The sequence below is a fragment of the Manis pentadactyla genome, chromosome 4 (assembly GCF_030020395.1).
Source record: "Manis pentadactyla isolate mManPen7 chromosome 4, mManPen7.hap1, whole genome shotgun sequence".
NCBI lineage: Eukaryota > Metazoa > Chordata > Mammalia > Pholidota > Manidae > Manis > Manis pentadactyla.
Window position 1 is genome coordinate 168,450,845 of NC_080022.1, and position 125,847 is coordinate 168,576,691.

General features: G+C 55.4%; 9 protein-coding genes and 1 long non-coding RNA gene across 25 annotated transcripts; 6 read left to right on the plus strand and 4 right to left on the minus strand.

Annotated features, from left to right (window-relative positions):
* Positions 1-1,216: 1,216 nt before the first annotated feature.
* NEUROD2 (neuronal differentiation 2) lies at positions 1,217-4,214 on the minus strand. The gene is made up of 2 exons (XM_036930547.2): positions 3,885-4,214; positions 1,217-2,781 (listed from the first exon to the last, which is right to left on the minus strand). Exon 2 carries the CDS (start codon positions 2,774-2,776, stop codon positions 1,628-1,630), a length of 1,149 nt encoding a protein of 382 aa, XP_036786442.1. The 5' UTR covers positions 2,777-2,781; positions 3,885-4,214; the 3' UTR covers positions 1,217-1,627.
* Positions 4,215-20,507: 16,293 nt separating this feature from the next.
* Positions 20,508-29,305, plus strand: PPP1R1B (protein phosphatase 1 regulatory inhibitor subunit 1B). 3 transcript variants are annotated; one of them, XM_036930497.2, is made up of 8 exons: positions 20,508-20,594; positions 20,921-21,107; positions 22,761-22,821; positions 23,133-23,155; positions 23,570-23,645; positions 26,811-27,014; positions 28,279-28,398; positions 28,486-29,305. In XM_036930497.2, the coding sequence occupies exons 2-8, from the start codon at positions 21,027-21,029 to the stop codon at positions 28,533-28,535; spliced, it is 615 nt and encodes a 204-aa protein (XP_036786392.2). In that variant the 5' UTR covers positions 20,508-20,594; positions 20,921-21,026; the 3' UTR covers positions 28,536-29,305. The 3 variants fall into 3 exon arrangements, with proteins under 3 accessions (XP_036786392.2, XP_036786393.2, XP_036786395.2); XM_036930498.2 differs by lacking the exon at positions 20,508-20,594 and adding an exon at positions 20,604-20,744; XM_036930500.2 differs by lacking the exons at positions 20,508-20,594; positions 20,921-21,107 and adding an exon at positions 21,790-22,385.
* Positions 29,306-29,747: 442 nt separating this feature from the next.
* On the plus strand, positions 29,748-51,157 carry STARD3 (StAR related lipid transfer domain containing 3). Of its 5 annotated transcripts, XM_036930369.2 has the most exons (15): positions 29,750-29,894; positions 41,623-41,880; positions 45,005-45,082; positions 45,402-45,479; positions 45,592-45,645; positions 46,030-46,147; positions 46,342-46,440; positions 46,666-46,721; positions 47,074-47,166; positions 47,827-47,889; positions 48,049-48,144; positions 48,513-48,592; positions 48,682-48,786; positions 49,909-50,002; positions 50,417-51,157. In XM_036930369.2, the coding sequence occupies exons 2-15, from the start codon at positions 41,671-41,673 to the stop codon at positions 50,519-50,521; spliced, it is 1,329 nt and encodes a 442-aa protein (XP_036786264.2). In that variant the 5' UTR covers positions 29,750-29,894; positions 41,623-41,670; the 3' UTR covers positions 50,522-51,157. The 5 variants fall into 5 exon arrangements, with proteins under 5 accessions (XP_036786266.2, XP_036786267.2, XP_036786264.2 ...); XM_036930371.2 differs by lacking the exon at positions 50,417-51,157 and having other exon boundaries at positions 29,748-29,894; positions 49,824-49,988; XM_036930372.2 differs by lacking the exon at positions 49,909-50,002 and having other exon boundaries at positions 29,749-29,894.
* A 1,727-nt stretch (positions 51,158-52,884) lies between these two features.
* Positions 52,885-54,112, plus strand: TCAP (titin-cap). Its single transcript, XM_036930375.2, has 2 exons — positions 52,885-53,040; positions 53,262-54,112. The coding sequence occupies exons 1-2, from the start codon at positions 52,931-52,933 to the stop codon at positions 53,650-53,652; spliced, it is 501 nt and encodes a 166-aa protein (XP_036786270.2). The 5' UTR covers positions 52,885-52,930; the 3' UTR covers positions 53,653-54,112.
* Positions 54,113-55,345: 1,233 nt separating this feature from the next.
* On the plus strand, positions 55,346-57,406 carry PNMT (phenylethanolamine N-methyltransferase). The gene is made up of 3 exons (XM_036930549.2): positions 55,346-56,074; positions 56,594-56,801; positions 56,879-57,406. The coding sequence occupies exons 1-3, from the start codon at positions 55,495-55,497 to the stop codon at positions 57,318-57,320; spliced, it is 1,230 nt and encodes a 409-aa protein (XP_036786444.2). The 5' UTR covers positions 55,346-55,494; the 3' UTR covers positions 57,321-57,406.
* A 501-nt stretch (positions 57,407-57,907) lies between these two features.
* On the minus strand, positions 57,908-71,512 carry PGAP3 (post-GPI attachment to proteins phospholipase 3). 3 transcript variants are annotated; one of them, XM_036930491.2, is made up of 8 exons: positions 71,263-71,512; positions 69,957-70,054; positions 68,971-69,123; positions 61,433-61,495; positions 60,737-60,798; positions 60,247-60,383; positions 59,795-59,824; positions 57,908-59,632 (listed from the first exon to the last, which is right to left on the minus strand). In XM_036930491.2, exons 1-8 carry the CDS (start codon positions 71,441-71,443, stop codon positions 59,601-59,603), a joined length of 756 nt encoding a protein of 251 aa, XP_036786386.1. In that variant the 5' UTR covers positions 71,444-71,512; the 3' UTR covers positions 57,908-59,600. The 3 variants fall into 3 exon arrangements, with proteins under 3 accessions (XP_036786386.1, XP_036786385.2, XP_036786387.1); XM_036930490.2 differs by having other exon boundaries at positions 59,795-59,999; positions 71,263-71,502; XM_036930492.2 differs by lacking the exon at positions 59,795-59,824 and having other exon boundaries at positions 71,263-71,511.
* A 5,344-nt stretch (positions 71,513-76,856) lies between these two features.
* LOC130683573 (uncharacterized) lies at positions 76,857-79,327 on the minus strand. Of its 2 annotated transcripts, none has more exons than XR_008997374.1 (3): positions 79,223-79,327; positions 78,447-78,602; positions 76,857-77,226 (listed from the first exon to the last, which is right to left on the minus strand). It is a non-coding gene; the product is annotated as an uncharacterized LOC130683573 (long non-coding RNA). The 2 variants fall into 2 exon arrangements; XR_008997375.1 differs by having other exon boundaries at positions 76,857-77,851.
* On the plus strand, positions 78,492-100,229 carry ERBB2 (erb-b2 receptor tyrosine kinase 2). 4 transcript variants are annotated; one of them, XM_036930555.2, is made up of 27 exons: positions 78,728-79,025; positions 85,113-85,264; positions 86,151-86,364; positions 86,711-86,845; positions 87,134-87,202; positions 87,387-87,502; positions 87,629-87,770; positions 88,613-88,732; positions 89,042-89,168; positions 90,692-90,765; positions 90,878-90,968; positions 91,198-91,397; positions 91,750-91,882; positions 91,966-92,056; positions 92,697-92,857; positions 94,213-94,260; positions 95,548-95,686; positions 95,764-95,886; positions 96,185-96,283; positions 96,567-96,752; positions 96,886-97,041; positions 97,149-97,224; positions 97,555-97,701; positions 98,096-98,193; positions 98,375-98,563; positions 98,834-99,089; positions 99,232-100,229. In XM_036930555.2, exons 1-27 carry the CDS (start codon positions 78,953-78,955, stop codon positions 99,600-99,602), a joined length of 3,786 nt encoding a protein of 1,261 aa, XP_036786450.2. In that variant the 5' UTR covers positions 78,728-78,952; the 3' UTR covers positions 99,603-100,229. The 4 variants fall into 4 exon arrangements, with proteins under 4 accessions (XP_036786448.2, XP_036786449.2, XP_036786450.2 ...); XM_036930553.2 differs by lacking the exon at positions 85,113-85,264 and having other exon boundaries at positions 78,492-79,025; XM_036930556.2 differs by lacking the exon at positions 96,886-97,041.
* A 461-nt stretch (positions 100,230-100,690) lies between these two features.
* Positions 100,691-102,180, minus strand: MIEN1 (migration and invasion enhancer 1). Its single transcript, XM_036930564.2, has 4 exons — positions 101,947-102,180; positions 101,746-101,843; positions 101,230-101,306; positions 100,691-101,146 (listed from the first exon to the last, which is right to left on the minus strand). The coding sequence occupies exons 1-4, from the start codon at positions 102,033-102,035 to the stop codon at positions 101,063-101,065; spliced, it is 348 nt and encodes a 115-aa protein (XP_036786459.1). The 5' UTR covers positions 102,036-102,180; the 3' UTR covers positions 100,691-101,062.
* A 9,261-nt stretch (positions 102,181-111,441) lies between these two features.
* On the plus strand, positions 111,442-119,794 carry GRB7 (growth factor receptor bound protein 7). Of its 4 annotated transcripts, XM_057501454.1 has the most exons (15): positions 111,444-111,641; positions 115,506-115,662; positions 115,759-115,918; positions 116,101-116,257; positions 116,384-116,505; positions 116,590-116,667; positions 117,022-117,159; positions 117,428-117,538; positions 117,727-117,825; positions 118,090-118,170; positions 118,273-118,389; positions 118,581-118,641; positions 118,776-118,863; positions 118,958-119,051; positions 119,271-119,794. In XM_057501454.1, exons 2-15 carry the CDS (start codon positions 115,511-115,513, stop codon positions 119,415-119,417), a joined length of 1,605 nt encoding a protein of 534 aa, XP_057357437.1. In that variant the 5' UTR covers positions 111,444-111,641; positions 115,506-115,510; the 3' UTR covers positions 119,418-119,794. The 4 variants fall into 4 exon arrangements, with proteins under 4 accessions (XP_057357436.1, XP_057357435.1, XP_057357438.1 ...); XM_057501452.1 differs by having other exon boundaries at positions 111,443-111,641; positions 118,958-119,794; XM_057501455.1 differs by lacking the exon at positions 118,958-119,051 and having other exon boundaries at positions 111,443-111,641.
* The last annotated feature ends 6,053 nt before the right edge of the window (positions 119,795-125,847 follow it).

The window sequence follows — 125,847 nt, forward strand, 5'->3', positions numbered from 1 at the left end:
ACATAAATATTTATTAATCGTCATTAAACTGAACAGAAACACGCAATGCACTTCGGGTGTCCGACGGGAGTTTCATCTTCGCTACAAGAGGAAGGTAAAAATTGCGTGTGAGTGTGTGGGTGTGTCGCCTGTGGGTTTGCATTTTTACATGGTGTATTTGGATGCCTGATCTCCTACCTCCGGGGGGATAGGTTCACCTTTCACCCCCTTTTTGGGAAACCTCCAGAAAGAGCCTTCAGCCCTCTCTCTGCCTACCGGCCAGCCAGAGCCAACAGGACGCCTCGGACAATAACCCCCTCTCCAGCCACCGGAAATCGCTGAGTGTCGAGCGCCCTACGAGGCACAGTCTGGCAGGGGCGGAGCTGCCCTCAGGTCTGGGTCTCCACCCTCACCCCGGGAAAGGATAGGGTGCCTGGGGTGGGGGGTGGAGCGGCGAGGCCTCCTCCCTCGGCCTCCGGACGCCCACGCCGGGCCTGCGTGTGCTTGCAGTGTGGTGTGCGTGTGTGTGTGTCTCTCATGCAAACCCTCCCTCCCCAAACCGACCCCCCCAACAGTTTGCCATTCCATACAAATTTGGAAACAGGTTTTTAAAAAACAGCATGACGCACAACGGGGACGGGGCGGGGGAGGGCAGTGGCACTGGGGCCCCAAATCTCCGAGTCACTGATTGTTAGAACCTGGGGAGGGGAGGGGCGGCGCCAGCCCCCACTTCACCAAAGTGCACAGATCCGCGCTTGGGCGGCGCGGCCCGCGGGCCGGGAGGGGCATCCCGGGGCCGGGCCGGGCCGCTAGGCTCAGTCAGAACCTCCTTGCATAGATATTTGTGTCTTTTTATTATTGGTAGTAGTATTTTTTGCCTTTTATTGCTTCTAAAAGTTCTTACTGCGATTTCTCTCCGATCCGGACTCTGCGTTCGGCCTCCGTCGCCTCTTAGCTTTTTTTTTTTTTTTTGTATGTTTGTTTGTTTGTTTAAAAAAAGGAAAAGGGGAAAACGGATTCTAGTTACAAATTGTCTTGGCCTCTCTCTTTCCTCTCAATCCACATTCCCTCCCGCCAAAATTAATACCACAAAACGCTGAGACTAGGGGTTGGGGTGAGGGGGTTCCAGGTCAAGGCTCAGGTGCCCTGACTTCTGCCCTCTTCTAGAAAGAGGGGTGCCCGGATCCCTTCTGCCTCGGCAGCTTGGTGTCTGTTTTAATCATAAATAATCATAAATAATAATAATAATAAATAATAATAATGAGAAAACAGTATCCCACAGCTCAGCTGTCCCCTCACGAACGCCTTTGGGCCTGCAGTGGGCAAGGGGAAGAGGAAACCTAAGTGTAGGGATTAGGAATGGGGGGGTCTCCAGGGAGTGCCCCAAAAGGGGTCCCTGGAGAACTACTCCCTGGGAAAGAGGAGAAGGGAACCCCGTGGGGAGAGAAAAGGCGAGTCCCCTGGGGAAAGCGAGGCCCCTGGGACGGGCCACCCGCAGGTAAGAGCGCTGCCCAGGAGAGCGGCAGCACTGGCGGCCCGCTCCCCGCGCCCTCTCACCGGGGTCGGTGGGGGTGCCCTTGCGCTGTGGGGGCTGGAGGCAGGGGTGCGGGCAAAGGCAAAAGAAAAAGAAAGGGGCAGGCGCGAGGTCTCAATTATGGAAAAACGCATTTAGCTCCTCGTACATGGGGCCCCGGTCGTGGTGAAGGTGCATATCGTAAGACAAGAGATTCTCCGAGTGGACGCCCCCGCGCACAGCCGACGAGCCGAAGACCAGCCCATGGCCCGTGGGCCGCGAGCCGGGTAGCGCCGAGTAGTGCATAGAGTAATGGTAGCTCTTCTCGTGGTCGGGCGACGAGTCCTGCTTGAGCGAGAAGTTGCCATTGAGACAGAGCGGGGGGCTGAGCGGGCCCTCATACTCGGAGCTGTTGTAGTCCGGGCTCGCGCCGCCGCCGCCCGCCGCCGCATACAGCGTCTCGTAGGCGGCGCAGTAGCCGTGGGTCCGCAGGGCGTGCGCCGCGCCGCCGCCCAGGCCGCCCGCCGCCTGGCACTGTGCTCCCGCCAGGCGCGAGCACGGGTACGGGTAGGGGTGCATGGCGAACGGGCCGCCCGAACCGTGGAAGCGACCCGTGCCGTCGGCGCCTTGCTCCGTGAGGAAGTTGCGCGAGTTGAGCTGCAGACAGCCGGCCACCAGATTGGTGGTGGGCTGCGACAGACCCTTACACAGCGTCTGCACGTAGGACACCAGGTCGGGCCGTTTGCCCGAGCGCAGGATCTCTGAGAGCGCCCAGATATAGTTCTTGGCTAAGCGCAGCGTCTCGATCTTGGACAGCTTCTGTGTCTTGGAGTAGCAGGGCACCACCTTCCGCAGGTTGTCCAGCGCAGCGTTCAGGTCGTGCATGCGGTTGCGCTCCCGCGCGTTCGCCTTCTGCCGCCGCAGCTTGGAGCGCTCCAGGCGCGCCTTGGTCATTTTGCGCTTCTTGGGCCCGCGCTTCTTGGGCCTTTCGCCTTCTGCCTCGTCCAGCCCTTCCTCCTCCTCCTCCTCCTCCTCTTCCTCGCCCCCCAGCTCGCCTTCCTCCTTGACCTCGGCCAGCGCGGCCTCCTGCACCTCGTCTGCACGGAGAGCGACTGGCTTGGCGGCCCGGGCGGGCCCAGGAGCCCCGGGCCCCGGCGGAGGCGGAGGCGGCGGCGGCACGTCGCCCTTGTCGCTCCTCGGCTCTTCGTCGTCGCCGTCGCCCCAGCTGGCGAACTTGGGCACGTCCGAGAGGAGACCGGGCTCGCTGAATAGGCGGGTCAGCATGGTGCCTGAGGGCGCCCCGCAGGCGGGAAGGGGAGACAGAAAGCAAAGAGTGAGGGGCGCTCTCGGGTCACGCCGGCCCCGGTAACCCGCCTCCACCTCCGAGCCCGGGGCCAGCTCCTGCCCAGGGGGCCCTGGATGCCCACTCCTCCGCCTGCCCCGCCCGGAGGCAGCCCAACCCTGCCCCGGCTGCCGGCCGGGGCCCTGGGCCCAGGCCCTTTGCCCGCGCTGGGCCCCGGCTCCGCCCCCGCCTGCCCGAGGGGCGGCTGCCCGCGCTCAGGTCTTCGGGGTCAGGGCGGGCACGGAGCAGGGGCTGCGGGAACAGACCTTCGCCTGGGGAGGGGCGCTCTCGGCCCGGAAGCCTGGCCTCTCCCGGCGGGCGCCGGTGGGGACAGCTGCCCCGCTCGGCGGCTCTGGCGGCCCGGGCCCCTCGGCCGGGCTCCCCCACCCCTCCGGTGGCTCTCACCCCCACTCTCCCTAATCCAATTTGCAACTTGGCCGCGCGCCGCCCTCGGCAGGGCCCCCACCCCCGCAGCCCCAGTTCCAGAGGCGGGAGGATCGTCTCCCCCAGCCGCGGCTTCCCCGGCTCCCGGAGCCGGCTCCGCGCGGCGAGGACTGGGGAGCCGGGGCGTGGGGAGGCGACAGAGGGACGAGCCGCTACCGGCTTCCCTGCGGTCAGGGACCCCTTTCACCCCTTCAAACTGCCTCCCTCCCACACGGCTCTTCAGATCTCGTTGTATTTCGGGATGGTTGGGGAAAAAATTCAAATTTGTTTGTTTGCTTCTCTCATTTTTTTGGAGGTGGGGAAAGGTCGCAGGTTCCTCCGGGACAACCACGGGGGGTCCCATCTCAGCATCCTCACGCACCACCCCGCCCATGATCTTGCTGTTGCCCCCAAGCCCATCGCAAGCAAAGACGCCTCCCTTCGTAGCCCCCTGAGCTGCAGCCCCTAGGGGAGAGGGAACCTGGGGCGCCTCCGATGCCCGCCCCACGGGGGGGGCATCATCCCAGGAAGGGGGGATTTGGGGACCGTCCTGTCGGCCGAAGTAGCTGCCCACCCCCCAGCCGCCAGGGCAGATATAGAGATCTAGCTCCCTTTCGGACAACTTACCTCGGAGAGGAGTCAAGGGGAGAGGGGAGGGGAAGGGGGGGAGGGGGGCAAGAGAGAGAGGGGGGAGAAGAGGAATCTTCTCGCTTATTTCATTGTTCCCCCATCTTCTGGGAGCGGGGGCAGCGGCTCCTCAAGGCGGCGGGCGCCGGCGTCTTCAGAGCGCCATGCGAACCGTGGAGCGAGTGTGGCATCTCTACCAGGCGGGGTACCAGCCTCTATGCCAGGCCATATGGGCTTGGCACGTCACGGGCAGCAGCTATCACATGAGAGACGGTGATTGGCATGCGTCTGCATTGGGGGAGAGCCGGCTCCCCCGGGACCCGCCGCCATCTGTCACTCTCTACTCCAAAAAAAAAAAAAATTAAATAAATAAAGGAAATAAATAAATATCTCTGTCGCCCTCCCCTCCCCACCCAACGCAGGGAAAGCAGGGATTGAGAGGGAGGTGCGTGGAATTGCCCCCCTCAGCCATAGAGTCCCCCCACATGGGAACAATGGGGTGGCAAGGCTGAAAAGTAGACGTTTGTGGTGGCCCCCAATTCTATGCTCCCTTCAGGGTCCTGCTGTCCATTTCTTTCCTTGCAGGCTCCCAGAGGTGGGTCAGGGACCAGGCCATCAGGTCTGGAGAAGGGACCTCTTATGTTTGCCCCCTCTCCCCAGGAGGATCACCTCGGCCACAAAGGGGTGGCTGAGGCCCCCTCCCAGGGTGGGCACCGGGGCGTCCCTGGCCCAAGCCCCATAGGTAATGTTGGCACCATGCCATCTCTCATCCCTGTCTGCCCCTCCCCCCCCTCACGCACACACAACATATGTGGCTGAACGAAATGCAAACCAAGGGAAAGACAGAGAAAAGGAAAGATTTGCCTGGATGTCTGTGCCTCTGCATGGGCGTGTGTGTCTGTGGGGACATGTGTATGTATCTGAGGAGTCAGCTGATGGGAGAGATTTCCTTGGGTGTTGGGGCCATATGTATGTTGGAGGAACCCCTGGGATGAGCCTCTGCACTCACCATTGGGGGTCTGGGAGAAGGTCTCCACTGAATTCTTAACCCAGATACCTTACTTCTCCCCACCAAAAGCAGCCCCACGCCACCCTGCTAAGTAAGTGGTTTTCTCTCCTGGCCTCTGACTTGCTTATCTGAGAGAGGAGGAGGAGGCTGGGCTGGGCATTGCTTAAAGTTCCCGGACAAGACTCAAGTATTCTCCTCCCTCTACAAAAAATACTGAAAACACTGAAGCCAACTCCAGCAGACCTGAGAGTGACCAAGGGGAGTGGGTCAGACAGTTGTCTTGATGAGGAAGGTAGGAAATCGCTGTTTTATCTTCCAGCTCACCTTTCAACCCTCTCACTGGGCCAGATACAGATGCAAATGGCACAGGTTGAGGGAGGTCGTTTGAGACACACACAAACACTCACACACACACACATACACCTGTTCCTTACCGTGTGGTGCAGAAAATAGATATACACCCCTACTCGGTTAGATGTGTGTGTGTAAGCAGGGTAATCACAACCAGGTGTAGAGACACCCTTACCCACACTCTGATTCAAGCATTTGTGTGTTTCAGATTTACTTTTCCTGTTCCTCCCCATCCTCCAGCTTATGTATGCACAGACAGTTCCAGTTACACCTTAAGCACACACACTTTGATGTCAACATGTACCAAGGACTGTGGTGGTGCAAAGAGAAGCAGGATGGGGGCTTCACCCTCAACCTGTGCAGACACAGTTTTCTCCCTGTAGAAGCCTCCAGAGGGGGTAAGGTCAGACACTAGGCTGATAAGACATTCATCTGATGCTTGGAAGAATGAATGAGGTTCTAAATAGAGGCACACACAATGGCTAAGAAAGTCTTGAAGAAGGGGGCCTGGTGCTGGCAGAGGCCCTCAGAGATAGCTGACCAGGCACTGAGAGGAGCCTCAGGGCAAAGAATCCCCAGCCCTCCTTTTACACAAGCCTATAGAGGGAACTGACTTGCCTAGGAACATACAAATGGAGAGAAGAACTGGGCCTGGGACCCAGGAATTTGACCACCAGCCCAGGGATCCTTCTACAACCCCACAATCTGCCTCAGTGATCTCCAAGGATGAGAAACCAATGGTAATTTTTTTTCCATTCATGGATCCTGGGTCTGGAATGGTAGAATCCCACCTATGGTGGATAGTTTGGGGCATTCTGGGTATGGCAGGGGGAGGCCAAAGAAAAGCCTCAGGTGGGGCAGACTCAGGGATACTGGCTGGCCCTTATCCAAGTTTGGACACAGCCTCAAAGGCTTTACTGAGGGTGGTGTCTTCAATCTTGACATGTGGCCTTTCTCACAGAGCTCCCCCAGCCTAATGGTATTTTCATTCTTTGCACACACTTTGGACTCTGATTCCTGGCCAGTCGCACTTACCTGCTTTAAAGAATACCAAATGCCTTGAGTGAGTTGCATAATGTCTCTCAGTCTTGATCTCCCCATCTGTAAAATGGGGATGATTATGCTACACCTCCCAGAGCTGCTGTTAGGTCTAAATGGAATAATACATGCGCTGAGATCAGCAAAGGGCCAGCAACATAGTGAGCCTTCAGTAAAAGCCAGCTCTTATTTTTATTAAAGAAAAATTGAATTCAATTTTTCAGCATTGTTGAACTGCAACATGTCTTACAATATTCATTTTTTGCACACACACACACACACACACATTCAAAATGCTTCATGTATATAGGAACTGTGTTGCTTTTGAATAAATGGGTAAGTGAATGAATGTTTGTTGGGGGAGAAAGTTACCTCTCTCTCTCTCACAATGAGGGCTGGGCTAAGTTGCCGGGGGGCTCACCGGTCCCTTCCAGCTCCGCTTTCTGCTCCAGGCAGGAGGCAGAACCTTGCTCAGGGTAGGAAAGCCCTTGGAGGTCCTTCCATCCCTCCTCCGTCTCCTGCCAGGAACGGCCTCAGCTCTGTGGGTCTGAGAAGTGGGGTGTTGGCGCACACCCGGGGGTATGGGGAACTTCAACACTCTCAGTCTGTTTCCTGCCCCTGTCTTTGCTTCCTTCAGAAAATGGAACAAGTTTTTCTCACTCAACACATTTCAACATTTTTTTAGAAGATACAATAAAAAACTGGAAAATTGGAACAGAGGGAGGTGTGGGATGGGCCCACCTCAGACATGGGCTTGAAAGAGGTCCACACACAGGTCCGTGTACCCACGAACGACATCCCGGGACCTACGCGCTCCTCTCTGTACACCCAGAGAGGCAGAGACGCAGCGACGGAGAGACAGAAAGAGCCAGAAATGGAAGGAAGGAGACGCAAGGAGAAGGACACCCAGAGATGCCATCTGTTCCTCCCCCTGGCATAGGGGGAAGGGAGTTGGTGAGGGGCCTAGTCCCCTCCGGGTCTCTGAGAGGGAAAGGGGAATGGCGGGCACCCCAGCCAGGGCTGGGAGCCTCCCGCTTCTGCCGCCCACCCCCACGGAGGGCGCCAGAGCTGAGGGTCTGAGGTTCCCATGGAGACACAGCCCTATCCCCAGGGAGGCCACAGTCTGGGCGCCTAAAATGGCTGCTCAGAGGGGCGGCGGCCATTTTGTGCAGACAGGTCGGCGGGGGCAGGGGTGAGGCGGGGCGGGGGGCAGGCGGGAGGGAGCGGCGGGTCATTCCTAAGCAGTCTGGGGGAATCTGGCCCAGGGGACGCGGGGGGGGGGGATGTTCTGTAAAACTGCTCTCATTTCACCCCCTGCTCCACCAAAATAAATAAGGACACACGGAAATCCGTAAAGGCTCCACCCGCTCTGCCCCCCTGAAGGACACCTCGCCGGCCGCCACCACCGCCGTGCCCCAGATAAGATTGGTGGGGGGCAAGTGTGCCAGAAGAGGAGACTTGACTTCCCACCAAAAGGCCCAGCCGTGGGGAGCAGGTGGAGGGAAACCCAGGTGTCCATTCCCTGGCCGCGGCCATGTACACCCAGCTCCTGGGGCCCCCCGGGCCGAGGTCGGCAGGCAGGTGAAGGAGGAGCAGGTGAGGAAGGGCGGCCAGTTCCCGCCCCCAGCCCGACTGAGGGGCAGGGCGGGGCTTTGGAGCCCCCCGAGGGCCGGTGCTGCCGGCGGTCGCCGCGCCGTGGCGGGAGGGGGAGGGGCAGGCTGGCGCTGCCCAGACGGCGCCGGTTCAGCAGCTCCCGGGGCTGAAGCGTAGGCGCACCTGCCACCCCTGCCCCAGCCCCTGCCCCACCTCGGGTCCAAAAGGACGCTGGGGGAGGGGGACCTGCCGCTCTCCCTGGCTCTGGGGTGGGCACCTGCCCCGTGCCCCCTCCCCCGCCCGCCGCAGTGAGCTGGGGAGCGGCGGGCACGCCAGATGGCGTGGCTGAGAATGCGGCGACGTTGCCGGGAGGTGAGGGCTGGCACGGGTGATATGCGGCTGCGTGCCTTGTGGAGCCACGGGGGAGGGGGAGGGGAGGACCACTGAGGTGTAGCCCCCCCTCCTCCATGCTGACCTCCTGTCCTGACCTCCAGCTCACTACCAGGATTCTCCTCCACCTCTCTTGCCAGCGCCCTGGGCTCCCACTCTGGGCCTAGACCCCACCCAAAGATAGGTGGACACATGTTCCTGGGGTCAGGCATGATGCTGGGAGGCCTGGGTCAGACCCCTACGGCTCCCCTCCACCCCCCCCGCCCCTGCCCCCAACACGGACAAAGGGTGATGGAGGAGACCCAGCAAAACCAGCAAAGCCAGCCCCCTCGCCCCCTCAGGATTGGTCCCTTACTCGGTAGAGTGACCTTTGCCCCACAACCTTTGACTCCTGGTTTCTAAGCCCCATTTTTCTGATAAGAGCTCCTTCCTTTATGGGCACTTGTCCCTGAGTCTCCCTTTCATCAAACTCATCTTCATTCCTCACCAAGATGGTTCCTGGATGGACACCACCTCCTGGGAGACTTCCCTGAACTCCCCAGGCAGAGCAGCTTTACTTACCACCCTCCCTTAGAAGGATCCGTTTACCCATCTGTCTCCCTGACTTGACCAGGGTGGCTACTTGTTTTATATCTCCATAGCCCAGTGCTTCCTGCAGATTGTACTGGAGTTGGCTTCCAGTAAATGCTTGTTGCATTAATGCCTGGTTGACTTAGAGGATTTGGGGTACTGGAGCCTTTCTCAGGAGAATCTCCTAAAGCAGTAAGGCCCAGGGTCCCCAGACTCCTCCTCCTGCCTTTTACGCAAATTTCAGTCTGGGGATGTGGACTTGGGATAAGGGGGTCACAGATTCCTCCCAAAGTGGCCCTCAGAGTGGGCTTAGGGTGTGGAGGCTGAGCCTGGGAGTGCTTGACCCCCATTCCTGGGGCACCAAGCTCTGGTTCTGAGGCCCCACACTGCCTTCCCACCAGGCTGGCTTTCATCCCCTGCTTGGGACCCACACCTCTCCTTCCTACCCCACCCCACTCCTGCTCTGCATGGGGTAAATGCAAGGCTCTGAGTGGAGGGGAGATGAGTTCCAGGGACAAGGCTGAGTCCTGCTCCTGCTGCCTTTTCTTCTTTGCTGATGCTATTCCCCAAAGCCACCCCCAATGTCTCAGAACCTTTCTGTCTATGGTCCGAGCCCAGGCCATTCTCCTCTGGGAAATCCTGACATCCCATAGGATCTTGGCTGCCCATCCTGTCTGAAAGCCAGATCTGAAAGTGGTTCCCCCTACTTAGGCACCTTCAGTGGCCCCCCAATCACTCTGAGGGTCAGGCTGTGCTTCTTAGGGACACCCAGAACTGACTGCTGCCCGACTGTCCCTTGACACTTGTCTGTGCCTTGAACCCTGCCCCTCAGCAGCTTGCCATGTGCCTATGGGTCTTTGCCTAGGCTGTACCCTCTGCCTGGAGCACCCTACTCCTTTAAGTGTAAACCTTTAAGTGTAAACATCACTTCCTCCAGGAAGTGTCTTTGGGTTAGATGTCCCTCCCCAGGCTTCTCTAATGCCTTCTACACACCTCTACCTAGACACAGGCCATGACCTTTGCCTCATGGGTCTCTGCCACCTGACAGCATCTTCCTTGAAGGCAGGAACTGTGCCCAGAGCCTGACACACAGAATATCCTTGATAAGTGGTTGTGGCACCCAAAGCCTGTTGGAAGAGGTGCCAGCTGTGCCCCAGAAATTGGCAGTTGCAGCCAGGGCAGGACACCACAAATAGGAAGCCTCTCCTTGAAACCCTCCATCCTTGGCCCTCGGCCTCCCCATCAGTCCTGGCACTGACAGGGAAAGTCAGACTTTCCCTCTGCACAATGGACATAATAATTACAATAAGACCTACCTGCTAAGACTGTCTTAAGTGTCAAATGCACTAACAGGTGTGTAAATGCTGCCTGGCCCACAGCCCTGTCCAGATATGCCTGATTTTGCCTCAAGTCCCTGATCAACTTTAATTTTAAAAATCTTTGTTTCTGAAGCTCTGTCTGTCACATCTTAGTTCTGCCTTTCTTGTCAGTTTTCCAAGTGAGCAGTTGGGATGTCATGTCCCTGTCCCTCCAAGCGTCCACACAGGAAGGCATTCAGAAGAAGAGGGAACTCAAGGTGGCCAGAAGAGTATCAGACTTAGCAGGGTTTCCACCTCAGTCAAGTCACATAAACCTCGGCTTCCACATCTGCAAAATGGGAATAGTGCCACCTGCCCACCTGTTCACCAACCTCAGCACTGATGGGAAGACCAAAAGCACAGCTGCTTATGAAGTGCATTCAGGGTGTTTAAGTCGTGAGTGATGGGTGATGTGGGCACCTGCTGGGGCAGTGCAGGGTAGTGGGGAGAGCGGATGGCAGGGTGTGCATATCCTCCAGGCAAGCTCACCTGTGACCTGGGCATGTCCTGGTTTCCTCCCCCAGGAGCCAGGGATCTGGGCTGGGGACCTCTGGGGCTTGGCACTGCACAGCTCTGTTATGCCTCCCTTAAGCCCAGCCTGGGTGCCTGGGACCTGGGGCTGACAGTGGGCAGAGATGCCCACAGCTGCAGCAGCGCTGCTGCTCATAGGAGCACAGCCCCAGAGGGCTGTGGGCGGCGGTACACATCTAGGCAAGGACCAGGGCAGGAGGTTACAGTTTACCCAGACACCTCTTGCAGCCAAGAGGAGACTGGAGACTGGGAGACTGGAGTCAAGGACGGTGTGAATGAGGCTTAGCTGTGGCTTTGCTACTTCACCATCCAGAGGATTCCAGGTGGGTACCCGGAGGGAAGGGAACAGTCGAGGGGGAGGAGATTCATGGACCAGTGCCCCATTTTTACAGATAAGGAAACCACAGCACAGAGAGTGGAAGTGACTTGCCTGGTGTCACACAATAAATGAGTGACAGAGCTGGGACCAGAAACTGGGACCCCAATTCTTGCATTGGGGTCCTCCTGTTTCTGTAATAATGTAATGACAGTGGTGAGTGTTATCTGTGCCAGACACTGGGCTTATCATCTTATGTCACTGTCACCATGACATGGGAGTCAGGGTTACCATTACCCCCACTTAAAGGCAGGGACGCTGAAGCACAGAGAGGTTGAGGTTAAGACTGCTGTGCCAAGGTCACACAGCTAGTGTGCTGCGGAGCTGGGATTTAAACTAGGTTCTGACTCTGAGTCCATGCTTTCACTATTACACACTGTGTTCCTTTCTCTGAAAGCCCCATGATGGCCCCACTGTGGAAGCAGCAGACCCTATAAAAGAGGGAAAGAAAGGGGCCTGGGAAAGACAGGTGCAGGTGTCAAAGGTTTGCCCTTTGTTTAGGCCCCCAAGTCACCCAGTGTCCCGAGCCTTGACAGGTCTACTCAGGGATGGGTGGGGGGACTCCATCTAAACAAGGGGAGGGGCAGTTTCATTACCGGGGTTTCTCCCCCCTCTTCCTTCAGGTCTTTCAGAAGATGCCCTCCTCCCCCTTGAAAGCTCAGAGAGGTGCTTCCTCCACCAGGAAGTCCTCGCTGATGTCCCTTGAGGAAATGGCACTTTCTCCTCCGGCCCTTTACAGCACCTTGAGCACATGGGGACAGACAGACCAGCTGCCACTCAGCTTTACCGCTTGACCCCTAGCTGCCACACCCTTCTGTTCTGTCTGTAAAATGGGAATGAGGGGCCCTACCGCATGGAACCTTTGTGAGGATTGGAAGCGAAGTGGCGTGTTACAAGGAAGCACCTGGCGGCCAGTGGGCGGGCCCCTGCCACTCGCTCCTTCTCCTCCTGGCTTTCTCCCTGCGCTTTCCTCGCCACCCCCTCCCGCGCCTGGCACAGGGCCGGAGCGCCCCAGCCGCGCAGTCCCGGCTCACTGCCTGACTTCCTGCCCGCCGGCCTCGGCGGCACGTGCCCCGCTCCCCGCGGGCGGCCTCCGCGCGCGCACTGTGGCCTGAGCCGGGCTTGGGCCACCGGTGGTCTTCAGGAAGGGGGTCCAGCGGGCGGCTCGGGGGTGGGGTCGGCGAGGGCGGGGCGGGCCGGCGGTGGCTGGACGAGGACGCTGCCCCTTTAAGGTGCCACCGCCGCGTGGCAGGGAAACAGCTTGTGCCAGCCCCATTCCGCCCGGCTCCGCTCGCAACAAGAAACACAATGCATAACAATCAGGCGCGCGCTTGGAGCCGTGCCACGCGGCGGGGGCGGGGCGGGGCCGCGGGTGGGGCGGGGGCGCCCGGGTCGCGACCTCCGGCCGGCGTGCGGCGACCCCAGGCGAGCCCACGCCGGGTGCCCCCTGGCGCGGCCGCCCTGCGCCCCGGCGCCCTGGCGCCCCCAGTCTCGCCACAGCTCGCCTCCGCCTCCCTCTCCGCCTTCGCGCTCCCTACAAAGTTCATTCCCACTAACTCTTTTCCAGGCCACTTCCCCCTCACATCTGACAATCCCGGGCCCCTCATTCTCCCAGTAATCACTCCACTGCACTAATTGCACATGCAAATATGCAAATGCGTATTAATTAATTACTATACTAATTAGTTCTGTGGTATTTGCGAGTAATAAATCATTGGATGGGAGCGAGGAAGCTGGAGACCTGGCCCATTTTCATTCTGCATAAAATTTTAATGGTCTCTCTGGCTGATCCGGGACGGCAGCGCGCAGAGAGGCTCTTAAAGGGCCAGTGGCGGCGGGAAGGGGCAGGGGCGGGGAGCCCAGGGCGACCGCGGCGCGGCGCTTGGCGGTGCAACCCCACGCCCTGCAGAGGAGGTCTCCAGCATGGGGTCGGCTTTCCCCCACCTCTCCGAGGCTAAGTGTCTTACCGAGCGGCTTCTAAGGAGAGAACCCGGGCGGGGAGGAGGAGGCTGAGCTTGCTTTAAGAAACGAAGAAGAGCAAGGGGCTATGAGAGGCCAGTGCCTAGGCCCTGGAGACCCCAGAGAGACAAAAGTAAGAGTTCATCTCCAGGATGGCTGAGTAAACTGAGGCACTGGACAGGCCAGGCTTGGCTCTCACCCGTCCCTCTCCCCAGGTGAACGAAGCTAGTAGGGTGTCCTGGGTGCTCCAGTCTGTCCTCGTCTCTGGTGGGGACCACCAAGGCTGGAGCTACCTCCCGTTTTTCCTTTACACATGATCAAACCGCTGCCCCGCCCCCATGGGCACCAGCTGGCACCCTGGCAGAGCACTCCCGGGCTTGAGTGGGCCCCTGGGACCCTGCTTTATTTCCAGGAGGTAGTCAGGACCTGGGCCAGGGAAGGGCTGGTTGCTTTGCAGGACCATTGCTTCAGGGAGGTGGAGGGTTGTGCCTCCTGATTGTGCCTAAGCCAGGGAGTTAGGGGATGCCAGAGGAGGGAACACGGAGGAGGCGGAGCCTGTGGGCCTGCCCTGAGTCAGGATTCCCAGGGCCAGGGTCTCCACTCTGGTTCTGTTTGTCTGATAACTATCTGCCATCAGCATGTCCCTGCATGGGGCAAAGCCTAAAGGGGGTTAGTGCTCTAGTGGGGGCCTATAATAATAATAGCAACAGCACTATTAATTCAGGCAAATATTTACTTAGCTGGAGAATTGTTCTGAAAGCTCTAGATGTCTCACAAACACCCAGTGAAACAAGTTCTGTGGCAGTCCCTATTTTATGGATGAAGAAACAAGGGCATGAGCAGCTTAAGGGACCTGCCCAGGTTCACTCGGCTGCAAGTAGTGGATGGGATTTGAACCTAGACGGTCCAGCTCTAGCATCTGGATTCTTTCCACCACTCTGCCACCTCTTTCTCCACCACCTCTTTCTCAGCACCTGCTGAGAGCCAGGCATTGTGCCAATAACTTCATAGGCAGTGTCACTTCCAACCCTCACAACAACCCAGGAAGTAGGTTGTGGGATTTGCCCCATTCTAGAGGTGGGGCACTCAAGGCTCAGAGAGGTTGACTCAGTTGCTCTGAGCACAAGGGAGGCGGTAGCAAGGGAGGCGGTAGCAAGGCCGGCTCACACACGGCCTGTGTGACAGAAGAGTCCAGCAAACTCTCCCATGACTCCCCATCCCACTGTGGGAGGGGCAAAGGAGTGTCATGGTGGTCCCTGCTGATTTGGGATCAAGAGAAGAAACGGAAGGAATTTCTGTTAGACAGGAGAACTTGCTTCTTGAGAGGTAGGGGTCCCAGGAGCTGGACTTGGGGGAAGCTATTCTATTCGTTCTTCCAGGAAGGAGGCTGGGGAAGGGCGATGGCTCCCAGAGCAGGGAGGAGGTGGGGGTTAGAGGGCTAGGCGGGAACAGAAGGGCCCAAAATGAGAAAGCCCAGTCAGAACCATGTAACTCAGGAATCCTGCTTGTTGTTTTTTTCTCTTAATTTTGTCCCCAGCACTCCTACATGCCCCCTTTCCCATTTTCCCTAGAAATCTCCTGAGAACCTTGATCCCAAGATTTGCCACTTGAGGGGACCCAGGAGATCCAGCCTCTGCTCTTCTCAACAGGGGGATGAGAAGACAATACTGTGTCACTTGGTAAGCACTTACTATATGCCAGGGACTTTATGTGCATCAACTTGTTTAATTTCCACAACAATTCTGTATTTATTATCACTCTTTAAAAATGGAGACACCTAGGAAGGAAAGAGAGGTTAAGTTACTTGCCCAGACTCACACAGCTAGTAAGTGGGAGACAAGGATTTCAACTCTTGACCTGGGATGCTTTACCACCCTGCTACTGCTGTCCTCCTGATTCCTTGTGGCTACAAGAGCATGGTCAGACTGACCCCCTTGCCCAGACAGTAGCAGTAAACGGTTCATCCTGGGCGCCTTTAAAATTTGTAAATGTAAAGAGAAAGAACTTACTTCATGCCTGCCCCACCCCATGTAGATTTTCAGGGTGCCCTTCATATGCTAGTGGAAGTTGGGCAAAGTAAATGTTTAGGAGGCCCAAATGCCTCCTGTCATTATCCTGTGGATGGGCATCTCCCCAGAGCGGGGGGCTACTCGAGCATTCCTTGCCCCTCCCAGCCCACCCTTGAGAGAACAGCAGTGTCAGGGAGTCAGCAGCTGTCAGGGGGACCACCCTGACACAGGGAATTGAGATTCCAGTGCTCTCAGGGATGAGCCCAGCATCCCCTTACCTCCCAGTGGCTCAGGGTAACTTCTCTGGGGAATGTACCCCCTTCTCTCTCCAGAACTAAGGAAACCTTTGACACCAACCTTCTGGGCCTGGGAGTCCTGGGGTGGAGGCTGGGGGAGGAGTTGTAGGACATTGGGAGGGATGGCCTTTGGGTTGCAGAAAGTCCATCCTCACCTCTGTACTCCAATGAAGCCCAAAGAAGCTGGGTTTATCAGGGTTTTCCCCACCTACACCCAGTTCCTGGGAAAGTGGGGGCAATTGGGGAGTTAGAGGAAGGAGGCAGGAGGGGCAGGCTGGCAGCTCCGAGCTACTCCATGCAGCCCTCAGGGCCGGGTGCCTGGGCAGGAGGAGGGGGCAGAGCAGCTGCTGGCGATTTATTAAGCAGTCACGGAAAAATTGGTTTATAAATTAACAGCTGTTTTAACTTTAGGGCCTCTTCTTCAGGGAATGGAAGCAGCCGACTGGACCGGGATCGGAGTGTGTGTGAGGCTGGTGGAGGGGGTAGGAGGCAGCGGGCTCCAGCAGCTGGCATTCTTCGGGGGCAGCCTCAGCTGGCACCTCGGGGGGCACCAGGCAGTGGCCAGAGCAGGGGGTCTCCAGGTGCCTGGGCTGAGGCTGCCCCTGCTGTGAACTGCCTGCTTGCTCGCTCTTCTCAACAACATTCCACGTGGAGGCGCCAGAGGGCACAGATACCGCTGTACTCATGTCGGCCACCAGAGGGCAGCCTGGACACATTGATTTCTGCTTCCCCTCAGATGCGTCCAGACAGGTCCGGACGGAGAGAAACCCGGTCCAAAGCTGAGCAAGAGAGAAGTCCGGTCCAGTGCATGCTAACAATCTTCCACTCGCCCATCCTGAATGCATTAAGGTAGTAGTAAAGAGTGAGGGCACTGCCACACTGTCTGCGCTTGAACCCAGGCTCTGGGTGAAAATTAAGAGCTTCATTTGCCTTACTGTAAAATGGAATGATACTAATGAGGATTAAATGAGATAATACACATAAAAAGCCTAGCTCAGTGCCCAGCACAGAGTATATGCTCCAGGTATGTCATCCATTGTCAGTTTCATGACTTATGTATCCATCCATTGATTCATTCCTCAATCCATCCCCTTTACAGAATGTAATGCCCACTGTATTCGGAGCACTATGGCAGGCGGGTCATGATGCAAAGACAGATGGTGGGAAGGACATGTCTCAAAATAGTGTGCTAAGAAGTATGATACACCCAGTGGGGGGGAAGGGGAGGTTGACTTGAATGGTCCAAAAGAGAATGTTTTGGGGTGATGAAAATGTTCTATATCTATATTGTAGTAGTAATCATACATTGTTTAAAATTCTCAAAAATTCATAGAAATGTATATTTTAAATTGATAGTTTTTACTGTATATAAACTCTAGCTCAGTAAAATTGATTTTTTAAAAAAGCACCTAAAGCGAATTTATTGAATGGGCAAAGGGGAAGGATAATGGATGAATGAATAAATGAATGTGGGAATGAATGTCTCAGAACATTGCCCACCTGTCCTGGAGTCACCATTGTCCCGGCTGAGAATGCTCTTGCCCTCTCCTCTCGATGTCCACGAGTTTCCCCAGGGGCCGGCCTTGGAATTCTTCCCTCACCCATCTGCCGCCTCTCCACGACAGCAGCGGCAAGGAAAGATGCCGTAGTGTACCCAGCTAGCACTCCCTAACTTCTCTAAAGTTGCTTCCCGGGGCTTCCGGGGGCCTCCCTTCCAGCTGCTACATGCCAGCCCGGCCAGCTCGGATCAGCCCCGTGGTACCAAGGTCAGGGATATGATGCCCAACTACAGACCCGGTGCCAGCCGCGCAGCCGCCTAACCCCTGGCCGACACTTCCACCTGCTGGTCATTTTTGGAACTGCATCCCTAGAGTTCCACGGAAGCTGGAACTTCAAGACCTACCAGGAGTCCTGCACTGCGTAGGGGCTTTTTTAGTTTTATCTCATTGAATGGTCACAGCTACCATGTGAAGTAGGCTTGTAAACCGAGGAAACAGAGAAGCTAAGAAAGTTGTCTTCGTTCACAAGTCAGTTACAAACATAAGATTCCAGCCTAGGTCTGTTCAACTCCCAGTCCATGTAACACCTGACTTTATCTTGCTTGGGGGAAGGGAGGGAATATTCACGACTGTCCACTCTCCCTACCTCCTAGAAAGTGCTCAAAGGCCTCATAGCACCCTCCCAAATTCAACTTCCAGAGAAGGCGAATGTGATGCCTCCTGCACGCCAGGCACTGTACCAGCACCAGGCAGTGATGTGAAGAGAAATGGTGAGAAGGACATGTCTCAGACCTATGATCACGTTAATAGACACCCTAGGATAAACCTTTTTGTCAGGCTAAACAGAAAGACCCACAGTTCAGTCAGAGCTAAGTCAAGCAAGGACTTGAATTTTTTCCTTGGACCCAACTGCCTGTGCTTCTAACTCAAGAATAATAACTTGGGAGTGGCATATTATTTTTACATCTCATTTGCATATGATTAATTCTAAGTCAAAGAGAATGGAGGTCACCCTGGCCCCTTGCTTCTCAGCTGCCCCCCAGGTGCCTGACCCTGGCCACCTCCCCCTGAGCCCTTACTGGGCTCCCCCATCCTCACCCGCCCCTCCCCACACCTTGCCCCTGACCACACCTCCCCCAGCTCCCAGAAGAACTCTTTCCTTCCTCCTCTGTCACCCACACAGCCCCCGCCACCTGGCCACCCACCTGAAAAACTTTTCCCCAAGTTCTTGAGAAGTTGCGTAGGATCCAGGAGAGAAAAATCAAAGTAATAAAACCTCATTTAATCCCTGATGGAGGGCAGAGCCGTGAGCTGCAATTATCTTAATGCTGAGCTATTTTTACTCTGTCTCTGTCTCCTGCCTCTCTCTGGCGAGGCTTTCTCTTTCTCCCTTTGTCTCTCCATCTCTCACATGTGTTTTCTCTTTCTTTTTGCTTTTTCCTACCTCTCCCCCTTCTCTCTCTCTCACCTCATGTCTCAGTCATCCTTCCTTCCCTTCTTCCTCCTTCCTGACTGTCCCTTGTCAGTCCCTTGTCCCTGCCTGTACCTGTGTCAGCCAGTCTTCCCAACCCTCTTGACCCCAGGGCTTAGCAGCCAGTGGGGGCCTGGGCAAAGCTTGGAGGAAGAGGATAAGGACCCTTGCTGACCACCCCCAACAAGACCCTATCTCCAGGCCTAGTTGAGAAGGGAGAGTATCCCTCCCCAGCCGCCCCAGCCTGGCTCAGGGGAGTCTTCTGGATTCAGGGCTGCCCACAGCTCCAGTTTTTTTTGCAGAACCTCCATAAACAAGTCCTCCCTGGTCCAGTGGGCCTCAGTGGCCATGGCCCCCAAGGCCTTCTCAGCTCTGATGGGCTCTGAGGTATAACTGGTGGTTATGCCTACTTGTCCCTGTCCTCTCATCACTGGCCTAGCTGTCCTCTGCCCTCTTCATCCTGCCACAGTACCTTCCCAATCCCCCAGCACTAGAAGCCACAGGCCCCTCACCCTCACCTTGGCCCAGTGGCCACTCCGGTTACTGCCTGGGCTGTGCCTTTCCTGTGCGCCTCCTGACTTTCAGAACTTCCTTATTTACCCTCCCAAGTACTGCTGAACTGGTCTTTGCCACTCCCCACCACACCTCACTGAAAGAGGGGTCTGGGCCAAGCCAGGGGCTTCCAGAGATGCCCACACCCCTGGGCCAGCAATTTGGCATTTGGCTGTCTACCTACAAGCATATAAATCAACAAACAGGGTGGGATTTGAGCCAAGCCTGGGGTTTGTGGGGAGTGCTGCTGAGCTGCCAGGGCTTCCAGCATCTGTGAACAAAGCTCTGCCCTCCTGCCACCCTCTTTCTCACCCCCAGAGTGGACACCGACTCTGGGGCACAACATTGTGTCCCTGACCCCATTTTCACAAGACTCCCCTGGCCTTGCTCACTGGACCTTGCTCCGCCAGGGACCCAGCATGCTGGGACTGGGAGTGGAAAAGTTGCTGGAGAAGGTGGGGAGGGCTCCTGACTGTTCCAGGCCTGAGCGTGACCAGGAGAGCACAGCCAACACAAACAGAGCCCCAGGAAGATACACTCACATGTACACGTCTACACAGGCACCTTCTCAGCGCTACAGAGAGGCATTCAGACCCTCACCCCCAGGCCTGCAGAGGGAAACACCAGCTCCTGCAAAGATATCCAGGGGCTGGACAGATAAACAGGGACACTCCAACTCACAAGGCCAGCTCCTCCCCTTTCCTCCTTGCAGAGACACACAGATACCTCTGCAGGGAGAGAGGCTCACACCTCAGAAATGAGCACACATACCTCTCCCCCAGCTCTGTTTCAGAATGCACCAAACTCACACGTGATGGCACGTGTACTGGTACAGTCAGCCCCCCAACTCTGTCCCTCTGGGGCTGGCTCTGTCTCCTTCTCCCTGCTCCCCACTAAACCTGGGAAGAAAAGGCAGGAGACACGTGCATCCAGGGTACACCTACCCCCAGGAGTGCTCTCACAACCTCATCCCCCTCTACTGCACAGGCTAGAGCTGCGGATGCAGTATTCCCACCCCCCTGCAAGCTGGCACATGCCAGCCCATCACCTTGACAGCCTCTGACATCCTCCCCCACACCCACATCCTCCCCCGCACACACATAGTCTTCCCACACCCTGCCACTCACACCCGCATCCTTGACACTCTGACACACTTACTCACATAATCTCTCACACACTCATGCCACACAGACCCCCACACACACACACACTCTTCAGCTGCAGGCACCACAGGGCCCTTCACTCACTCCCTGCCATGATGACTGACAAGTGTCCTCCCACACACAACCGGCTCTCTCACGCTCACTCGCTCTCTAGGACACCCCCATTCACAGCGTGACATGCTGGTGGTACTCTCTCCACGACCTTACAGGCCTGCTGGTGAAACTCCAAGTACGTAGGTCAGGAAAGGGTGAATGCCAGAGTGCCACCTCCTCCCCCCGACGCTGCCCCTCTCCCCTCGGCCTCCCGCCATTATCCTCCCTGCTGGACTCCATCAATAATGCAGCTTCAAGTTCAGGGGAGACGGTAGGGGGCCCCCAGCCCGCTCCTAGTCCTGGCTCACTTTCCCCACCCTCCTCCCGGCCCCGGGGAGAACACTGTTCTCGGCGCTCATTGGCCACTTTCTCCTAAGCCCTCCCACCAAGCACCAGGGCGCCAGTCCCGGGCCATGGGGACGGGCTGGGGACCCCAAGGCCGGAGCCAGAGGGTGAGGCCAGGAGGGACGGAGAGAGCCAGAGACAGAGAGAAACACACAAAGAGGAAGAGAGGAAGATAGAGGGAGGGCGGAGAGACAGAGCAGACACACAGAGACCCTCAGCCAGGGAAGCGGGGAGAGGCAGAGGCACCTAGACAGCGAGTCCGAGGGTGCGGGCGCGAGGGCGCCAGGGCGCGGGCCAGCGCAGCCGAGAGCCGGGGCGCTCCGACCTCGCCGGGCAGCGGCCGATCCCCCCTCCCGGCTCGCGCGCCCCCTCTCGCCGAGCGCGGTATTTTTATCTGTGCGTGAACAGCCTTCCTCCTCCTCGCCGCACACAGCCCGCTGTTGCCGCGGCGCCCTGAGCAGCACGGGGGAGCCGAGCTGGGACCGCAGCCCGGGACCCCGAGTCGCGCGCCCCCAGCGCCGCCGACCAGCTCGCCCGCCATGGACCCCAAGGACCGCAAGAAGATCCAGTTCTCCGTGCCCGCGCCCCCCAGCCAGCTCGACCCCCGCCAGGTGGAGATGGTAAGGGGGCAGCGCCCCACCCCCGGCAGCGCCCCCAACACACTCCCGGGCTCCTCTGAGCTGCGGGGCGCTGCCGGTCCCCACTGGCCTGGGGGATGGGGGGCAAAGGAGAGCGTCTGGCCCCCTCGGACACAGCCGGGGCGCGGCGGCAGCCCGTGAAGTTCGCTGGAGACTCAAGCAACTTTTTCCCTGGGACCCGCGTCCTGATGCCGGGGCGAATAATTCCTGGCAGCGGGAGTCAGGGGCAGGCCGTTCCGGGTCCTCCGGGAAGGGGGTACCGTCCTCTGGACCCTACACAGTGTCCTCCTTCCCGAGGCTACCACTGGGACCACCGCGCCCTGGTCCCAGCCCGCGCCAGTCAGAAGCGAGAAACAGCGGACGCTGAGCCTTCACAGGAGCAGGCTCCACCTCGGTTGCCCCGCCGCTCTGCCCTTCTCCAGTCCCACCCTGTTGGCCACGGATGGAGTCCCCAGAACCTTGTTCCGACCTCCTTCTGCGGTCAGGCCCTAGACAGATTCCAATAGGGAGTGCGTGACCAGTCATCACAGAAGCCAGACCCCTTCACACAGAACTGCTGAGTGCCCTGGAGAGCTTTCTGGGGGATGAGAGGCTTGCAAAGGTTGGGGTGGGACCGAGGGAGGAAGAGAGCTCTGCGCCCAGCAGCCTGCCGGTGTTCACTTGTTGCTGAGAAGAAACTGGCACCCCACAGAGCAGTGAGAATAGGGCCGAGTCATTTTGGAGGGAGAGAAAGAGGGGGTGGCTTGGGTCCTAGGCCTAAGCGGCTTTTGGTGTGGAGGGCAGAGTTGGGAGTTTGGCGGGGGGAGGTGGCAGTTTCAGCTTAATTTCATCTGGTTCTCTTCCTGCATTTCCCTGGAGTTCAGAGGGGACCTAATTAACTGACAGCTGGGCTGACTGCCAAGCTGGGGGTGGGGGTCAGTTCCTGGGAGTGCTCAGTGTCTCCCCCACCACTACCACCTCAGCGTTCAGCTTGGCTCATGTACCAAGGAGGGCAACTTTGTTTTTAAGAGGCCTGGGTAAGAGTTGCACAGCCTGAGAGGGACTGCCAGAAGGGCCCAGACCAGGCCCCCGGGGGCCTGGGGCTCTGCTCCACACCTAGACTTCTGAGTGAGGTCGGCGGTGCCTGTGGGGCTGCAGCTCAGCCCTCCACTGCAGCTGGATCTGGTTTCTTTGGACCCCTTGAGCTGACCTCCGCTGGGCGGGGTTGCATGGGTGCCATACCCCATGGGTCATCTTCTGTAGCCAGCTTCGTTTCCTGAGGTCTGACGTCTTCAAAAGCAGCCGAAGGGCCTTGGTGGGGGAGGATAGAAAGGGTGATGCCCACTCTGGAGTAAGCTATGGAGCGGGATGGGCATGGGCAGGGAGTCAGAGATGGACTTTTCTCATCCTTTCTCTGCTTTGGCCTGCCGTGTGGCCTTGGGCTCTCTGCTGAACCTCTTCCAGTCTCGCGTTTTCACCTCCGTCAAATGAGGGGGTAGGGTGAGCTATAGAGTTCCTTCCAGCTATGACAGTCTTTGATTCAAAGGTTCCCTGGGGACTCCAAAGCCCTGCTTGTTCCCTACTGCCTGGGGAGATGGGGGGGTGCTGCAGGTGTCTGTCCAGCCCCCTCCCCCACCTCTTTCTCCACCTCCTTAGATCCGCCGCCGGAGACCAACCCCTGCCATGCTGTTCCGGCTCTCAGAGCACTCCTCTCCAGGTTGGCCCCTCTCTGCCCCCCATCCCTGGTCCCAGCCTAACTTTGATGCCTTCTCGGCCCCTGCCAAAGTCCCATGGGTAGGAGACTGAGCAGAAGATGGGTGGAGGAGGGTGGGTAAGGTCTGGGATCTTGACTCTGCTGGGTTCAGTTACTGACCAAGCATCTCCCAACATCAGGAAGGAAAGGGCACCCTTTCGCTTTCCCTAAAGATTGAAACTTTGGGGAAAGTAATTTGATTCTCTTTCTCTCTTCCCCCATCTCTCCGCTCTTCTCCCTTCTGCCTCCCTTGGTTCATTGGTGACCTCCCTCAGAGGAGGAGGCCTCCCCCCACCAGGTGAGTTTCCGGGGGCAGCTGGAAGGAGGGGTGCTGGAGCCCTTTGTGGTGGGGTGGATGGGCTTCCTTCCCAACCTACACAGGGTGCCACCCGGGAGGTCACATTAGCATATCAATGGGCACTTCAGTGGGAGAGCCTGGTGCCAGGGTGCCACCAGCAGATCCTTCTCTGCCCTTGTCTCTCCTCTGCTCAGACTGGGGCTGGGCCTCCAGTACCCAGGTCCTGCCCTGAGCCAGGCCATGGTTATGGAGGCCTTCCCACAACAATGGGGCAGGACCTGAGGGGCAGCAGCACTTGGACCCATGGGAGAGGTTACAGCAGCCAGGCCTGGGGTGCCATGGGTGAGATGGAAGGGAGGGAGGGTGGGGGGAAAGCCTCTGGTAAGCCCATTTAACCTCGCCCTCACCCTGCAGAGAGCTTCAGGAGAGGGGCACCACCTCAAGTCGAAGAGACCCAACCCCTGTGCCTACACGCCTCCTTCACTGAAAGGTACTATCCCTCCACCTGGTCTGGCTGTCCCCTTAGCCTCCGGAACGGGGCCGCTGGGGGAGGGAGGTGAAATGTTGAGTTTTTGTTAGTGGGGAGGAATCGGCCTGTGTACCCTTGCTCCTACCTAGAGACCAGTTCTTCCTGAATTTGGCCTTGTAAAGAAAGAGCAAGAGGCTGACAAGAGTGGCTGTGGCCTTAACATCAAGTTGTGGGGTTGAAAGAAGAGAGGTGGTGGGCCTAAAATAACAAGTAGGCTCCAACATAAAGAGACCCGGCTGTGCGCCTCCTCTCTGCGAGTGTGCCCCCCCTCCCCGCTCCCCACAGCACACCTCCTCCAGGCTGCAGCCCTGCTCTCCTCTCCCACTGGCATAGCATGCACATGGGTGGGGGGGCACTCTGGATGCGTCTCCTTCCTGCTGCTCCTTTCTATATTAAAAGGCTAGTCGTTCCTATAGTACACACTTCTGGAGCACCTACTGTATGCCAGGCCTCACTGGAGGGCCCTGGGCAAAATAAGAGAAGTGAGATTTGGCCCCTACCTTCCTGGGAACCTTTGCCTCAAACGGTCAGGGTGAGTTATGATGAAGAAGATGTTTAAGCCTGGATCAGAAGGATGAATAGGAATTCAACAGGCAGGCAGGGCATTCCAGGAAGAGGGAAAAAGGTGTGCACTGGGGAGGTGTGAAATCACAGGTCTTGAGGGCCAGTCTGGAAACGTGGCTTCAAATAGGAGTTGTGAGAGACCCGGAGGAGCAGGTGAGGAACACAGACATAGGGAGGGTCTCTTCCTTCCTAAGTCAAGGGATGCTGGAGGCTCTTCCTGCCTGGCTGGGCCCCCCTCCCCATGGCAGGAGGGAGGGAGACTGAAAGTATATGCTGAGAGCTCCCCTGGGGGTGGGTATAATGAGTTTTCAGCACTGGCCAAGGTCAACAGGTGCACCTGTCAGCCTGCATGCCAGGGTTGGGAGCGGAGAGGAGAAGCTGGCAGGAGAGGAGGGCAGGGATGTTTTCTTTTCCCCCAGGACCGGAAGACAAAGGGACAGCAAGCAGTCAGTGGGTTCAGCACCTGGCAGTACTTCCCCCTGTAGGGATGTGGGGAAGGTCAGCCCCCAAAGCAGGTATCAGGGAAGAGGTGGCATTTCTTGGGGTAGAATATAAGAAATCTCCCTCCTCCCCACCCTGGGCTGGGGAGGGCCAAGTGGATGTGAGCAGGGGGAACTGTCCCTTGGACTCTTGATTGTGCACATGGCACAGAGGGCTGGGGTGAAGAGGATAGGACCAGGGTGCCATGGCCAGATATGCGCCCCCATCCCCACTGCCCTTTTGGGCTGTGACTTAGGAGGGTCTAAGTGGGGAGAGGCAGGGCAGTGGAAAGAGGCCAGGAGAGGGGTGGGCAGTCTGGGGTCTGTGCTGGGCACCTTGGAGCTTAAAAAGGGGACTTGGATGAAGGGCAGTTCAGGGCCCCAGGGAATGAGGCAGAGAAGGAGACGGCTGGGAGGGCAAGGGGGAGACCCTAGAGAGCCCTGAGAGGCACGAGGCGAGGCGGAGCGAGGCACGCGAGGCCCACGGGGAGCCGGCACAGGCGCTGCGCACACCTATTATTGTCACTGTGGCTCATGAACTGAACTCTCCTTCTCCCCACTGGGGGAGGGGGTGGCTGTTCAAACTGCCACCTCCTCTTCTCCACGCCCCCAAAGCCCCAAAGTACCCTTCTATGCCTGGAGGGCACTGTTTTGAAGGCTTCGGCCCCCTTCTAGGCAGGGGAAAGCACCCCAGGGGTAGGGGTTTGTAGGGGGAGAAGCCCCAGGGGAGGGTGGGCAACACTGAGTCTTGGCTTTGAGGGAGCTCTCCAAGGCTGAGCTCTCACACTTGGCTTCGGGTGAAGCTTTGCCGTGTCCCCAAGGCCAGGGCACGGCAATTTATTGCGGTTTTACTGCCTGGGTAGCTTGCCCAGAGCCAGCGGGAGGCACCGGGCTGGGAGCACAGGGCGGGGTGGGGCAGTGGGCACACACAATGCTCCCTCTGTGCCTGTCTCTGGGTTGGCAGGAGTGCGGTGCTCTACTCACTGCAAGGAGGTTTCCAGCCTGGATCTACCCTCTGGGTTTCTGAGGGGAGGCGCTGCCTGCTGATCAAGAAGGAGCTGCAGCAGCCCCAGCCCCTAGCTTGTCAGCATCTCGTCTGTGGGTTGTGGGTTTAGTGACCTAAAGGCTCTAAAATCCTACCACCTCCTGGTCCCTCGGCTGCCTCTGCCCAGCCACTCTTCACAGGGTCTCCTCCACCCCTTCTACTCTCCAGAATACCCGAAGCCCTGGCTCCTTTCTCCTAACCCCCGATCCTTTCGATCTTTTGGAAACTTCTCTCCAGCTGCCCACACTGTTCCTTCCGAGGTCCTATTCCAGCAGGCCTTGGTGGTGTGTGGGGTGGGGTGGGGGTGTTTGCTTTCTAGGTCAGCACAGAGGGAGCTGGAAGCTTGGGGATGTGGGTCAAGATTGTGGGGGCAGTACCTGAGCACATCACATCCCCAGGCACAGGCTTCACTGGCTGCAGACTATTTCATCCTCAGCATCAGTATTGTTCCTACCTCTCAGAGCCTGGGCAGAGAGGTGTGTGAAGTGGCATCTATAATGCAGCAGGGCCAGGGGATGGGGACCAAGTCCAGCATTGGGTAGACAGGATGGGGGTGAACCCTAAGCAGGCTGGGCACTCCCCCAGAAATTGAAAGGGACAAATCCCCCAGGTCCTGGCCCATAGGCCCTGTGACCTCTGCCCAGGGATATAGCTGGTGGACACTGTCTCCAGTACTGGGTCCTCAGAGAAGCAAGCTTCCCAGCCAGGGAATGTTAAGCTGCTCCTGTGCCAGCCTGGTCTTGTCCAGTTTGGCACCCTATGGTGTGGGGGAACTGCCTGGTGCCAGCCTCCCGGGCCAGCATCTTTGGACAGCTTAAGAGCCAAACATAATCGAGTCTACCCCCTGCTGCCTCTGCCCTGGTCTGGCCCCCAGCAGGCTGACCTGCAGCTTTGGGCCTTTAAACTAGAATCCTGAGGGGTATAGCTTGCCCCAGGCCCATGGGAAAGAGGCTGGGGACTGAGCCACATACTCTCCAGCTCCACGGGCTGCTTCCTGGGCCTGGCTCACTCTTGCCTTCCTGGGTCCCCCTGTGCCAGCCGTGCAGCGCATTGCTGAGTCTCACCTGCAGTCCATCAGCAACCTGAGCGAGAACCAGGCTTCGGAGGAAGAGGATGAGCTGGGGGAGCTGCGGGAGCTGGGCTACCCGAGAGAAGACGAGGAGGAGGACTATGATGATGAAGAGGAGGAGGAGGAGGAGGAGGATAGCCAGGCTGAAGTCCTGAAGGGCAGCAGGGGGTTTGGTAAGCTGAAAGGGCTGTGCAGCCTGGGTCCCTCTGCCATGGGTTGGATGGCGTCCTCCTTGAGTGTCCTGGGACACCCCCCCCCCCACCCAGGTCACAGTTTCTCAGGAACTACAGTCACTCAAGGGCCTCCCATTCTCTTACTCCATAGGATGCCTCACACTCACCTTACCTGACACCTGCACTGCTCCTATCCTTGACTCAGCCCCTCTCCTGATCAACTTTTTCCTAATAATTCCTCTTCCCTAAGAATTAAAGCAAGATCACATTAGGTTTGAGGCTAGATCTAAGGAAGGACTTCCCAGCCATGGCAGTGAAGGGGTGCAAGGAGATGGAGGGATTGAGGTCTAAGAGTGTCCAATACTCCCATACCTGCATTTCTGAAAGTAAGATGTGCTGGGAGGCAGAAGGCTGGATAATAAGCCCTTTCCAGGACCCTATGGCTCTTTCTCCCCCTTTTTTATTTCATAGGCTGGAGGTGAGAGGGTGCCCTCTAGTGTCTAGACGGAGAAATCTAGGATTCAAGAACCAACCTGATCCTCTATGCCTCCAACACCAGCTGCCTGGGAAGAGGGGCCAGGGAGGCCTACACAGAAGGCCTCAGAGCTAGAGGTCTCAGACGCAAACATCTCTACAGAGGGTCCCAAGGCCCAGGGAATTCCTAGGCAGGCAGATCTCAGCCCCTCCCATGGCTGTTTATTTCATGTCTGGCCATGGAAGGCTGTGCCACATCTATCCCTTCCAGTGCACATTAAACAATTGACCACCCCTGCCCTTGTACCCAAATATAATGGTATGCGCCTCCTCTCTGCATCTCTGGCAGTGGAGGTATCAGCCATGGAGGAAAAGCTCCAACTGAGACCCCCACGACAGGTGAAGGGGAGGTGAGAGGAGACTGTTACCTCAGGAAAAACAGCAGTGGGTCAAGCAAGTGGCAAGACTACCAAGGAGCAATATCAATTGCCACCAGTCCTCAGGCAGCTCCTGAGTGCAACACTGGGCTGGGCAGAGTATTAACTATTATCTTATTTAAGGCAATCTACACAATTCCTCACTTACTATTCCCCTCAGAGAGGTAACAACTAACGTATCTAAGTAAATGGCTAGTCGCTGGGAGAACTGGCTTAGTCCAGTGCTCTCTCCACTGTACCAAGATGCCCTTAGAAAGCTCAGCCTCAGCCATCAGAGAGACTGAGCTCATGCTCCAGGACAGCCAAATGGGTACTCGGAGCCTGTGTGTTGATACCTTCTTTCCTGTCCCCAGCTGGGCAAAAGACAGCTTGTGGGCAGGGTCTGGAGGGGCCCTGGGAGCGTCCACCCCCTCTGGATAAGCCCCAGAGAGATGGAAGCTCTGAGGACCAAGTGGAAGACCGGGCACTAACTGGTGAGGGTTGGCTGTAAGGGATGGGGAGGTGGAGCTGGGGTCTGGGTGGGCATGGCCAGGCCCTGAGTCCCTCTGCTTCTCTTGCAGAGCCCCAAGAGGTGCCACAGGGTCCTGCCCACCCTGAGCCTGGCACTTAGGCACCCAGCCCTGCATCTCCCAGATGGAAGTGGAGGGGGCATCGCTGTTCCCCAGAAACCCACTCTGTCCCCACCCTATTTTGTACCCTTCCCCTCACTCGCTAGGGCTGTGGCTTCTGACTTCTAGAAGACTAAGGCTGATCTGTGTTTGCTTGTTTGCCCACCTTTGGCTGATGCCCGGATTCCCTGGGCACTTGCTGCCTGATGCCTACCCCTGCCAGCCATTCCCCCCTTTCACCCAGTGGGAAGTGGGATTTGAGAAAGCTTGCATTGGAAAAGCCAGTATAAACAGGGGACAAAGTTTCCTCCTTCAAATTCTACTCCCCAGACCCTCTCCCCTGGGCACAGGAAACCCACAGGGCAGGACCCTAAGATCTGGGGAAAGGGGGTACTGAGAATCTGCAGGTGCCCTTAGATCCTTCTCCATCTCCTTTCCCATGGGGGATTCCAAGTTACCACCGCTCTCACTGGCTTCTGCCAGGGCCCAGGATTCAGGAATCCTTCTCCACAGCCTCAACATTTCGGAAATCTTCCCCTTTATCACTCCTGCTCCCCAGCCTGGGTGCCTGGACGATGGTCAGGCAGAGGCTGCTGTGTTGCGTTTTGTTTGTGCTTTGATGCCAGGAATGCCGCCTAGGATATGTCCTTAGTGGGGCACATGGTGGAGGAGCCCAGGTTCTCCTGGTACTCCAGCTGCTCTGCCCCCTTCCCCTCTTCTCTGACTCCAGGCCTGAACCGCTCTGTGCTGTAATAAATCTTTGTAAATAGTTGTGCTGAGATTGCTTTCAGGGGAAAAGAGGGGGAGGTGGTAACGGGTTTCCCTACGTAGAAGACCTGGTTGGTGGTCATCCAAGGGTCAGAGCCTTGCCCCTAGTGTCCAGTCCTCTTAGGAGTCTTTCCCGCAGACAAGCTCGCAACACAAAAGTTCTAGATCCTGCTAGGGATCTAGAAAGAGGCGGGTGGGAAGAAGTTCTTCAAGAGTAATTGGATTCCTCCAAAGTACTTGCCCCCACCAGCCTCCTCAGGAACCTCCTTTTTTTCCCCTGACCCGGGCCTAGGTGGCCCAACAACGGTGATGCCCCTGAACTTCTTCCCCTTTCCTCCACTAGCGGGACGACCCACTTAGGCAACCACCACCTCCGGCCCTTCGCGAAGGGTGGGGCCCAAGGGCTTGGGGGCGGAGGCTGAGGGGAGGGGGCGGGGCTTCAGTCCCAGGTCCCCGCTCGCTCTCCCGGGCGGCCTCAGCGGCGGAAGTGGCGCTGCTGGGAGATCCCCTTCCGCTCGGAGGCGTTGCCGGGGCCGCGGAGCCGGACTGCGGCGGGGGCAGGAAGAGCCGGGGCCATGGCTGACACGGAGCAGGTGGGTCCAGGAGAGATCACTGGGACCGGGTAGGGGTACGAGGGATCTTGCCAGCAGATCCTGTCCCTCGGCCCAATGTCCGTCCTTGGTTCCCTCCGACCCTTCCCACACCCTCCGCGTCCCAGGTTCCGCTCCCTTCCTGGGCTTGGCCTCGCTCCGCCCCGCGCGGGGTTCTGGGGTCTCCAGCGCTGACCCTCCGCGGCCCCGCCCACCCGAGAGGGCCCCGGTAGGGCGTTCCGGATCGCCCTCCAAAGCTTCCGTCTTAATTCTGAGGGGAGAGGCGAGGGGATGGTATCTGGGCATTAAGAGTCAGGGTTTGGATGTGGGGAGGGGTCAGGGTCTGAGGATGATGAAAATACCTGCACACCCCGGTACGTCTCACTGTCATCCTGTCTCCCCGAACTTCCTTTGGAAACGGCAGTGAATAACTTCTTAGTCGACCTCCAAAAGGCCCTTTTAAGTATCTTTCTTGAGTTCTTAAAGATGCATAACAGTCGTGACAACATTCCTAATCTGCATAATCGACACGTGCCCCCTCCCCTTTGGGCATCCCCTGCCTCAGCATCTTATTTTCTTCCTACTCCTCTGACAGAAGTACCGTCTCACATTCACCTCTTCTGCCCAGACCTTCACTCTGTACACTGAATCTGGATGGTCTCATCCACTCCCATGGCTTCAGCTTTATACCACTCAAATACCTGAAAGGTGCCCAAATCTACATCTTCTGCACAGCCCCTCCCTGGAGCCCCAGATTTGGCCATCAAGTGGCCAGTCCCCTTCAGCTGCAGCTCATGTATCTAACTTTGAACTGGTCTTTTCCCCTGCACACTCATTCTTCCTGTGCTGCTCATTCCAGCCAGAAACCTGGGAGTATCTTAAACTTATCTTCCTTTTCTCACTCAGTCCCCATATCTAAGAGGTGACCTAATCCAGCTAACTTCCTGAACTTGCTTCACGCCTGGTCCTGGGCCTCCATCTCTTCCGTTACCACGTTGTTGATGTGTTTCTCACCAGGATCACTGCAGGGACTTCCCAGCAACTTCCCATTTACGGCTGCTTGCCTTTTTAAACCCAAGTTTCAGTGTCACTTTCTTGTTTAAAACTGTTTGATGGCTTCCCACTGCCTGTGGGAAAAGAGTGAATCCCTAGCACGATTTATAAATCTATCATTTGACCTCTTCCTTACCAGTTTCCTCTGTGCACCCGATGGCCTAATAATATTGCACCACAGTATGCACTTGCCCACACATTGCTATTTCATCTCTCCATGCCTTTGCACACACCAGCCTCTCTGCCTGGAAAGTACCTTCTCTATCATCCGGTGGGCCACCTTCTCTTTGTCTTTCAGTGCTCTGCTCAGACAGTAATGTCTCTGGATTGACGTCCTCCCCACCTCCCTAGACTAATTACTGCCCCTCTGTGTCCTTACAAGCACCCCGTTATAGGAGCATAGTGAGAACAGACTCCCGAATCAGGTGACCTGGGTCCGGACACTGTTTTGTGACCTTGATGAAGTCAGTGCCTTACTTCCCTCATTTGTAAAATGGAGATAGTAATGTGCCCACCTGATAGAGTTACCATGAGGTGTAAATGAAATAATGTGTGTATAGGGCTTGAAACAGCACACGAAGTGTTCAATAAATAAGTGTTAGGTGTTATTTATACAAGAGCAATATAGAGCAGTGGTTATGACTCTTAATTTCAGAAGCTGCTTGAAGACGCTTGGTGTGACGTACTTCTCATTCTGTCCCAGAACCCCAAAGCTTTGCTCCTTGTCAATAAGCAAAATGCTAGAGTAAAGGGCATTGGGGAAAGGATCTGGATTTATCTAGTGAGAATTCTTGAGTGAAAAAGACCCAGACCTGATATCAGTCAGCTCCGGAAATGACTCTGGAGATGGATAAATGTTATATGACAAGCATTAATCCAGAGAAATGGCCCTGGGAACCCAAGGGAGAGAAAGGCCAAGATGGCTTCCCAGAGGAGCCCACAGTCAGTGAGGGCCTTAGAATGAGATGATGCATTTACCAGAGGGAGGCAGAGATCCAGGTGGGCCCAGAGAATGGAGAGCTGGGTCCTCTGAGCAGAGTTCTTGCAGGGGGAAGAAGCCGAGGTGGGCAGGAGGGCAGAGGCAGCCTCCTCTGCTGAGGTTGGGGATTCCTTTCCTCAGTTGGCCATGAGGAAGTGACCCCCTTTGTTTAGGAGCCTGCGGGGACCATGCCCTGGGGAGGTTTGGAGGCCTGGAACTTGGCATTTGGAGGCAGACCTCCTGAGGTAGGGTCAGCATGCACGCCTGTGGGCTGGGCCTGTGCTTTAGACCAGAGTCTGGGCTGTTCACGCTGGTTTGCCTGCCTGGAATGCTCATCTTCCTCGCCCCTAGCTGATAGATGCGGGTTCTTCAGGCCAGGGTCAGGTGGCTCCTCCCCTGGTGGCTTTCCTGACCTCACCCACTCCAGCCTGGGTCAGATGCTTCCTTCTGTGGGACCCCACAGTCCTTTGTTCATTCGTCCCTGAAAGTGCTGGTCACAGTGTGGCCCCACGTGTTGTTTATTTGTTGGCTTCCATCACCAGACTGGAGCCCACGAATATCTGCAGGGACCAGAAGAGTGTGTGGCGTGCTGTAGGCTCTCAGTCCGTGTGCCGCCCTGAACCGAGCTCTCACACACCGAGAGCTGTTTGGGGGCATGTGAGGGAGAAACCAAAAATCCTGTTGATTCCTCAGCTCATACTTGTTGGATCAAGCAGTGGATTATTAGCTCTGTTTTACAGATGAGGAAGCTGAAATTCAGGGAAGTAAGGTCAAGGTCACTCAGTGGGGACTTCAAGAACTGTCTCCTCACTCCAGGTCCACAAATGTCTCCCAGAAACTGTCTTGGGGCCCGAGCCCCAAAGCGGCAGCTGCCACATCAGTGGGGCAAGGGACAAGGAATACATTCCACGTGGCCAGTTGTGTATCCTGTGAGCTTCTGACTGGGAAGAAACTGGTCCTGGCTTTTGTCTGGCTGGGGCTGGGGCTGGGAGGAGACTGTGCTGAAGTGCCTGACCCTGCCGGGGACTTCCCTCGAGTGGGCCAATCGGACGGAGGTCTCTCCGGGAAGATGACTGGCCCTTTCCAGATTGCGCTTGAGAACTTGCCTTATTAACCCCAAATTTTACCCAAGAGCACTAGGGTGGGATGGGGCCTGACTCACCAGCCCCTGGCAGGCCAAGCAGGGGTCTTGGAATAATAGAGCTGGGGCGTTCCTGCCACTTAACAGGGCCTGGCATGTGGAGGGAGCAGGAGGGCTGAGTAGATCTCAGTTTGTTTAGGTTTTCTAGTTCAGGTACTGCCAGAACCTCGGATTGGGTAGGGGGAGGGTAGTATACAATGGTGAATATAATTTCTGTTTTAGCTTGACTCTTCCCCTTTCCACTTCCCCAGAAGGAAAGGAGAAACGGAGCCCAGCTTCAGCTTTGAGAGTTTTTTTGTCACTGCTTCTGTGTCCTCCTCTCCTTAAACTCCTGTTCTCCCAGGGAACTTCCCAAACCTTCTGTAGGCAGGGCCAGGTAAGGTCCAGTAAGCCTTCCGTGCCGAGGCTGACGGCGTGGGCCAGTGAGCCCTGAATTGCAGTGGAGCTGAGTATGTGCCATCCTTAGTCAGCTCCCTGAGCCTGGGGCCCACCCTTCCGTCCGGCAGTGCTGACGGGACCCTCATTTGGGGCAAAGTGCCATGCTGCACATGCCTGGCCAAGGGCCCCGAACAGTAGTCATAGCTACGAGAAACTAAGCACAGACATTTGCCATGCATTATTTCTAATCTTTTCAGTAACTCTGTGAAGTGGTCACTGTATTATCCCAATTTTACAGACAAGGAGACTGAGATTCATGGAGACTTAGTGCTTTGGTCAAGGGCACAAGGCGTAATGAGGAATGGCCTTGGGCTTTTGACTTCAGGTCTGATGCCCAGTCCCCAAGCTCATGCCTGTCCCCCAGTTCTAGAGTGGGCATTCTGGGCCCACAGACCAGTTACCTTACTATACGTACCATGGCCAAGCAGTGTGACCTGGGCCTCAAGAGCTCGAGGAGAGATGACTCTCTCATTCAAGTCTAGCTATGTGATAAGGGAAGTGCTGAGCCTCAGTCCTGAGACTGGGGATTGGGGAAGCCTGGAAGGTGAGGGAAGCTTTGCCCAGGAGGTGATGTTTGAACTGGTCTCTGAAGAGGCAGAGTTCTCCCTTGGGGTGAGTTCATTCCAGAACAAGAACACAGGGAAAGAAGTGGAAGCACGGAAGGGAGACCTGCTGGCCTCGGTGTGTCCTGGGAGCAGCCAGTGGTCAGGAGAGCCTTGGGGGGGGACTGACCCCCACAGCAGGAGAGGAGTGCTGGGGTCTGGCCGGGGAGCAAGTCCTTCCTCTTCCTTGACCTTCACTATCCAAGGAATTTAACATCCCGCCAGTCTTCTCCCTGTGAGTCAGGGCTCAGGGAGAGGAAGGGAAGTAGCTCTCATGCCTGAGGTGCCCAGGAAACCAGTGCCCCTTGCCCACTGGTGGCAGGGCTGCCTGGTCTCTGGGCTGCAGAAGACACCAGCAGAGGGCGGAATCCAGCTCCAGGAGAGGCAGTCTGGACAGGGAGGGGCTGCTCGGTCAGGGCTGGGCATGAGTGTACACGAGCACCTGTGCACGGACCTTGTAAATAGTTGATCAGCACTCTTCCTGAATGTCTACTATACACCTGGTGCCATTCTGGGCACTGAGCAGAGCATAGTGAGCAAAGCACAGAGAACGCCTGCTCAGCTGAGGCTTGCGTTCCAGTGGTAGAAGACAGGCAGTAAACACCAATGGGTAGACATACACGTCTGGGGAGATACATGCTGTGAAGAATATTAAAGCAGGATAAGGGGATGGAGGGTGGGGGCTAAACAGGGAGTTTGGGGAAGGCCTCTCCAAAGGGATGTTCACATAGAGACCAGGAAGGAGGGAACACTGCAGAGACCTGGGGGAGGAGCTCCAGACAGAGAGGACAGCAGGTGCAAGGGTCCTGGGGTGGGAGTGTGCCAAATATGTCCAAGGAACCAAGAGGGACCAGTGTGACTGGAGCAGAGGGTTCAAGGGGAAGAGGCCAGGGGAAGAGGGGTCTTGTAGGCCAGAGTGGGGACTTTGGCCTTTACTCAGTGAGCTGGGAGCCATTGGAGGTTTGGGGCATTGATGAGATGTGGTCTGACCTATACCAGGATCCCTCTGGCTGCTGTGTTGAGAATAGACTTGGAATGAGGACAGGGTGGTGGTCAGGAAACTGTAGCAGGTGAGATATGATGGCTGGAACAGGGTGATGGTAGTGGTGGTGGTGAGCAACAGGCAGACACTGGCTGGATTTTGAAGGAAGAGCCCACAGGTTTGCTGGCGATTTAGACGTGGAGAAAGGATGCTGGGCTCTCCACAGGCCCTGGCTGGGAGGCTGTTAAGCTCTTTAGGGTGTTTTGCCATCTGCTCCCTGGGCAGCAGAGGCTCTGGAGACAACTACAGTGGGTCCCAGCCAGCACAGGGGGATGCCCACATGCCTCTGGGGCCAGCTCAGTCCCATCCTGGCTCGGGGACTGTGGGCAGGCCTCTCAAGCTTCATTTTCTTCCATTCTATCCTCATCTCCGCAGCTCTGGGGGTGGGGGGAGGTGAGTAAAGGAGGTGGTGTCTATAGGGCGCCAGCCTGGGCCACGGCCAGCCCGGATTTGTTTCTTCTGTGCTGGCCCATCTGGATGGTCCCCAGGCCTGTTTGGTCTCCTGTCCCGCTCCCTGAACTAGCTCCCTCCCAGGCTGGCCAGCAGCAGGAGTAGGCCACGGCCAACCTCTTCCACACCCACGGCCTCTGCCTCCGCCCATCTGTGGATTCTCCATTAACTACGGCTTGAGCCAGAACAACCCCAGCCCTGTCCCAGGGGCAGTCAGAGCTCAAGCCTGTGTCATCTGAAGAAGAGGCAGGGATATGCCATGATGGCTAATGCTTATGCAGCGATGACCCTGTGTCAGGGACTGTTCTAGGCCATTGCACTTAATAGAGTCACTTAATCCTTACAGTGCCTGTAGGAAGCAGGCACTGCTGTTGCCCCTGTTTAAACAGGCGTGGAGAGGTTCAGTGGTAGAGGGTGGGAACCCAGAGTTTGAACTTTTCCTGGCCTGGGGTCTGGTTCTTTCTTGGCTTCACTGATTCCTCCTGATTTGTACTGAACTAGGGACCCCACCAGGGGTCCTCCTGGCCTGTGTGGGGCTAGTGCTAGCACTGCCTGAGGAATGCAGAACAGGGAAGGTGTTGAGAGCCTGTGTCTACTGGCCCCTTGGCCTTGAGAGAGGGTTTAGAAAAGCCACATGGCCCAGAAATGTGGATCGTTTCTGGATATAGGTGAGATTTGTTCCCCTGCCCCCAGGATTACACAGCAGAGCCCTGTGGAACCAATCTAGTAAGACCTTGTTGAGTTTGGGCCAGCACCCTGGAGGAGGTGGGAGGCGGGAAAGGGTGAGAAGATTCAATGGTGGCAGTGGCGGCGAACATCTGCTGCGGGCTTGCTCGGTAGTGCCTAGCACTGGTCTGGGCGTGCTGCGTGCATCGCTGTGTCCTTCGAAGACCTAGACAGCCCAGGCTCAAGCCAGGTATCCCCAATTTCAAGATGCATCCTCTGAGGCTTGCCCAGTAAGTGGCGTTGTTCAAAATGCAGACTTGCCTTGGCCAGGAAGCGCCAGCTGGGGGCTGCAGGCAACCAGGGTGTCGAGCTGCAGAGACGTGGCTGGAGCTTCTGGCCTGGTGTGTGACTGAGGACCAGCAAGGCCCCGTCTGTGCCCCTGCCCCCAAGAGCTGTGGAAATTCAGAACTGGGGTGGCTGGGAGGTGGATGGAGCTTGGAGCTGCGGTGTGGCCAGGCACCAGTGGGAAGGGGTGGTATCAGAGATCAGTCCTGCCACTCCCTCAAGAGCCTGTGCAGGGAGCCAGGACAGCCCCCCACTTCCTGCCCTCACCCGCAACCTGGGACTTCACCTCTGCCTCGGGCTGGAATGACCTAGTCCTTGCTGTATACGGGTGAGGGAACCCCAGCTTCAGGCTTAGAGAGCTTGCTCTGGCTCGCCCGGCAGGGGGATTGTAGAGCTCAGATTTGAACCCAGGCCTTTCGGGGTGATTTTATTACAAGGCATTGTAGTGTGTAAGCCTTCCCTCACCCCAGTACCTTCTCACCTGAATGGCCTCACCAGTATGTGATCCATCTCAGCCACCACTGGCAGAGTACCTGCCGCACCTCCTCCTGGCACTCACACAAATGCCAGCCCTGCAAGGCAGCAATTGCTGATGCTCTTCTTCTTGTGGTAGAATAAATATAACATAAAATTTGCCATTTTAATCATTTTTGAGTGTACAGTTCTGTGGCATTAAGTATATTAACATTGCCTTTATTTATGCAACTGAGGAAACTGAATCTCAGAATGGATCTGTTCACCCAGATGGCACAGCCAATAAGGGCACTGAGATTTGAACCCTGACCGCAGAGTCCAGCTCTGTCTCCACAGTACCAGCTGCTTGCTATTGCCTGCCCTGAGTCAGGAGTCCCACCCAGAAGCTGGCCAGGATGGGCATTTCCAGGGACAAGTACGAGAAGGCCTGGGAGGGGTGCAAGGGCCTGTGCCCACCCCTCGCTTGTGCCTCAGGAGCTGAAATCGCTTGACTAATCCGCTCTGCCTGGAGACCTGGCTTGCCTCCCCCTCCCCAACCCTCTTCCCCTTCCAACCTAGGGTGAGAAAACTGTTCCCCTCCCTCCTCCCACTCTCCCCAGGCCTTAGCAGCTCAGCTTCTGAAAACACATTGAGTGAGTGTTAAGTCTGCAGCCAACCCAGGCGGACTCCTTTAGGCCACACGTGCTGTTCCCCTCCTGACACCTCTGAAAGCGCTCGGCTGGGTGGAGGTGGGCAGGTGGCAGCGGCAGTGGGCTTGGCAGGGGGTGCTGTTCCCTGGGGGCTGGGTGGCAGCCCTGCCATCACCAGCCACGTAACACTCATTCCTGCCTCCCTGTCATCAGGAGGGTGGGCACAGCAGGGCGGAGGCCAGGCCTAGCTGTTCTGCCAGCAGCTGCCACCTTCTGCCCCCGAGGGTCACCTCTTAGACTGGCAGGTGGTCTGACAGAGCTCAGAGGCCTTTTGAAGTCATCTGAGTGAGTGGTTTTCAAATTATGCCCGAGGAGGGGCCTCAGGGATGAGCCTGGAGTCTGAGGGCAGGCTGGCTGGGAGCTGGCTGGCCGCCGCCTTCTGTGGCAGGACCATACCAGTCCTGTTTTTATCTGTTTTCTATAGTAAGTTCCAAGTAAGGTTTTCTTTTTTAAAAAGTTTCTCTTGCTTAAAAAAAGTTTTTTTTAAAAAAACCACTAACTTTTTTTCCCAGATAAAGAAACAGAGGCTTGGTGAGCACTTGCCCAGAGTTGCTTGGGACCAGCGGCGGCTCCGAGCCCGGTGCCAGGTCTCCCTCCTGACTGGGGCTTGGTCTCTTGTTCAGGCTCTTGCTTGTCTGGACTCTGGGCTGCTTTCTTGGGGGAGGGGGATGCAGAACCCCCCTCCCTGACTCTTGGCCAGCTGACTGCACCCCCGCTTCAGAGCCCTGTGCCTGCGGCCCTCCCGGGCTTCCCAGTGCCTCTGCTCTCAGCCCCGGTCTGTGTCTCTCACGTCAACAGGGATGTCTGGGCATGTGAGTGTCAGTGCTGCTGCCACTCCAAGTGTGTCTCACACCCAAGCTGCTGCCACCCAAGGTGTGTCCCCAGGGAGGGAGGGAGAAAGCAGGGCAGACGAGTAGGGAAGCCACGGCAGCCTGCAGTGGGATAGAGAAGAGGGAGAGAGAGACAGGGTGACGGCAGATACAGACGGGCAGGAGAGAGAGAGAACTGTGAGAGGAAGCCAGAGAAAGGGGGAGACTCACACACAGGAGACAGCGAGGAAGACCCAGAGAGGGGGCGAGATAAAGGTGGACATGGGGGGGGCGGTGCAAAGACTTGCAAAGCAAAGATGGAAAGGTAGTTTGTGAGGGAAATAGGAGAGGGGAGGAGAGATGGGGATAGGTCTGGCAGGAGACAAGAGGGCCATTAGAGACAAGAAAATGTCACCACCCCGAAGCTGTGGCGTTGTCACAGTGAGGGATGCGCTGAGCATTCAGTCTGGCACCAGGTCTGGCTGATGGATGTTGGGGGGCCCATTGCTGGCAGACTGCCTCCTCCCAGAGCTGGGCCCAGCTTTCCCTCAGGACCCTTGAGATGCGCTTGTCATGGCAACTTCAAGAGCCCGGTGTTGGGGGTGGCCTTGGGCTGGTGCCTCTGCTGCAAACAGTCAGCTCCTGTCCACCAGGATTTGTGCAGAGGCAGAGGGATGGGCCAGAACCTCCTGCTGGCCACAAACCGGGGGGCTTGTTATGGATCCAGTTTATTGAGGGGGCCCTAGAAGCTAGTAGACCTGACAAAGGTATGGGAGGGACAGCTGACCAGGAGCAGAGTCTAGCTAGATCTTGCTCTTCCCAGGATCAGGGGCAAACATGTAGGGCTCCCCTTCCTCTGGTCTCCAAACTTGCCCCCTGGTGCTGGTGTGTGAGAGGACTCAGGGAGACTTGATCAAGCCCCACAAGTTCAGGCCCCACCACACTGAGTCAGCTCCTCTCTGCCTCTAGAGTGACCTTTCCTTCCCCTGCCCAGGGGATAGGGCTTCTCAGGGCTGCTTACCAGTAATTTGGTGGAGCAGAGGCTTTATGCCTGCGGTTTGCACGGCAGAAGGGGAGCGCTGTGGGCCCATTTTGCTCAGGGTTCATAAGAATTTAAGTTAAATGGCTGCACAGGCAGTTAAGGGATGTGTAAGTCTGTTCACCTCTCTGAGCCTGGGCTGTCTTATCTGTAAAACAGGAGGAACCTTCCTGCCCTGTGTGGTCATGCCGCACGGCTGTGGGCAGGGGAGCCCTGGCCACTCCCTGGGTGGTGGCTGGTTCTTATTCTCTTCAGAGTTTGTCCTGTCCCTTTCAGCTGCATAGCATGGGGCTGTTACTGGTTCAGTTCCTTCTCCCCGGTCCTGGCTGCAACAAAGAATGGAAGGCAGAGACACAATAGCAAACAGAGTGAAAGTTTTATTTGAATACACGCCAAGGGAGGAGTGGGCCAGAGTCAAGGTAGACAAAGGCCTCGATCTGTTTGGTGGGAGGCTTGTATGTTGCGTTCTAGTTAGGAGGCGCCTCCTTGACTGCCAAGGTGGGGTTATTTGATTTACAGGTTCATCTGTGTGGCCCTCCCTCACCGAGTGTCCTTTCCCTGGGCTGAGGTGTGATGTGGGCAGTGCCTAGTTCCGCTCAATTGCACCCCTGTTGGGATCTGGTTGGGGAGAAAGTTACCTCCCTGCAAAGCCTTTGTTGTTTTCACATGGGACCTGCTACCTGGGCAGAGTTTGCACTGCTTCTCCTTTGAGCCTTATCGTCCCTTTTTCTGGCTGCTCATGCCTGTCTTTCTCCCTAACATGCCTAACAGAGCTGAGGGCCAGCAGACACTCTGGGGCAGCCATTTATTCAATAATCAATTATTCAATACCTGTTAAGTACCAGGCATTGTGCTAGGCCCTGGAGACAGCAGTGACCAAGCCAGGTAAACACCCTGCAGAACAATAAGTAAGATCATTTCAGATATTGAGGGGTTCACTGAAGAACATAAAGTCCCATAACACAACACAGCACTGTGACTGGGGGCGGGGCCGGGCTCCAAGGAGAGGACTTTTGAGCTGCCAGTTGAAAGGAGTGGAAGAGCATTCCAGGCAGCATCCCGCAGAGCTAGGTCCAAGGCCCTGAGGCAGGCCAGGGCCGCCACACTTACGGACGCACCAGCCAGGGTGGCAGTGGCGATGAGACAGGGGCAGGCCTCTGAGAGGAGCTGCTGGAGGAGGTGGGCAGAGCCAGCCCCGCGGGGTCTAGGCCGCGAGGGTGCGGCCTCCGGAGGGTTGTGCCGGGCATGGCAGGGTCTGACTGATGTCTTGGAAAGCTTTCTCTGGCCCTTGTGTGAGGTGCTGCAGGGTGAGAGGCAGCCTGGAGGCTCTCCCTTTAGGAGCAAGTGGGAGTCCTCCAGGTGAGAGGCCATGGTTGGGCCTGAGGTGGGGGAGGGGGTAGAGAGAAGGGGCCAGGATGTCCTCACTCCCTCCCTCCCCTGTCCCACTGGGAGAGCACACGCGGGAGAGCACAGTCCCTCCCAGTTGCCATAGATTAGGGGGTGGGGGAGTAGGGCTGGCTGCTGGGAGGGAATGTGGCTTTGTGTTTGGAAAACAAAGAACAGAGCTTGGGGCCCTCTTCTCCTTGGGGTGGGGGCCGGCTAGAGGCTGTTGACTGGACTAGAGGCTGAACCACAGGGCTGGGCTAGGCAGGAGCAGGCCATGCCCCCAGGCAGCAGAGAGGACCCCAGAGCCCTCGGAGGTTGCACTATGGACCCCAATCCCAACCTGCTGGGCTCTGCCGGGAAGGTGGTAAGGAAGGGAACAGGGTGAGGGGGAAATTGAAACCCCCCTAGCCTGCAGGTCAGGCCACTAGAGGGAATTTAGGAGAGAAGGCCCATAGCCAGAGAGGACCCTGGGCTATGGGGTTGGGACAAGCAGAGGGGGCAGATGTGTTTGGAGCAAATGTGGTCCCTGGGGGCTGTGCATGAAGAGATGAAAGAGGTTAACGGAAAGTCCAGCCTCCTGCCGTGCGTGCCTGACCCAGCTGCCCTGCCTCTCCCCAGCCCTGCTGCTGACACCCGCATTCCCACCTTGAGGTGGGGCCCACCAGGATGAACAAACTGTCTGGGGACTTGGAGCGCAGTCTGCCAGCCGTGGCGTCCCTCAGCTCCTCGCTGCCCCCCAGGCAGGACCTCTCCTCTCACTTCCTCCTGCCACCTCCTGAGAAGCACCGGGCCATCTCTGATGTCCGCCGTACCTTTTGTCTCTTTGTCACCTTTGACCTGCTCTTCATCTCTCTGCTCTGGATCATTGAGCTGAATGTGAGTGGGGCCGAGGCTGGGAACACGGGTGGTGTTGGGGGGACACCCACGCCATCTGCCATATGGGGGGTTGCTTCTCCAGTGGGGTTGATCCCTGGGTAAAATGAAGAAGAGGAAGATAAGAACAGCTGAAAGAAAGAACAGAGAAAGAAAGTAGAGCTCTGAGGGTATAACCATGGGGTGGGTGGGGTGGGGTGGGGGAGATCCGGGGCAAAATACCTTTGATACCAAAATCAGTCAAAGGGAGAAATAAAGTGGGAGAAATGCATTTATTTCTTACAAGCAGTCGTCCACGTCTGCTCTCCCATGTCTCTTGTGACTGGATTGCAGAAGAAGAGGCCCCACCCAACCTCACTGGTCCAGAAAAGCCCTCAGAAAAGCCCTGCACCCTCTTGTAATTACCTGTTGATACGGAGATGGACTACTTCTCTCCATCCCTTGGAAACACCTATTGATGTGGAGATGCACTAAGACCAGGCGAGAGATTCTGGAAATAATGCAATTTTACTCACAGAGGGGTTGAGTCATTTGTGCAGGTCTCAGCAAGTCTGAAGGAGGCACAGTTGAATCCAGACCCTGTGGCTCCAGAGTTCACACTCGACCCTGGGACAAACTGCCCTCTAGTGGACGTTCCTGAGAAGGGAGGAGATTGTCCAGTGGACTCTGGTTGAGCTATTGAAACATTGTCTTCTTTCTGCCCTGTGTTGCTTTCTGACTCCATACATTCATTCATCAAACATTTTCTGAGCCCTTGCTGTGTCTCAGGCACTGTGCTAAAAGCAGAGGGTGCAGGGAGGAGCAAGCCAGTAAAAACTCCCAGTTCCCAGTGGCTCCCCGAGCTCTCTCCCCATTTTGGTTGCTCCTCCAGTGCCCCTCAGTTTGGCCTCCAGGTTTGGTGAGATGCCGCCTAGCAGCCTGGAAATGGAGCTGCCTCTCAACACTGGGTCTGCACTGCACCCCCCTGTGTAGTGCTGGGCTGGCTAGCAGTGCGGCCTCATCTCCAGGGTAGAGCTGATAGGGCAGAGCAGGATCTGACCCCAGAGGAAGGAGCTGTGGCAGCAGGGCATCCCAGGCTCAGTGAGTCCCAGCAGCTCCTCTGAATTAGCTCTGTGACCTCAACAAGGGACTCAGCCTCTCTGAGCCTCCTCTTGTTTTCCTTCTGCAGAGTGGGTCGGGATTCTGAACGTACCCTTCCTCCAGGTCTCAAGGTTGAGGGACAGGGAAACAATGGCCACTGATGGAAGCGAGGAGTTTAGAGAGGGTGTTGTTTTGGGGTCGAGGAGGGTAAGTTTGATTCTGGGCATGTTGAGCCATAGGGTTTTGGGGGTGACTGTCTTTGTGCACAAAGATGAGCTGGCACCTTCAGTGAGATGGAATCACTGCCACGAGGACCTTACGGACCATCTCACAGTTGGAAAAGCTGAGGCCCAGCAAGGTTCAGGGCTGTTTGGAGAGCTTCCAAGGTCTTAAGCCTTCTTCCTTTGGAAGGTCCCATCCAGCCTCAGAGCAAGCACTGAAATTCACCCACATCCTTCACTCAATATATATTTTCTTGCCAGAAAAGAGCTGACAAACTTTTGCAAATTTAACTTCTGGAATTATCTGGACATATTGGCTGTAATAGCTCAGCACTCATCATGCATACTGGGGAATTTTTTCAAAGCAAGAAAAATCTAACATTTAAATTGTTTGCAAATGTAAGGAAAAGTTTCAGAATGCTGGATTTAACAATTAATAGAGTTAGCATAATACTTCATCAATTTTAATTAAAATGTTACTAATTTTCAGTTTTGTAGTTTTATTTTCATATTTTGGAGCATGTATGTTTTTAGTTCTCTAACAGACTCTGTGTTGCCATTGCATGCAAGGACCTGGGTACAGTCTTGTAGCCAGAGACTGACAAAGCAGGGACTGAGCTCTGCTCCACTGAGTCCTGGTGCTATCAGGGCAGGCGGGTACCCACAGAGGGAGAGTTCTCTGTAAAGAGGAAAGGGAGGAGGCCAGAGCTCTGAGGGACAGCCCACCATTAGGGGTGGGGGGCCTGGAGCCCAAGAGGGAGCAGTCTGAGGTGTGTGAGCGGGGCTGAGCTGGGGTGCGGTGGCTTGTCAGGCCAGGGGCAGGGGGTGTGGGATTCCACAGGCTCAGCGTGGTCTGGAGGTAGAGGCATGTGGAAGGGATGTGCTGGGGCATTTGGGTGTTGGTGAGGGGGCTGTCCAGACTCCTGGCTCCTGCCCTGAGCATCTGAATCACCTGGGAGCTTTATAAAGACTCCAGGTGCTCAGCTCACCCTGAATTCAGACTCTGGTCTAAACATCTGGATCTTTAATAAGCACCCCCGCCGCACCCCGGCCCAAATTCAGATCACCCGGTCTAGGTGGTTGTGAAGAGTCCTCCGTCTCAGGCTCCCCAGCTCCCCGGTTCCCCAGAGGTCCCTTGTGCTCTTCTTTTCCTAGGGGACTGGTGCTCCCACCTGCAGAAGCCAAGGTCTGCCACCCATCCCTCCTGAGGGATCAGGCCACAGTCTGGCTCTCGGTATCCATCCAGACCCCTTCCCTCCCCAGCCAAGGTCTCAGCGGTCCTACTGAAAATGTGTGGGTGGCCAAAGCTGGGACAGGGGTCAGGACAAGTCTGCTCACTTTGTCTCCGTTGCTGGCCATCCTCTCCCACCGCCTGATGGATTTTGCCCATTAAGCACAAATCTAATCAATTGATTTGCCACCTGGGGCTCTGTCTGACACCACTCCCCACCCCTAGCCCCCATTATTACCCCAGATGGATGGTTGGTGGGAAGGTGCAGCACCACAGTGATGGGAGGGAGATGAAATTATGTGAAAAGAGGCAGGCTCCCGGCACCCTGCCTGCCAGCCCTGTCTACCTGCAGAGGGCCCGTCACCTCCTCTACACAGCCCCAGGGCCTTCCAAGCCTACGCCTTCCTGTGGGTGTGCCCACCAGTGTCTGGGCTGCCTGGATCCTTACAGGATCCTCTAGCTGAGCTCCTTCGGTGCTTCGGCGGCTTCTCCTCCAGGTTCCCCCTTCGCCTCGCGCCGTCCCTTTTCCAGGAGATGAGGGGCAGCCCTGGGACCTGGTTCTGCCTGGAGAGCTGTCTGCATCTCCCTTTTCCAGACTAACACAGGCATCCAGAAGAACCTGGAGCAGGAGATCATCCAATACAACTTTAAGACCTCCTTCTTTGACATCTTTGTGAGTGACCTGAGGGGATCCTGAGGGCCCTCTCGGGCAGAGAGGTTGCTGGGGACAGGACTCGGGCTGATTCTTTTTTTTTGCCACACACATCCTGACCTGATCGGGGATCCCTCAGTATTCATAAAAAGTTTCTAAATGAAGCCACAAGAAGGTCACATCCAAATTGCCCCAAAGAAACTGACAGCCATGCTCTCCTGAGGTGCGCACCCCCATGTGGAGGGAACCTGGGGCGCAGGCCTGGAGGGGGTCAGCGTGCAGCAGGCGTGGGGCACTGGTTGGCCTGGGATGGCATCTCATCTCCCTTCACCCTGTCCAGGTCCTGGCTTTCTTCCGCTTCTCGGGACTGCTTCTGGGATACGCTGTGCTGCGGCTCCGGCACTGGTGGGTGATTGCGGTAAGATGCCACTCTCCCGGCAGCTCTCGTGCTCTGGGGGGGCAGGTGCAAGGGATGGGGTGGAGGAGGACTCACTCCCCAGTCTCTCTCCCTCTTTCCCTACCCTGGGCAGGTCACCACACTGGTGTCCAGTGCATTCCTCATTGTCAAGGTCATCCTCTCGGAGGTCAGTGGCTCAGGGTCTGGCTGGTCTGGTAGGCATCTGGCCCAAGGGATGGGTTTCTCCTAAGAAGGGACCATTTCTCTGATTTGGGATATTGTCAGGGTTGGACTCCTGAGGGGGAGTCCTATCCTTCCATATTTCCAAGTGTCGTCTTCACTGGCTTCCCCACTTGCCCCACTGCAACCCAAGAACAGAAAGTTCTTCCTTTAGCCTAACCTTCGTTTATCCTGCTCAGAACTCATCAGCCCATCTCAGGGGCATGGGCCATGGAGGGTCCCCAAGCAGCTGGTACCAGGAGTGGGTATATGCCTGAGCTGGTAGCCCCGAAAGGGGAATCTGGGTTTGGGGTGACCCCTTGCCATGGAGCTCAGTCCCCTCCCTCCACAGCTGCTCAGCAAAGGGGCATTCGGCTACCTGCTCCCCATCGTCTCCTTTGTCCTTGCCTGGTTGGAGACCTGGTTCCTTGACTTCAAAGTCCTACCCCAGGAGGCCGAGGAGGAGCGATGTGAGTGTTGGGGGGTAAAGGGGTGCAGTGAAGGTTATCCTAGCCCCGAGAGAGGAGACTTGCATGCATGAGAGCCAGTTCTGAGCTATGTTGCCGACTCTGAACAGCCTCTGAGAGCCTAAGAGTGAGCTTGGGGCAAGGTAGAGCCCTGGCTGCTGAGGTATGACAATGTCTGCCCATATCTGCTCCCCCAGGGTATCTTGCTGCCCAGGCTGCTGTCGCCCGCGGACCCCTACTCTTCTCTGGCTCTTTGTCTGAGGGCCAGTTCTATTCACCCCCAGAATCCTTTGCAGGTGAGGGCTGGCGGGTGGGGGAACTGCCCTCAGGGAGGGGCTTGATGAGGGGTGGGTTGGCTGGGTCTGTTCTTTCTGTTCCTTCTGTCAGCTCCCTGGGGAAAGCGAGCAGCCCTCTCCCACACACACTCATCCCCCATTTCCTCGCACTTGTACTTGAACCCCACTACCTCCCAACAGTCTCTCCCCACCCCTTCCCATTGTCATCGTGCTTGTTTTCTGCAGGGTCTGACAATGAATCAGAGGAGGAAGTCATTGGAAAGAAAGGCTTCTCTGTGCAGGTATTTGGCAGCCCGCCCCCACCCTACCTGTGGGGTGGGCACCCAGAGAAGGGCCAGTGCTGGGCTCAGCCTGGGTGAGCAGGGGCTTCCCAGCGGAGAGTAGGCCTCAGGCAGCCTGAATGCCAGTGTCCATCAGAGTATCTGCTTCATGCCTGGGGCCCAGGGGGAGCTGCACAGCCCGAGCACCTGGCCCCAGGACCCCCACAGGGCCCAAGAGACCAGCCTGGACCCCACATCTGGCTGGGTCAGGCTTTCATAGGGGGTGTGTGGGTGTCTGGAGAAAGAACTGACCGGGATCACAGTGGGGTGCAGGCCCCAGGCTGACCCTTCCCTGCTGCCCATCCCTGGCCAGGAACGGGAGTACATCCACCAGGGGAAGGAGGCCATGGCAGTGGTGGACCAGATCTTGGCCCAAGAGGAGAACTGGAAGTTTGAGAAGAATAATGTAAGAACCTCTGTTCCACCTGACCCACCCCGTGTGGTGGGAGTTTTCACTCCCTTTTCTGGGGCCTGAACAATAAACCCAAGGATTGCACAGGTTGGAACCATGTCCCTGTCTCAGGAGAGAGGCTGGGCCCTGGGGTCACCACTTGGCAGGAGGCCGGGGACTGGACATTTTGTTTACATGCTGCTCCCCACTGCTTCCCCACACACACCCTCTTCTCCCCCCCATGCCCCTACTCCCTCAGCTTAGCTTCGAAGGGGAAGCCAGGCTTCTGCCTTGTGTCCAGTGTTTTGTTTTCATGATCAAAACAACATTATCTAAAATGGTGGCAGAGAGCTTGGAAAAGAGAGGGGAAATATCCCAGTTTTCTGGCAGCACTTCTGGGCCTGGAGACACGATTCTCCGTGGTGGCAGCTGCAGCCGTGCTCCTGTCTTTTAACTTGATATCAAAAGCCTCTCTCTCCTTGTTGCTGGACATTTGTTAGAACCACTGTTTTTGAACAGCTGCTCAAATATCTCCAAACTCCTGGAGTTTCCTACCCCAAGCTGCTGAAAACCTGCCCTGCCTATCACCCCTTTGTGTGCCGCCAGCCCTCCCCACTCCCTCCGCCTCCCCCTGCCCTTCCCCCACCTCCCTGCCACCCTCTGTCCCTGCCACAGGAATATGGGGATACTGTGTACACCATCGAGGTTCCCTTTCATGGCAAGACATTCATCCTGAAGGTGAGTGAGGGAAGCCAGTGCCCTGCAGTCGCCTGCTCTGTCTGGGACTCCAGGAATGGGTTGAGGGCCCCTCTGGCGTGTTTCTCCCCACCAAGAGGGAGGGGCCGGTGTGCTTGAGCACATCCAGCACAACCCAGCCCTCCACCTGTCCTGCCCCAGACCTTCCTGCCCTGCCCTGCAGAGCTGGTATACCAGGAAGTGATCCTGCAGCCCGAGAGGATGGTGCTGTGGAACAAGACGGTGACCGCATGCCAGGTGAGCAGAGCCAGGGGCCTGGCATGGCCACTTCTCAGGGCAGAGGCAGAACAACATGACAGATCAAGGCCAGTCATACCCTAGCATGATCATTTACACTCTGGAAATCTGGGTCATGTCTTTGAACTGCTGTGTGCCTCAGTTTCCCAATCTGTAAAATGGGGATGATGGTAACAGACTCCGGAGAGGAATGATGGAAAGAGAGTGTTCATAGAGCACCCAGCCTGGAGCCCGTGAATGGGAACGACGTTAGTAAAGGGACCTGGGCAGAGAAGAGGCTAGCCTGGGGTTTCCTGAGGTACTGGGAGCCCATCCCTTGCATCTTCCTTGGCTGGGCTGCACCTCATGTCTCCCTTGATGGCCCACAGATCCTGCAGCGAGTAGAAGACAACACGCTCATCTCCTATGATGTGTCTGCAGGGGCTGCGGGTGGTGTGGTCTCCCCCAGGTGGGTATCACCAAGCCCCCCTCTCTCATGCAGGCCTCCTGCCTTTAGATCTTGGGCTTGGCTCCCCTGATCTAATCCTCCCTCCCCAGGGACTTCGTGAATGTCCGACGCATCGAGCGGCGCAGAGACCGATACCTGTCATCAGGGATAGCTACCACCCACTGCAGCAAGCCCCCAACGCACAAATACGTCAGGTGAGCCTTGCTGTGCCCAGGGTCATCCCAGTTGGGCCTCCCCTGATGGTTGTGAGGGCAGGATGGTATGGTGTGTACAGCTGGGTGCTTTCTCCTGCTGAGGCCACCTTCCTGCTCCCCTGTTCCTGGGATTTGCCCCTCTTGGCCCCTAATCCTGCTAATCTGCTGCTCTGCCTGCTGGAGACTCTGGGAAATAATGGCTGGAAGCATGCCACCCAGGCTGCAGGGAGCTCCAGGGGCATGCCGTGGCTGAGGGCCAGGCCGGGGAAGGCAGGCTGTGCTGTCCTGGGCGACCTGAGCAGGAGGTCTGCCTGCTGGAGCTTCACCTTCCTGCTGAGGCATCAGTCGCTTCATCCTCCTCGCCTTGTCCTGCTCCCTTGCCTTTCTTCCTGAGCACTTGGAAGTCCCCCCAGAAGAGGTGTTACAGTCTCCCTGCTGCCTGTTTCGGGGCATCCTCCAGTTCTGCTGTCTAATCTTAGACTCCGGGGCTGCAGGAGGCCTCCTGCTGGATGCCCCACTCTTCCCCTTGGGGCTCCACAGAGGGCACTGTTCTTTGAGTACAAGATGGAGGCTCTGGTCTTGGCACCACCCTGGACTTCCTGGGTGATGGGCAAGCTTGTTCCCTCTCTGGGTGCCAATATCCTGGTCTATTGAATCGGCTTAGAGTGCTCAATGGAGTTGTGGGCAAATTAAATTGCCACTGGATGGGCACCAGAGAGCACAGACCCTGCCAGCCTCCTGAGAAGGTGCCACCTCCTGGAGCCCACCGGCACTGCACTGCTCCTTGGCTGGGCCCAGCCCACCTCTTCGCAGCCAGAGCTAACCTGGAATCCCTGGACAGAGTAGATGAGGCCCGGGAGCTGAACCTCCTGCCACTGGGGGTTGTGCAGACATCGCAAGCTGTCGTGGGATCTGAGCATTACCTGGGGGTGGGGGTGGAAGGCTGTATCCTGTGGCATCGAGGACACCTATTCTGGGCCCTGCTTAGGCAGGGTAGCGGTTGCAAGACCAGTAGTTCCCTTCCACTTCTATCCCAGTGCAAGATGGGCCGAAAAAAGGGGGTGGAGGTGGTCAGAGGCCTTGCCTGCTCCCAGTCCCCCTCCAGCGGTGCCTTTCTCTTAGGGGAGAGAACGGTCCTGGGGGCTTCATCGTGCTCAAGGCAGCCAGTAACCCCCGAGTCTGTACCTTCATCTGGATCCTTAATACCAATCTCAAGGTGGGCTCGGGGGAGTGGAGGGGATGTGCTGGGAGACCTTGGAGCTCCCTGTCTTGCTCGGGGCCTCCCCTACACTCCATCTCCTTTTTTACTCTAAAATTTGGGGCAGGGTCCAGATGGTCTCGCCCTGAGTTGGTGGAGGGCCTGTGCCTCTCCTCTCTCATGTCAGACTCCGGAGGCCCTGAGGAGGGGTGGCTGGCTGCCAACCCAGCCCCTCCTGGGTCTGTTTGTGTGGCTGGTGCCAAGACTCAGCACGGCATGTTCTTCCTGCCAGGGGTTGGGGAGGGCGGCCTAGGCTGCATTCCAGAGCTGCACCTGCGTTCTGGCCCAGAGCACCCCCTGATGGTGCCCATTGTTGAGGGGCAGCACCTGCTGAGGGCAAGCCATCCTGGGACTTCTTCCTGCCTCCCCCAGGGCCGCCTGCCCCGGTACCTCATCCACCAGAGCCTGGCAGCCACCATGTTTGAATTTGCCTTTCACCTGCGGCAGCGCATAGGAGAGCTGGGGGCCCGGCTCTAACCACGCCCCTCGCTACCCTGCGGGCCAGGGTCATGTCGCCACAGCCTCCAGAGCCAGAAAGGGGCCAGTGGGGCTTCCACTGCCTAAGAGGACCTGACCTCAAGCAGTGAGGCGGGAGAGGCTGCACCCACGGCAGCACCTTGGCTACCACCCTCCAGCATGCCACGCCGTGGCCAGAGCCGTGGCTGCGAGTAGGTTGTGGGGTTGAGTATCTGGACTCCGGGGCTCTGCCACTGAGGCAAGTGGGGTCTCTCCAGCCAGTGTTTACATGGTGTCTATGCCCTCTTGGAGGGGGGACCCTCTGTCCCCTACCTAGCCAGGGACAGGGTCTGGAATGGGAGCCTCCGACTTGGCTGGGGAGGTCAGGGCCCTGGGAAGGATAGTCAGGGCAGCCCTGTCACCAGCGTTGAAGTGCAGGAGCCCCTTCCCCTGCCTACTCTGTCGTCGTGGTTTTAAGGGTTATTTAAAGGATCTGGGACCTTTGTCCATGTGCAGTTGTTGGGGAGGGGTGGCAGGTGAGTGTGGTGGGTGCTGGCAGTGATCCTCTGCCTCTCCCAGGTTCTCTCCCTCCCCCAGGGCCTCCTTGGGGACCTTTGTAATTTGAGCCACTTAATAAAAACATGAACTAAAAAAAAAGCAACCCCTCTGGCCTGGCCTCTTGAGGGAAGACAAGGGCAGCACTGTGGAGGCGGGAGGGAGGGTGGGGCCAGAGGGGACACTGTTCCTGGATCCCCCCACTTTTCTGAATGGTTCACCTGAGTGGATGACTGGTCAGAGAAAAATGCCCCATCCCCTCACCTGGCCGCCTGGGAGGGAAGGTCAGGTTAAAGTCTCTGGCCCCGGACTTGGGAGGAGGTAGGAAAGACCCAGCGGTGCTCACAACAGGCCTTGACTTTCTGGGGTCTCAAGGCTGGGGGTGCTTGGAGGAGGGGCTGGGCTTCCAGGTCACTGAGGCACCTCTGGGATCTCTGCCTCTCTCCCCCTCCACTCACCAGCACACTCACAGTTGGGAGCATAGATCCCAGCCAGGGCCACCAGGATACATGCCCTTGTCCCTCCTTGCCTGCAGGCTTCCAAGGGAGCCAATTTGCTTGAAGCCAGGGGGCTCCCATCTTGGTCCTGGCTAAGTGTGCGACCCTGGGCAAATCTACTTCTCTGAGCCTCCATTTCCTGCTTTGTAAAAATGAGACTCATTCTGTCATAGGGCTGTTACAAAGTTAAGATATCAGGAGTCAGGCACAGTACTTTAATAATCAGGAGTAGGGTGCTCTGTTATCCCCACGAGGTCCTTATCTCAGCTCCTGTCACTGCCTCTTTGGTGCCCTTTGCTTTATCCACTCAGCAGTGCCCTCATTCCTGCTGCTCCCTGCCCAGAACCCCGTGTGCCAGCTCTTGCACCATGAGTGGCTACTCTTGGATGCTGGGCTGTCCCAGCAGCCATCCTGCTTTCCGGCTCCCTGTACATGAGAGCCAGGTCCCTCCCAGGGGCAGATGGGAGCTAGCAGGCACATTGGAGCTCTTATGATGTGGCTATGACCAGGAAGTGGGGAAAATGAGGCACAGAGAGGAGCAGAGAGTGATCCACGGTCACACAGCCTATTGGGCTAGAGCCAGATCTGACTGCCAGTCATCAGAGCCCCTGGATTCCCATCTCACCCACTTTGGGTGCAGGGGTAGAGCTGGGAGCCACCTCCCACACTTGCTCTTTCCACCTTGACCCTGGCCTGACTTGGGAAACCACGTCTCTTGACCACCGGCTATGGGAAAGAACACCTGGCAGGTTCGTGAAGAAGATCCACCGTGTGGAATTAACTTCCAGTCCCCCTGCTGGTGTGGTGGCAGACAGGGACCAGGCCTTCAGTGTAGATACCCGAGGGTATAGTTGCACTGTCCTTTTCTGTTGCGGTGCACAGTCAGGGGATGTGCCCTTGATCCCAGGCAGAGGAGAGCAGTGAGGGCAGGACCTGATGGCTGGTACAGAGCCCTCAGGGGGCCTTGGTTCCTGTCATTTCTAGCTCTGTTTATAGGAGACAAGCTGCTGTCCTCCCCGTGTGAAGGGGAAGGGGTGGGGCAGAGGGCAAGCACCAAGGTGGCACGAGGCTGGGCACGTGCCTGGTCCCAGACAGTGTCTAAGGGGTGTCAGACACATGGAGGCGTTGATCTGAGGACCTCTGTCCCCACTGGAGCATCTTAATCTCTTCGGAAGCTGACCTCTGACCTGGGGGCATCCAGAGTCCAAGTACCTCAACCCCTGCCCTGGGCATAAAGTCCCCCGTCAGTGAGCCTTGGCTCTGCTTATAGCATCTGATGCCAGAGGAGCTGAAAATAGCCCCTATAGGAGGGGGAGGAAGGAAGGGGCTATTTAAAGGGCCTGGGAGGAGTAGAGTCTCGAGGGGGTGAGCAGCGATCATGGCCACCTCAGAGCTGAGCTGCGAGGTGTCGGAGGAGAACTGGGAGCGCAGAGAGGCCTTCTGGGCCCAGTGGAAGGATCTGATGCTGTCCACACGGCCTGAGGAGGGGTGAGTGCTGGCCAGCGGGTTCCCTCCCTGCCTCCCCTTGAAGGCACAATGCCTTGGAGAGATTTCTGGGGATGGGGGCAGGGAGGACACCCACTTGGGAGAGTGGAGTCACCCCTTCTGTACCTCAGGTCCTGGCAGCCCCAGGGAGCTCCCCTCCCAGCCTGTGTCAGGAGGGTAACAGCTTTTAGGAGCTCAGTGTCCCCCTCCCCTCTCCTTCCTAGCTGCTCCCTGCATGAGGAGGACACCCAGCGGCAGGAGACCTACCACCAGCAGGGGCAGTGCCAGGCGCTGGTGCAGCGGTCCCCCTGGTTGGTGATGCGCATGGGCATTCTCGGGCGCGGGCTGCAGGAGTACCAGCTGCCCTACCAGCGGGTGCTGCCACTGCCCATCTTCACCCCCACCAAGGTGGGCGCCAGCAAGGAGGAGCGCGAGGATACCCCCACCCAGCTGCAGGATCTGCTGGCACTGGAGACAGCCCTGGGTGGCCAATGTGTGGGGCGCCAGGACATGGCCGAGATCACCAAGCAGCTGCCCCCGGTGGTGCCTGTCAGCAAGCCCGGTCTTCGGCGCTCCCTGTCCCGCTCCATGTCCCAGGAAGCGCAGAGAGGCTGAGCAGGACTGTGACTCCAGCCCCACTGTGCCTGCCCTGGGCTGGGCCCTTCCTGGCTAGGACCACGGAGGGGAGCTGCTGGCCATGGATGCTTTGTAGTTTGCCCAAAGTTGGGGGCTAGGGGAGGAGGGAGCCAGAGGCCAAGATGCCTGGGTCCCCTGAGTTCCCAAAGGGAGGGGAGCAAAGACAGTGGGAACTAAGGGGGGAGAGTTGGGGGCCAGCAGGGCGAGTTACCCCAGCTCCAAGAGAAGGGACAAAGAGGCTGGTGAAGGCAAGAGGTCGCTGAAGGAGGGACCCTGGTCCAGGTTCCAGATTCAGAGAAAGACGAGGAAGAAATATAAGGGGATCTAGAATGCTCTTGGGAAGGAAGTTCGGAGTGGAGTGAGGGGGACATGAAGCGGGCAGAGGCAGGGTGGGGCCCCCAGCATCCTCTGTTAGTGCTGCAATAAATGCTCAATCATGTTCCAGAGTGCTGCCTCTTTCCTTGTGGGGCCCAGCCCATTGGCGTCCGCCCCCATGCTCACTTCAGGGCATGGACCCTGCATCTGAGCTAAATATGGCAGAGCTAATGGATGCACTCCATGTTTGGGGGGTGCAGAGACAGTTATAAACAGGGTGTCTGGCTGGCCAGTCCCCCTCCCATAACCTGGCTCTGCTGTGCAGTCCTGGCCTCTGTGTCCAGTCCCCTGGCACTGGGCAGTGTCCAGCAGGCCAGCTGGCATGTGGGGCTTGTTTATGATCTCTTGGAGAATATGGAGGGGGCTGGCACAAGACTGTCCTTGGCGGGGCCTCAGGGTGTGGAGGGGGTCAGTTACCCCAAGGCTGATCTGCCTCCGAGTTCCGAATCCAAACAGAATTAATCCTTGGCTGGGCTGAGGTGTTTTACCTCTCTGCACTAGGAGCCCAGGGTGGGTTCTTAGGCATGGAGGGCAGACTCCTGTCTTTGACCCCTGCAGCTGTTGTAGTGACTCATGTCCCAAACTGGCTGCCTGGCCCACACGGAGATACTTTCCCTTGGGACAAGGTGGGTAGGGGGGACACAGAGGAGGCCAAAGCCCATCTTGGCAGGGGCTGGTAGCCTACTCAGGGCAGAGGGGCACTGGACTGACCCAGAGGGGTCCCACTCCAGAAAGACCATGGAGATGGCCCTGCAGAGTCCGCTTCCCATTTGGGAGTAGGGGACGGTATACCCTGGCATCAACAGCCTGGTACCTGTAGCGCCAAGCAGGAATGCAGACTGGGGCTGGAGGGTGGGGTGGGTGAGGTGTGAGACCCGAGACCTCAGACCGGTGGGATCCCAAATCCCTCGGCTCCGCCCGTGTCCCCTGGTGGCTTTGGCGGCCTGGAAAGGACGCCCTGCGTCCTCCTGCCCTCACCTGGGTCCTGCTCCCCGCCACGTGGCAGGATGTCTGACCCCAGATAAGCAACCGGGAGCCCCCAGGGGAGGTCGGGCTGTTCCACCGCTAAGTGCATTAGCCCCGCCGACGGGCCCTATCGCAGCTGCCATCGGACGGGCGGGGCCGGAGCTCCGCTCTGGGGCCCCCGGGCGACCGCGGGGAAGGCCGGAACGGACTGTCCTTTCTGGAATGGGGGTGGCGGGCGCTAGAGGACGGGGTGGGGTAGGAAAGGATGGAAGAGAGGCCTGGGGGAGGGGCGGGGAAGGGGAGTCGGGGGGACCTTACTAAGGGAAGGGGTGGATGTGTGACAGGGTGTCCCGGAGTCAGGGGAGCCTGGCCGGGCATCTGGGCCCTTGAGGGGAGGGCGCTGGGAGGTGGGCACAGAGGAAAGGGCTAATTTGAACCCTGGCAAAAGAGAAGGGATGGGATGCCCGTTCGGAGAAGGGAATGGCCCGGGGAGCTGGGGAAGAGCGATGGGAGGAACGGGGCGGCGGGCAGGGTCGGAGGTGGGGAGCAGAGGCGGTTCCCGGGCCCGGCCAGGCGCGGGCAAGAGGGGGAGGGCTCCGGGGCGCCCGCGGGGCAGGGGCTGCAGGGATGCTCTGCGGCCACGCACCCCCCCCCCCACCGCGCCCCGCGCCCCGGTGTGTCTGCCGCTCGGACACTAACGCAGACGGATGCGGTGGGCGGGTGGGAGACGCGGCGCGCTTGGCCCCAGGCGGCGCATCGCTCAGCCGCCGCCCCCGCCGCGAACGGGTCGAGGCGCGGGTCCGGCGGCAGATAAAGGGGCCGTGGGGCGAGCGGGGGCCGGCGGGCCGCGGCAGCAGCATGAGCGCGGCAGACCCGGGTCCCGCTGCGGGCGCGGACCCCGACGCGGACCCCGGCCGGGCGGCAGCGGCCTCCGCCTACCGGCGCTTCGAGCCCCGCGCCTACCTCCGCAACAACTACGAGCCCCCTCGCGGGGACCTGAGCAGCCCGGACGGGGTCGGGCCTTGGAAGCTGCGCTGCTTGGCGCAGACCTTCGCCACCGGTGAGCGCGGGGACACTGGGGCCCGAGGACAAGCAATCTGGGAGCTAAAGGCGCTAGAGTGAGAGAGCCGGGTGGAGACCAAGCGACGGCGATGGGCAGCTGGGAGGTGAAAGGAAGATGGGGTGCGATGCGATATCCCCTAGGCGAGCGGCAGTGAGGAGACCTGCGGAGGGTGTGGGGAGGAGGGAATGACCAGGACTGGGAGGTGAGGAGAAGCGGGGCAAGAAGTGGAGGCAGAGACTGGGGAGGGGAGACACCTGGGAGAAACCGCTGGCCACCCCGGGATCGCCCCCATTTAATCCTCATCAGTGGGCACAGTTTTACAGATGCGAGCCTCCTTCCCAAGGTAGGTCAGTGCTGGGGCTAGGACCCAGCGCCGGGCTGTCACCCAGAGCTACAGCTTTTCCACATAGAGACACACTAACAGAGGGAGAAGTTAGAAAGGGAGGGAGGGGGTGACTGGGGCGGGGGCCCCTGTACAGGCCCGGCACCAAGACCCCACTCCTCTGTCCCACCCAGGCGAGGTGTCTGGACGCACCCTCATTGACATTGGTTCAGGCCCCACCATATACCAGCTGCTCAGTGCCTGCGCCCACTTTGAGGACATCACCATGACAGATTTCCTGGAGGTGAACCGCCAGGAGCTGGGGCTCTGGCTACGGGAGGATCCCGGGGCTTTCGATTGGAGCACGTACAGCCAGCACGTCTGCCTCATTGAAGGCAGGGGGTAAGGGGGCTTCCCATGGCCTGGCTGGTGGGGGGCAAGAGAGGCCTGGTCCTGACCCTGCCTTCTGTCCTGCATAGTGAGTCCTGGCAAGAGAAGGAGTGGCAGCTGCGAGCCAGAGTGAAGAGGGTCCTGCCTGTCGACGTGCACCAGCCTCTGCCCCTGGGTGCTGGGAGCCTGGCACCCCTGCCTGCTGACGCCCTGGTGTCCACCTTCTGCCTGGAGGCTGTGAGCCCAGACCTTGCCGGTTTTCAGCGGTCCCTGGACCACATCACAACCCTGCTGAAGCCTGGGGGGCACCTCCTCCTCATTGGGGCCCTGGAGGAGTCGTGGTACCTGGCTGGGGACGTCAGGCTAGTGGTGGTGCCAGTGTGTGAGGAGGAGGTGATGGGGTCCCTGGTGCATAGTGGTTATGAGGTGAGGGACCTGCGCACCTATACCATGCCTGCCCACCTTCGAACAGGTGTAGACGATGTCAAAGGCATCTTCTTCGCCTGGGCTCAGAAGAAGGTGGGGGTGTGAGGGCCCAGTGTACCCAGTGCTGACATTCTTATCCACCCAGATTCCCTATTTTCTGAGGTGGTACCAAATAAAGACATAAACTCTCACCTTTTTTTTCCAGAAGCTTCTATGAAGGTATGTTTCTGTACCATTCATTCTTCCCAAACTAAGCAAAGCTAAGGTCAGAGGGAGCTTAATCAGCATTTGCTGTGTGCCAGGCACCTACTAGGTCCCTTCAGGCCTCACACTCAGAAGCAGATCCTGTTATCCAGCAAGTGGAGCTCAGAAAGGTTACTCAGCAAAGAGTAGTAAAGCCTAGTTCAGACAAGAAGGGAAGGAAAGGGGGGATAATTAGGAGCCTGAAGTGGAACTTGCAGGGGTGGGGTTTATAATCCAGGTACAAAGGGCCAGGAAAGTGAGAGGGGAAAAACCAGCACCAGCTCCCTTCCTAGCAACCTCCTGCGCCACCGAGGACTGCCAGGATCTGCTGTTGCTCTGCTATCCCCACCTCCACATGCCTAGGTAGAGACTCCTCCTGCCTATTGCTTCCAGCCACTTCTGTCTCCTCCAGTCCACCTTACCCACACAAATGAGCAAACAAGGATAGGTGAGGCTGAAAATTGGTTTATTAGCAATGTCCCTTGCTATCCTCTTACCTTAAAATAGCTTTCAGTATCAAAAAGAATCTAACACAGGTCACCCAAGTCCCTGAGGTTGTAGTCCTACTGCAGCGCCCCTACTCCCAGGAAGGAACAAGACTCCAGACACCCCTGCTCCAATCAGAGAGACTGCTTTGGGATGGAAAGTTCCTGGAGCTCCACATTCTATCCTTACGGAGCAGAATGTACTGGGGCTGCTGGCAACTGGCAGGGGTCACCTTTAACACAGGGCAGGCACAGCACGGCCCCTGCCTGCCTCTACAAAGGCCAGAAACCAGAGCAGCCACAAGCCTTCTCCCCTCCTCTCTCAGACTGCCCTCTCTCCAAGGTTCAGACCGTGGCAAAAGGGTTAGCAGGCAGGGCACTGGCGGAGGGGGGGAGGCCAACCATGCCTACGCAAGGAGACAGGAAGGCTGGAGAGGCCCAGAGGATCCCGATTTCCCTTCCTGCCTCTGTTTCCTGGGGAGCTGGTTCTAGAGGGTGATCTTGATTCGTGTGCAGGCTCTAAGAGGTTTAGAAGGGGACTGTAAAGGGGGCAATGGACAGGAACACAGACGCTTGCAGGCAGCCTGGATACCTGCACCACCAGCCAGATCTTGGGGATATCCTGACTCTCTCTCTGGCCTGGGCCCCTGGTCATAGTTGGTGTTCCATTGGTGACTTGATTCCCCCCATCCTACTCCAACATCCCCCGACTATCTGGCCTACTCACCTACACTCACACTCGTCTCACACCCAGTCCATGCAGATGGCTCTAACCCACACTAACCTGCTCACCCCCCCAAACACACTTTACAACCACTCACACCCTCCCCCTACTCTCCACATTACACCAGACTGGTGCTCTCACACACTGTCCCACTCAGCATCCCACACACCCCAGGCCTGTGCCCACGGGGCCATCACCCATGCACTTGGTCTGGTTCACACTCCCTTACATACTAGTGTGCAGGCTCCCAACTAGAACAGCAGCACGGAAGCCAGGATTCCTGTCCCGGGTGCTCTGGGGTCCTGGCTCCAAAGCAGGAGTGTGGTGGGGCCTCCTGGGGGTCTGGCTGGGGCAACAGAGTGAGAATGCTCCCGGGTCCCGCAGCTTGGTCCTTCAGATCCCATGGGGAGAAAGAGGCCTGCTTTGAAACTTGGACAGCCAAAGAGCAAGAGTCTACTGCCACCTAGTGGTGGCCTGGAGAAGGGCATGGGGCAACAGGGGGTACACTATTACATCCCCAAAGGCCAAAGGTACCTTGTGTCCCAGCTAGACAGAGGGCTCTGGGAAACACAGAGGCAGTGAGGGGATGTAGGTAGGCTGACAGGGAGGCAAAGACAGTTCTTCTCTGTGCGGAGCTAAGAGTTCCACTCCAGGAACCAAAGGCCCTGCCCATTCTCTAGCCCCGGATACTGAGAGGCCAAGGCTGAACAGATATCAAGACCTTGAGGACCCCGTGGGGGCAAGCAAGGGGGTGGGTAGGGAACATGATTCTGGGCCCACACCCTCTTGTCCAAGTTCAAGATGCAAAAGGAAAAAAGAAATCATCTCAAGGCTTGGGGGAGAAAAGGGAGCCAGCAGGGAGGGGGCAGGATCCCCAACAGGGCACCTGCTGCCAGGGCCTTCAGTCCAGCTTGAACTTGGCCTCTGATTCCTTCAGCAGGTACAGGCTGTCATCTTCCAGAAAGCTGTGGGCCAAGGGAGAAGCCCACTGAGGCACAGCTCAGAGAGCCCCCTGGGGTGGGGAGGGGCACGTGCAGGCAAGCAGGCCGGGGCAAACCACACAGACTCTGTCTCCTCTAAGAAGCGGGCGAGGAAGGGCACAAAGAACATGAGCCCTGGGCACCCACCTGAAGAAGAGGACGTGAACAGGGATGGTGCTGATGTGCCAGATGGCGTGGGCGTCCAGGACCCAGAAGAGAGGTGGGAAGTCAAGCAGCTCGAGCAGGAATAGACCTTGCAGCAGCAGGACTGCCAACATGCACTTGCGCACATGCGGCAGTCGCCGTCGGTTCCACAGGCACCAGGCGAGCCACCACAGCACGTTCACCAGGCCTGGGTACGTGCAGGTGGAAGGGGCTCACTCCGGGGACCTCCTCCTCCCGACAAAGCCTCCCCAGCCATGCCCTTAGACCCTAGGGCCATCCTCAGACCCTCCTCCCAGCCTCCCCTCTGATTTGCTATTCCTCCCCCTTCCCCACCACATCTCTCAAGAAGCTTCCTCTCCAAGAACAGCACCCAGCCCCACCTTCACCCCACATGATGCAGCTCCGTGGGGCCCCAGTCCCATCTCATGCCTCACCGATAGCCACATTGACTGCCAGGTTGTAGCCGTAGTCGAAGTGGACAAGGCTCAGGTAGGAGACATGAGCGGTCAGCATCAGCAGGAGGAGGGCCCGGAATGCAGAGGCCACCGCCGGGCGCTGCAGCCCCACAGTCCTGCCATGCCAGCCAGAGCTGCTCAGAGGGAGGCAGCCCCTCCCCAGCATTCCCTGAAGCACCCCTCAGCCTCGCATCGGTGGTAGAAGCCACCGCCCCTCTCCCCACCAAACACGCCAGCTGGGCAAGCCTACAATCCCCTGGGAGCTCAGGACCAAGAGCTGCAGCTCCTAGGAAAGAGCCAGGGCCTCCAGTCCCACCCCAGAGTCCCCATCCAGGACAGCTCGGAGGGTACTGTGTGTGTGTTGGGGGACGGAAAGGGCCCTGGGAAGAGTACCACCAGGGGAGGCTGGGGGACTCCTTTCTGCTCCTAGGACCTGATTTGGCCCCTGCGGCGGCCAAGATGCGCTCACCTGACACAGCACAGATAGACTGAGTGCAGGATGACAGTGGAGGCGCAGAAGTAGTCCATTTTCTGAGGACAGGGAGAACTGGGTGAGGGGCCAGTGTGAGGGGAGTAGGAGGTGGACAGGGCGTCATGGAGGAGAGGACTCCCTGGGGCTGGGGGTGGAGGGGTAGCAGGGGCAGCTGGAGTCTAACACAGGAGCCACAGGCCTATGGTCAGTACGGTCCGTGGCTCGTGCTCCTTCTGCTCATTGCTGTTTCACTCCCGCATCTAACAGACTGACCCTTGTATTCACATATATAACTTTTTTAAAAAGTGCTCTGCAGTGAGGCTCTGAGGCATTGGTGGAGGGTGCCTCCTGAGACTAGAACATAAGAGAATGCCATCGAACTCGGAGCACAGCCCAGCACTCGGCAGCGGGGCTCAGGTCTGGACTGCACCCTCTTCCTGCCTGGGTCCTCCTGGGTGAGAGATTTCATCTTTCCAAGGCTCAGTTGCCTAACCAGGTAAGAAGAGCCAATAATCACACCTACCTCACAAGGGTCAAGCAAGGCTCAAGTGTACTACTAGGTTTAAATGTCTAGTGCAGAGCAAGTGCTGTGTGACTGGAGTCAGTGTGAGGCCTGTGAGGCGGCTCTGCCCCATCCCCCTGGGCTCCTTAGGGACTGTCCCAAGTCGGAGGGGGAGCGGGAGGGGCGCTCACCTCTGTGAGGTCAGTGTCCTTGGTGTGGAAGACTGTGGACCAGAACCAGGCATTGAGGGAGACCTGTAGGGAGGGGGCTGGTAAGCACGGCGCCCCAGGGCGGGGAAGACCTCTAGAGGGTTCACATCTGTCTCACTTTTGGGAAACGCTTTGGAGCAAAGAAACATGCTTCCTCTTGTCCCTGGAGCCCACCAAACAAACCCATGCCCCTCCACCCCCACCCAGGCTGGTTCCCTCAGGCTGAGCTTCCAGCCGCCCTGAGCCCCCTGGGCCACAGGGGCTGCAGCCTCCATAATTCCGGCCTGGCTGGGAACTGGGGAACCAGTTCCGGCAGAGCCAAGCTCCCTGCTTACTCAATCCCTAAGACAACAGCCCCCAGGGGCCTTGCCTCCACCCCCACTGGCAGGTGATGACAGCCCCACCCTGGCCAGGGGAGCCAGTGACCTCAGCCTCTGGGGGCGGGAATGAAGTGGGTGCGGTGGAGGGGCTCAAGCCAGCTTGGGGTGTGTCCTGAGCTAGCAAGCAAGTGAGGGAGATCAAGCAGATCCCACTGGGGCCAAATCTCCAAGGAGGAGCCTGTCCTTCCTTCTGGCTGGGCCTGCCCAACCCGCCAGACCAGTGGCTGCTGCTGCGAGTTCTGGAGGAACAGGGCTGAAACAGCTGTGGAGGGCAAGGACCCAGGGAATGTTTGAGGCCCTTTTCCTGGAAATTAACTGCAAGGAAAGAGTACAAATCATCTTGCAAATGAGCCCTGTATCTCGTGGGAGTTTGCGCTGGCACTTTTTTCAGGACCGCTGTATCCAGGACAGAGACCCAAATCATGGCAAGAAGGGTGGGCTGGCGTGGAGGTACACATCCTGGGTTGGGAGGAAGGGCTGGGAAACCACTGACAACCAGTCTAAGGAGGGAACAGCCAGCCAAAGTCTGGCCTGAATTCCCTGGAGGCAGGGAGGGCTGCGCTAGGGTGGGCCTGGCCTACCAAAGATGGGTAAAGGTCAGGAACTGCCGAATATACCAGGAAAACTAGCCAGGCAGGGGAGAGTGGAAGCAGAGTGCGAAGCCACTCTCCATGCTTCTCTCTTCCTTACTGCAGCAGGAAGGTCAGACAGTAGGAGGGGTGCCCAGCGCAGGCCTGAGGGGGCTCAGGAGAGAAAGGGAAGAGCAATCGGGTGGAGGCGGGCAGAGTTCTGCTGCAAAGCCAGTCAGCACTGGAAGTCTCTGGAGGCTCGGGTGGCCTGGTGTAAGCCAGTCTGGCCTGGCTTCCAGGCTGAGTCTTGCTGCTCATGCTCCTCATGACCTGGGCAAAGGCCCTTCCCTTCTAGCCTGAGCTCTCCCCTGGGACGAATCAGAAGCTGGCCTAAGTGACCCTTCGTCCCTTCCCAGCCCTGATGTCAGGTAATTATTCCTGGTCAGATTGCTTCCTCCTCTGATGCCGGCCATCCTGTCCGATTCCTGGGGCTGCCCCTCCCCAGAGATGGTAATGGAGGCATGGTCTAGAGGCTGGAAAACAGGACAGAACAGGGTGGCTTCTCAGATACTGCCAAGTCTGTGATGCTCAGCGTCACTGTGGGGAGAGGAGCACGCTCGGGGCTAGAGACAGGGCCCAGGTCTCACATGGGCACCGTGTCCTGGGCAGGCCAGGAACAGGGACATTCTTGGGGGGAACAGCCCTGTTGCCAGTATGAGAGAGAGGTAGAGGGGAAGGCAGCAGGGACTGGCAGGCAGCCAGGCCTCCTTGTCACCCACAGCAGGAAGGGGGAGGTAGCAAGAAGACTGAGCCAAGTGGCAGTTAGAACACTTAAAGCAGGCGAGGCGGTGCACATGGCCAGGACTTAGCTCGACAGGATAGAGTTGGGGCTGCTAGGTCTTTTCCAACCACCTCTCCAGGGTGCCTTCCACTTCCAGAGACCCACCTGAAGCCTGGACTCTGTACCCCTGAAAAGTCCCCTCTCCCCTGGGGAGTGTCCCATTATAGGAGGCTCCTCTTCTGACCCTCTCTTCAGACTTGGGAGATAGTGTCATTAAGAATGCAGGCCCTAGGCCAGATTGCCAGGGTTCAAATCCTGGCTCTGCATTTCCTGTGTGTCCTTGGGCAAGTTATTTAGTTTTGTTGTGCCTCAGTTTCCTCACCTGTAAAATGGGAACAATCATAGTGTTGATAAGGATTTAATAAGCAATAAAAGTACAGGGTAGTACAATGCCCAGGACAGAGTGAAACATACCCACTTTGCTGACCAGAATGAGACCCTCACATCTCTCCACAGACCTGAAGCCAAGTCTGCCCCTCTGCAGACCAAGGAAGTCCAGGTGGAGAAGAGATGGTATCCCTACAGCTGCCTAGGCCCATCCCACAGTCCCAGGCTGGGGGCAGAATGTCCAGAGCCTCCACAATGAGGCTGACCCAGGGTTCAAGTTCTGCCTCGGCCCCTAAATAGCTGTGTGACCTTGAGCAAATAACAATTTCTCTGAGCCTCAGCTGCCTCATCTATAAACAGGGTTAATAATAGTATCCACTGCATAAGAGGTTCCTGGGGTTGATGTCTGTGAAATGCCAGGCACAAAGAAGCCCTTCAATAAATGGTTGCTGCTATTGTGGCCTGGAATAAAGCAGGGGCCCCGTAAATGTCAGTTTCCTTCGTCAAGTCCAGCAGGCTAACCCCTACCTTTTTTTCCCCTCAGGGATCACAATGTTTTACGTCACACCGAGGCCCCAAGTCGCCTGATCCCAGAATGTAGCTGTAGGAAGAGTCCCTCCTTGCTCCCAAGCCACTGTGCTGCTAGGATGCACTGCAGAGGTAATACTCTCTTCACTCAGAGCTGGTGGTCAGGACTTAAGCAGAGGAGACACACGGCTACGGAAAGAAGGGAAGGCCTTGGAGACGCAAGCATGTGGCCGCCCTGAACTCCTCAGCCACGCTTGAGTAGAATGGGGGGGCACATGGGGCAACTGGCCAATCAGAGAGGCCAGGAGGGCAACGGGCTGGCCCAGCAAGCACCAAGAACTTGGAGTAAACACTGAGGAAAAGGGGGGCTGGGGGCAGGGTGCCAGTGAGGGGAGAAATGGAGGGGGACAGAGAAGGCTGGGTGACGGAGAGCAGGAGGCTGTTTCAGTCTGTTGAAAGCAAGGAAACTGAGACAAAAATATCACAGCTGTGAAGCTGGTTGGATGCCAAGTGAGCCAGATCTGTCAGGAATTCGACCCCAGTGCTAAGCCCCAGTGCTCGGGGCTGTCATTGACACCATGGCAGTGGGGACATGTGGGTCTTTAAATAGCTCAGTGTCTCAGAAGTGGGGGAGGCAGAATGTTAAATATGACGCCTGCTGCCATCCTGAGTGCTCCCCCACCACCAGAGGCCACGGTGTCTCACCCCCTGCCTCTGGCGGGGCAAGCCTGCCCCTGTTCACTCCTGAAAGAGAAGGGGGTAAGAGGCGGACGGAGTTGGGAAGAGGAGGGCTTTTTCCACTATCAATAGGATTCCCTGATTTCCTGCCATTGCCTTTTCCACTGGCCCTTGTCTGACCCTAGGGAAGTCCTTCCTTAAGTCTAGCCATCATTCTGCTGCAGCCTCAACCTATCTCTTCTTGTACTGTCCTCAGCAGAGGTAGAGCGCAGTCAGTCCCCACCGCCATCAATCATCCTGCAGAGATGGAGGGGAGAGGGCTTTCCTGGCATCCTCACTCTTTCACCTCTACTCCTGAGGCCCTTTCTTTGCAGGATGAAGGAGGGGAAAACTGGTTTGGCCTCTGAGCTTTGGCAGGCAGCAGGGCCCCCCAGTTCCATGAAGTCAAAGTTCTGTGGTGTGAAGAGCTTTGGTGAGCTCCCCTGAAGCTTGGCTACTGCCAGCCCAAGCCCAGGTCTAAATGTCTAGACAGATACTGCCTTCTTGTGCCAAAGCTTCATTACCCCTGCTGGGGGCAGGGTCTCCTCATTTCCCAGAGAATAAGACTGAGGTAACCCACCCCACACCAAGACCTAACCTGGAGCAGGTGAGGGCCCTTCCTATCCCACCCCAACAGAAATCAGGAGTCCGACTCCCTCCAGAAGACCTAGCCCAGGACAAAGTCCACTGCCACACCCTCTACACAGCTCAGAATCCCTCCCTCCTGCAAACACATACACACATATACACATACAGGACTAAAGATCAAGTGTAAAATCCAAACTGGATCATCAAAGGGAGTGTGGATCTGAGACTGTCCCTCAGGACCTAGTGGTGGCCAAGGGGGTTCCATGTCCCAGAACCCCATATCCCACAGGATGCCTTAAGACACAGGCCCAATGTATCTGCCCTCTCCCAACCTAACATCTCCTGCTCTGTCCCTGAGGGTCCTCAGTCACACTGAATGACAGGGCACCCCTGGAGGCATGGCCTTCACCAGGAAGGAAGATGAGTGGCAGATGCCAGGGAAATGAAAGCCCAGATCAAGAATCAGGGAGATTAAGACCAGAGTTGCAAAGTGAGCGCATGGTCCTTGGCACATGTCACGAGGACAAACACTGGGGTCCTCTGAGGTCCCCTCAGATCCACAGGTCTATCCAGGGGGACTCTGCGCTTGTTCAGAGAGTTCACGCAGGGCTGTCCTGTCTCTCTAATAGAGGCAGGGGCCGGGGGTGGCGCAGACAGTGGGCCCAGAAAGCAGTGTCCCTGGAAGAACCCCAAAGGATAGGAGACAGGTATGCCCTTCTCAGTTTCTCTGCCCTTCCTGCTTTCTTAGCGAGGACCAAATTCCCTTCTCTGAAAGAGGCCTAAACAGGAAGTGTTGCCTCTATCCCAGCCATGCCTGCGACAGTGTGCACTGATGCCAGTCCCCTGCCTACACCAGTCCTGGCACTCAGGGCCCTCTCTGCTCCATCTTACCTCCCTCTGCTCCTCTTCATGCAGCCAGTGTGGCCAGGCTGACCTTCCTGAGGTTGCCTGTCAAGGTCCCTCACTCTCCGTGTTTGGCACCGTTGCCTCTGCTGTGCCCCAGCCTGGAAGGCCAGACTCCAACAACCTCCTCTCCCTATGTAGGTATGTGTCTACACCTCACCAGGCCTGAAAGTCCCAGACAAAGCCTCTCCTCCTCCCTGGGCCTCCCTGACAGACTCCTGCCCTTAGGCGATGTGGTCCCCCCGCCGTACGGCTCCCAGAGCTCTCTGTCTGAGCCCTGAGCTCTCTGTCTGAGCCCTCCTCCCCTCTGCCTGCATTCGGCCTCCCAGGAGCTGCACTGCACCTCCCACCAGGCTTAGCTTCCTGGGGCGGGGGTCTCAGCTCCCACAGGGCAAACCCTGTCTCTACCCACAGCAAATGTTCAACAAACACTTATTACAGCCTAGGAAGACAGCCCAGAAGAGGGGCTAAGTGCTCAGACAGCCCTGGATGCCAACCTGTCCCGACTAGTGACTAACTTACCTGTTAACTCTGGCAAGGTTTTCCCCCTCTGAGCCTTACTCAGAGCTCACAGTGGTATTATGAGGACTTCATGAAAAAGGTATAAGTACTTGGGACAATGCCCATCATGGGATCTGTGCTCCATAATTCATAACATATTGCCAACATTTGTTGAATGGAAAAGATTAGGGAGAATCAACATTTCCTAGAAGCTTAACAGTCTCCTTTTCTGCCTCCTCCTGATCCCCATCTCCCAAGTCTGAGGCTTGGCCTGGACTTGGTCAGCTGCACATGTTCAGTTTTCTTAAGGTCCTCAGAGACCCTGGGGCCACCAGGTTCAGGGGCACCATTCAGTTCTCTGACTGTCCAGCAGAATTCAGAAGAATGGCCGACTTTCTCCTTCCCATCCTTGTCCCAGGGCTTTCTAACCACACCTAGTTTTCTACCGAGCTCTCTGACCAGTCCATTGCTGGTTCCATTGTTGGCTCATCCTCTTCCATCCAGCCATTAAGTTTTGGGGGTCCTTCAGCTCCATCCTAGGTCCCTCCTCTTCTCAGTTGCCCCTCAGTGACCTCATCTATAATCACAGTTTCTATCACTGTCTCATAAGTGGAAACACGGGGGTCATCCTGACTCCTCTCTCCTCATCTAACCACGGCCAAGATGCTATGAGTATACACTCTGGAGCCAGATGCCTGGTTTCAAACGCTGCTTCCTAGGGCAGGTGGCTTAACCTTTTCAATTCTGGGTTTCCTCATCTGGAAATGGGATAATAATACTACCTACCTCATAAGCTTGCTATGGAATTAACAAGATTAATATTTATAAAGTGCTTAGACTGGTGCCTGGCATACAGTACGAGCTGTGTATATGTTTGTTATATAAATAAAATTAATTTAAAACATAAAGCCACATCCAAAACATAGCTCACATTCTTCTTTACTACCCCCCTTCCCAAGACCCAGGCCATCCCTCTAGTCTAGCTACTGTTCCCTATGCTGAAACTACTAACTAGGCCCCTACATCCATCTGCCCACCTGCCTACCTGTCTCACACCAACACTCCCTGGCTTCCTGCATGGCAGGCTTCCTAGCCTCTCAGGTTCTCAAATGACTTACACTCTCTCCTGCCTGTGCATATTCTGAGTTTTCTGTGTAAACAACTCCTCCTGACTCCTACTCTCCATGAATTCACTTAGTTAATATCCATTCATCATTCTGATCCTACTTTATATGCCCATTCCTCAGGACACCTTCTCTGATTGCCCTGTTCTGGTCTGGTGCCCCATCACAAGCCCCTACAGCACTTCCACCGTACTTCTCCAGAGTTGTGCTTTTACACTGTTATGTGCTTGTGCAATTAGTACCAGAGGGCAAGGACCTGTCTATGTTTATATATTTTTGGATCTCCAACATCCAGCAAAATGCAGGGCACCTAGTTGGTACTCAATACAAGAATGAATGGTGGCTTTGATGGCAGGAAGGTCAGTGAGTGGAGATAATTTCCCTAAGGCTTACAGTGGTGGTTCTGATAGGGAGACATCCACTGCAACCTCTTACTTTCACACCCTCCCCAAGGTCGTCACAGTTCATATCTGTTCCCTAGTCCAGGCTTCTCACACAATTCCCAGGGCCTAGATGCTGGCACCTCTGACCAGTTATACTGTGAAGCCCAGAACCCTCTCTGGATACTCAGATGGAACATATTTCAGTCTCTCCAGGGATGGTCTAAGACTAGGCTGGGCTCTAGACAGTGTTGTGGCTTGCCACTGCCGCCAGGACCAGACTGGGGTTGAGATTGCTTCGAGTCCTCTATAGGGATCCTTAGAACGACCATGGTCCCAGTATGCTCTCTATGACCCATCTTCCTTCTGGGTTGTAAATTGCCTTATGGGTCTTTTGGTGACTTTTCCCTTCAGGAAAAAATGCTTCTTTCCTCTCTCCTTCCCTCCCAAACAGCCTGGCCTAAGACTGCTAGAAAGGTAAGGTCCAGTTTAGCACCTTCCATGTTTTCTCCCGAGGCCTGACCATCCACAGCTGCAAGTTCAGCCCTGGAACGTTTTAGGGAAGCTAGGTTAAAGGAAACCCTATTGGTTGAGAATGGGGATCTAAGGGTTCCTCCTTCATAGATGAGGTTGTAGAGCAGGAATCCTGCCAAGTTACCTACCCAGGCAAAGGCCACGCAGGTGGGGTACATAGGGGAGGAGGCTGGCACGGAGGTGTGGTAGCGGCAGAGCATCACCAGGCTGGCCAAGCCATTGAAGAAAGAGGCCATGGCAGAAGCAGGCTCTTGGAAGAACAGGAACCGGGAGAAGGGCCACTGGAAAAGGAGCACATGGAGGGGGCCTGAGGAACAAGCAACCCCCAGCTGGCCCAACCTACCTTTTCTTGACATACTGCATCAACAGAGCCTCAGCTGCTCCCTCAGTTTCTAGACCTCAGCCAAAGCCTTGGGTTCAGCCCCTCTTCTGGCCAATGAGCTCCCCTCCAGTCCCTGGCTGAGGGTCATCCCTCTATCCCGGCCAGCATTCACAGCACTGTAAGGCTGGTCTCCGGGAAGACGAGGTGAGCCAATATAGATGTCTCAGCACGGTCTGGTGGAAACAGCACAGACCTGCCATTCCCAAGACAGAGGTCCCCATCCCACCTTCACTACTGACCACAGCCTTCTGGCCCTCAGCTCGTTCTTTGACAAATTGGGGAGAATTAATTCTTGCCAACCTCAACAGGCTAGAGCAAGTTCATATTGGATCAGAAGGCACCAGCCCACCGGGCCTTGCTGGGTAATCTGAGGGTGTATCACTATTTTAATCCACACTCTTACTGAAGAACCAACAGGAAGCATGCTGTGGTGGGTCAGGGAATTTGTCCTTGGAGCACGGCGGGCATTTCACCACCCTAAGAAGCCCAGCAGCACTTTCTGAGGAGACCCCAAAGCCTACCAAATCTTGTTACTCCACATACAGAAGTAGGACACACTGGTCCCATGTGATTACACGAAAACCAGCAGATTCTAAGAAGCACAGGTACTTGCCCCAAACACACACCCATCACCCCACTCCTCAGAGGGCTTAGACAGTATGGTCCAACTGGGGTGGGGATCTTACTTTTACCATACTTCCACCATATACCTATGCTGACCCTCCAACTCACCTTGCCATGGAACTGAGGCACTCTGTGACCTTCCTGGAGGTAGAGGCCAACAGTGACCCACATACACTCATACTTACAGTCGTCTTGACAGGTCCAGCCTGAAACAGATAAATATGACCTGGTGAACTCCCCAGCACAGGGAGGCACAGAGGAAGTTCAAATAAGGACCAAGAGTAAATACGGGTCAAGAAAGTCTGCAGGTTGGAGAAAACCAGAAGAAATCTCAAAATCCTAGCTTCCCACATGGATGGATGAGAGATGGTTCGACATACAAATAAGGAAGTGTGTATGTGTGTGTGTATGTGTGTGTGTGAGATTAAGGGATGGATGAGCAAATAAGAGATGTTCTTTTTCTTTAACATAGTATGGGGATTTTGGCATCTGATGGATTCATTTTGTGGATGCCTGAGTTTATGTCTGCCTTTCCTGAACATAGGATTTTCTCTCACTTGCCAGGGAGGAATCCTTGCTATGAAAATGAAGCCCAAATTCTCCAGTCTGTGTTTGAAGCCCCAGATCACTTTTGCAACTTTATTTCCCACTACTTCTTTTCATGTACCCTGATCACTGAGTAAACCAAGCTGCTGGATGTGTCCACAACTGTCCAGGGCTTCCACTCTCTGTTCCCTCTGTCTGGAGTGCAAAAGGGTAGTAAAGAAAACAAACTTGTAGTCGAAGAGACCAGAAATGGAAACTCCACTTTATCACTTATTGGCTGTGTGACTTTAGGCAGGGCACTTAACCCTAGTTTCCCCATATGTAAAACTAGGTCAAGAGAAACTACTCCAAAGGGTTGCTGCGAGAATTAACTGACATATTGTGACAACTGTAACACAGTGGGTGACCACTATAGCCACAGTTCCAAATTCAATGTATCCGTCCGGAAGCCCTTCCTTCACAGACTGTTCCAAGATGATCACCGCCTCTACCCCTCAAAGCTAGACCCGATTTCTTCCTCCCACTATTGCTTAAGCTAAGGGTCCTTTAGGGCTCATATAATACTCTACCTTGCAGTTGAGAGAGCTAATGTTCCCGTGGGGGCTATGAGACCAAAAGGTGTGCTCATGGTCTGATTTCGAGGTCATTCCAGGGCCTCATACCCAAAAGTATTAAAGACCCAGCTGGCTGAATACAAAGTAAATGAAAGCTTCTGGAAAAGTAAAACTGGTTGGTAAGGTTCTCATTACCGTGGGGCTCTACTCACCCACACTCACAACGGACCCCCAGAGACTGCAAAAGGGTGCGTGGGGGCGCAATGGGCGGGGCCAAGACCAGGGGGCGGTACTTAAAGCAGGGTGGGGCTTACCTGCTAGACTCATGTAGATTGGCTGGCGGGAGCGGAAGTGCTTCAGAGCACCCCCCGAGCAGTTCCGCTCCTCGCACCGGAGCACGCAGTCGCGGTACATGGGTTCGCGGTCCCCCTGAGAGCCGCTTGCTAGCGCGGCTGCCCCGGCTAGTAGCACCAAGCGCGCCGTCTGTCCGGCCATCCCTTCACCCTGGCCTTCTGCCGGCGGAGGAGCTTAAGAGACTTCACTTCCGGAGTAGCCGGAAGTGCCTTGTGTTCTGTATTCTACTCTCCGCTGACTTTCACTCAGTTTAAATAAAAGTTCCCGCAGTTTGGGGGCTCCTGCCCCGCCCGTTGTCTGTCAGCTCCATACATAGAGGCGACAGAGTTAAGGAAAGGGGAACGCCCAGGTGGGTTAAGGAGCAAATTTAAGTCTTCTTTTTTCAAAATCTGTCTTGTTTCTTCCCCAGCGTCTTTTTATTTTTAGGTAGGGCTATTTTCCTGTCATCAGCCCCGTCGGATTTCACCTCCTTACGTACCTGTAACTGTCCCATTTCATTCCGTTTCCACTGGTACCACCCTGGTTGAAGACATCATAGCCTCTTTACTAGTCGTCCTGCTTCTGCTTTTGCCCCCTCCCGTCTGCGCTCCCTTTCCAAACATTCAAATTTGACCATGCCACTTTCTTAAAATTTTTTACTGGCACCCAATTACCACAGGATAAAATAATAATTCCACAAGCCCTGTACGATCGGGCGTTGGCATCACTCTTACTCTCACTCCTGTTAAGACTCTCACTTCTAGTCTCAATTTAAACACAACTTCTGAGGGTGATTTAAACAGAGATCTATTTTCCCCAAGCAGGGTAGGACCTCTGCTGTCTGGTTTACCACTCTACTTCCAGGACTAGTACAGAATTTGGCAGATTGCAGGCTCTAAGTTTTGTTTGTTTGTCTGTTTTTTGGTTAAATGAATGAATGAACAACGTAACTGAACCTTGGAATTTGACTGTCAAATCCAGGCTGTCAAATCACTAGCCGTTCAGACCACGCTGAAATAGAAGAGGTGTAATATTTCTAGGAAAATTAAGGGGAGGACTTTGGGAATAGAATACTTGTCTTAATATCCACCCCCTTCTCCCTGTAGTACCACCACCCGCGCGCGCGCACGCACACACACACACACACACTCTATCTCATTGGGCATTGAAACCTTGTAGCTAAGTGCATAATTAGTGAATGTAGATTAATGACTGCCTTTCCTCCTCCCCCACCCCTTCATCCTCCTCAACTTCTCCTTTTTATGTTGGGATGTGGAATGAGTAAGATGTAAAATCAGATTTCATTCATTCACTTATTCAGCAAGCATTTCCTGAGCCCTTACCTCTAGCACATGCTAAGCAAGGCACAACTCAGGAGGCACCATTCATATTGCATTTGCTGCGAATGGTGCTTCTTCCAGTTAATTATATGCATAAACACCCAGCTGCCACATTGCAAAGCCGACACAAACAAACTAAACAACCACCAAGCCCTCCAGGAGCTGACCAGAAACGAACTGGTGCTAATACTATTTTGCATCTGGTAGGTCAGTCCTTTTATAACACATTAGTTTATTTTATCCTTACTAGAACTCTGGGATGAATCTTTTTATAGGATCTCCATTTAAAGATGAGGAAATTTAGGATTAAAGAGGATGAAATCCTGACGAAGTGGAATTCTCTCTTTGAGAGAATTCACATAAAAATATGTTCCAATTTTAAGGAAACTTTTAAGATTCCAGTTTTGGAGGCCTTGTCCTATATTATATCAAACATGTTAAAAGAAAAGGAAAAATGTAAAAAGAAAATATAAAGTAGTCAAAAGTGTTGATGTATATTTTTGGATAATATAATAACAGACATGAAAATAAAGGAATGGGAAGGGTAAAGAAGAAGAAAAGGGGAGGCTACTCTGACTGGGTGGTCAGAGAAGGCCTTTTTGCAAAAGTGACACTTAAACTCCAGAAGGAACCAGCCCTGCTAACACCTGGGGGCAGATTATTCTAGATGAGGGAACAGCCAGTGCAAAGGCCCTAAGGCAGGAACTTGGCATCTTTGAAACACAGAAAAGAAGCCTGCCTGGCTAGAAGGCTGTGAGGTTGAAGTGATAGCCAGAGACCAATGTTATCAGGGCTCAGGTCACGGTGAAGAGTTTAGGCAATGGGAAGCCTTTTGGGGGGTGTTTTAGTGCTGGAATGGACAAAATGGTTTGATTTATGCTGAAAACATTTACTTTGGTTCTGAAGGGAGAACAGCAGGGTGGCGGGTGGGGGGATTGAAAAAGGGCAAGAGCAATACAGAGGAGATCAAAGGCTAGTGCTTTAGCCCAGAAATAGAGGCTTAGATTAGCTAGTGGTGGAGGTGGGAAAAGGATGCATGTATTAGAAGAGGAATCAATAGATCTTAAAGAATGATTGGATGTAAAAAGGAAAGAGAGGTATCAACAATGCGAGTTCAGTGGAAATCATCTGAAACTGGAATTGGCACCCCATATCAGGGCTTAGTGATTGCCATAGTTTCATGCTTCTGGAAGCTTCCTAGTCTCCTCTTCCCCAAATCAAAAGCCAGAGACAAGAGTGTCCTCATTCACACCCCGGAGGTCTGTATCTCCAGCAGCAAGCTGGGTGAGCTTGGGGTCCTGAAGGGCTGGGTAGAGCAGGAACTCAGTGTTTGAAAAACAAAGAATCTGAAATCCATCCGGAATCTGGCAGAGGGATGACTCAATGGGGCTTTCAAGGGACAAGCATTGGGGTTTAAAAGGTCACTTGCCCCCACACCAAATCCTAAAACACTATGACCAGGAACCATTCATCCCAACTCTCTCATATTTCAGACAGCTAAGTGGAGCCTTATTCGAGGCCACACAGCCCAGCCACTGTCTGAGGAAAGACCTCCAGATAAACAGAGGGCACATGTTGATCTGCAACATAAACACATGGACATCACAGGACACAGGAAAGCACAATTAAGCATGCAAGAAACTGTGACAGCCTCATGTGCTCAGGCTAGAATAGCAGCCATACATACTTCCTGTACATGCATTAAAGCAGGTGAGGCCAAGAGCACAAGATTGTTTTTTTGTGTTGGCAAGGCGGCCTAGGGAGAGAAAAGGCCATCTCCCCAGGCCTTGGGCCTGCATTCCTGAGATCAGGGTGAGAGGGGCTGAGGGAGGTGATCAGCACGTGCAGGGGCCTTGCGTCTGGCACATCAGTTTGGGCTGTGCTCATTTGCTAACTTCAGGACCGGTCTAGCCCTGGAAGTGGCCTCCCAGCGATTAAGTTGCAAGTATTCAAGTATTCTTAAAAGGCCACATTTAGGAAGGACAGATTTTCTTATCAGAAGCTTTCAAATTGCTCTTGGGTGGCTCCAGGAAAGCCTTGTGCTTACTCTCTCGTACTCCTACCAAGAACCCAATTCATAGACATTTCTCACCACTCCATGCCCCAGGCTCAAGGCCCTGTGGGGTAGGCCCCAGTCTGTGGCCTGGACCTTGGGCTGTGGACTGTCTCCTCCCTTTCTCTGTTTTCAGTCCTCTGAACCTAGGCTGGCTGGTGAGGTAGGCAGAGAGGAGGAGACTCTAGTGCCAGCATGCACGCGCGTGCGTGCGCGCGCGCACACACACACACACACACACACACACACACACACAGAGCCTTCTGTGCCCCCCAGTCTTAGTGGCTAGTCAATGATTGACTGGCATTTCACAGGCTGCTGGTTCCAGACCCCAGCCTGTTGACCTTTAAGAGGTCACCCCCCCTAAGCCAGAGGCCCGTCCTGCCTCTTCAATGACAGTGGTCACATCCCATCCACTGCCCACAGGTTCAGTACCTGTCACCGAAGGACTCCTTGGACAGATCTAATGCCTCTGCCTTCTGTCCCTGGGCTGTCTCTCCTCTGCCGTCCTGCAGTCACCCCTCCTCTGTAGCTGCCTCCCTCTCCAGGCCCTCACTGGACCCTTCTGGCAAACTCTCAGGCTCCTCTGGCAACCTCCCTCCTTCCCCCAACCCCCCTCCCCGCTGAGCCCCCCTCAGCCTTTGTCCCTCAGACATCCTCTCTTTTAGCCTCTCTGCCCAGGCCCTGTTGGAGGGGCAGTTGAGGGGAGAAGCAAATCAACAGTGCCCACCCTGCCCCCCTTCCTCTCCTCTTGTCAAAGACCAGACAAGGCTTTTTCCCCTTCCTTCTCAGCTCTGAATAGGCTCATTCTCTTTGGGAGACTGGCCCCCCTCAAGCCTCCTCCCAGGCGTGAGTTCTGACCCCCACTCCTCCCCCATCCCCACTCCCGCTGGCTCCGCCCTTGCTAGGCAGCCCACTAGGACCGAGCATTGTTTCCAGCCCCAGTTTCCTCCAGGAATCTGGGATGAGGAGAGGGACAGGAGTGCGGTAGGGGAGGTGGGATCTTTGTGGAGCCAGTTTCCGGATTTCTTGGAGGACTCTCCTCTGGCTGCCCTACAGGGGTCCCGGGAGAGGTGGGTTCCTGGCACCCTTGATTTGGGCCTCTGGAGCATAATGGGTGAAGCCAGAGCTTTACTGGCTCAGTTCCCATTCCCTCATAATCTCAGGGTTCTTCTGCAAAATGAGGAAAGAAAACACCTGCTTCCTCTGGCGCTTCAAGGACTTGGTGAGATGAGGAGTGTGGTTCTAGGGCAGAAAATGGCACAGAGAGGGGATCCAGTAAATGATGGTGCCACAGCAGCCTTCTTGGCTAGGTGAACCCTCCTAACATAAGAGCAGGAGAGGGTGAGACCTGCAGGTGAAGGGACATAGCTAACCCTGAGCCTAATACCCTGATGGTCTCTTCAAGGCTGCATCGGCACACACCCAGGTCCCAGCCTCCAGTGTGGGGCCAGCAAGGGGCTCTTGGAACCTGGTCAGTGCCTCTTCTTCCCAACGAGCTAAGAGGCTGTGGTTCTGAGAGGCACCTTGACTAGGTCTCAGGCTGTGTAAAGGGGTGAGAGTGAGGGGCTGGTTTTGCTGGTTGTTCATCTTTTTCCTCATTAGTCCTGAGACAGTCTGGGCAAATTTGTTAGGTTGTCTGAGCGTTGTTTCCTTGATCCTTACCCTTATCTTGACTCTAAATCTAAAGCTAATCCCAGAGGAAATAGGGATGTTGATGCCTATCCTGAAGGGCTGTTGTGTTCCCATGCATAGCAGTATTTCTTCAGTGTTTGTGACTATGATCTGAGGAATAAATCCACCATATGTCATCACCCAGTACACCCAGTACAACCCTGACCCACACTTACCCTTACTGCATGTGATGCACACAGGTCTTTTTTTTTTTTACTTTTTAAATTTATTTTATTTTTTTAAATTTTTTATTAAGGTATGATTGATATACACTCTTATGAAGGTTTCACATGAAAAAACAATGTGATTACTACATTTATCCATATTATCAAGTCCCCACCCATACCCCAATGCAGTCACTGTCCATCAGTGCAGCAAGATGCCACAGATCCACTATGTCTCTTCTCTGTGATACCCTGTTCTCCCCATGATCCCCCACACCGTGTGTACTAAACATAATACCCCTCAGTCCCCTTCTCCCTCCCTCCCCACCCGCCCTCCACACCCCTCCCCTTTGGTAACCACTAGTTCATTCTTGGAGTCGTGAGTCTGCTGCCATTTTGTTCCTTCAGTTTTGCTTCTTTGTTATACTCCATAAATGAGGGAAATCATTTGGCATTTGTCTTTCTCCACCTGGCTTATTTCACTGAGCATAATGTCCTCCAGCTCCATCCATGTTGTTGCAAATGGTAGGATTTGTTTCTTTCTTATGGCTGAATAGTATTCCATTGTGTATATGTACCACATCTTCTTTATCCATTCATCTACAGATGGACACTTAGGTTGCTTACATATCTTTGCTATTGTAAAAAGTGCTGCGAGAAACATAGGGGTGCATATGTCTTTGCACACAGATCTTTTCTATTCCATTCTATTTCCTTAAAAAAAAAGAAAAAGAAAAAAAGACTTCTCTTGGTTATCTAAATTGGTTTCATGGCTGACCTTCTAATAGAACCTGACCTGCAACTTGAAAATCATTGGTTAGAGCCAGAGGGGGACTTACCGAGATGTTAAAGACAGGTATAAGCTTCAGTTCCCGCATTTTAATGTATGTGTCTAATTTTGTATTCCTTTTCTTAAAGAGCATCTGCCAAGTTTCATAAGCTTCAGGCCCCACAAAAGCTGGATCTGTCCCAATATAACTAAACCTGAGACCATTTATTGAGCAATTACTATGTGGAGTGCTTCAGGAGCATTATTATGTCCTTTCACCTCCAGCATAGTATGCCAGATGCTATTTTACAAGTGAGCAAACTGAGACCCAGAGAGGCTTAGTCACTTGCCCAAGATTACACAGCTAATATGTACGGAGTGGAGATTTGAACCCAGGGCATTGTAATCCCAGAGCACCTCGTGCTCAACCCCCCTACTACTGGGAAAGTGCCTGCCTGTAACCATGCTCCAAAGATAGATGCAGCTTAAGAAATGCTGGTGTCCTTCATTCTCCAGCCGCAGTGGGTGCTACTGACCAGCACAGGTATGCTCTTGGCTGAGGCATTCCAACTAGAGTTGCCAGATTTAGAAAATAAAAGTAAGGATGCACAGTTAAATTTGAATTTCAGATAAACAATGAATAATTTGTTAGTTGTAAGTATGTCCCATGCAATATTAGTTGTAATTTCAAAAGGAGAAAAAAAGCCCTCCTTTCATCCCCCACCTCCACTCCACCCCCTACCGGGCTTTAAAACCAGGGTCAAGGGCTCCAGGTGGAATGCAGGGTGGGGAGGAATTGAACAAGCTAATGAAAGGCAAGGGACCCAGAGGAGACCTTGAATGAATTAGTTGCTGAGAAAAGAAACAAGAGGGACGTTTTTGGAAGGATTGCAATGGAGGTTCCTCCAATTTGATTCTCCCCAGACTTGTAGACCTCCTTAAAATCATGCTTTTCAGACTGGAGAGAGATAACTAAAAAATTCGAGAAGGCATGCCAGGGAGCCCCGGAAGCCGCATGTTAAACCCAACACCTCCCTCACCCTGACTATCAATTTTACTTGAGGATGTGGTGGGAAAACCATTACTTGGTATTAAAACAAATAGGTACGTGTTGGAGTAGGATGTAAGTTCGCCAGGAATGTTGAAGATAAAACCTGCGACTTACAAGTGAGTTCAGGATGGCAACGCAAAGCATTTGCCACAGGCTCCCGAGGGAGGGGGCGCCATGCCCCTACTCTGTTTTGGGGGGTTCTCCGTGGAGCCGGGCGAGAACTGCCGCAGGAATCCGGCGTCCGGGCGCTGGAAGGGACGCACCCCAGGCCTGCGCGGAGAGAGGGAGAAAGTGAAGCTGGGCGTTGCCACTCCCAGGGACTTGCTGGAATGCGGTTGGAGGGGGTGGGGGGCGAGCTGGGAGCGCGCCGGCTCTCAGTCCCTGGCGGTGAAGGAGGTGGAGGAGGAGGGCCGCCTTGAGGAAGTACAGGAATGGAGTAGTGGAGCCGAGGTTCTCCTCCACCGTTCCCAGGGCGCCGAGCGAAGTCCCCCGAGGCCGCCGCCCGCCCCTTCGCAGGGTGCCCTTTCCGGCGCCGAGCGCCCGGCCCCCTCGGCTCGCCGCGCCCGTGTTCGCAGCCTGGTCCGGCCGGAGCCATGGGGCCAGCGCCGCAGTGAGCACCAATGGAGCTGGCGGCCTGGTACCGCTGGGGGCTCCTCCTTGCCCTCCTGCCCCCCGGAGCCGCGGGCACCCAAGGTGGGTCTGGTGTGGGGAGGGCACGGAGCAGCGAGGGGACCCTGCAGCTCGCCACCCCCCGCCGAAGTCCCTGGGCATGCGGGGCAGAGGGGCCCAGAGTTCCCAAACCTAAACTTCGGACAGTCCAGGCGCTAGGAGTAGCTGGCCCTCAACAGGGAGGGAGGGGGCAAAGAAAAGGTGGGACGGGGGACAATTACGCCAAAGCCGCTCAGGATGTCCCATTCCAGAGACTGGTGCTTTCCAGACTCCGCGACGCTCCAGGAACTTGTCAAAAAGTTCAGAAAGTTTTCCCTCAAAGGGTGTACTGCATGTGTGTGTGTGTGTGTGTGTGTGTGTGTGTGTGTGTGTGTGTGTGTGTGTGTGTGTGTGTGTGTGTGTGTGTGTGTGTGTGTGTGTGTGTGTGTGTGTGTGTGTGTGTGTGTATGTACTGGATGGAGTGTGTGACTGCATGGTGTGTGTGTGTGTGTGTGTGTGTGTGTGTACTGGATGGAGTGTGTGACTGCATGGTGTGTGTGTGTGTTTTCTCCTTGAGCCTCCCTTCTGCTCTCTCCCCCATCCCCTTCCCTCCTTCCCTCGGCCGGTTGGGTTTAGTTCCTGCAGCTGCAGGCAGGACTGGAGTGCGGAGGGGGGAGGTGAGGAAAGCAACCCGTCCAGCCAGAACCGGGCAGGAGAGGGTGGCTAGTCGGACTTCAGAGTTGCCTCGCGTTTGAGTCTGGGTCGGGGGAGGGGGGACACATTTGTTTTGAACAAGTTTCTTTAAGGCCAGCTCAGGAACTGTGTGCTTTTTGACTTTTGGGGAGCATGGTCCAGGGAGGGGTGATGGTGGGTTCCACCTGGTCTGGGGCATAACGTCGAAGAGTTCCAAGGGAGGGATTCCTGGGCAGTGGGGTCGGGGAGTAAGAAACAGGGCCAGATTGGGGTATGCAGAGGGCTGGGTTGCTTTGCCTTTTCCTTCAGGCTGTGTGGGGGGGAGCGTGTTGGGGGGTGGGCAGTGGGGCCCTGCCCCACCTTGCCCCTCTGTATGCCGTGACGGTTAAGGTCAATGTGTCCTGGGAATAACGTCTGTGCCAGGCACTGTGCATGGTGTTTTGCATGCATTCCCTCTTTTAATCCTCAGAACCACCCCGTAAGAGAAGTACTACTAGTATTCCCATTTCCAGGTGAAAACCTGGGCTTGGAGAGGTTAAGTAGCAGCGAGTAAGCAGTGGGTCCCAGATTGGACCCCAAGCAGTGTAACCTCCACAATCATACTATAATCTGCCTTGAACAGTGGTGGACACTGCTCTGTGCATCATGGGATTGTGCGGGAGACAAAACAAGAGAGTTCTGGAAGTAGTGGGTGGTCTCTATAGGTCAGGGAGGGAGGGGTGTTGCCCCCCGAGGGCCCCTCTGTAAGAGCATCGCTGTGCTGTCTGAGGGGTGTCTCTTGCTAGGCTGTTAATTGAGTTGTGTGGTTTGTGTGTTTGTGTGTCTGGGTTTTGTGTTGCCAAACAGCCTGTTTCTCTGCTGACTTAGGGACTTGGCTGAACTCTGCCCTCTCAGGGCACTCCCTCAAGGTGCTGGCCCAGATCTGCTGTAAACAGCGGGAGGTGGCCCCATGCCTTCTCTTTGAGGAAGGAGGCCCTCCTTTCTCTAGAGCCCAGCCTTCCAGTCTGTTTCCCAGGTGGGCATCTTCCTCCCTGACCTTTGGCAGGGAAGGGTGAGGTCAGGCTGAGCTGCTGCTCTCCTCACTGGGGCCTGCCAGCTGAGCAGGTGGGGTGTGGTGGGGTCGTGGCAGTGCTGGGGTTTGAGGGGTTTTTTTTCCCCCGCCAACGACTAGGGCCTTCTTAGGTCTTTCTCATCTGTCAACCTGCCTGCTGGGTGCAGAGAGAGATGTGCAGAAAATGGTTAAAATAGAAGCATACCACCCAGCTGCCTCTGGCACCCCCATTATATCTCAGGGCTGAGGGCTGGGGCAGGAATGTGGGGGGGAAGGGAAGATAGAGTGGGGGAGGTCCAGAGGGTCAGGATTGTGCTTAGATCTTTTCTTAAGAGGTCAAGGTTTTATAAAGTGCAGTAAACGCATCTTTTTATCTTACAGAGCTCATATTTTAATTCTCAAATAACTCTCTCAACAGGCTCCTTCCTCCTTTTTACTGTACTTAGGGAAACTACCTTATTTTAATATTAAAGAAAAAACAATTGAAAAGATAGGATCAAATGTAAAAAGAGAATATACAGTGCATTCCAAATACAACACACTTTTCATTTTCTCTTGGTTCAGTTACCCATCCTCCTGCTATATGAATCTCCCTTGTCCTTAGCTTCCTATATGCCAGCTTCTTATCCACAGACAGTTTCATTTCATCTTTGGAATAATCCTGTGCGGTAGGTGCACAGATGAGAAAACTGAAGTTCAAAGAAATGAAGAGACTTGAGGCTTCTTAATGACCCAGTAATGTCCAGGGCATTTTTGGACTAATGAGGAGGCATTAAGAGTCAGTGGAAGTCTTACTGTATTCAACAGGAATGGGTTGAGCAAAGCCTCCAGGGCAGCCAGGAGGCCAGATTGGGGGAGAGGTGCTATCCTGTTACTCAAGTGAATGACCTCCCTTATCTAGGCTATAAAAGTGGGGTGGGCTGGGGCCCCCTGAAGTCCCCTCTTGATATGGATTCCTGTCCCTCCCTGTCTAGCCCAGATCTGCCTTCTTCTTGGGTCCTGCTGACCTAGCAGGGGATTGAGGGGGGCAGAGGCCAGTGGGACCTCACCGCTCTGCGTGCAGGAAAGAACTGGAGCGGGAGCATGAGGAACCAGTGTGGGGTTGTAGCTGTGCCTGCCCCTGGATGCTGGAATGATCTGGAAAGAGGTCCTCCTCCCTACCCTGGGTCTGTGGGGGAGCCCCAGTGAGTGCCAGCTCCATCTATGGCTAGGCTACCTTCCTTCCCCACCCCTGGGAAGAGAGTCTAGGTAGGGTGAGGGGTGTGTGCTTTCTCAAGGAGTGGGAGAATTATTATAGCCAACGTTTGTGTTGCCACAACTAAGTTTACAAAGCCTTGTCATATTTACAGTCTGCTTTTTGATTCATTATCTCATTTAACTTTCTGTAGAGAGGAAGAGTTGTTATTGTTTTATTATCCCCTCTTTACAGCCAAGTTCAGGCCAGTAAATATTCACGGAGTGCTTACTAAGTCACAGGCACTGCTGGGCATAGAGATGAATCTGATTTGTCCTCTGCCCTAAAGGTCCAGGGACTTACTCAAGGTGACACGGTGAGTGGCCCAGCTAGGCTTCTGGTCTAATGACCCTGAACCCAGACCCTGGTCTGATATCAGGCCTGATAAACCAGGTGTGTGTGGTGGGTGATTCCTGGAGTCTCCAGAATAGGCTCTGGTCCTGTGGGTCTTGGGGAGGGGAGCTTGGGGATGTAGGTTGTGTTCCTGTAAACCAAAGGAAGGTTGGCTGTCATGCTGGTGAACAAGAGAACAGCTGGGGCTAAAGCCTGGTAGGGAGAAGGGAAGCCACTTGAGAACACCCCAAAGCTGAGACCAAGTGCTGACCATGAAAGTCCAGCTGGAGGGACGTGAGGGATCCTGATGAGCTTCTGAGCAGAGGGATGGACACCATGATCTCAACTGGTCTCTTTTGGTTTGGAGACTCTTGATTGGACCTCATTCATTCATTCATCCAGCCAACGCTTACCCTGCGCCATGTGTGCCCTGCCCTGGCTCTGGGCTGGTCCTGCCTCACACTGATTTGGCCCCATAGAGCTGAAGGTTGGGGCTCCTGAGGAGCAGATGTTGTGGACAAAGAGTTCCCCTATGTGGAACAGTACTTCCTACCTCCCAAGAAAATCAGTGGGTGCAGGATGATGTGAGGAATGGGGAGGGAGAGATTGGTGAGGAGATGGGGGAGTGGGAGGGAAGCCTAGGTAGGGGAGGTCTCCCTGGGAGTAGGTCTCAGGGTATACCACTTTGACCACCCGTTGCAAACACTTAGAGTCTTAATCAGACTCCATTCGGCCACAACAAAACTCAGTAGTGGGGCGGGGCTACCACTCTTTGTAGTGCTCAGCCCAGCCCAGAGCTTGCGCTGTTTATCAGTGACATCAATAGAGTTGGTGTATATTTACCTTTGCGTGGGGTGCGGGGGCAATTTGTGTGTGTGCAGTGAGGCTTAGTGGAAGGAATGTGGGATCTAAAGTCAAGACAGGAGGCCCCAGGCCAACTCCTGCCTCCATCGCTCACAAGCTTTATGATCATGGGGGTATAATCCCTGTCAGTCTCATTTTCCTTCTTTGCAAAATAGAAGTTGTAGCCCCAGCTTCTGGAGGATGTTACCAGGCTCTAAGCCACAGTGCCTGCTGGGCACACAGTAGGCGCTCAGTTAATGAGAGTTACTGCGGCTGCTCCCAGTATTCCCATTGTTGTTGTTTTCCTATTGCCTGGCTGCCGCAGCTGGTGTCCCTTGGAGGCGGCAACGGGCCGCAGGGGGTGGAGATGGCCCCTGCCCCAGCTCTGCCGGTCCCTGTCCCTGTCTCCGGCTTGGGCCCGGGCCTTGGGGTCCGGGCTTGGAGACAGCTGTGCCTACAAAGCAGCTGAAGCTGCAAGCCTGGGGGAGGTCCTGGCAGTGGGGCGTTATTTTGGGCCTGGCCTGCCACCCCTTGCTCCTGTTTCTCTTGAGAGTCTGGGGGGAGGGACCCTTGAGTTCTATTTCTGGCCCCTCCTCACCCTCCCTCTTTGCTTCCTTCCCTGTCTGTCTAGAGGGGTGGGAACAGAGACCACTCTGGGTGTTACTGGGAGGTTGGCAGCTCATGGCCACTGGCCCAGGTAGGACCTCTGGGGCTTGCACCACCAGCCTTTTCCCAGCTTTATAGAGGCAGGGATAACTCTTACTATCCCTAGGATTTGACCTTAGGCTCCAAGTTGCTGGAGCCCTGGCATCAGACCTCAAAGCAGCTGGTGTGCTGTCCCCCTGAATCTGCACGTAGTCTGCGGGGGGTGGATGGCAACCAGCAGGAAGTCCAGGCAGCTCAGGCACCTGTGGGCCTGTGCACCTGGGGGTGCCCTCCACCCACCTCCCCTGGCACACCCTCCTGGGCAGGACGCACCAAGTGATTCATCTTCTCACTGGAGCAGAAAAACAGGTTCAACTGGGCACTTTAATCTTCCCCCTGCTGGCAGGCATAGTGCCAGCTGCCTCCCAGAGTGCCCCCTCACCAGGTGCTTTACTCCTGCTGGTGCCCCTGGACTTGGTGGTTCCTTCTGGTCTCAGGGACACACAGCGAGGCTCCAGGTAGCTGCAGTTTAAGTTCATCTTGATGCCCCTTTGCTGACGGTTGGCACCAGGCAGGTACACAGGACTGACGTAGTGCCCCTGTGGCAGGAGTTTCGTGGCATAGATTCTGCCAACTGGTTCTGGAGTCTTGCCCTGAGGAGGCAGTGAGGGCGAGGTGTCAGTGTAGGAGCCGTTGGAGTAGGCATCATTCTGGCCTGGGATCTGCGCCAAGTTGGGGTCCAATCCTCCCTTTTTCTGACTGGGGGAATCCCAGAGGTCCCTGCAGTGACCAGCTCCCTGGTGGTCCCCATGCCCCAGCTATGAGTCCAGTGGAACCTCCTTTTCCACTTTCCGGGTGGCACTGAGGAGGTGGGTATCCCTTGCCAGGAGGTTGGCATGTGGGTGGTGTTGGAATGGGGTGGGGAGAATGTCCTGGGTTTGTTTGCTTGGGCAGGGGGCAAGGGGCATCCAGAGGATTCATGATTCATCACCACTCTTGGGGGATTTTTACCCCTTGGCCGTGAGTCGTGCCTTTGGGACAAAGGGAGGCTTTCTTTGCCAGCCAACACCCTGAATTGGCCAGGCAAGCTCCCTCAGGCTGGCATAGTGGGGCCCCCTCTGGATGCTCGGGATGGGCCAAGTCAGGAGCCTCAACTCCAATTTCCCTCCTCTTCCCAAACTTTCCGTTGCTGCTGCACCTTCGGCAGGTGCAAGGGACATGGGAGGTGGGATCCCTCAGCTGTGTTGTCCTGCTGTCTGAGATCCACGACTCGGGGGAGTGGGAGTGGAGGAGGCATCCAGGTTGGAATGACCCATGGCCTCCCTCCTCCCAGTGTGCACCGGCACAGACATGAAGCTGCAGCTCCCAGCCAGTCCCGAGACCCACCTGGACATGCTCCGCCACCTCTACCAGGGTTGTCAGGTGGTACAGGGTAACCTGGAGCTCACCTACCTGCCTGCCAGTGCCAGCCTCTCCTTCCTGCAGGTGAGGCCCGTGGGCAACTGAGCCAAGCCCTGCCTCCAGTTGAACTGAGCCCTCTGCTTATAGATTGGTGATAGAAGAGGTACCTCTGTCCTGTGTCTTCTCTTGCGGTTCCTTAACTGGGAGGTCCTTTCTGATGTCTAACCTCTGTCCTACTGCAAGACCAGTTGAGTCCCTGTCTGTAATGTGGCTGCCCCGTGGACATCTCTGGGTGAAATACATCCTTTGCTAAATTTTTTGCCAGCAAGCTCACTTCCCTCTGTTCCAGCTGCCTCATCCACTGTCCCTCTCCTGCCTGGAGTAGTGAAAGGGCTGGCGGGAGATGTGGATTCTGAGTCCAGTTCTGCCAATGTGACTGTATTCTAGGCTCTTGGCTTCACTGGGTCTCAGTTTCCCCAACTGTATATTGGGAGCAATACACATGCTTTGATTCTCCCTCGGGGCCCATTTTGAAGATTTAATTGGAAATGTACATGAAAGGGTCATGAGCAGGAGTGGAAACCAGCCTGCTAGGCTGAGTCCATGGTGCCCTGGAGTTGGGGCCCCGTGTATGATGCTTAGTCTGCAAACCCCAGACATCACCTCCTCCAAGCCTTTCTTTTTACAAATGAGGAAACTGCGATGCAGAGAGGGTGAGGCACTTGCTCACAGTTTACAAAGTGCTCCCCCCACCATTATCTTTCTTGATCATACTAGCATCTGGTTTGGGGAGGTAGGGAGGAGCCTCAATCTCCATTTTGTGCACGAGGAGGCAGAACTACTCAGTGATTGGGGACCTTGCCCAGGATCCCCAAGCACTTGGTAACCTGGAGGAGGTCTAGGGGGGGATGGTAGTGTTCTAGGGCCCAGGCCCGTTTCAGCCCCATGCTACCTTGTCCCCCTGCCCCAGGATATCCAGGAGGTCCAGGGCTATGTGCTCATCGCCCACAACCAAGTGAGACAGGTCCCGCTGCAGAGGCTGCGAATCATACGAGGCACCCATCTCTTTGAGGACAACTATGCCCTGGCCGTGCTTGACAATGGAGACCTGCTAGATAGTGCCACCCCCGCTACAGGGGCTGCCCCGGGGGGACTGCAGGAGCTGCAGCTGCGAAGCCTCACAGGTGGTCATCATTAACATTGAAACCTTCTCCTGGGTTTTGAGAGCTGACTGGGGCTGTTGCGGTGCTTTGTGTGAATTAGAACTGAAATCCCTTCTGGGTGCATGCACGTGAAGCTAGTGAGGATTAGAGAAGGATTTCCCTCGCTTATGCCAGCCCACACAGTTTGATGATTAGGATGCAGGCTGGGTTTGGGGTAGGGCCAAAAGGTGCTAAAGGCGTCTGCTCTGAACCCCAGGGACCCTGGGGTGTGTTGAAGAGGCCCACTTCCCTTTTAGAAGGCAGTGAGGGCCCACGGGAGGGCAGAAGGTAAGAGGGAAAGAAGCCCTGGTTGTTGCCTGCCCCGCAGAGATCTTGAAGGGAGGGGTCTTGATCCAGCGGAACCTTCAGCTCTGCCACCAGGACACGGTTTTGTGGAAGGACATCTTCCACAAGAACAACCAGCTGGCCCTCACGCTGATAGACACCAACAGCTCACGGACCTGTAAGCCACGTTCCTCCCCGCCTGCAGCTTTCCCTTTGCCAGACAGCCCACTGACCCCAAGCTCCAGGCTGACATCTCTCCCACCCGTGCCACTGCACTAACACTACCCATTTCCTCTTTCTCTGTTCCCCTGCCAGCTCTGTTCCCTTCATCTCTGTGGTCCCCTGTCCTGCCTCCTGCTTCTAGACTGTGCCTCTGCTTGGAGTCCTCTTCTCCCGCCTGGGTTCCCTGCAGTGTGTGTTCTGCCTCCACGTCTCCAACTCTCACCATCTCAGTTTTTCTCCCTAGGCAAACCCTGTTCTGCAGCTTGTAAGACCTCCCACTGCTGGGGAGAGACTTCTGAGGACTGTCAGAGCTGTGAGTCTTGGGGAGGCCGAGAATTCGGGGGCAGGGACTGGGAAGAGTAACACTGACGTGGGAGGGGGCTGACAGCGGGCCTTGGGTGTCCTCCCAGAGGCAGGAGGTCTCCCCAGAAGGTGGTGCTGCCGAGGGTCTGCACCTGGGCTGCCCCCCAGCCCTCATCCTGCCCTTTGCCCAACAGTGACGCGAACTGTCTGTGCCAGTGGCTGTGCCCGCTGCAAGGGCCCGCTGCCCACAGACTGTTGCCATGAGCAATGTGCTGCTGGCTGCACAGGCCCCAAACACTCGGACTGCCTGGTATGTGTCCCCCGGGCCCTGCCCCTCAGGGCTGCACAGGGAGGGGCACCCTGCATCGTACTGCACTCTTGAACCTTGCACACCAGGGAAAACAGCCTGGTGACCACCCGCTGCCTGTCCCCCCAGGCCTGCCTCCACTTCAACCACAGTGGCATCTGTGAGCTGCACTGCCCAGCCCTGGTCACCTACAACACAGACACGTTTGAGTCCATGCCTAACCCTGAGGGCCGTTACACCTTCGGCGCCAGCTGTGTGACCACCTGTCCCTGTGAGTGCCAAGGAGAAATAGTTTTAGTGGCTTTGCTGGGGAGGTTGGTTTACAGAATGGGAGCATATTGTATTGTCTGCTCCTTGCTCAGAGAGCTGGTCCTGATAGTGGGTGTTGCGCTGCCCCGTTCTTTCAGCCGCTCAGGAGCGGGTGGCAGCAAAGAGGAGCAGCTGAGACCCGCCCGGGCTCTGGAGCCAGACTGCCTGGCTTTGAAACCTGGCTCTCCACTTACTAGTGGTAGTGTCTAGTTTGCTGTGTCTCAGTTTCCTCATCTGTAAAATGGGGGCAAAAATAGTCTTAACCTCAGAAGGTGTTATAAAATTTGAGCGAATTAATACTTGTAAAACCTGACACCTAAGCACCCCAAAATGTTCATGTTTTTCTATAGCCTAGATAGATTGGAGCTTTAGTGAACAGCTCCCCTACTTATGGATGGGCATTTAGGGACTGGCCTTGGGCCTGAGGACCTTTTTCCACTTCCTGTGGGAGAGAGAGTGGGCTCTTAGGCCCTGGTTGTACCCTCCTCACAGTGGCTCTACAAGGGCACAGTCAAGACTATTTGGGTTCAAGTCCTGGCTTCTCCACTTAATATCACAATGACCTTGAGTAATTTACATAAAACCCTGTGCTTCAGTTTCCCTTTGGGCAAAATAGGAATCTAACAACACCTATCACATAGGTTGTTGGGAGGAGTACATGAATGCCAAGCACTAAGGCATACCATCAGGGCACTTCCATATTGGTTGGTAGCATTGTTACTGTACTACCTGAGCATCGTGACACTGCTTGTGGGGGAGCATGAAGGGCCAGGGCACATGCACTGATGGTTCCCATCTCCTCAGACAACTACCTGTCTACGGATGTGGGGTCCTGCACCCTGGTCTGTCCCGTGAACAACCAAGAGGTGACATCTGAGGATGGAACACAGCGGTGTGAGAAATGCAGCAAGCCCTGTGCCCGAGGTACCCACTGGCCACCTGCTGTGCCAGGCTTCAGTTCCTGTCCCTCTACACACCCAGCATGGCCCAGCCCACTGCCCCATCCTCAGGCCCTCCTGGGACCCAGTCCTTTGCCCTCACTGTCTCTGCCCCTTGGCCCTCCCTAGATCAGTCCCACAAGTCCCCCCTTATCTCCTGCTAGTGGGGGGAGGGCACACGTGGCCCAGGAGGGGATGGTGGACAGGACCCAGGAGTTCAGGTTATGGTGCTCCATCTGGGGGTGGTCAGTGCTGGTATGGGGGCTGAGGTGACCCCCTCACTCCCTCCCCACAGTGTGCTATGGTCTGGGCATGGAACACCTGCGGGAGGTGAGGGCAGTCACCAGTGCCAATATCCAGGAGTTTGCTGGCTGCAAGAAGATCTTTGGGAACCTGGCATTTCTGCCAGAGAGCTTTAAGGGGTAAGGCAATGAGAGTTAAGGACAGGCACAATGTCCAGAAGCAGCATCCAGGTAGTCACTGAATCCTGAGCACCCAGAAGTGTCAGCAGGTGACAGACCAGAGGGAGTGGGGACTTGGGGGGATGTTCATAAGTGACATGTTATCCATGAATATGCACTTGTGTGGAGGTCAAGCCTCCAGATAAAGTAAAATTCCTGAGTTCGTAGTAGCTTTATTCATAATGACCCCCACCTGGAAATAACAAATGTTATCAGTAGGTGAATGGATAAGTAAATGGTGGTATATCTATACAATGAAATTCCCAGCAATAAAAAGAAAAAGAAGCAAACTACAGATACATGCAATATGAATGAGTCTCAAAACATTATGTTAAAGTGAAATAAGCTGGACAAGAGAGAAGCCACACTATGTGGTTCATTTTTTCTGGGGCTCTAGGCAAAACCACTTTCTGGTGACCAAAGTCAGAACAGTGGTTGCCTCTGGGTGGGGGAACTGGAAAGGGACACAGGAAATTTCTTTGGGTGTTGGAAATATTCTGTATATCAGTTAGGGTGGTGCATACCCAAGGGAATGCATTTGTGAAAACTCATCCAATTGTACACTAAAAACCTGCATTTTATTGTATGTGAATTATACTTCAATAAAATCATGTGTTTAAAAAGGAGAAAATTCCCTTCAACATATTGCTCCCCCTCTATTCCCCTTTCCAGGGGAGACCACATTAACAGTTTGTATGTGTTCTTCCAGAACATTGATACATACATAGACACATCACAGAGAAACATAGTTTTAGTAATTTGGCTGGGGAGGTCGGCCTATGGAAACAGAAACATATTTATTGTCTACTCCTTGCTTTGGAGAGCTGCTTACAGCAGTTTGGGTCAAACTGCCTAGTTCTGTAAACAGCTGTGGAGCAGGTAGCAGGTAGCAGTCAAGAGCCCAGACAGCCCTGGTTTGAAACCTGGCTCTATCACCTGCCAGTCCTGTGAACTGCTTACTGTGCCTGAGTTTCCTCATCTGAACAATGGGGGCAAAAATAGTCCTAACCACCTAAGGCGGTTATAAAGTTTGAATGAGCCAGTATTTGTAAACTCTTAGAACAGCACTTGGCAGATAGTACATACTCCTAAATGTTAGTTTTTCCTCTATAGTCTGGGTAAATCAAGATCATATTTAACAGTTCCCTATTTACTGATGGGTATTTGAGTTGTTTTCAGTTTTCGCTCTTACAAACAGTCCTGCCTTACATGTGCCTCTGGGAACGGGGGCCAGTGACTCTCTGTGCCATATTCCTAGAAGTTGGAGTTTTAGATCAAAGGGTATAAACACTGTTTTGGTAGATCCTGCCAAACTAGGGCCTGGGCTTTGAAGCTTAGGATGGGAACACCCAGGCTTGATGGGCACAGGGTTGAAGTGTACTCATTAATGGAGGGGAGAGCGGAGGAGGGTGCTAGGGCCAGCTCCAGGGGTCATGCCCATACCTTCCTGGCCCTGCTCACTCGACTCCTAATCCTCCTCCTAGGGACCCAGCCTCCAGCATGGCTCCCCTGCAACCTGAGCAGCTCAGAGTGTTTGAGACTCTGGAGGAGATCACAGGTGGGCTCTGCCTCTATCGGGCTCTGCTGCTCTGTCCTGCTCTGTCCCGCTCTGCAGGGGCTGGGGTTCCTTGTCCTGTCTCCACACCCCAGGATTCCCCCTGTGCCTGCAGGTTACCTGTACATCTCGGCATGGCCAGACAGCCTGTCTAACCTCAGTGTCTTCCAGAACCTGCGAGTAATCCGGGGACGACTTCTGCATGAGTGAGCACAGGGGAGGGGGACTGCCAGGGGAGGGGGGCCTGCCAGGGAGGCCGTGGAGAAGCTTTGGGCAAGGTGGGTACTTCTGTTCCCCAGGGATTCCAGCAGCAGCCCTTACGTGGGAGTTTGCAGTGTGCTGGGACAGGATGAGTGGTCAGGGCAACCCTTGCCCATCTGGGAGGGGGCAGCAATGTGCTACGTAGCCTGCAGCCAAGCACTGCTCCTCCCACAGTGGTGCCTACTCACTGACCCTGCAAGGGCTAGGCATCAGCTGGCTGGGGCTGCGCTCGCTGCGAGAACTGGGCAGTGGCCTGGCCCTCATCCACCGCAATGCCCACCTCTGCTTCATACACACGGTGCCCTGGGACCAGCTCTTCCGGAACCCCCACCAGGCCCTGCTCCACAGTGCCAACCGGCCAGAGGATGAGTGTGGTAAGACAGGGAGCCCAGTGCTGCATGATCCCCCTCTGCCAGCACACAGGAGTGCCTCTAGCAGCAGCAGTTCAGGACTTGTACAGACTGCCTGTCCATGGTGCACTGTTCTTGACGTAGCTCTGGCTGGCTTGGCCTGTTGGTGTGGCTTCCAGCTGGTCCTGCCACGCTGCCTTGGCATCTCTCCCTTCCCTTTCCTCTCTGCTTCTGGGACCTTAGAACTCTTTGCCTGAATTGCCCAGCACCTATCTCATCCTCTAGCCCAGAGCCACGCTTACAGTCTCTTCCCCTGGTTCAGCTGGACCTGGAGTCTTCTTTAAGAGTCCCTTCTGTTCCTTCTTCCTCATGGCAGTGGGTGAGGGCCTGGCCTGCTACCCACTGTGCGCCCACGGGCACTGCTGGGGCCCAGGGCCCACCCAGTGTGTTAACTGCAGCCAGTTCCTTCGTGGCCAGGAGTGCGTGGAGGAATGCCGAGTACTGAAGGGGTATGTGAGGCAGAGGAGGGGGCAGCTGGAGGGGTGCACAGCAGCCCCCTCCAGACTCACTTCCCAGCCAATGCCTCTCTCAGGCTCCCCCGGGAGTACGTGAAGGACAGGGACTGTCTGCCGTGCCACCCTGAGTGTCAGCCCCAGAATGGCTCAGTGACCTGCTTTGGATCGGTGAGGTGCTGGTGGGCTCAGCTGGGTGGAGGGACTGCCAGGGACCTGCTAAATATCCCTGGAGAGGGTTCCGAGCTCAGGCCTGAATAGCAGGAGGGCGGAAGGAGGTGAGGATGCTGCGGACTGCAGGAGTTGAGCAGTGGACCCTGAGACCCTTCAGACGTTGCAAAGGTCCCAGGGAAGCCTGTGCTTGTGGCTGTGCCACGCTGGTTAGAGCTGTGGCCTAGGCATCAGGCTGGATGCCAGTTCAGGCCCAGCTTTCAGCCTTGGTTTGCTCACTTGTAAAATGAATATTACACTAGATGAGGGATGTAGAAAGAATTAACTTAAAAACACAGTGAGCCTGGGCAAGGCTGTCTATACATTAGTTACTCTTCTTCCTTGCTGCTGTCCCTTGGGTAGTACACTCCCCTCCTAGGCCTCTTCGTCTGGAGCTCCTGGCCTGGGCATCAATCTTTGCAGGTGGGGAGCTGGGTGAAGAGCAGGGGTGGCAGACAAGGCAGGTGTGGGGTCATGCCAGGAGCAGGGTGAAAAGTGTTACCAAGTAGCTGTGGGAAGCACAAAGGGGGGACCCAAGGGCTGCTGCTGCTGCCCTGGGTGAGTCGGTGCCAGCCCCCCACAACCCTTCCTCCCCTCCCAGGAGGCCGACCAGTGTGTGGCCTGCACCCACTACAAGGACCCTCCCTTCTGTGTTGCTCGCTGTCCCAGTGGTGTGAAGCCTGACCTCTCCTTCATCCCCATCTGGAAGTTCCCAGATGAGGAGGGCATGTGCCAGCCATGCCCCACCAACTGCACCCACTCGTGAGTCTGAGGGCCTTTTCTGCAGAAAGGAGGGCTCTTATTGTAAAACAGGGACAACTCTGCTTTTGCTTACCTTGAGACTCTTAATTTTTCATCTTCTTTTCACAAAAGTAACACGTTATTAAAAATTTTTTAATTGAAACATGACACGAATGAATATCACTAGCAAATCTGTCCCCGCTATTACTAATATTTTTCCTCCAGTTGTTTTTTTCTGAGCACATTCTTTTTTTTTTAACTAAAATGGGATCGGAGAGCATACATACTGTTTGCAAATTGCTTTTTTCCATTTAAGAGAATCTTGCCATGTTTTTCCATGTCCTAACACCATGATTTTCTATTTTTTCCCATTTAGTTGTCCTCAACTACACATTTCAGCAGGATAAAAATATAAACATCGCAAAGCAAATGTGCCCTTTTATTCTGTTCCCCCATCCACCCGGTTGCTCCCCTCCCCAGGGAGAACCATCAGCTACACTGGTGTGTGCACCCTCCAAGCTTGTCTCTACTTATTTACCTAAATTAGTACTACATTTGTATTAGGTTGAGTCATAGAAGATGCTGTTTTTGCAGGTCAAAAATGGTCAAGAGATGGTAGTTTCATAGTTTGACTCAATATATAATGAGTTTTGTTTTTGTGTGTGTGCATTTTTTAATGTAAATGGGGTCAGACTCAACATATTCTGCTCTTTGCTTCTCCCCACACTGTGCCCCACTTATTATATCGTGGAGGTCTAGTGAGTACACATGGGTCTACCTCCTATTTTTTGAAAATACTGCCTGCAGCATGGTTGTAGTAGTAGTTAACCATGTCCCTGTTTGAAGGAGATTGATTGAGCTTGTTTTTTTCTTTTCTCTTCTCTTTCCTTTCTTTTTCTTTTTTAGTTGTTGTGCATAAGCTCCATGTACAATGAGCGGCTTGTACATGCCCCCTAGTGTACAGGTGTTGGCATTTTTCGGGTATATCCTGAGATGAGGAACTGCTGGTCACAGACATTATTTAATAGGTATTGCCTAATGGTCCTCTGCAGAAGTTGTGTCAGTCACAACCCCAGCCTTCCTTTATGGAGGGAATGGCTGAGTGTTTAGGCTTGAGGCTCCTCCGGGTGCTCCCTACCTCTGCCCACCACAGAGAGGTGAATGTCCCCCGCAGGGGAATGGGATGCAGGTTCACAGGACGGAGAAGGAATCCTCTTGTGGGGTGGTAGAAAGAGCGCTGGTGACCTTGCGCCCAGTGTATGCATTTGTCAAATGGGGACAATGACCCACCACACCCACCTCCTGGGTTGTTGTGCGGCTGGAGTGAGCCCAGGAGGCGGTTCCCAGCCTTGTTGACAGGACTTTCTTTCCTGCAGCTGTGTGGACCTGGATGACAAGGGTTGCCCTGCCGAGCAGAGAGCCAGGTCAGCGTGGTCCGCAGGACCTACCCCATGTTGCCCCTCAGTCCCCCACCAGCCCCTGGGTGGTCATTTCTGCGGGGAGGGGAACTCCTGACATGAAACATGTCCCCTCCCAGGCCACTCTTCCACTATTGATCATCCTTCCAGTTTGTTCCAAGTGGGTGGAGGACCTGCTCAGGATGCTTAGGGAGTGAGGAATAGGAAAAGATGGCAGACACCCAGGCTTCCCCTCTCCTGAGTAGCTGGATGTCTCATAAGGGACCCAGGAGGTGTTCAGTTCCCTGGGCCCCAAGGAAGTACAGATGCAGCATTGATGGGAAGCAATGAAGTGTTAGGGGCTTGGGAGGTCTCAAGGAGGAGGAGGAGGTGGCATTTGTGCCAGGCCTTGAAAGAGGGGTAGATATGTCACTTGTATTAGGGGAGAGTGACCAGGTGGCACTGTAGGAGAGGGGTCAGGAGAATAGAGGATGTGTTTGTTCGAAGGTTCTGGACTGGTGGGCCATTAAGTACACACAGATAAGAGAGTCAGGTTAGGGTCTGATCTGGAGGGCTTCCCTCATCACAGGGCTGCAGGGTTGGTCTTGATTTCTGGGCAGTGGGGAGCGTTGGGAAGGGATTTGGGGAGGAAAACAGACTGGAGTAGGTCTTAGGCAATCATTTGTCCATGGACCAAGTGCTCATTAGAGGTCTGAGATGTGCCAGCCCTGGGCTAAGCGAGGAAGCCAGATGGGTGACAGCAATGTATGGTCAACATTCAGGAGCAAGTCTGTCCCAGGATGAACTGAGTCTGGGAAGATGGTCCTATGGAGAAAGGGTGGTCCAGGCAGAAGTAACAGCATGTGCAAGACTGGGAGGTGTGGAAAATATGACCTATGGTTGAAGAATTTGGCTAGAACTTCAGAGTCACTGGGTACACATTCCTGGGCCCTGCCCTTATCACAATCAGAATCTGGGGGTGGGGCTTCAGACTCGTGCATATTACCAAGTTCCCTGGTGATTTTTGTCAGGAAGCTTGAGAATTTGGGGTCAGAGCCATGGGCAAGAGCATAGGCAAGTTGGAGATGTGAGTGGAGAGGGCTTTAAATGCCCAGCAAGGAGTTTGGACTTTATCCTGGAGGCATCAGGGGGCCAGGGGAGGTTTCAGAGTAGGGAAGAGAGAATCAGAGCCTGTAGGTCATCTTCCAACTTCCCTTTCCAAATGCCAGTGACCTTCATGCCCCTGCGTGGGGCTCTGTCATCCCTCCTGCCCAAGACTGGTCCCCAACCCCTGACTCTGGCTCCCGCCCCCAGCCCTGTGACATCCATCATTGCTGCTGTGGTGGGCATTCTGCTGTTCGTGGTCATAGGGCTGGTCCTGGTCCTCCTAATTAAGCGAAAGCGGCAGAAGAACCGCAAGTACACGATGCGGCGGCTGCTGCAGGAAACTGAGGTGAGGTGGCCTGGAGGTCTGAAGGCCTGGGGTCTGCGGCGCAGCCCCGACCACTGACGCACACTCCCTCCCCGCAGCTGGTGGAGCCGCTGACGCCTAGTGGAGCAATGCCCAACCAGGCTCAGATGCGGATCCTGAAAGAAACAGAGCTGAGGAAAGTGAAGGTGCTTGGATCTGGAGCTTTTGGCACAGTGTACAAGGTCAGGGGTGGCCAAAGTGCGGGGTGGGCGGGCTCCGGCTGCGTCGGGGTGTGCCCAAGAGTTCTACTGGGGGAGACAACCAAGAGCTGGGGGCGGTGCTGTTTGGTAGGGCGGTTACAGAGACTGGAAGGAAGGGAAAGGGAGTGGGGAGTGGGGCTAAATGGTGACCTTGGGCTCAATAGCAGGCTTGGCTCAAGGCTGGGGAAGGGTACCAGGGGCACAAGTAATGACTTTCTAGAGGACTGCAGGTTGGATTTGGCCGGCCCGCTTGTGCTCACACCGTCCTCTTTCTGCCCAGGGCATCTGGATCCCTGATGGGGAAAATGTGAAAATCCCAGTGGCCATCAAAGTGTTGAGGGAAAACACATCCCCCAAAGCCAACAAAGAAATCTTGGATGTAAGTCCCTCCACCCTCTCCGTCTGGGAGTACAGGAGGGATCCCCCTGGCGGCAGCTGTTGGCTGTGGTCTCTTTCTCTCTCCGCTGGAGCTTGGGGAGACACTTTGTGATTCCCAAATCCAAACTCAACCTCTCCGGTCTGTGAGCCATGTTTCTGGTCAGTGCTGGATGGGGCCAGGCTGGGTGAGGGTTCCCAGTCACACCTCAGTGCTCAGGAGGGGTGTGTGGTGGTTGGGGGTTTGTGGTTTCCCCTACCCTCTCAGTGTTTACCCTTGCCCCCAGGAAGCATATGTGATGGCTGGCGTGGGCTCCCCATATGTGTCCCGCCTCCTGGGCATCTGCCTGACATCCACGGTGCAGCTGGTGACACAGCTTATGCCCTATGGCTGCCTCTTAGACCACGTCCGAGAACACCGCGGGCGCCTGGGCTCCCAGGACCTGCTGAACTGGTGTGTGCAGATTGCCAAGGTATGCAGTTAGGGGCCTGGGCTCTGCAGGTGCTTTGGGAGCAAGTCTGTGACTCCACACAGGGCTGGGGTGGGGGTGGGGTTCCTGGGAGAGAGTGGTCAGAGTGTGGTCTACGTGGTGCCTCTGGTCCTAGGGGATGAGCTACTTGGAGGAAGTGCGGCTTGTGCACAGGGACCTGGCTGCCCGGAACGTGCTGGTTAAGAGTCCCAACCATGTCAAGATTACAGACTTTGGGCTAGCACGGCTGCTGGATATTGATGAGACGGAGTACCACGCAGATGGGGGCAAGGTTAGAGGGCGCAGAGTGAGGCAAGGTGGAATGGGGTTTGGCCACAACTCAGAATGGCCATCTTCGTAGCACACCTAGTTTGAGGACTTCCTCCTCCGCTGTCCCAGGTGCCCATCAAGTGGATGGCATTGGAGTCCATTCTCCGCCGGCGGTTCACCCACCAGAGTGATGTGTGGAGTTATGGTATGTGGTGGGGAGGGTTGGGGGTGGTGGACAAGGAGCCTTGGACCTTCGGGGGTTGTTGATGGAAGGATGAGAGCTGGGATGGAAGAATTAATGAAGACACCTTGGCATGAATGTGAGAAGGAAGGAAGGGCTGCTGGCGCCTCAGTCTGCTCAAAGTGCTGGTGCACTTCCCAGGAATTGGGAAAAGACGGGGTAACTCCTGCCCTGTGGCATCGCATCCCTTCCCTCCTTCTCTCATGGTGCCAGGCTCTTGGGCACAGCCTCTGGGGCTCAGCACACTAAAGCTCCCTCTGGTCTCCCTACCTCTTAACCCCATCTCTGCTCCAGGTGTGACTGTGTGGGAGCTGATGACTTTTGGGGCCAAACCTTATGATGGGATCCCAGCCCGAGAGATCCCTGACCTGCTGGAGAAGGGGGAACGGCTGCCCCAGCCCCCCATCTGCACCATTGATGTCTACATGATCATGGTCAAATGTACGTGCTGAGCTGTGCTGGCTGCTTGGAGGAGGGGTGGGAGGTCCTGTATAGAAGGGCCTGTAACGGGCACGGGAGGGGGCCGAGAGCAGGATGTATGTGGCCTCTGGTATGGTTAAAGGAGCCTCAAAGGGTCTTGCTTCCCTTTCACAGTACCAGTCCTGAGGGGCTCTAGAGGACTGACCAGTCTTGAGACTCATATGCAAACTAAAAAGGGGAAACTAGTAGAGTTTCTTAAAAGTTCTGGCTCAGGACCAGAGTCTGGTATCTTTTCTCAACTGACTGAGGGCTTTAGACACTAGTAGCGGATGTCTAAAGCAGACTGGAGAGTGGGGCCAGGGCTGCCCAAAGGCTGCAGCCAGAACTGGGGTGCTGAGCTTCCTCGTGCCCCCAGGTTGGATGATCGACTCCGAATGTCGGCCAAGGTTCCGGGAGCTGGTGGCCGAGTTCTCGCGCATGGCCAGGGACCCCCAGCGTTTTGTTGTCATCCAGGTACTGGGCCTTTCCCCTGCACCCCTGCCTGTGACTAGAGCGTCTCCCGCAAAGGGTGGGGAGATGACTGCAAGCCCAGCCCTTGCCTGGCCGGTCATAGCTCTTGTCCCCCCCGAGCTTTCCTCGGGGGGCTGCATGGTGGGCTGCACAGAGGCTGCCCTGCTGCTTCTCTTCTTCCCAGAATGAGGACTTGGGCCCTTCCAGCCCCTTGGACAGCACCTTCTACCGCTCGCTGCTGGAGGATGATGACATGGGGGACCTGGTAGATGCTGAGGAGTACCTAGTTCCCCAGCAGGGCTTCTTCTGCCCAGACCCTGCGGCCGGCGCCGGGGGCACGGCCCACTGCAGGCACCGTAGCTCATCCACCAGGGTCAGTGCTCTCAGTCACACTGCGGTGGGGTTACCTCCCCACCCCTAGTGAACTGGGGTCCCTTTCTCTGATGTCCTCCTCAACCGTCACCTCATGGACACCCTTTATCCTTAAGGAAAATGCCTACTGCCTTCTAACCCATGACCCATTGTCTCCACGGTGACTGTGTCAAAGCCCACAAGTGACCTCTGTTTTATCTCCTGTCACCTCCCATGGAGTCTCCATCCCAGATCCATGAATGACCCCCATCATGACTTCTCTTGTCTCCAGAGTGGTGGTGGTGAGCTAACGCTGGGGCTGGAGCACTCCGAGGAGGAGGAGCCCCCCAAGTCCCCACTGACACCCTCAGAAGGGGCTGGCTCTGATGTGTTTGATGGCAACCTGGGAATGGGGACAGCCAAGGGGCTGCAGAGCCTCCCCCCACATGACCCCAGCTCTCTACAGCGTTACAGCGAGGACCCCACAGTACTCCTGCCCCCTGAGACTGACGGCTACGTTGCCCCCCTCACCTGCAGCCCCCAGCCTGGTATGGAATCCATGCCCAAGCTGAGCGAATGGGAAGTGGGAGAGTTGGGGGTGCTCAGCCAGGGACCACTGTGGGGACAGTGGTGGTAGTTGGGACACGTAACTTCTCTCCTCTAACAAGCCCCCTCCTCTCGCCCTTTCAGAATATGTGAACCAGCCAGAAGTTCGGCCACAGCCCCCCTCACCCCTACAGGGCCCTCTGTCTCCTTGTCGACCTGCTGGTGCCACTCTGGAAAGGCCCAAGACTCTCTCCCCAAAAACCCTCTCCCATGGAAAGAATGGGGTTGTCAAAGACATTTTTGCCTTTGGGAGTGCCGTGGAGAACCCTGAGTACTTGGCACCCCGGGGCAGGGCTGCCCCTCAGCCCCACGCTTTACCAGCCTTCAGCCCAGCCTTTGACAACCTCTATTACTGGGACCAGGACCCATCAGATCGGGGCTCTCCACCCAGCACCTTTGAAGGGACCCCTACGGTGGAGAATCCTGAGTACCTGGGCCTGGATGCGCCAGTGTGAGCCGAGAAGCCAAGTCGCTGAGGCCCTGCTGAGCCCTCAGGGAGTGGGGAAGGCCTGACTTCTGGCCTGCATTGGGACAAGGTGGGGAGAGGGCCCTTGGACCACATCCAGGAGAGCGGGCTGTGCCAGGAACCTTCCTTCCTACTCCAATTTCCAGGGTGCTGAGAGGGCCCCAGGCTGGAGGAAGAGGGGGAAGCCCTGGGAAGTCTTCATTAACTTTGGAGCCCTGCCCCAGCAGCCTCGAGGGTCCAGTGGATGCCATGCCTTGCTCTCCTTCCAGATGCTTGGCACTGAAGGACTTAGGGAAACTGAGCCTAGAAGGGGACGAGACCTCAAGGGAGTGTCTGGGATCAAGAGCAACCCATTCAGAGACTGCCCTGAGACCTGGCTTCGGCCCCAGGAAGAAGGGAAGGGGCAGAAGCACCCACACACAGTTCTTGTACGGAGTGTGGCTTCTTGTTTCTACTTAGATTGTTTTGTTTTGTTTTTTTAAGAAGAAATAGGACTTGGGAGACTAGATATTATGGAAAGGAGGGTCTCTGGAGTTGGGGAAGGGATATCCCTTCTTCACACCCAGTTTCTCCATTTGAAAATATATTTTGGAAAACGGCTGGGCACCAGCCTGTGTCTGGGGGTAGCTCTGCGTCCTTTATTGTTCACCTCCTGACTTATACTCAGTTCATCTTTTCCTGGAGGGAGTGGCTAGGAATCTTCAGAAAGCTCAAATGAGGAGCCTATCTTCCAGTTTCCCGGCTTTGTGTTGGGAAGGATCTGGGAATTGGGGTTCTGATCTGTGAGCCCTTTGATAACCAGAGCATTCTTGCTTAGAAAAAAAAAAGGAACTAAGGCCACTCACCAGAATGGGGTAATTTCCATTTTTGGGTAGGGGGAGTTGGGGGAGGGGTGGAGGGAAGAAGAGGCTGTGTCTACTCTGTGACTCATTTCCCTGGCCTTGGCTATGAGATCATTGAACTTGAAGTAGGTATGCAGAAAAAGCCACTGTGGTGGTATACAGGCTGGGTTGGCCTCTTGGCCCCCAACCTCCCCCATATACACTCCCAAACTGGACATAAAACACACTAGTTGGCACAGGTGTTTGTAGTGCCACTTTATTGTTAATAGTTAACATTGCCTAGGACTAGTGGAAAGTAACTTAGAACAGTGGTGGCGTCTGAGAGTTATGAGTAAGCTGGAGAAGGGAGTGGGCTTTAGTGGACCCGGATCCTAGGAAGGTATCTAAGGTGGCTGTGCAAATGCGCATGCCGAGAGAATCTCTCTCCCACCACTAAGACTACAGAAGTTTGTGTTTTCCTCCTGGTACCCAAAGGGGCAAAGTGGAGGCTTGGGTCTCAGCTACCAGGAGCCAAGTGAAGGGAAAGAGGCAATAGGGAGTCCTCAGCAGGACCAAAAGGAAGACCAAGGCTGGATTCCAAACAACAGAAACCCAGAATCATGTGTAGTCACAGGATGACACAGGGAGGCCGGCTGTTGGTGATCTTTTCTAGGGGTTCTCCGTTACTGGCTCTTCGGATGGCCTCAATGAGCTAGAGGGCAGAGATGTGGAATGGGATGATGCACTGTAGGGGTAGGGTGAACTAGGGGTCCTCCCAACATTGCAAATACTCACATCTTTCTCATAAGGAAAACCCCCATTCTCCAGCTTGGAGAACACCAGCTGTCCATTGATCTCAATCTCAAAAGCCCCTGTTATTTAAAAAAAAAAAGGTCTGCTGAGAACAAAAGTCAGAGGAGGGCTCCATACTCCTTAGACTTCACACAGGCTGTTTCGTGTCTCCCACTTTACCCATTAGAGACTCCTGTGGTTATTTAAGCCATTTCCCAGTCGTGGGTCAAGCCAGTGGAATCTGAGGGAGGGGTCACCTGTGTATCCTTCATTGAACTTGGCTTCGTAACTCAATGAAGGGCTCTCTCCCCTCCAACCCTGCACTCCTGCAGTCTCAGTGTTTGTTCCCTACAGTTTTCGTCTGTGATCTATACTCATCTATAGAAGGGGACTCGAGTTGGCTGGATATTTTACTATGTGCCAGACACTGCTGGACACTATATAAAACAGTGCCGGAGCTAGAAAGTGGTATAGCTGGGATTTAGAACCCTGACTCAGCAGGTGTTCTGTGGGCCTCACCTGTGCCCCCGAGACGCGACTCGATCTCAATGCCAGGATACTGCTCCTTCACGGCACTCGCCAGCTCCAGGTAGGTCGCCTCGAAGCCGCAGGGTTCACTAGCGAGAAGACACCCGGAGCCCATTTGGGTTTTGGGGAGAGGGGCCTGCCGTGGACCCACCCCTGTCCGTCCCGAACCCCTTCCCAGCCGGAGCAGCTCACCAGTACTCCACCACAATGCGGACCCCACTGCCCGGTTCGATCTCCCCGGGAGGGGGCGCTACAGACGCCGGCCCCTGCTCCCCGCTCATTGCTGTAGGCTCCGATCTGGCCGTGGCTTCCGGGTGTGGCGTGACGCCGCGGGCACATGACGGGGCGGGGCCGCAAGTACGTCCAGGCGCCCCCTGCAGGCCGCGGCTGCTATTATCCCCACCTTGAGGGCTCCGGGTTCGGCGGACCGTTCAAGATCACCTCTGGCCCTGTTTTTCAGAACGCCGATCTTGTCCCGCACCTGGTGTCCTTATTTAATCTAATGGAATATCTTTTCCAGTTTACAAAAGGAAGAGAGTTGTGAAGCAAGCGGTCTAAGGTCCTGGGGTTGGAGGACGGTATGGAATAATTGCCATTTCTGGCTAACATTAATGGCATTTAAAACCACCTCATACATAGTTACACACTCAAGTGCTTCTGACTCTTAAACTAAACTGTAGGCAAAGTCTGGAGCAGTGTCACCTCTCTCCTCTATTCTGGAGTCTTAGGCTTTGGGGTTCGCACTCCTCAGGCTCTATGCCCCAATCATGTGCACCCAGTTCCTGCGCCTCCCCACCTCCCCACAGGGTTGGCATCATTTTGCAACTCTAGAAATAAATGCCTTCCTCACTGCCTCTTGCCTCCCTGGATTCCCACCAAAGTATCCTAATAGGTCATCCACTCTAGCGTCCCTTTAAGCTGTCATTTTTAAACAATTCAGTGATTTATAGAATTGTGAAACCATCACTACAATCCAGTTACAGAAAATTTCAATCAACCTAAAATAAGTCTCTCCTGCCTGTTTGGAGTCAATTCAGCTCCCAGCAGCTTTAGACAACCCCTGATCTGCTTTCTGTCTATAAACTTGACTTCTCTGCACATTTCATAAATAGAATGATACAATATCATCTTTTGTTTCTGGCTTCTTTCCTTCAGGATAAAGTTTTTTAGATTCATCCTTGCTATAGCATGTACCAGTTTGTACATGTAAAAGTAGTTTTTAACTTTTTATTGCTAAGTAGTATCCCATTATATAGATATACTGAAAGGAAAGGAGCGACGCACAGCAGCAATTCACTGGAGAATTCCGCTTTATTAGGGAAAGGTGCTGGGTTATATAGGAAGGGGCATGGGGTGATTGTGGTGTTACTTCTATGGGGCTGGTGGCTATTGGCTAGGTGCTGGGATTAGGGGGCGAGCGGTGATTGGGCTTCAGGTGGCGCCGGCGGGAACCGAGGACCCGGAAGAGAAGCAGGAGGTTCACCATCTTATGGGTGGGGGCCCTTCATATACCACCTTTTGTTTATCTGTTCAATGCCAGTTGATGGACATTTCAGTTTCCAGTTTTTGCCTGTTCGGAATAATGCTGCAATGGATGTTCATGTAAGTGTCTTTGTATGTGTGTTTTCATTTCTCTTGGGTAGATTCCTAGGAGTAGAATTGCTGGATTGTGTAGTAAGTTTATAGTTAACTTTTCAAGAAACTGTCAAACTTTAAAAAAGTGGCTGTACCATTTTCCAATCCCACCAGCAATACATGAGGATTTGTTTCCCCATATCCTTGTCAATACTTGTCTCTCTTTGACTATAGCCATCCTCTGAATGTGAGGTGGTATATCATTTTGGTTTTAATTTGCATTTTTCTAATGACTAATGATGTTGAGCACCTTTTCATGTGCTTATTAGCCATTAATGTATCATATTTGGAAAACATATATTCAAATTTTCTGCCCATTTTTAATTGGGTTGTTTGTTGCAACCCAATTGATTCACAAGACTCCTATATATTCTGGATACAAAGTCCATAATCAGGTATATGATCCCAGTCTGACAACTTTTTTTTTTCAGTTTTTTAAATTATATTTCGGCAAGAGCAAAAATTTTGATCTTAGTGAAGTCTAATTTACCGATTTTTTCTTTTGTAGTTTGTGCTTTTGCTGTTATATCTGAGATCTTTGCCTAACCCAAGGTCACAAAGATTTTCTCCTATGGTTTCTTCTAAAAGTCTTATAATTTAGCTATTACATTTAGGTCTGTGATCTTTTTTGAGTTAATTTTTGTACATGTGTCAACAAGGATCAAAATTCATCTTTGGCATGTAGATATTCAATCATCCCAGAACTGTTTGTCGAAAAGACTATCCATTTGTTCATTGAATTGTCTTGGCAACTTTGTCAAAAATCAATTGACCAGAACTGTAAGGGTTTATATTTGGACTCTTGAATCTGTTCCATTGATCTATACATCTATTCTGTTGTTTTATTTTAAAAATTCAGGTACAATTTATACACAGTAAAATTCACCTACTTCAGTATAGCTTTTCTGTGAGTCCTGACACACACAGTTGTACATTCATCACCATGACTGAAAGGAAAGGAGCGACACACAGCAGCAATTCACCAGAGAATTCCGCTTTATTAGGGAAAGGTGCTGGGTTATATAGGAAGAGGCATGGGGTGATTGTGGTGTCACTTCTACGGGGCTGGTGGCTACTGGCTAGGTGCTGGGATTAGGGGGGCGAGGGGTGATTGGGGTTCAGGTGGCGCCGGCGGGAACCGAGGACCCGGAAGAGAAGCAGGAAGTTCACCATCTTATGGGTGGGGGCCCTTCATTCCCCCTTTCTCCTCTATGGGGTTGTGGACGTTGCTTTCTCTCTGACTGCTTCCTGCTGAACGGGGGCGGAGAAGAGAGTGAGGGCTTGAGGACTGGGAGGAAAGGGTTGATAGGACTCCCCACAGTAAGGACGAGTAGATGTGGACTTCTTCAGGTTGGAAATCAATGAAGGTTCTTTGTAACTATAGGTCGAGGACTTGTTGATTCTAATGGTGCCAAGAGGATACGGGTGCCAGAAGCCAGGCGTCTGCGGCCATTGTTTCCAGGAACAGTTTCCAGCGGAGAGAGGGGTCCATCTCAGCGTGTGGTGAGGAGGTTACGTGAGGGTGAGGGATCTTCTGTGGCTAAAAGCTGGTAGTTCCTGAGTAAAAGCTGGTTGAAAGTTTGATTAGAGATTTTACCAACTTGGGATTTGATAAACTTTACTATACAAGGCAAGAAGAGACAGGCGAGAAGAATGATTATTATAGAGCCTGCAATGGGCCACAGCCAGGTGAGGAAGGGGTTTGTTAGTATTGAAGAGAATGGGTTGGAGGAGTAATACTGTGGGTACCGGGAGTTACCCATGTAGTGAATGGTGCAAGACCAGTAGGGACATCTCTGTAGGTGTCTGGCCATCGCCTGCAACAGGCTTGTTTTTGGTCATAGAGGAAGCAGAGGTAGGGAGAATGAAGTTAGCTGCTAGTGAACACTTCGGTGGAGGGAGGAAAGTGGAGGTTAAGGCTCGGAGCAGCCTTTCAGAGGGCAGTCTGATGTGGCAATGAGGACAGTAATTTTTGTTTGATGCTGTAAGTCTGTCTGACTTTGAATCGCCATACAAAGGAGGCTGGGGTGGTGGGGAAGACAATAGGAATGAGGAAAAAAGGCGAGAGAGAGCGAGGGAGCAGTAAAGGAGGAAAAAGTCATGATTCGGGTATGGATGGCAAAGGGGGTGAACGGGATTTTGGAGGAAAGAGGACAGTAAGGTCAGGAGTCTGGAGGGAGGGAGAGTCTGTAAACTTTTGTAGGTTAAGAGATCCTTTAGGTGATGTGGGGACAGAATGGTAAGGGGCGCCCCGAATGTCAGCTTATGAGCTTCCTTCTGCAAGAGCTGTCCAGCGGCTAATGCCCGTAGGCAGGGGGCCCATCCCCGAACTGTGGGGTCTAATTGCTTGGAAAGATAAGCTACTGGGGCAAAGGATGGGCCATAATATTGGCCTAGGACTCCTAGAGCTTGACTGGACCTCTCATGAATGTATAATGAGAAGGGCTTCGACAAATCAGGAAGATGGAGAGCTGGGGCTTCCACAAGGGCTCCACGGAGCTTAATGAAGGAGTGTCGGGGTGAGGAGGATAATGGTTCTTCAGGGGGGCCCTTGCTGAGGTCGTATAGGGGTCTTGCCAACAGGGAGAAGTTAGGGATCCACGCTCTAAAATACCCAGCCAGGCCTAGAAAGGAAAGGATTTCTGTCTTGGTTTTGGGAATGGGCAGGTCAGAGAGGAGTTGTTTTCTGTCTAAGGTAATGGACTTTCTTTGTTGAGATAGAAGGAATCCGAGGTAAGTGACAGAAGGGGAAGAGATTTGAGCTTTGACGGGGGATACCCGGTAACCTCTGGAAGCTAGAAGGTTAAGTAGGGAGGCAGTGTCAAGTTGAGACTGTTCCCACGAGGGACTGCAGAGTAGAAGATCGTCCACATATTGTAATAAGGTGGACTCGGAGTGATCATGATGAAACTGTTTGAGGTCCTGAGCTAGGACTTGTCCAAAAATATGGGGACTATCTCGGAAGCCTTGTGGCAAAACTGTCCAAGTGAGTTGTTCAGAATGTCTTGTGTATGGGTCTGTCCAGGTGAAGGTGAAAAAATCTTGGGAGGAGGGGTCCAGAGGGATAGAAAAAAAAAATGCGTCCTTGAGATCTAGGACTGAGAAGTGGGAGGCCGAGGCAGGGATCTGCGATAAAAGGGTGTATGGATTTGGGACTGAGGGATGGATAGGGACGATGGCCATGTTGATGAGGTGAAGGTCTTGGACGAGGTGGAAAGATCTGTTGGTTTTTTTAACAGCTAATATGGGGGTATTAAACGGGGAGTGAGTGGGTCTGAGGTAATTTTTGTTTAAAAAATCTTGAATGATGGGTTGGAGGCCTATGAGGGCTGAAGTGGTTAGGGGGTATTGGGCCTGACAGATATACTGAGAGGGGGTCACATAATTTGATAGAGGCATGAGGACATAGAGCTCCGGAGGGGCTTGTAATGTCCCAAACTTTGGGATTTACAGGGTGTATGAGGGCAGAACTGGAGCTTTCATTGGGTAGAGGGGGGTCGTCGGCTATGAGGGCCATCAGAACGGGAGTACTGGGGGCTGTGGAGTGGATATAGTTATGGAAACATGGAGGAGAGAAAGGATGTCCCGTCCTAGTAAGGGGATGGGACACTGGGGCATAACCAGGAAGGAGTGGGAGAAAGGTATGGGATTGTCCTGGATTGTGCATAAAAGGGGGGGGTTTAATGGGAAAATCTGTTTACCTCCTACCCCGACTATAGGAGTAATGGCAGGCGTGGTAGGGCCCCGGTATTCTCGCAAGACTGAGAAGGTGGCTCCTGTATCTAGGAGGAAGGAGATGGGGCGACCGTCTACTATTAAGGTAACCCTGGGCTCCTGGTTGGTGATGGAAATGGTCAGGCGAGAAGCCCCCGGGCCCCGTCAATCTTCTTCCGCCAGCCCCACTACGGCGGGCTTAGGATGGGGGTTGTTCATCCAGCCTCCCCTTCAGGTGGCTGGGCAATCAGACCCCCAGTGGCCCTTTTTGTGGCATCTGGGGCATGGGGTGGTAGGAGATCTGGGGGAGGGGCACGCCCTTGACCAATGTCCTTGTCGGCACTTGAAACAAGCTCCTGTGGGGGGGGGCTTGTTTGTAGAGGGGCGCCCAGGTTGTGGTTTTATCAGCTGGGCCAACATTTGGAAATTGGCCTGACCAGCCTTTTGTTTACGGTGTTCTTTCTCCTCCTCCCGGTTATGGAAGACTTTAAAGGCCACTGTTAGGATCTCAGTCTGTGGGGTAGCGGGGCCCTGTTCTAACTTTTTGAGTTTAGCTGTAATGTCGGGGTAGCTTTGAGCTAGGAAGTATGTCATGAGGACATGTCTCCCGTCAGGCGTTTCTGGGTCCAGGCTGGTAACTGTAATAGGGCTTGAGTGAGTCTGTCTAAGAACTCAGAGGGAGCTTCCTCCCTCCTTTGAATTATGTCTTGGAGCTTTTGAAAATTGACTACTTTATGAGCTGCATTTTTCACACCTGCTATTAAGCAGCAGGCGAAGATATCTCGAGAGCGGAGACTGACGGTGGTGTTATAATCCCAGTGTGGGTCTTGTTCGGGGACAGCGGTGGGGCCAGGAGGATAGGTGGGGTCAGTCCTGTGGGTTTCGGTGGCGTGCGTTTGGGCGAAGTCCCAAACTCGTCTTTGCTCTTCAGGAAGGAGGGTGTTGGCCAGGAGCATGAAAATGTCATGATGTGTGAGGCTGTATGACTGGAGGGTCCATTGAAACTCCCTGATATATGTCGTGGGATCAGTGGAAAAGGAACCTAGGCATTTCTCAAGTTGGGCTAAATCTCCTAAGGAGAAAGGGACGTGAACGCGCACGATGCCTTCGGGTCCTGCTACCTCCTGGAGGGGGGCGATAATTTTGGGAGGCCCTCGGGACCGAGTCTGAGGGGGACTGAAGGGTTCTGGCTCAGTCTGTGGGGGAGAAACAGGTGATGGGGGCAAAGACGGAGGAGGCTCCTGGGACTTAGAGGGGGGCTGAAAGTCTCGGGCTTGATCTGCAGGGGGGTGAGGTGGGGGAGGAGATGGTGGGGGAGGAAGGGGGAGGGGCTGTTGTAGGAAAGGAGGGGGAAGGGAGTGGGCGGGAGGCTTCTGCGGGGGAGATGGCTTGCAGGCTGGGAGAACTTGGGGGGAGGCGGGGGGGGCAGCAGCGAGGGGGACGGGAGGAGGAGGCGGAAAGCCTCGGTATAGGGAGTCTCCTTCCATTTTTTCAGGCGCTGGCAGTAGTTAAAGAGATCGCGAGTGATGTTAGGATCAAGAGTTCCCCTGCGGGCCATTGGTTGTGATTGTCTAGGGGGTATGTCGGCCAATCTTGGGAGCAGTATTTACGGAGAAGTTTTGGTTTTATATCAGGCGTCAGGGAGAGGGTGGCTAGATGCTTGAGCAGGCATTCCAGAGGTGAGCTTTCAGGGAGGGATGAGGAGGCTCCCAAGGCTAAAGGACAGAGAAGGAGACAAACAGGGGAAGACGAACGGAGATCCTCGGACTGGGAGCAGACGGCAAGGAGACAAAGGGCGTCCCCGATGATCCTTGGGGGTCTGCGGAAACTCGTATACGAGTCGGTTTCTTAGGAAGTGTGGGTCGTCACCCAGACCTCTCTAAGAAGGCAGAGTGCCGGAGTCACGAGGTACCTAGTACTAGGAGTTTTCGGCGGAAGGAATTTTCTGCGGAAGGAACGGAAGGAGGGGGTGGGGGGAAAGGGAGCGTTCTCATCCGCAAAGGAGTCACCTCGTTTATGGCTGTTGGAGGGGGGCCTGAGGGTCCACCGCAGCCGTGAAGGCCTGAGGCAGGGAGAGTTCCCTCCTCGTCGGGGAAGAGCGGCCTGCTCCGGGGGAAAACTTACCCAAAGGCCAAAGAGGAGTGGTGAGTGTGAGGAGCCAGCGCCGGAAAAAGAGGACGAGGGCAAGCTGCTGCTAGTGTCGGGGGGAAGTCGGGGCCCAGTTGGGGTGTCCCGTCTCCCGGGTTTCGGCACCAATGAAAGGAAAGGAGCAACACAGCAACAATTCACCGGAGAATTCCGCTTTATTAGGGAAGGGTGCTGGGTTATATAGGAAGGGGCATGGGGTGATTGTGGTGTCACCTCTATGGGGCTGGTGGCTATTGGCTAGGTGCTGGGATTAGGGGGACGAGGGGTGATTGGGCTTCAGGTGGCACCGGCGGGAACCGAGGACCCAGAAGAGAAGCAGGAATTTCGCCATCTTATGGGTGAGGGCCCTTCAATAACAAAGATACACAGCAACTCCATTACCTCCTCACAAGTCCCTGTGTCCCCCACTGTCAACCCCTCTCCCACCTCCTCAACCCCAGATTTGCTTTCTGTCCTATGCTTCTGTCCCCTCCAGAAAGCCATTTAAATGGAATCCTATAGCACTCAGCTGAGTCTGGCTTCCCTCTCTCAAACCCACCCTTCAACATCCAGACTGATCTCTCCAAAATATAAATTGTCTGTTCCTCTGTGCCTTAACTTAAATTTAGAGATACCCTGCTGGGTCTGGCCTTTGCTCATAGTTCTTGCTAGTCTGGACAGACAGGATAGATGGCTTTTAAATCTACTTTGCCAAACAACTACCTGAGGGCTTGTCAATACCACACATTCCTGGGTCTTGGCCCCAGAGACTGAGATGCAGTAAGAGGGGAGGAGTCCATGGATCTGTTCTTAAACAAGCCTAGGGAGATTTGGAGGCAGTCACAGGCCACACTTTGAGGAAAACAGGTGAGTCCAAAGCACTTGCCTTTCCCCACATCTTCCATACCTGCTCTGGCTTACCTGTGTGGCCTCCTCTCCTTCCTTCCCCACCTCTGCTTTGCCTCTGCATGCTGCACCCCCTCTGGTCAAGGGCTTTGGCACTTGCTCCCTCATCATGAGAAGTGCCTCTCATTCCATCCGCCAATCCCAACATCCTCCCTGCCCCAGACAACTTCCCTTCTGCTCAATTGTCACTTCCATGGAGAAGTCTTCCCTAACTCCCTGGATGAGTCATTCTCCCAACATTGTCACCTGCCATTTCTTATTTGTGTGATTCTTTAAAGTCAGTCTCCCTGATGGGGTTGCATGAGGATAAGGGCGGGTCTGTTTTTGTTGCTCACCACTGTATCCCTAAGACCAAGCACAGGGTTGGCATATAGTAGGTACTTAGCAAATTAGTTGATGACATGAAGGAACGATTGAGTGAATTGTGTACTGTGCTTTGCACAAGCTGCTCCTTGGCCCAGGTGACCTTGCCCCTCTCCCCATTTCTTTGCTTAATCTGCCCATACTGGTTTTTGGAGGAAAACCCAGTTTGGAGAGTGGAGGATGGAACCACTTCTGAAGGTCCTCCCTCCCCCACCTCCGAGGGCGGGGCGGAGGGAGGGAGCAGACCTCTTTTCACCCTGTGAATTGTTTACCCAACTGCCGCCTATTTCAGACTGGGAGGTGTCCACTCCCTTTGATCTAGGCCTCCCACTTGGCCCTTGTTTGCCTACTGTGGAAGGACAGGGCCCAAAGGGGAGTCCCCTGGCACTTGGCCAGAGCTTTCCCCAGATTCCTACTCTCTACTATGAGACCCTGTCTAACCCTTTCAATTTCAGAAGAAGCTGAAACCCTGGACTTTGCTCAGAAGGGAGGGCATACTATGGGAGTCTCTGAGGGGTTAGGGTGCAGCCTGTTGGCCAGACTGGCTGGGGGTCAAGGGGCAGGACGTGTCCTGGACACCCCTCTGGCGGGCTTCCCTCTTTCGCAGACTGCTCTTTGCCCCAGCAGGTGCGACGCAGCGCCAATAAACACACCACGTATCGCGGGCAGCAAAGGGGAAGAGTGGGCGGGGCCGTTTCCCTTCCCTTCCCTACCCCAGTGCCCACCGCCCCTCCCCCAGGTCACGAGGACTCTAGATTTTCGCTCTCCAGGATGTTCAGTTCGACTGTCTTCCCCGCCTCTCCCCTGACACCTGCTGCCAGGTTAGGAAGGGCAAAACAATCCCAGCCGGCGTAGTGTCAGGGAGTCCCCGCCCCTCCTCCTGTGCTTCCTCCCACCAGGTCCCTCCTCCAGGCCCCGCCCCCACCTGCGCAAGGTAGCTTTAGTTTCCTTGGGCCTGGAGCCCGGACACACAGGGCTCACCCTTCCCCAACCCCAGTTCTACGTCCGAAGTCGATACACTCTCTTACCACCTGTGTGGAGAAGAGGGAGTGGATTTGAAATCAAGTCCAGGTATCTGGGGTCCCTAGACAGAGTCGGAGTTGGGATCCTGTGTCCTGCTATTCCTGCTGGGGCTTCACCAGGTAAGGGGACCGAGATAGGTTCCAGACAAGCTGTTCCCACCCCGAGTCGTACCAGGGCCCCCGGCTGTGCCCGTCTCAGGGCTCAGAGCTGGTTGGTTGTTCAGGTGGGTGGACGGGCGGCCGCCGGGCTTTCCACTTCTCAGTGATGTCAGGCCAAGGGCGGGGGCAGGAGGATAGGTAGTTAATGGCCTCGCATCTCTCTTCCTAAATCCGTGGCCCCAGCCAGGTGTACCGACGCCCAGGGTCCAGGTAAGAACCAAAGCCGGCACTTCATTTTGGATGCGGGGCAGCCACGTCCGGGGTCAATGTAGAAAGATTCGGCTTCCAGCTGTGTCACCCCGCGGCCTCACTTTCTCTTTCCCTCCATCCAGCCCCCTCCTCACCAGCTGCCCCCAGCCTTTCCCTGTTATCATTTCTTGCTCTCCTTCCTTATTCCGTCCTTCCCGCCCTGTACCCTCTCCCGCCGCCCTTAGGTCCCCGGACAAAGCAGCTGATGGGGATGGCAAGTGAGATCTTAGGTTCCCTCCTCCCGCAGACGCGGCTTTCCCGCTGAAACTAGCCCTCCCCACACTCCCTGAAAGAGAGCTAGGAGGGGTCCGAATACCGAGGGAGCTGCCCCGAGTCAGCTTTTACCCCAGTTAGAATTTCCCCAAGTCTCTACTAAAGACAGCCGACTCTGCAGGAGGAGGGGAGACTCCAGGTTGGAGGGAAGGGGCAGAAACTTTGAGGGATTCTCTAAATTGCTAGAGCTCTGTCTCTCCGGAATGTAGCCCTGCTCGAGAACACAGGTTCCTGCGCTCGGATGGGAAAGGGGGTGGGGCAGGCCCGGGGGTCCTTCCTGGCTTCAGAATGAAGTGGGCTCGGAAGGCTGGGGGGCTGGGTGCTGGGGGGGTTCCCAGCCCAGAGAAGCCTGGGATGAGTGTGTGTACTCGTTGGGTGGGCACATGGTCACGTCTGTTTGAATAGGCTGCGGGAAGACCCGAGTACGGGTTCTGGGTCTGGCGCTCACGTGGGGGGTGGAGCACGCACCTGCCTGCCGCTGGAAGACAGCCCACTCCCACTGCCCCTCAAGAATGCACCCTCCTGGTCTGCCTGTCCTGGACTCTGCTCTCCCCACTCCCCGATATCATGCTGGGGGTGGGGGGACCTCCCTGAAGGAAAGCAGCCTGTAATGATTAACTCCCCAGACACTCCAGCATTCTTCCCAAATTAAACTTTAAAAGAATTGCCCCCCCTTCTCCCATTGGGCGTTTTTTTCCTGCATGAGGGAGTGGGCGGGACCACAGGGTCCTGGGCCCTCCCCCCACTCCAGGTCACCCAGGGGTTCTTGCCTCGTTACCTGGGCCCCGCACCCTGAGATCTCCCCGAAAGGTCGAGCCTTACCCCCTACAATCCCGATGGAGGCGGGGCGCTCCCGCAGCCTCCAGGTCCCCAGCCCAGGCCTCTGCTGTGCCAGCCCTTCCCCCAACCCTGGGAAGCACCGAAGGTGGCCTTGTTTTCGATCGGCTGTAAACACCGGGCCCTGCCGGTAGGGCAAGATCCAGGAAGTAAACAAGGAGGCAGGAGCCTGAGAGGGCGGGAAGGAGCGTGGGGCGGGAGCCGCCGGGACAGCAGGGGCGGATGGGGTGGGCGCGGCGCGGACCCTCGGTGTTGAGGGGACAGATTGATTTAGGGGTCGGTTTCTTCAACAGAAGGCCCCAGTTTGAAAGCTTAACATCTCTTAGGAGGGGGACCCCATTCACCTCCCATTCCATCTCTGGTCTTGACTGTCCCACTCTTCTCTCGCCTTAGAAGGGTCTCGAGGGCAGGACGGAGGGATCTGAAGGCCAAAGCCTTGAGTCAGCCCCCAGGCCCTCTGAGGCCAGGCCCTGTGATCCGAGTTCGGTCTACTCCCCTCCCGCCTTTCAAACACTGCTGACTGCTCCCAGAGTATCCTGTGAGTCCCTCGGAGCGCAGCCCCTGCAGCCCCCGCTGCTAGTCCTCTCCTCAGAGGTTGCGTGGGGAGGAGTTAGGGGCCTCGTGTTTTGGTGTTGATACACTGGTGTCTGTTGGTCAATGGTGGGTGTGTTTTATCCTTAGTAGGACCCTGAGTTCCCACCGTGGCTCCCTTTCCTGGCCTTTCCCTGGGTGCCTGTGTCTGTCCTCTTGGGCGTTTTGACTTTCCACTCCCGCTCCCGTGGTAACCCCCTGGCCAGGACACCCAAAGAGTGCATCAGCCCAGGAGTGATGCAGATGAGTCCGCCCCCGGCTAGCGCAGGGCAGAATGAAAGGCTGGTAGGCCTCAGACAGGATAAGGAGCCCCGCACAGTGTCTGGGTGAGCAGGGTCATCACTGGGAGGTCAGCTGTACTCCAGATGAGCCTCTGAATCCAGGCCATGCCTTTATTCTCTCCTTTCTGGGTAAGGGGGCTCCTGGGCTGGGAGGTGGCTACAAACCAGGGACAAATTGCAGCTCCCACCTGGACTGGAGGAGTAGAGGTAGGCCAAGGGCAGGGAGGAGGAGATGATGTCAGAGTAGCCCCAGGCTGGCATCCTCCTCCCCCGTCCTGTTCCTGCCCTGTGCCTCCCCCAGTCCTCCCAGGCTGGTAGGGGGGTGGGTAGGGGCAGGGTTGTTTGTGTTTCTCCTAAGCCAGGAAGTTGTGCAGATGAGTCAAAGTTGAATGGAGAGCCCTAGGCAGTGCTGTCCCACCTCACCCTGACTCACCTGTCCCCCAAATCCCCTCATGCCCTCACATAAGGGTCAGGGGCCTGCCCATCCTAGGGTATCAGTTCCAGATGCCCCCGGCAGCCTAATAGTACTGGCCCAGTGTCTGGAGAGCAGGCCGGGGCTGAAACTGGCAAGCTGATTCAGGTCCTCCTAGGTCTCAGCCCAGCCAAAGGGGTCTTGCTTCCTGAGGGGGAGGGGCTCATGCTGCCTCTGTCCCCAGCGGGCATCTTTGCCTCATCTCACCTATCTTTACTCATCCTGGGTGCGCATGCAGCTCCTCTGAGTGATAAGGCATGAGGAAGACCCTGGCCCCGCCTGGGGAGTGCCTGGTGTCTTCAGACCAGTGGGTGGACAAGACAGGTTCACAGTAATTGGCACAGAAGCCCCAGCACTGTGATGAGAGGGAGCCCTTCAATCTAAATGTGGAAAATGAAGGAAGGCTTTCCAGAGGAGATAGCTCTGGTATTGAGGCTTCAAAAAAGTTGAGCAGGAGGAGGGGCCTGGGGAGGGTACACAGGGTTTGGGGGCTGCCCTCCACTGCCACTGCAGCTGAGCCCACCTCTTACCTTCCTGGTTTGAACCGCTCCCCACCTCCGTCTCCCCTTCAGTGTATCCATCACTCAAGCACTCCAGCAGGCGTTGCCACAACAGGCTCTGGCAACCAGGTCTGGCAACAAAGCGCTGGAAGAACCCAGGGCAGAGCCAGAGGAGTGAGTGCTCTGTGCTCGGAGACGAGGGTGGCTCTCTGTCATGACACTGAGGGCCTGAACCCCAAGACGGTCTGTGGGTCCTGGAGTCTGTTGCTGCCCAGTTTGCTGGGGGACCCTCTTAGCTCTTCTCCTGGGCGACTTGGGGCTAAAGGAAGAGCACTGGACTTGGAGGCCAAACACTGGGTTTCACTCCCTGGCTCACTTATGCTGGGGGCAAGAATGCTTCCTTCTCAGGGACTCAGGGTCTGCTTTTGTAAAATGGGCTTACCCTAAACTTCCCCAAAGTCTTCAGGGAAACTCCAGGCAGACAGGGTGCAGTGAGGTGCTGTGTAAATTCTCAGGGGCACCTTGACAACTATGTGAAGTTGGGAGGTCTGGGTCCTCTGGGCCCCTCTCCCAAGGACAGGAGCACAGGAATGGCTGCATTCAGCCCCCTCTTCTTCCTCAGGTGTTATGGAGCTGGGTCTGTCTCCACCTCATCTCAGCAGCTCCCCGGAAGACCTGTACCTGGCCCCTGGGACCCCTCCTGGGACTCCCCCGCTTCCCGATGCCCCTCTGCCTCGGGAGGTGAAGAGGTCCCAGCCTGTGCCCATTCCATCCAGCAGGTACAGTGGGGTGATGGGGCTGAGGAGGTTGGAGGTGGGAGTCAGCACTGGGCAACGCACAGAAGTTGGCAGTCAACTCCTACTCCCCACCCCCAGCCATAGGAAACTTCTTCGAGAGGAGGAGCTGCAGGCAACCTCTCTACCCTCCATTCCCAACCCCTTCCCTGAGCTCTGCAGTCCTCCTTCACAGACTCCCATTCTTGGGGGGCCCTCCAGTACAAGGGGGTTGCTCCCTCGAGATGCTACCTGCCCCCATGTAAGTCACCCCGGGGAAGAAAAGGCAGGGATATGGGGTGACTTGGGGCTGGGGGGATACAATGCCACTTCTGTGGAGGTGGGGGGCTTTGCTCAGGGGTCCCTGAGGGTATAGCAGGTGGGGGGAAGGGAAAGAACCACCCTTTGTTCTCCCTCAAGTCATCTGCAATTCCTGGGGTGCAGGTAGTAAAGGTGTACAGCGAAGATGGGGCCTGCCGGTCAGTGGAGGTGACAGCAGGTGTCACGGCTCGCTACGTGTGTGAAATGCTGGTGCAGCGAGCTCATGCCCTGAGCGATGAGAACTGGGGGCTGGTGGAGTGCCACCCGCAGCTAGCATTGGGTGAGTCAGGGTGCAGGGGGCTGTCTGGGCCAGGAAGCCACGCTTCACATCTTGGGCTAGGCAGGTGGCTCATGTGGGAGGTCTGGCTGGTGTCCACTGACCCCTGTTTCTTGCCCGTGGGCCCAGAGCGGGGCTTGGAGGACCATGAGTCCGTGGTGGAAGTGCAGGCTGCCTGGCCCATTGGTGGAGACAGCCGCTTTGTCTTCCGGAAGAACTTTGCCAAGTATGAACTGTTCAAGAGCACCTCAGTGAGTGTGTGAGGTGGGGTCTAGGCACTGGGACACCCTGATCCCCAGCTTAGATCCTCAGTCCCTGACTCCTTTCTCCCCCAGCACTCCTTGTTCCCAGAAAAAATGGTCTCCAGCTGTTTGGATGCGCACACGGGCCTATCCCATGAAGACCTCATCCAGGTGAGTAGATTCCCCTCAATCCATGGCATATGCATGATTTCCCAGGATCACCCTTGCTTCTCGACCCTTAAGCCTTATACCTCCTCCTCATGTGATGGGAAGAGCCCAGTGCCGTCCTAAGTGACTGTGGACAAGTCACTTTCCTTGCCTAAGTGTCAGTATCTGTTAAGTGGGGACAATAAATGCATATGGAGCACCACCTGTTGGAAAAGCAGATCCTGTGAATGAGTTGAGTGAGTGAGTGAGTGAGTGAGTGAGTGAGTGAGTGAGTGTGTGTGTGTGTGTGTGTGTGTGTGTGTGTGTGTGTGTCCTCTCTAGGCTGCTTACCCTCTCCCTGCTGTCCTCTGGCCTCAGAACTTCCTGAATGCAGGCAGCTTCCCGGAGATCCAGGGCTTCCTGCAACTGCGGGGGTCAGGACACAAGCTCTGGAAACGATTCTTCTGCTTCTTGCGCCGGTCTGGCCTCTATTACTCCACCAAGGGCACCTCCAAGGTGAGGTCTTGAGGGTGGTGGTCCCGTCCTGGTCCCTCCTGGACCTTTCTTCCCCCGGGCCCTGAGACCCTCAGCTGCTCCTCTTTCCTTCCAGCTTTCCTAAGCCAGGATGTAGCAGTGGGAAAGGCAGGTGAACTGAGTTTGAGTCCTGGCTTGGCTTCTGTTTGCTCTGTGTCCTGGGGTACTTCTCTGCCCTTCTCTGGGCCTGAATCTGGCCAGCTGGCTTAGGGTCTGCCTGTGACAAGTCCTGCTCACCCATGCCGTGCAGGACCCAAGGCACCTGCAGTACATAGCAGATGTGAACGAGTCCAGTGCGTATGTGGTGACCCAGGGCCGCAAGCTCTACGGGATGCCCACAGACTTCGGCTTCTGTATCAAGGTGAAGACACTGGCCTGGCCTGGGAGGGAGCTGGAACTGCTCAGGGCCTAGGATCCTACCTGGGGCTTCTGAACTCCAGCTGGGGTGCCTAGACTCCTCCCTGCACCCTACCCAACCCCATGGAGACAGGAGACAGACCTCTGGTCCCAAAGGCAGATAGGGGACCAGCCAGTTTTCTCTTCCCACAGCTGAACAAGCTTCGGAACGGCCACAAGGCACTTCGTGTCTTCTGCAGTGAGGATGAGCAGAGCCGTACCTGCTGGCTAGCTGCTTTCCGCCTCTTCAAGGTGAGGACCCGGCAGGATCTGTGGCATGAGGTGGGGGTTATAGCTCGGCCCTCAGGAAGTTTTCAGAATGAGGGGGCATCACAGCCTTCCTCTCTCAGAATCCCTGGTCCAAGCTGGAGTCACAGCTCTGGCATCAGGGGGCTCCTTATCCAGGGGCAGAGACAGAGCCCTGCTCCTAGGAGTCCTGGTCTGGGGGCGGGGGTGCCACAGCCCAGGCCCCAGCACCTGTGTGACCTCAGGTTCTTTATCCCTCCAACCCCCCAGTATGGGGTGCAGCTGTATAGGAATTATCAGCTGGCACAGTCTCGCCACCTGCACCCATCCGGTGTGGGCTCTCCGCCCTTGGTGAGTGTGCACAGGGAGGTTAGGTGGGGGTGTGCACCCAGGCCCCATCCCAGGGACACCTGGGCCATCTTCTGACCCTTCCCCATCCTGTCACATCCCCAGAGGAGTGTCTTGGATAACACCCTGGTAGCCATGGACTTCTCTGGCCGTGCTGGTCGTGTCATTGAGAACCCCAGGGAAGCGCTGAGTGCAGCCCTTGAGGAAGCCCAGGCCTGGAGGGTGAGGGGCCTGCACCCATCTGCATGTTTGTACTGGGGACCTTCTCTCCATATGGGTTTCCATGGAGTAGGAGGAAGAGAGGGGTAAGGGGAGGCGGAGGCCCCCAGCTGCAGGAAGGGGCTCTGCCTTCTTGAGGTGCCAGCTAACACCCCGGCCAAGCCCTGATTCCCCCATCCCCCACTGCTCTGCAGAAGAAGACAAACCACCGACTCAGCCTGCCCACCCCAGCCTCAGGCACGAGCCTCAGTGCAGGTGGGTGAAGGCCTAGTGTCCCCAGGGGTGGGGGCTGCCGTGGCTTGTCTGAGCACTCCCAGGGCAGTGGGAGGGGGTTAGTATGAGTGTCCCCTCCCTGGAGTGACTGCCCACCTGTGCCCCCCCTACACCAGCCATCCACCGCACTCAACCCTGGTTCCATGGACGCATTTCCCGAGAGGAGAGCCAGCGGCTCATCAGGCAGCAGGGCCTGGTAGACGGGTAAGGGGCAGGGCTGGGCAGGGGATAAGAGAGACCCTGGGTCAAGGACGAGCCATGTCCCCCCAGGTAATGTTGCCTGCCTGTCTCCTGGCAGGCTGTTCCTTGTCCGAGAGAGTCAGCGGAACCCACAGGGCTTTGTCCTCTCTTTGTGCCACCTGCAGAAAGTTAAACATTATCTTATCCTGCCGGTGAGTAGTTCTCTTCCTCCCCAAGGGTCCCAGATTCTTGAAGTGGAGACACAGACTCATCAGGCCCCCTCAAGAAGCCCCCCTGGCCTCCACTGTATCTGGGTTCCCTGCTCTCTCCTTTCTGCCCACATGAGCAATGGAGACCTCAGCGCTGGCCCAGGAGGGAGCTCCAGCCTCATGCCCCTCGCTAACCTTCTACCCCTTATGGCTGCACCCCAGAGCGAGGAGGAGGGCCGCCTTTACTTCAGCATGGACGATGGCCACACTCGCTTCACTGACCTGCTGCAGCTTGTGGAGTTCCACCAGCTGAACCGTGGCATCCTGCCGTGCTTGCTGCGCCATTGCTGCACCCGTGTTGCCCTCTGACTGCCACAGAAGCAGGCACTTGTCTCAGCCTGCTCCAGGCTGCCCATCGTCCCCTCTGTTCATGGGGTGGACTTGGAGGCTGTGGGAGGTACAGGGTCATGGATAATTGGAGGGCTCCTCCACTCTAGAGAATTTTCTTTTCTCCTTTGCCTCAGGCGGAAAGTGCCCCCTATCTAGTCCACCCTTCTCTTCAAGGGAAGGCACTTGTTTGGTCCTCTCCCCTTCATGGAGCTCTTGGGCACTGCTTTGGGGCAGGGCATTATGGGAGAAATGGGGGCAGCCCAGGTGGTCTTGTGTCTCACATTTTGTACAGACTGAGAGGCCAGTTGATCTGCTCTGTTTTATACTAGTGGCAATAAAGATTATTTTTTGATACACCTATGTGTTCTGTCTTCTAAGACCTGACTAGCTGGAATAGCAAAGGAAGCAGGAGACCAGGGCACCAGGGCACCAGGCCTTGGTGAAAGTCTAGGACAGATAGAGGCCACGTACTGGTCAGTGTTTCTCGAGGGCAGGAGTGTTGGTCATCCGACGGTCTTCGAGACCCAGCATGGAGCCAGGTCCGCAGCGGGTGCCCAGTAATTGTTTGTCTAATGAATGAATGGACAGGGGATTGTCAACAGGTGAGATGTCTTGATAGAGCCTAAAGCTATGGAGGTAACTGTAACAAGGCCTGGGAAGTTGAAGCTGGAGTCAGACAGCATCTGTATCCTCTGCAAATCCTGAGATAACTGGTGGGATCATTATGTAGACAAACACGCAGTTATGCATCAACCACCACCACCCAGACACATAGCTCCATTACCTCCCACAAGTGTCCGTGCCCCACTATGCCTCCCGCTTTCTGTCCTGACAGTTCTGCCCCCTCCAGAAAGCCAGATAAATGCAATCCTACAGCACTCAGTCCTCTGAGTCTGGCTTCCCTCAGCAGCCCATCTTCCAGTATCCAGAGCCATCTTTCCAAAGTGTAAGGCCAGATGGACCCTTCAGAGTCTGCCCTCTGCCTACTCTTATGTTTTTGTTTAAAGAGTTTTATAGTTATAGATCTTCCATGATGGAAGAGTCTTATAATAAATGTATCAGATGGGCAACAACTTAACCTGCTGCTAGATCCTCAGGTCACAAAGATAGCCTCCCTTCAGACATATGAACCCCAATGAGCCATTATTTTTGCCAGGAAGTCAAACTTGAATTTGATGCCCTGGATCCAACTATTAGTTGATCAGAAATACAGGGAACAGAGGAACATGTGAAATGACATATGGGAATACAATTACCAAAATCCAGATGGGAAACTATAGAATGGGCAACCCAGTTTCTTCAACAACAAAAACTTAATGAGAAAAGAAAGGATGGGGAATCTTGGTTTCAAGGAATTCAGACATATTTCAACCAAATGTAATGTGTTGACCTTATTGATTCAAATCCAAACTAGTTAACTGCAAAAAACATATATGAGCAATTGGGGAAATTTGAGCTCTGATGAGGTCTTTGATGATATTAAGGAATTGTGGTTAATTGTTTAAGGTGTGATAATGGTATTGTGGTTATGTTTTTTAAGGAAGTATTTGCTTTTAAGAGATTCATTCTGAAGCATTTGTAGGTGAAATGATGTTTCAGATTTGTTTTTAAAATAACCCAGAGGTTAGGGAAGAGGATGTGGGTGTAGTCATGGGTTGGCCATGAGCTGATGTTGGTTGAAGCTGGTTGATGGGTACATGGGTATTCATTAAATTACTCCTTAATTTTGTATAAGCTTGAAAACTCTATAGATAATTTTTTTTTTAAATGGAGAATCTGTACCCAAATCTTTGAGGCTGGTTGGCTTGAGGTGGTGGAATCCCATTTTGTAGGCAAGGAAAGTAATGGCTCAGTGAGGAGATCTGCCCCAAATCAAAGCCGGTGAGAGTGCTAGGATTTCAACCCTGAGTATCAGGTCTGGGCTGTCCTGCTACCCTTGACTGGCTGACTTCAGGTGGAATGCCTGAGTGGCCTGTGTGTGTGTGTGCGTGTGTGTGTGTGAGTGGTCCTCCCCTGGAGAGCCCCTCCTTTCTTTTTAGCCCTGGTATCTGGCTGGGAAGGTTGTCCCGAGGCCACCTTGAGGACCAGTCACCACAGCCAGCTTTTGGGCCAGGCTTGGCAGTCCTGGAAGCCACCTGTGACTGAGCCACCCCTAACCTTGGCTAATCTCAGGCTGGGGAGCCAGGCCTGTCGGGTGGGCAGAGAGGCCCCAGCCACCCTCCAGCCTGGAAACTGCTAGGGATTTATCCTGAAGAATTAAGCAGCCCAGGCATGAGGCGGGTACAGATTTTGTTTCTTTTTAGCAGGACTCAAGGCAGGGACTAGTACAACCTGCTGTCTGCCACCTGCCGTGGTTCCCAGAAATGTCCCGTCGCTGGTTGCTCCTTTGGCTCAAGCTGGCTGGCAATGGTTGTGGCTGGCCATGGATGCCCAGGGCCTCTTCTGAGGTGCAGGTGCTAGGGGTCACTACCGGGTGAGAGTAAAGGGGTCCAAATGAGTCACTTAAGCATGTCCAGGGATTTAGGCTGCACAAAAACAGGACACAGTGTCCTCTCATAGCCTGAGGCACCAGGTGGGGTGCAGAACCCTTCTACAGCAATCAGCTAATCAGAGTATGTGAGACACATATAGGCCCCATTTTATAAATGAGAAACTGAGGCTCAAAGAGAGTGCCCATCCAAGGTCCTAGATGGAGTTAGGGACAGAGGTCAGACTCAGCCGTTCCTGCCCTCCCTTAGTTCTCTGTCCCTTCCTTCTCAGTGCTGGCCACTCTGAGCAATCTTTGCCTCTGGGGGCAGCTGGCTTGGCCCTGAGCTAGATACTGGAGATTGGCAGCTGGACATCCTTGGTGAGCGGCTGCAATCTCCGGCTTGTTGGAGAGGCAGCTGCTGAGAGTGTGGGGAACAAGGGCCTTTCAGGGTCAGCTTACAGAGGGACCCAGGGCAAGATTCCCCATCTCTAAGGCTATGGGAAGGTTGCTGCCCGTACCATCAAAGAGGCTGCAGCATGACCCACAGAGGCCAGACAGCAAAAGTCACTGCCAACAATAGCTGTGGTGCTGGATAGCAGAGGGGTGGGGGCTGGGGTGGGGAGGGAGGCAGGGGCATTTGAAGGTAGAAGCTGGCTCCTCAGACACTTGTTTTCAATATCAAGTTAACTGGGTTTTTAAAGACATTTCAGAAATCAGAAGACTTCAGAAAAGAAAGTAATCTTCCCATGCAGAGGAGGACCCAGACTTTGGGAGAGGAAGATGCAGGGCCCGCGTCCAGGGGCTGGCCCTAAATGGCCTGCAGTGCAGCACCCTGTGGCTAGCGTGGCTGGTGTAAGGACAGAGTAGGGTGCAGAGCAGGTTTGGGCAGCACCTTGGGCTGGTGGGGGTGTAGCCTCAGGGTTGACCTTCCAGTCTGCTCAAGTGTCGAGGGCTGGTGCCAACCTTTTGGACTCTGGGAACAGCTGGGCATGATCCTAGGCAAGCCAACCTCTAGATTGCCCTAGAAGGGGCATTCAGATAAAGCTGTGGCCAGGTCATGCGCCCCCTGCTTCCCAGACATCCTGTCCAATGAATTCAACACAGCCTCTCATGTTCATGGGTAGAGGGCCTCCTGGTACAGGCCCAAGGGTTCAACACCAGGTCAGTGACCCTGCTGGTTCTTTCCTTATGCCCCAGGGATAGGCATCCCCAGGAGGGAGGGAGGAAAGGAAGGAAAGGGGGCAGGCAGGGGAGCCCAGGGCTACTTGGAAGGATCCTTTCTTCCTGTCTACATAAGCTGTTTCCTAATGGCTTTCTGGAGTCCAGGAGCTGCTGCAGGGGCTGGGGGCAGGTTGTAGGGAGCACTGCCTTGTATCTGGTAGTGTAACTTCATGGTATACTTGGAAAAAAGGCTTCTACTATTGAACCACTGATCTTGTCCAGCATACAGAAAAAAGGGTGAGCCTGGAGGCTGAGGCTGGTTCCCAGGGGTCCTCAGTAATCTCCATACAGGAAGGGGTGTTGAGAAGTGGGGGTACTATCTGAGAAGGCTTATGCTCTACCAACCCCTTATGAGGCCTGAAGTCCAATCCCACCTGGGGTGAGCCACGACGGCCTGCAACTCTCTCTTGTTGGACTGACTGCATGTGCCCTGAGGAAGAGGCAGGTGTTTTTTTGCCAGGCTCCTGGGGGACTGTTTAGCTGGAGCTACATTTTTTTGGTATGCAGCTTGTTTTTATTTGGATCCGGTTTATCTTGGGGTGGTTTTCGGGAGACTGAGGGAGATTGGGAGGCCAATGCCCCTCTTTTAGGACAACCATGTGTATCTCTCTAGGGCCATGGTAATGGAGCTGGGCCCTGTAACCTTGGAGCTCCAGGGGAAGCTGTATGCAGAGATGGAATGGGCAGTCTGCGGTCTCACAGACCCTCGGCGAACAGACGTGTTCCTCTACGTTTACTCTCCCAACCTGCTCCCTGAGTTAGATCCAGGACATTGTAGAAGTGGGCATTCCTCTCGATACAAAAATAATTTTCCAGAGGATTCCAGGGTATCTCCTTTCTCACAGCCTTGGCTCGCCCGCAGCTCCCTTACTACCATCAGTCTCCATACAGGTTCCATCTTTTGGGTCCCTTCTCCCAAGCTGAGCCACCCCTTTCCACACCTCTGAGGAATGAACTGCAAGTAGGGTGGAGAGGCGCGGCTGGGTGAGTTAGGTATGGCCTGAGTCGGTGAGCTGGAATAGGAATGAAGATGCACCAGGGACCCATCTTGCAGTCGCTCTGGCTCCACAGCACGTGAGGAAAGTTATCTGCACGCGCCACCCTTCCTGCCGCCCCCTTTCTCCCCCAGAACATCCTGCACCCTGGCCTGCACACGGCTGTTGGGCCACAGGGCACGGAGCAGTCCCAGGGCTCAACAAAGCCCACCTCTCTGCCTCTGCGGCCGAAAGGCCCGCTGCTTCGCTAGGGGGCGCGCTTCGGGTGCCGGCGAGGACGCGCTGTCGGTCTCCAGGCCCGCGGGAGGAAGCTCGCGTGGCACCACAGTGATGAGCCCATCTGTTGCGCGGCAGGGGGGTTAGTTCTTAATTTCGAGTCGGCTGGCTGGGTGGGGGCCTCTAAAAGACCAGGCGGGCTGAGGGAGTTCTGAACTCCACATCCAGGCATCACGGGGCATCCGGGGACGAAGGCCGGGCATGACCCGTGTGAGCACGGCGGGCTCGCGTCCTCCCGTTCCCTGGGACCCGCGCCCCGGGCTTCCCGCTGCGCGCTAGCCGGATCAGCCGCGCGACTGCAGTGACACCCAGCGGCCGTGGCGGGAAGTGCAGGCGCCGCTCGCTCGCTCCTGGTATTAAGGTCGGTGCCTCTCGAGGTTCCCACTCGTGGTTACCAAGCGGGCACCCCCAGGAGAGAAGGCCGCGCTCTGCAGACTGCCCCGCGGGACACTTCCCCTTCCCCTCCCCCAGTTTCCTCCCTTGCAGTCGCCCGAGCGCTGGGAGATCCTGCAAGGCTGCAGTGCCCGGAAGGGCGGGGCGGGGCGCAGCGGCGGCGCTGGGCTGTGACCCCGAGTAGTTTCACTTCTGGATCCTACCGCGGGTGCGATGGGAGAGTACCCGGGGTGGGGGTGGAGGGGGACACACAGGCGTGCCGTGGTCCGGCGCTCGGAACCCCGAGCGGCGGGGGTTTTTACTTCTGGAGTGTCACGCGACCCACGCCTGTCTCCGTTTTCCACTCCCCACCTTCCACGAGCTCCACTCCGCTGTCCCCGGAGCTGCCGCACCTCCCCAGCGGCCGCCGCTCCGCGGGAGCTGCCGACCCCCGGAGAGGCCCCGAGCGGCGTGGGCGACAGGAGGAGCGAGCTGTGAAGCCGCAGGCAGGGGTTAGGCTGCGGGCGGCTGAGACTCCGAGCTGTTTCTCAGAAGTGCAGCTGCCCCTCCCCTCACACCCCCCCTCAACTCCCACCTCGCGCCGCTCCGCACCTTCCCCACTCCGCCGGGCCTTCGCGTTCTTCTCCCAGGCACCCCAACCCGGGAATCCGGTGTCTGGCGCACACAGAATTGAGAGGAGAACCGGAGAGGACAGGGCCCGGGCCTCAGACCCAGCCTCAACGCCCATATTCAGAGCCTCTTACAGTTCCACTGTCACCTCTTGGTCCCCCACGGCTAAGAAAGACCGTTTGGAAAAATCATAGGCCGCGCTTGCCGTAGCTCCAGCGCCCCACCTCCCTCGCAGTGCCTGGGTTTGGTGGGGAGAGAAGGAAGAGGGAACAGGACCTTCTTTCTCTCCTATTCTTGTTTCTGGAGTTAGAGGAAGGCCCGACTGAAGCGTGGGGTTGAGACCAGGCTGAGTGTCAGCTGGAAGGAACTTCAGCGATCTGACTAGAGAAAAATCAAGGCCCAGAGAGGGAAAGCAAAGTGCCCAGGGTCTCCCAGAGAGTGGAAG

Excerpts from the sequence above, each read along its gene's own strand:
- NEUROD2 (XM_036930547.2), bottom strand. The coding sequence starts at position 2,776 with ATGCTGACCCGCCTATTCAGCGAGCCCGGTCTCCTCTCGGACGTGCCC.
- PPP1R1B (XM_036930497.2), top strand. The coding sequence starts at position 21,027 with ATGGACCCCAAGGACCGCAAGAAGATCCAGTTCTCCGTGCCCGCGCCC. Across the intron at positions 22,822-23,132 it reads CTCAGAGCACTCCTCTCCAG|AGGAGGAGGCCTCCCCCCAC; the intron begins GTTGGCCCCTCT and ends GACCTCCCTCAG. Across the intron at positions 27,015-28,278 it reads GAAGGGCAGCAGGGGGTTTG|CTGGGCAAAAGACAGCTTGT; the intron begins GTAAGCTGAAAG and ends TCCTGTCCCCAG.
- STARD3 (XM_036930369.2), top strand. The coding sequence starts at position 41,671 with ATGAACAAACTGTCTGGGGACTTGGAGCGCAGTCTGCCAGCCGTGGCG. Across the intron at positions 46,148-46,341 it reads GGAGGCCGAGGAGGAGCGAT|GGTATCTTGCTGCCCAGGCT; the intron begins GTGAGTGTTGGG and ends CTGCTCCCCCAG. Across the intron at positions 47,167-47,826 it reads GGAAGTTTGAGAAGAATAAT|GAATATGGGGATACTGTGTA; the intron begins GTAAGAACCTCT and ends TCCCTGCCACAG.
- TCAP (XM_036930375.2), top strand. The coding sequence starts at position 52,931 with ATGGCCACCTCAGAGCTGAGCTGCGAGGTGTCGGAGGAGAACTGGGAG. Across the intron at positions 53,041-53,261 it reads TCCACACGGCCTGAGGAGGG|CTGCTCCCTGCATGAGGAGG; the intron begins GTGAGTGCTGGC and ends TCTCCTTCCTAG.
- PNMT (XM_036930549.2), top strand. The coding sequence starts at position 55,495 with ATGGCCCGGGGAGCTGGGGAAGAGCGATGGGAGGAACGGGGCGGCGGG. Across the intron at positions 56,075-56,593 it reads GGCGCAGACCTTCGCCACCG|GCGAGGTGTCTGGACGCACC; the intron begins GTGAGCGCGGGG and ends TGTCCCACCCAG. Across the intron at positions 56,802-56,878 it reads TGCCTCATTGAAGGCAGGGG|TGAGTCCTGGCAAGAGAAGG; the intron begins GTAAGGGGGCTT and ends TGTCCTGCATAG.
- PGAP3 (XM_036930490.2), bottom strand. The coding sequence starts at position 71,443 with ATGGCCGGACAGACGGCGCGCTTGGTGCTACTAGCCGGGGCAGCCGCG. Across the intron at positions 61,496-68,970 it reads CCTGCGTGGCCTTTGCCTGG|GTCTCCCTCAATGCCTGGTT; the intron begins GTAGGTAACTTG and ends CCCTCCCTACAG. Across the intron at positions 60,000-60,246 it reads GGCAGTCAATGTGGCTATCG|GCCTGGTGAACGTGCTGTGG; the intron begins GTGAGGCATGAG and ends GCACGTACCCAG.
- ERBB2 (XM_036930553.2), top strand. The coding sequence starts at position 78,507 with ATGCCCCTACTCTGTTTTGGGGGGTTCTCCGTGGAGCCGGGCGAGAAC. Across the intron at positions 86,846-87,133 it reads CACCAACAGCTCACGGACCT|GCAAACCCTGTTCTGCAGCT; the intron begins GTAAGCCACGTT and ends TTTTCTCCCTAG. Across the intron at positions 95,687-95,763 it reads GGCTGCTGCAGGAAACTGAG|CTGGTGGAGCCGCTGACGCC; the intron begins GTGAGGTGGCCT and ends CCCTCCCCGCAG.
- MIEN1 (XM_036930564.2), bottom strand. The coding sequence starts at position 102,035 with ATGAGCGGGGAGCAGGGGCCGGCGTCTGTAGCGCCCCCTCCCGGGGAG. Across the intron at positions 101,307-101,745 it reads GTCGCGTCTCGGGGGCACAG|GGGCTTTTGAGATTGAGATC; the intron begins GTGAGGCCCACA and ends TTTAAATAACAG. Across the intron at positions 101,147-101,229 it reads GTTTTCCTTATGAGAAAGAT|CTCATTGAGGCCATCCGAAG; the intron begins GTGAGTATTTGC and ends TCTGCCCTCTAG.
- GRB7 (XM_057501452.1), top strand. The coding sequence starts at position 115,511 with ATGGAGCTGGGTCTGTCTCCACCTCATCTCAGCAGCTCCCCGGAAGAC. Across the intron at positions 116,668-117,021 it reads CCCATGAAGACCTCATCCAG|AACTTCCTGAATGCAGGCAG; the intron begins GTGAGTAGATTC and ends CTCTGGCCTCAG. Across the intron at positions 117,539-117,726 it reads ACTTCGGCTTCTGTATCAAG|CTGAACAAGCTTCGGAACGG; the intron begins GTGAAGACACTG and ends CTCTTCCCACAG.